At 37.1% G+C, this 144,179-nt stretch overlaps 5 protein-coding genes across 13 annotated transcripts in view; 1 reads left to right on the forward strand and 4 right to left on the reverse strand.

Moving 5' to 3' along the window:
- Window positions 1–13,271: 13,271 nt before the first annotated feature.
- Window positions 13,272–53,978, reverse strand: klhl4 (kelch-like family member 4). Of its 3 annotated transcripts, none has more exons than XM_053682123.1 (11): window positions 53,733–53,978; window positions 27,883–28,050; window positions 26,569–26,705; window positions 25,834–26,030; window positions 24,046–24,258; window positions 22,484–22,670; window positions 21,579–21,803; window positions 19,354–19,516; window positions 16,125–16,337; window positions 15,013–15,184; window positions 13,272–14,513 (listed from the first exon to the last, which is right to left on the reverse strand). In XM_053682123.1, the coding sequence occupies exons 2-11, from the start codon at window positions 28,023–28,025 to the stop codon at window positions 14,454–14,456; spliced, it is 1,710 nt and encodes a 569-aa protein (XP_053538098.1). In that variant the 5' UTR covers window positions 28,026–28,050; window positions 53,733–53,978; the 3' UTR covers window positions 13,272–14,453. The 3 variants fall into 3 exon arrangements, with proteins under 3 accessions (XP_053538098.1, XP_017329574.1, XP_017329575.1); XM_017474085.2 differs by lacking the exon at window positions 53,733–53,978 and adding an exon at window positions 46,023–46,954; XM_017474086.3 differs by lacking the exons at window positions 13,272–14,513; window positions 15,013–15,184; window positions 16,125–16,337; window positions 53,733–53,978 and adding exons at window positions 21,107–21,189; window positions 46,023–46,973 and having other exon boundaries at window positions 19,383–19,516.
- A 152-nt stretch (window positions 53,979–54,130) lies between these two features.
- Window positions 54,131–95,345, reverse strand: ahnak (AHNAK nucleoprotein). 7 transcript variants are annotated; one of them, XM_053682121.1, is made up of 7 exons: window positions 95,090–95,345; window positions 88,115–88,168; window positions 83,988–84,064; window positions 76,729–76,885; window positions 76,417–76,622; window positions 70,583–75,707; window positions 54,131–70,246 (listed from the first exon to the last, which is right to left on the reverse strand). In XM_053682121.1, the coding sequence occupies exons 4-7, from the start codon at window positions 76,883–76,885 to the stop codon at window positions 55,077–55,079; spliced, it is 20,658 nt and encodes a 6,885-aa protein (XP_053538096.1). In that variant the 5' UTR covers window positions 83,988–84,064; window positions 88,115–88,168; window positions 95,090–95,345; the 3' UTR covers window positions 54,131–55,076. The 7 variants fall into 7 exon arrangements, with proteins under 7 accessions (XP_053538096.1, XP_053538097.1, XP_053538095.1 ...); XM_053682122.1 differs by having other exon boundaries at window positions 54,131–68,839; window positions 69,533–75,707; XM_053682120.1 differs by having other exon boundaries at window positions 54,131–69,196; window positions 69,533–75,707.
- A 21,769-nt stretch (window positions 95,346–117,114) lies between these two features.
- On the reverse strand, window positions 117,115–125,796 carry eef1g (eukaryotic translation elongation factor 1 gamma). The gene is made up of 10 exons (XM_017474087.3): window positions 125,645–125,796; window positions 124,719–124,877; window positions 124,562–124,625; window positions 123,452–123,594; window positions 123,193–123,336; window positions 121,040–121,169; window positions 119,729–119,951; window positions 119,385–119,557; window positions 118,804–118,928; window positions 117,115–117,387 (listed from the first exon to the last, which is right to left on the reverse strand). Exons 1-10 carry the CDS (start codon window positions 125,654–125,656, stop codon window positions 117,229–117,231), a joined length of 1,332 nt encoding a protein of 443 aa, XP_017329576.1. The 5' UTR covers window positions 125,657–125,796; the 3' UTR covers window positions 117,115–117,228.
- Window positions 125,797–131,451: 5,655 nt separating this feature from the next.
- polr2g (RNA polymerase II subunit G) lies at window positions 131,452–134,661 on the reverse strand. The gene is made up of 8 exons (XM_017473335.2): window positions 134,534–134,661; window positions 134,120–134,229; window positions 133,864–134,023; window positions 133,526–133,576; window positions 132,658–132,723; window positions 132,466–132,537; window positions 132,298–132,331; window positions 131,452–132,033 (listed from the first exon to the last, which is right to left on the reverse strand). Exons 1-8 carry the CDS (start codon window positions 134,543–134,545, stop codon window positions 132,020–132,022), a joined length of 519 nt encoding a protein of 172 aa, XP_017328824.1. The 5' UTR covers window positions 134,546–134,661; the 3' UTR covers window positions 131,452–132,019.
- Window positions 134,662–143,913: 9,252 nt separating this feature from the next.
- Window positions 143,914–144,179, forward strand: part of neurog1 (neurogenin 1) — a 1,548-nt gene continuing 1,282 nt past the window's right edge. The window contains exon 1 of the mRNA XM_017473707.3: window positions 143,914–144,164. The gene's annotated coding sequence lies outside the window, so the exon portion shown is untranslated. The remainder of the gene's footprint in view (window positions 144,165–144,179) is intronic.

Here is a 144,179-nt window from a genome sequence, read left to right on the forward strand (position 1 = left end):
TGTTCACATAAAAACAGAAGTTTCTGGCATTGCAGATCAGCTTTATTTAGCAGTCGATACTGTTAAGCATGAGACTTTTTTTCAATATTTAGATGAAAATAAACTCAGTATAAAAATGAAATGTTCCTTTTTCAGGAGACTGTATTTTAAAGATAATTTATAAAATCCAAATAAGCTTTACAGATCTTTAATGGAAAGGGTATAAACAATGTTTTTCATGCTTGTTCAATGAACCATAAACAATTATTGCACGGGCAGTTTACAGGTGTTAGGCAATTAAAGTCACAGTTACAATAACTTAGGGCACTAAAGAGACCTTTCTACTGACTCTGAAAAACACCAGAAAGAATGATGCCTGCTCACCTGGGTGAACATGCCATAGGTCTGCTGCAGGGAGGCATGAGGACTGCAGATATGGCCAGAGCAATAAACTTCAAAGTCTGTAATGTAAGATGCCTAAGACAGTGCTACAGGGAGACATGAAGGACAGCTGATCGTCCTTGGAGTGGCAAAAAAAAAACAGCTGGTGGCCACACCAGATGCTGACTCTTACTTTTGATATTGACCCCGCTTTGTTCAGGGACTCATTATTCCATTTCTGTTCGTCAAATATCTGTGAAACTTGTTCAGTTGTTGAATTTTTTTATATTAATACAAATATTTACACATTAAGAAATTTGCTGGAAATAAAAGCAGTTGAATGTAAGAGGATGTTTCTTTTTTTTGTTGAGTTTATAAAGCACAAATAGACAAAAGGAGAATAATGTTGGCATAAAGTGTGTGGAAGTAAATGTTTAGACTAGACATGTATTCACTGATGTCTCCATTGGTGCAAGAGCTGATTGTACAGAGAAGTATGGATTACACTTGACATGAACTCACACTTGCAACCAGCTCTAATCCACTCCACAAACTACATGATTAGATTTTACACTACAAACTCTGGCAGAACTACACAAGGTAAGGCATCTCACTGCTGGAAACAGAACCTTGTCTTATATTATTACTCTGTAAAGCTTTCAATCTATACTCTAATTCTGAATACAATAAAAGAAAAGGCGAAAGTAAAAATACACTCCATACCCAAAATGTATTCTCATTACATTTGTAATGTACTAGTAGGGCTAGATAAGGGGAGCACTTAAAGCCATACATTTATGGAATTAAAATTTGATATGTAGAATAAAGCACCAGCATTTAAACTACTATAGCCACTACCAGAGAAGGCTGTACAGCAAAAGATATATTACATACCAAGTGTCTTCTTGTACTAAAACTGTTATACACAGATAAACGACAATTCTATCAAGTGTTCTAGTATGGTTTGGGTCAGTATGAGCCATCAGAATGGCTTCAACGCATCTTGGCATAGATTCTACATGTTTCTGATACTGTACTGGAGGGATAAAAGCCATTCTTACAGTTGTTGTATTGATTATAAACAGTTGGTATTTTGACCTTATCCTTCTTGATCTTAGCGTTGTTTTTGACACGGTCAATCACAACCTCTTACTCAATCATCTTTGGTGTTTCTGAGACTGTTATAACCTGGTTTAGATCTTGTCTCTCTGATCCCCACCAGTTTGTTTTTATGAGTGGTTTCAGGTCTGAGATTGTCTCTGTTCCTACTGGTGTCCCTCAGGGATCAATTTTAGGCCCCTTACTTTTTAATATTTATATATTTCCTCTTGGATTGCTCTTAAGATCACCCAGGCTTAATTATCACTTCTATGCAGATGATACTCAGATTTATATTCACTCTAAGCCTGGTCAAAATGTGGATGTTTCTTTGATCTCACATTGTATTTCTGAGATAAAAACATGGATGACCCAAAACCTTTTGTGTGTTAATAGTGATAAGACTGAGGTTTTGCTTATTGGCTCTTTTCTGCTTCGTAAAGCTGGTTCACTAATGTTGAAGGTAGACAGCTCTGCTTTGGAGTCCCAAATTAAATTAAAAAAAAAAAATCTAGGAGTCATATTTGACTTTTGATCCACATGTACAATCTACTGTCAAGAATTCATTTTTTTCCATCAGAAATATTGCTGGACTTTGCCCTATGCTCATCTTTATAGGTTAGCTTTTTCTGAATGGTTTTAACCATTTTTTTTATTCTGTTTTTTTGTTTTTGTATGTTTTGTTTTTTTATCTGTGTATTTTTTTTCTTGGTATTTTCTTATTGTGTAAAGTGCCTTGAGAAGCTGCTTTAAAGGCGCTATATAAAAATAAAGTTTTTATTATTATTATTATTATTATTATTATTATTATTATTATTATTATCGGCAGTAAAGAAGCCACACACACACCAAAAAAATAATAAAAAATTTCAGGTCGGACCCCTTAATGCGGTTGAACAGAATGACTAGCCAGAGTCTAACAACCCGACCTACCGACCACCCCTCCACCTGCCAAACCCCACTGGTTTTAATGATGGTTGTAGAGAGTGCTGTGTTCAAAATCACCCATAGGTGTTCAATTAAGTTTAGCTCTGGTGACCATAGCTATAATTTACATTATTTTCATACTCATAAAACCTTTCAGTGAGCCCTTGTACCCAGTGCATGGGGACATTTTCATCCTGGAAGAGATCACTCCCATTAGGATAGAGATGTTTCAGTGTGGAATATAGTTGATCCATAAGAATAACTTTGTACTGATTTTACTGACACGTCCCTAAGGGTTCAGGGGAGGGCAATCTTATCCAGAAAGGGCCGGTGTGGGTGCAGGTTTTCATTCCAACAAAGCAGAAGCCACTCCTGAATCTATTGAAATCCAAGATCAACTGATTAAACAGGTGGAATCAGGTGTGCCTCCTGCTTGGTTGGAATGAAAACCTGCACCCACACCAGCCCTTTCCGGATAAGACTGCCCACACCTGGTTCAGGTGGACCTAAACCATGCCAGCAAAATGCCCTCCATAGCATAACATCAGTCTGTATAATCAGTATCAATTATCCCTAACAATATAAACAAGGGGAATAAAATTGAGAAATAATCTAGTGTTACAACCCGCTATCTTTGGGATGAGAAGTTTTTTTGTGTGTATGCTGTGCCATATTTTGTGTGCCGGTCTGAACTCCCTCCCAGAGTTTCCAGCCTGCCCTAGCCTGCCTTGCTCCCTCCTCCCAGGATAAAGAGGTAGAGGAGTGAGAATGGGGTGGGATGTTGGAGGTGGCTATGTGTGATTTGTTGTTAGGAGATTGTTTGGTCTGTGTTGCTCGCCCTTTTGACTATCAAATTCTGTATTCTGACTGCTGTTGACTCTTGCCTGGTTTTTGACATTGAGTTTGGTTGTGTATTCTCTTCACCATTGTATATATTCACTTGGTTCAGCGGCAGTAGCGGTATGGCTGCCATTTCTTTTGGGAGAGGGTCCTTTTGTCTCTGATTTTTGGCTTAGGTTGTCAGGGAAGCATTTGTATTTTCTTTGTTATTTCCCTTTTAGGTAAACTAGCTACCTAGCAAAAGAATCCTTTTGTTTATTATTTTGGCCTTGGCCCCCCTGAAGTTATGTCTGGTGTTTGGTTCTTTGTATAGTTGTATGTATATAACTGTGTTCCAATATACCACAACTTTTGAACAACCCTGTTTGTGCTGTTATTCTTGGCTCCTACATTTTTAAAAGGTCAATTCCATTGAATCCTGAGCTGGTTACTCTGTGTGGCCTAACCTAGACTGGGTTGTAACAGATTTGGGGGCTTATCTGGGATTGATTCTTTATTTATTTGTGTTTTGTGTGGTGAGTCAGATTATGTTGGTATATTGTGTCTTTTGTAATTGTGGCTTTTGATTTGATTATGTTTATGTTGTGTCCTTTGTTAGAGGACTTTGATAGGTGTAGGAAGGATGATCTGCTCCTTATTGGAAACTTTTTCATGTGGCACTTCCCTGTACAGCTAGAAAAAGGTGGTTAAAGCGGCGTTGTATGGGGCACTCGTGGCTCAACAGGTCCTACCTGAGCACGAAGCACTTCCAGGTGTCGCCATGCAGCCTCTTCTGGTTACCAGCAGGGTGAAGGCTGTGACTGAGCCAGAGGATAAGGTTATTGCAGGTCATAAACGGCCTAAGGTCGGCACAGTGGACCCCAGTTGGCAACTAGCGCTAAAAGAGCTTGAGTTGGAGATTAAGCGGCAAGAGTACCTGACGCAGCTACCGCGAGTTTGGGAGCAGGAGCTGGACGATGAAGAAAAGGCTTGACCTGGCAGCTCTGCTGCGGAAGCCGGTGCTGCTGCCACGGAAGCTTAACTCCCCAAGAGAAACCTCCCTTTATTCCGTTGACACGGAGCACTCCAGCTGGCAGCCTACTCCAGTGCCGTCCTCATCTGTGAGTCCACCTGACTTTGATGTTAGCCGACACATTGGGCTAGTGCCTGTATTTTGAGAAGAGGAAGTAGATGCTGATTTTTGCTGTGTTCAAGAGAATAGCCACAGCATTAAGTTAGCCAAAAGGTTTGTGGATGTTATTGCAGTGTAAGCCATCTGGTAAAGCACAAGATGCATGTTCTGCCCTCACCCTAGAACAGAGTTTGGAGTATGATACTGTTAAGTCTACAGTTCTCCGAGCACATGAGCGCGTGCCAGAACCTTACCAGCAAAATTTTAGGAACATTGTTCAGTCTGTGCACCAAACCTATGTGGAATTCGCCCATGAGAAAGCCGTGTTATGTGACAAATGGTGTTCAGCTAGTTGTGTGAGGAATTTTTATCAGTTTAGGGAACTGATATTGTTAGAGGAATTTAAGTCATGTTTGCCAGAATCACTGGTGGTGCATTTGAACGAGCAGAGAATTACTACACTGTCCAAAGCTGTTATTTTTGCAGATGAGTTTGTCTTGACCCATAAAGTTGTGTTCAGTTCTGTCTTGGAAAGATTCATCAGCATGTTCATCAAAGCCTACGAGTAAAACCTGTACCTTTTTCTAAACTCTCAGCTTTGTCTTATGAATGTTTTTATTGTCATGAGCAAGCGAGGCAGCAAACTGTGGTTAAAAAGGTTAATGCAGCCACGGCTTCACAGAAAGTTTCTGAAGGTCTTTGTCAAATTGACTCAGAATTTGAACCTTTTGTATATTCGGGATATGTGTCCTTGGGTCCTAACGAGCTAAAGAAGCCTGTGCGTGTGCTGAGAGACACTAGGGCTGCTCAGTCGTTTGTGCAGGAAAAGTAGCTACCCTTCCCTGAAGCTTCTTACGCAGGCAGTGACGTGTTAATCCAAGGTATTGAACTGGCTGTGATTCGTGTGCCCCTGCACACGGTATATTTGGAAACCAAGGGTTTCTCAGGTCTGGTGAAGGTGGCTGTTTGTCCAGCTTTGCCAGTCAGTGGGGTTTCAGTCATTCTAGGGAATGATATAGCTGGAAATAAAGTATATTCCTTACCTGAAGTAGTTTCAGAACCTGTGAGTGCAAATTTTCCAGGGGTCATAGGCAGCATTCCTCCTCCTCCAAACACGGCGAGTTGAGTTGATGCCAAAGAGCTCCATTTTGGTCTCATCTGACCTCAACACTTTCACCCAGTTGTCCTCTGAATCATTCAGATGTTCATTGGCAAACTTCAGACAGGCATGTATATGCGCTTTCTTGAGCAGCGGACCTTGCGCGCGCTGCAGGATTTCAGTCCTTCACGGCGTAGTGTGTTACCAATTGTTTTCTTGGTGACTATGGTCCCAGCTGCCTTGAGATCATTGACAAGATCCTCCCGTGTAGTTCTGGGCTGATTCCTCTCTGTTCTCATGATCAATGCAACTCCACGAGGTGAGATCTTGCATGGAGCCCCAGGGCGAGGGAGATTGACAGTTCTTTTGTGCTTCTTCCATTTGCGAATAATCACACCAACTGTTGTCCCCTTCTCACCAAGCTGCTTGGCAATGGTCTTGTAGCCCATTCCAGACTTGTGTACGTCTACAGTCTTGTCCCTGACATCCTTGGAGAGCTCTTTGGTCTTGGCCATGGTGGAGAGTTTGGAATCTGATTGATTGCTTCAGTGGACAGGTGTCTTTTATACAGGTAACAAACTGATATTAGGAGCACTCCCTTTAAGAGTGTGCTCCTAATCTCAGCTCGTTACCTGTATAAAAGACACCTGGGAGCCAGAAATCTTTCTGATTGAGAGGGGGTCAAATACTTTTTTCCCTCATTAAAATGCAAATTAATTTATAAAATTTTTGACATGCATTTTTCTGGATTTTCTTGTTGTTATTCTGTCTCTCACTGTTCAAATACAACTACCATTAAAATTATAGACTGATCATTTCTTTGTCAGTGGGCAAACGTACAAAATCAGCAGGGGATCAAATACTTTTTTCCCTCACTGTACCACAACTTTTGAACAACCCTGTTTGTGATGTTATTACTGGCTCCTTCATTTTTAAAGGTCAATTCCATTGTCTCCTGAGCTGGTTACTCTGTGTGGCCTAACCTAGACTGGGCCATAAAAACTGGCCAATATTGCTGCTACCATTACTGAACTTTAGTTGCACTCAGCCTGCCAGCCAAATCATCAAACGTGTAGTAGAGCCCTGTGCTCTGTATATTACACCTGAATCTGCTCATACCCCAAAAGTTTTCCTCCAACAATTATCACTCAGGGCTTGCCTGCACTAGCTGTTGCCAACTAGGTCTTGCTCCAGAAATGGGAAGTGTGGCAAGGTGAAACAATCACTGCCACATATACTGTATATTGCCTGCAACTCAAAGTTGCCATGGGCAATCCTGACCATAAGCTACTTGTTGGGCAAAGGGTTCATTTCTAAATTGGAGCACTAAAATACAATGGACTCAGCACTGATTGCACATGTATATAAATTGTAATCAGTCAATAGTAGATTTCTACAGCTACAAAATTTAGTACCACAAACTAGATATGTTTTCTGAACTTAACCAGTTAGTTAGTTAACATGGTTTCCTACCACATGTGTTGACAAAAACAAAATATCAATCCAAAATCAGTTGTTATACCAGATTTAACAAATTTTGGTATTCTTTCACTCTTTCATGTTCCTAAAGGGGTTGGTTTCTAAATTAGACTTCTACCTATGGTGGTAGTCCTAAAAGGTGTTTGTTTGTTTTGTTTGTTATGGCTTTTTTTGACTAATTTCCACAATGGATCTGTATTATTCCAATTTGAAAACAGTCACTCGGCATGAAGGAAGCAGTTACCACTTTTCATCAGAGTGGGTAACAAGAACTTTGAGATAGCAAGACCAGCAGCAGTCCAAAATGATGGGCTGGCTAGATATGTCTTAGAGGATGCATATGTTACCCTTGATTGGTAGCTGTCATGTGATATGGAAGAACTAGCTAGTGGGTAGGAATTTGGAGAAAACAGGGTAAAATAAAATCCCTCCCCCCCAAAAAGTAATTGTACTTACTGCCTTGTAAGGTGTGCATTAAAATTAGGTACTTCAATAAATATATACAATGCATGGAGTCTCAGCATCATCCCTAGAATTTCTCTGCTATACTATTTCTCTGAAATGCTTTGTGCCACATGTGGTCTTATGCATTCACCATGACCAACATGTCCTAATTTTGAACAGTCTCTGACCTTTTTCTTTTTTCTTTTTTTTGTTTATAGGGAACAGAGAAGGAAGTGGTAGAAAACAATTTTCTCTTTTGAGACATGCCACTTTGTGGTTGCAATCGAAGTATCTTAATCTTTCATGCCAAGTGTTTTAAGAGTAGCAGTCTAGTGAAGTACCGTTTTAGTTCCTTCTGGTCTGTCTGATATTGTGAGATCAATTCTTTTGCTCATCGATTTCTCGGACACTCACCCACTTCATCCCTTCCCCAGAGGCCCCAAAGTGAGCCTAATCCAACACATTAATCAGAGTGACCCCTAGTGGCATGTTAGGTAAAAGAATAGATTATCTTTTCAGATGTGAATCCTGCTGGAAATCAGGTTTTAATAACAATTTTATAATGTGCTGGTAATAAAAATTTTAGCAAAATTCTAATATAAATGCTCTTCTCTTCCTTATTTTTCATTTGTAAGCAGACAGCAGGAATATTTTTTTATTCTTTTTAGTGCAATAGTGCTGCATAACCAGATTCAAAGCAGACTAATTTTGCCAAAAAGCTCTGCAAAAATATCAAAGTCAACATTACCTCTAAGGCAAAGTGTAGGAGTGCTCTGTGGTCTCTAAACTGACAATGCACCATCTTCACTCTGTTAACCTCACTTCTTTTTAACAATTCAATTTTCAATGCTCCCTTCTGGTTACGATAAGTAGCACATACTACTTGGGTGAGGGCACCAATATTTGAATATGTTATGTGTGCTGGAGAAATGTGGCAAGCACCCAGGTTCAAGACTTTAAAGTCTTGATGTTCAAGGTGCTAGACTATTCATTTAATGGTATACATTAACTCAGGCTTTCTCCTCATCGTGTACCACCATTTAAGTTTGTTTAACAGACTTCACTGCAGGCACTCAGACTTCATTTTACTGATGCTAAAGCACTCCTATTCCAGTGCCCTAAGAGCAGCTTTTTGTCTGCTTAACAGTGTTAAGCTTTGCATGAGCATTATGTCTGTCAAATGTTGCCCTATTCTGAGCAGGATCAGTTGCGGCTTGCTGAGGCATTTTGATCAGATGCTTTTTAGCTTGTTGCGTACCTCCACTTAGATGTCAGCAGGGGAGGTTCTCTGCATGCTATTACTTCCTATTTCCTATTTGCTGCAGTACAACAGTGCTTTCTGTTCTCAAATCTCTGAGGGAAAATCTTACCATTTTTGAAAATTAAGATAGGGTTGTTGTTGTTTTTTCGAAGTTAGCATTCGAAAAAATAAAATCTACCTACACATTGTAGTAATGTATCTACTTTAGCACTTAAGTAAATTATTTGCATTCATTTTTATTTAGGATCTATTTAACTTGTTTTATATTATGGTCTAAGCCATATTGTAGTGTGGCTTGGAGGCACAGCAGGTAGCAGTGTAGCAATGTTAGAAATGAATAACTTCAAACAAAGCAAAGCAATGTAATTGAACCAACCATTAGCAACTTCTAAATAAGCTAATGGAATCCAAGACATCCTGTTTGACATAATATAGGTCTCATGGTTCTCCAGATCTCTAGAAAACCATGGATTATTTTCAAATTACATACTATTAGCACAATAATAATTAGTTATATTAATTTGTTAAAACATATTGACATATAATGTGTCGGGTATAATAGAAAATTAGTATAATTGTAAATTGTAACCTTGAAGTATATTTATTTGGCTTTCAGTGTCTCCCTCTATGGTGGCATGGTGGTATTGCTGCCTCAGAGTACCACGCTCTTAAAACAGATTAGTTAAAAATAACACATCATATGTTAATTTTTAACATACCTGCCTGTCCAGTTAAGGGCAACACATTTTGAGTTGTTTTCAACACAGTGTCTTAATACATTTAACACATGCTGTGTGTTATTTTAACACATCTTTGTGTGAAAATATTTAACACATAATGCTATTTTACATGTTACATTTGTAACACACCTGTGCCTAGTTAAGGACAACACATTTTGTGTTGCTTTCAACACATGCTGTGTGTTTGTACATTTCCACATAAAGATGTGTTAGGGTTAGGGTTTTTAAATAAAATTTATTTATTTTTATTTTTAAACAAAAATAAATAAAAAATAAACAGATGTGTTAATAGTTTTTTCCCTACAATTATCCTAAAAAGCAATTTGTTTGTACTGTATGCTAAAATTCTAAAATGCTCACAAAATAAACAAGCAATTGCATGAAATTCAGGTGACAATTATTTAAATCATTAAAACATTTGACCGATGTAAGAATTGGAGTTGATGCATCTGCTTACAAATCTATCTGCTATCTAGAAAGATAAGAGTACCATTCCCTTCCATTTGAAAAGCTGTCAAAGAGCAAAAAGAGTGTTGGTTGGTTGTTATTTACAAAATATGAACAAATGCCTTTGGGCTTTAACTGAGAAATTGTTACAGAATCCCAAGTTGGGTCATTTTGGAAATGTGACCTCCATTCTCCTAATGAACAGAATGGTGCTGTAGCCTCACCAAGAAAATCTAGCTACCTTGTGAATGTTTTTTTTTTTTTTCCTGCCTTTAGCACCTCACCGCCATTTATTTTTTGCACAACGTGATTAAATCAACCAACATTACAGAGATATTGGAAAGCATTAGAACTTTAAACCCCATCCTCTCTTTTGTCATGTTAAACTTGTGAAGAACTTCCATATTGGCCTCAACATTAGATAATATAAGATAATACTTTATTAACATTACTGAGCTACGTAAGTTCCATTAGCCACTGACTGTCTGCACCTGTTAACTAGCATTAACATTCACTGTATACATGAAGAAACACAACCCTAACCTATCCTCCTAATACTAATTACTAAGCCTGCCCTGTCCAAAACACTTGCTAAATGTAATTAACATTAACCCACTCTTTGTTTTGCCTCATGGTGGATAGCTGTAATGTTAGGTTATCGTTAACTCTCAAAAAGGTAATGGGAATGTCTAACATTACTGCCAGCTGTATGCTAAAGTAATGTTATTACCTCAGGTGACCATCTGTGTTATCATCACTCATCCATACTGTGATTGGTGACAACATCCAGGTAACTAACCCTAACTAAGACCCAGAGAATTATAGAATAACCTAAGTCCATATTTCATAGCCAACACGAACACATGACACTAGTAGTGTAACACCAACACTGAGGGAGCACTACATGATATTCACTTTTGAAGCCGTCGCAATAGGTAAAGTTAATTATCACTCACTGAGTTACTGTTTACAAGTGAATACATTTTCAAGAGCTCCCTGCCTAAATATCACAAACTCAACCAGGCATTTTCAGCAGCATTAACACTAGAAAGGGAGGAACGCTAACTTACCAGTGGTCATTTCACTTCCTCGCCTCAGGACTCAGACTCCGCGGTCACTATCAAAAGTCAAAGCAATGAACATTCACTTTGAGGCAAGTTCAGAGTTGGATGATGACTCCAGCAGCGCAGCCTGCAATGTGATTGGACAATAATTTAACACGTATCGTTGTTCACGCGTGTGAACTTTTTCTTTTTTTAACACATTTCTTGGATAATTTAATACAACATGTGTTGCAATAATAATAACACAGAAGAAGTGTAGGATATTAACACATCCTTTCTGAGAGTGCAGGGTCCCTGGTTCGATCCTGAGCTTTGGTTTTCTGTGTAGAGTTTCTGTGCATGTTCTCCGCATGTCCAGGCTGCAGATTCACCACGACCCTAACTAGGATAAAGCAGTTACTCAAAGTTAGTGAGTGTATATTTCTAAAATGAAGAAGGAATGAGCTAGTTTGGTTAAAGGGAGTAAAATAACTTTTTGCAGAGTGTCACTATCCATGCTTCCAGAGTTCAGAATGAGCAATTAGCCGCACAATGCCATCAGCATTCCAGGCCCACATTGCTCACAGGTACCAGTGAACTTCTTACTTTTAACAAAGAATTCATTGTTTAAAAAAGACACTTTGAAAAAAGTCTCCATAAATTTTTGCTATAGACTGTGCAGGATGTTATAGTATAAGCAACAAGTCTGTACTTGTGGAAAATTTGCTCTCATGGTTGCTGAATGTTGTTAATTGTATATACTCCTCATCCAAACTTATGAGTAAACATATTATAAATATTTTAGTCTTAAGTACAGTGTATCATAAATTCTATGCTGCAGTTTCTCTAGGGTTAGGGTTAGTTTAATCACTCTCTACTCTGAAAAATTCAGAATATATCATGATTTGCTTTGAAAATTAATTTTTATCTCACTATCAAAAGTTCTGACTGTGATCATTCAGCTTTGAAAAGTCCAGGTGCTCATTTATTTATAGCCTAGTTCATGTTGGCTTGGTAAGGATTTTAAACCACAGGTGGAGAACATCCAGACTAGATGTAGCTCTCCATGAGGTCAGGAATTAGAGGGCAGGTGTCTTCAGAGCATCTTTCAAACAATACTATCTGCAGCAGACACCAGATCCAAAACAACACCTGCACTCTTATGGTTCCCTTTTGATGCGGTGCAGCCATCACTCTTCTTTTATAGTCCATTTTAATCCCTTTGAAACATCCAGTCCATTTCCTCTTGTCATCTGTGAAGAACAAAGCCTGCAACTGCAATCTAGCCATTTTACCACAAGCTGTCTTTGCATGTTGGCCATCTCACTGGCTCCTTCGGCAGGTCAGTCACATCAGTTTCATCTGCTGACATTTGAAAATATCAACAAATAAATCATAAAACTTTTTAAAGGTTAAGGGACAGTGGCTTATTGTGCTTGTTTTGTTCCACAAGTTTCTCACAGGGCCAATAAAACTCAGCCTAAGAGAGATGGATTAGGATTATTAGGAACTACCAAATGGCCAATATCTTGAATGCATTGTTAATAGTCCTGCATTGCACTAGCTATAATATTTACATATTTAAAGTGGCCTATGTGTATGAGTGATCCACAATAACAATGACTGATCAAAAATACTGTAATTGAATATGGATTTAGTCTTAATTACAACCCAATGGCATTTGAGCACACAGTCAATACTATAACATCAGATCAATTATGCACTTTGCTACATTATTGTAACTGGTGTAGTTTCTTTTGGGTATTCTAATGCTACATTCGGTTTTTAGTCTCCAAGTCTCCGAACCTGTTTTACAACATGTTTCCATTAGAGGACAGTATTTAGCAAAATTTCTGTTTGCTACTGTGTCTAAGTAGACTGAAGTAGACTGTTCAGATCAGAATGATCTGATTCAAAGATCACAAGCATCACAATAGGGTTCACATATAGAAACCCCTTTAGCTACTACTACTATTATTATTATTATTATTATTATTATTATTAATAATAATAATAATAATAATAATAATAATAATAATAATAATAACAATAAATCTGTAGCCTGCTTAGACATATTTTATTTAAATTGTCATTATATTCATTGTTTTTTTACTTGTTGAAGTTTAGATAAAAACATTCAATTCAAGAGTCTAGTCAAATAGGTTAATAACTATAGAACCTCAATAATAAATATAATAACCGTGATAATGGTGGGTTATGATTTCCACTGTAACAAAATTTTGTAACAAAAAACTATCACAGACAACCTAACTATGATTCATGGACCCCGCTTTTAGACTCATGGACATATAGTGTAATGATATGCTGCTGTGGCATGTGTCAAAAGCATGTTTTGTGAGGTCTTGGACACAGCAGAATGTGCAGACGGTCACTGAAATTATCAGAGAGGAAGAAATGTAGATAAAGAGGGAGAAAAGATTTTATTCATGATTACATGCTATATAAAATGATGAAAAGTAAAATACATGTATCTGGAAATCTTGATGGTTACAAATAGCAAATCACTAAGTACAAATAAAAATTATTTTCAAGAACTCATTTTATGGGTATGTTTAAATTCTAATTCAGAAATTTTACGTCAGTATCACTTGTGAAATATTCACCTACATGGCAATGGAAAGAGGTCAAAACATATAAACACTGCCTTAATCCAAACACAGTAGTGTTGACCTCTGGAAATGGATGTGATAACATATGAAAGCATTATAGTGTGGCATTCAAATATACCCAAGCAGCATGCCAGAAAAAAAAAAAAAAAAAAAGATGATCATAAAATACATTTATAACACTGATTCAGGAAATATATACATGACATAATTACAAAAACTATACATTAATGTGAAATATCAATATGATATATTTGTATATTCACTATTTTGTAAACATTAAAAGTTAAAAATGACTACTATCACATGATACTTTGGTGCTTTGCAGCTACTTTATTGAAAGCTTCTTTAAAAATGTCTGTTGAGTAGTTTCATGCTATGTCTAGCCTTACATAAAAAGTGTATAACATTTGTGTGAATGATCTCCTAACCTTTTTTGAGTGTAATAACTCACAACTGGATGCAAGCTCACAACTAGACGTATTCACAGTGTTTTTAAAAGCATTGTCGAAGAGTCAAAATATTTATTTTTCTTATAACACAGAAATTAAATAAAGAAATCTGCAATTTATCTTATTCTGTAACTGCATTTCACTTTGGGTTGCTGAAAGTTATCAATACATAATGACACAAAATGTATACATGAAAACAAATCTGGTAAACATCATACTTTTCTTGAATGTATTGGTTTAGATATGTAAAAAAAAAAAAAAAGGAAAAAAAAAGAAGAAGAAGGAAAAGAAAGAAATTCTAATTTCTAAATTCAAAGTGTAAAGTGTTATATGCAGAGATTTGATACATTCACATTTATTTTTAGTGTCTACTATTGCAATACTCAGCTATTAGGCAATACCCAACAAGGAGGCCCTTCACATTATTGTTACCCAAGCAAAAAAAAACCCACTAAAATTAAAAATTCCATAAGTTGTTTGTTTTTCACTGCTGGTGTGTCTCCTGTAAGACCATTGCCTGAATGCTCAAGGTAATTTCACCACCACCACACAGGCCCCAGCTCTGCCAATGTTCAACGGCACCTCCTAAAACAGCAAAAGAGACAGAGGTTAATGGCCAATATCCACAAGTGTGACTGTACTGAATGCACCCTTCCACCTTGCTTCCACTTGCATTATCCCTTTCTACTGCAGGTCTTTCTTAGACGGACAATGTGTCTAAGTGTTGAGGCATAACACATGCTCACTGGGTGAATGAGAGGTTAACACATTCTCGATGAATGACTGAAGGGTTAAGTCAGAGTTTGTTCACTGCTATTGAGGCATGATGGAAAAAAGTACTCAATAAAAGGAAAGCCTTTCACTTCCTCTCAGTGCCTGTTGGTCATCTGACTGCTGCGAGAACATCCAGAGTATACTTTTCAAGGGGGTTCAAGTACCAACAACATTATATTAAAGAGGCTTCTTTTTAAAAAATAAGGTGTGAAATTAACACACCCTATAAAATAAATAAAACAAAATTGAATTAGGCCAGATATGTGCTAAAAGCCAAAACAGTATACAATGTAGCATCGATCAAAATTACCTCGGTCCATTCGTTATTCTGTGCATCATAGGACTCTACGCTGTTTAGATAGGATTGGCCATCGTATCCACCTACTGCATATAGCTTGTCACCAAGCAAACACACTCCCACTGCGTCACGTGGAACACTGAGGGACGACACCATGGTCCACGTGTCTGTTTTTTGGTCATACCTACCACAACAGCAAAGAAAGATTTTGAAATCCAACTTGAAAGCAAAAATTTTTTTTTTCCATTTTTATTCCTTACTCACAGATTTATGTCTGTGCGACTTTGAGACAAGCAGCATTATAGAAAGCACCACCAAAATTTTTGTACCCCTTCTAGTAAATACTTTCAGAGTTATAGTTCTTCAAAGTTACCTTACATAGAAGCATAAGAATAACAATCATAATAGTGTGTTATTAATTATTAGTTATGGATAAAAGTATAAATAAATATTTAGATAACATGGAAGTTTGTTGATATTAGCATATCGTTATTATTAAAAATTCTTGATGATGATCAGATATTCATTATTAATTATAGCAATAAATATTTTGATTTCAAAATATTATATAACAATTGCATTCATAATAGTTTGTTTTTAGTCACTATTTATAAATAAAAATATTATATAATGTGAATATTTATTCTAATAATGATCAGGGAGTCAATAATAATAATAATAATAATAATAATAATAATAATAATAATAATAATAATAAATATTAATAAAGTAATAATGGCCTTTAAGTTAATAATGTGCACACACAAACGCACGTCCAGCCCAGACATGCGCAGTCCACTCAGCATAAGTGTTTGAACATGCCCCACACTCCAAAACAAGAAAACGATTAGTTGGCAGTGATAATGTAAACAGTTCATATTAAGAAACAAATTTATTTGACTATCCCTATGAGAACCTATCATAATGCTTATAATAATTGGTATAATAATAATGATTATTAAAGCAGCTAACTAATGCTATGCCTGCACCTAAACCTAAACCTAACTTCAGTCGTGCAGTTCCTCTGTATGACCAGCAGGGGGAGGATGGAGTCAGTTTATCAGATCTCCAAGCGTCCCATTCCACGGCGGTAAGGTAACTGCTGTTTTGCTACTACTTTTTACCTCTCCACACAGTCAGAGAGGCGAGAGCAGTGGTTTGAAGCTGGTGCGTCATGGCCGCCGACAGCGTACAGAAAGCCGTTGTAGGTGGCCACGCCCACTCCTCCTCTCCGCTTCGCCATTGGTGCGCACGTGCTCCATTTGTTAGTGTGGGGATCAAAACATTCCATGGAGCGGAGGCACGAGCTGCCGTCACGTCCACCCACCGCAAACAGCCTAAAACAATGGAGTTGAGATAAGAGATTCAAAATCATTACAATGGCTAAAGCTTTATGCCAAAACGGAATATTAATATACTCCATGAATCGATTATTACATATTAAATATAGAGTACACACTTCACAGTATAATACACTGTAATGACAGGTCTGGCCAGCCTCAAAGGTGGCTTTACCAAGTGACAACCTCAAGCCTCAACCTGCCACCAAAAGAGTTTGGGAGAATTTTGCTTAAAGTTTATACGAAAAACAGCTGGTAATTTAAATTGAACTGTTCTAAACACAAAGGCTGATTTGATGTTAATTTTCAATTCAGCTGTGGCTTTAATTGCAGGATAGTCCACTATATGAATATAAGCAGAGTCCTGACAGTCTCCACTCTGAATGTGTGATCTACAGTGGCAGGTGATCAATCTACAGTGGTATTCAGTGGACCTTTTTTTTTTAGTTTAAGCCTCTTTCCTAGACATGTTGATCTATTTTCTTTGATTAATGGTTAACATTACCCACAATGACATTCGGCTACCAGCTGAGAGTGGTGCCAGTGGGATTTAACAACTGCTTCATTGCTACCTAAAGAGAGTGATGCAGCAGTGCTTTAGTCCTGTAGTCTGTCCAGCTCAAAACCTTCATGCTAATACTGCCATCAACACCATGCTTGTCATCTCGTAAGTGACTAAGTCAGCACAACTGCATTGTATACCTGCATTGCATTCTTGGAACTTTGAGTCCAAAGTTTGCTGTCTCCAATACTTCTAAGTGACATGTGACATTCTTCTAATTTGACATGGTGAGTCAGAATAGAAATTGTTGTTGTTTTGGTTTTAGGAGTTACAGAAAAACCTGACCATTCTACCCTATGTTTTAGATTGTCGACGTTATTTCCTCCTATTAAACACCACTGAACCTGCTAAACAATGGACCATTTGTGACATCAGTGTGGCACACAACAAGTAATTTAGGGGAATAATGAAAATACAGCACCAACCAACAAATTAGTATCAGAATATCTAAGCACATCACAAATATTTCACTATAAACATAGTTTGTTTATTTATTTATTTTTTCAAGGTGGACTTTTCCGTTAGGAGCCTAGCTTAGAAGTAGGCCAAGACTAGGTGAGTGAACTGGACTACCATACATGGTTTGCAGTGGCTTTAGTCCTTATTGTAATCCCTCTCCGGAGGTACACATGGTATAAATGTGTTCAATTTACCAAGTAAAATAAATAAAAGGATTAGAGCTAATGTTTGACAGAGGGTAGCTAAGCACCTGCAGAGTACTTAACGTGAAATCTGCTGCCACAGGATAAGGATTGTAAACATTTAGTAAAATATGTGTCAGAAGTGAGCAAAGAATAAGCACCAATAATATGGATATGTGAAAACATCAGAACTCAACTAATGGTGAGTGATCTCTTTATTTAATTAAATGGGTGTAAATAATCTGTTTGCATACTCTATATCTCAGTGACAAAAAAAGATAGATTCTTAACTATGGCAAATGTGGTGGTATATTAAATTTATATTTATCTGACTTTAAGTATATGAATTGCATTACAAATATGTGTACCTATCTCTGCATTTTTCTGTCTCTGTGTAACACTGACACACTGCATTTTTGTCTTATTAATGGCGATGTTCCACAACTTTAAAGCACATCACAAATATGCCCAGTGCTGGGTTCAGATTTACATTCTTCATGCTTATCACTACATGCCTTATTTATTAGTGTCACTGTAGCTAGAGGGTAATTTACAGTAATTTGTGTATAATCAGCTTTAATATGATTAACTTAATCATAACCTAAGAGTTTAAGGGGTTAATTTATGCTTAAAATACAAAGCCATTTCATAACAACTGTCATATGTCATGTTTTTAACAATTCAGTATTAGAAAGAGCACATAATGAATCATTTTGAAATGTAGGCCACAAGACTGAAATGGTAGCTTCAGGGTTGGGTTTTCCCCCTGAATTCAAAAATGCCCTAGGTTTTGTCAGTCAGTGTTCTCTGTAAGATGTGCAGCTGTTTTCCTCCACAAGGACAAATACCAGTCTGACCTCCATTTTTTTTGTTTGTTTTCTTGGAGTTCTTTTTGAGCTGAACATTGAAAGTGACTCTAATGTAAAAGGCACTGGAGACTCTCTGGTCTCAGAGCTTATTATGGTGGTGAGACATTCCAGAGCATTGAATACATTGAATATTGTTATTGATAGCTATAGTAGGTTTTGTCATTATGAGAGGGTTCAGATGGCACTAATAAATCAAGCAATGCTCTGTAGAAAATCATGGGTACCCTTATATTTTCTGTTCTTATACTGTAACATAAAGATGTGTTACATTAAATAGATTAGTGTTTTAGTGAACATGTTCATACAAAGCAGGTGTTTAGCACAGTAGGGCATTTTAATAGTGTATTCTGTCCGTAAGTGGCAAAATGTACTTGTACTGTTAATCATAACTTGTAATCATGCTCACAATATAGTGGATAATAAATGCTAGGCTGTAATACAGTGCCACTCTGTGTCTGTATATGCACTCCAAATATTTGTATTTGTATGTATATTTGGATTTAAAGTGGGTGTGGTCTAAACATTTTTTTTTTTTATTGCATATGAACCTAGAGATAAAAATGTGAGCACTGTCACTTCCTGCTCGCTTGACACTTTTGTTGCATCCCAGGGGATCCAAGTCGCAGTGCACAGCTCTTGTAAACCTTTCTGGGAAGCTTTCTAAAAAAAAAATTTTTTTTAAATAATAGTGTGCTTCCTATTCTTATCCGTAATTGTATATTTTTAAAACACATTGTCTGTTCCTTTCAAATAATGTATTCATATTAGGTTGCATCCCTGAACTGTGGAACTATGCATCTTTCCTGAAACATTTATTCAAATAATCTGCCAGTCAACAAATCTTAAATCTGTGCAAGTGTTAAGTTGTAACATTACATGTGAAATATTTGCAAAAAATATTGTGGATCTGCAAAAGGAAGATTAAAGAGAAAATGGCTTACTTTCCGTTGAGAGCAGTGACTCCTACTGTGCTGCGAGGAGTGGACATACTGGCCACATAATTCCACTGTCTTGCTTGGGGGTCCCACCTCTCAACTGTGTTCAGATAGCTCCATCCATCATGCCCTCCCACCGCATACATAGGCCCTTCCAGGACAGCGATCCCTTTTCAAATGAAAGAAAGAAAGAGCATGTTATTTTGTTTCCTCTAATAGTATGTATCACCTTAATATTATCTCTCAGCAGATCCCATTTATTATAAGCAGAGCTACAAAAATGGCAACATTTAAATGAGACCGCCATTGCATTAATTGAGATAAGAATCAAAAGGTTCTCTCTTAAACAAAGCACCAGGAGCTGAATAGATTGCCCAGTGGCTGGCCCTGAGGAGCACCATTAAGTATTCATGCAGCATCTTGCCGCCTCCACTGCAGAAAGGTCCCTCGTGCTTCTGTAATAAATCTCCAGCTGTTGCTTTTTGGCTCTTGGCATATAAGATGTCCTTTGACCTCCATTTTGAATTGGCTGTAATATTGCACTGTAGTGAAGACCACCTGTTTTATGCAAGTGCTGTAAATTCCACTGAAGAACACTGCAGTCAATTTTCTTACAAAATTGCCTGCCATGTTTTTGACGAATATTTTCTTGTCAGCTGTTCACTATGTTGGCATCAGCTGATTTGTGTCAGGTACGTTAGATGTGTACCCTTATTGGATTTGTTTACTAGTGTGAGTGTATTAGTATATACTGGTAGTAAATTGTACATTCACCAGATTTATGTACACAGACAAGCAAATGGAGTGGTCTTAATCATGTGCCTCTAGTGCCATTATGAAAATTGATGTGGTCTCTTAAAAAGGTTGCATCTCCTGTGTTCATTTCCTTACTCTGCACAAGTTATCTTGAGATTAAAATGTGTTTATTAGTCAGAATCTGTCAGATTATTCTATTGATCCACTGGTCCATCCAGTCTGTACTATATATTGAACCATATGTTATTTTGTTAGTTATGTTGTAAATACACATAGAGCTTAATACATTATTCATATATTAATATATACTTATTTGTTCACTGATATTGTGACATGTTACACAATTTTCCCTGGTCTTCTCTAGGCTGTTAGAATTATTAGATTTTTATGTAAGTGTGTTTGTAGTGTTTAAATGTCTTTCGAGGCCTAAAACAATCGCAAAATTTAACATACCTTAAAATTCTATTCACAATAGTATTATGTAATGGATTTGGCTTGTTTATAAATTTCCGGCTTCTGTTTACATTATTCTGGTCCGGAAATTAGCTCCACCCCAGGTGGGACACAGCTGCTAAGCTCGACAGCTCATGAGCCACACCAGTTTGAACAGAGGATGTCAGTTGGAACAGTCAGAAAGCATGCCAGTGGTTTCACTGTAATTACAATTTGTCTCATAAGCAGCAGAGAGGCCTAAAATTATAAATCACTTATTTTCAAGATTTCACACCTTTTGGGGCTATTTGTCTGTTCATCAACAAATTTTTATGTTAACCATCGGTGGTTATGTTTTATAGACAACATTGAGTAAACATATAGGAAGACACTTGTGAGGTGGCTTAAGAAAGCCCATTGTATATCACTTTAAATGAATTCTAGAGAACAGCCAAAAATGAAAAATTGGACTTTGACCAAAATAGAGTTTACCTGCCAATAATATACTGTACTTTGACATCTTTATTTGAAGAAAAAAAAAAAAAAGTTTTTATTTTGGTTACTTTCAAACCTTGTCCTTGCTGTCTTCCTACAGAGATGACATCAGACAAGGGGCCAGTTTGCCAAATGTAGCCGTAAATGCAGTCAGTCTGCCTAAAAATGTAATAAATGTAATGCTTTGATCATGTTGTTATGTGACATAGTGAAAGGAGCATAAGGCTAATCAGTTCAGTTTGCAATCAGACACCAGCTGTCAGTTGTAATTTTCAGAAATATACGTAATAGAATATGTCAGAATTTGAGAATGTGAAAGGCTTTTCCAGGCTGTCACATACTTAAATTTGAGGAAGATACATGGTGCTGGAAAATAAGGAAGAAACTATGTTCCCTGCCCACAGAAATGTTGTACAAGCTCAATAATTGGATTGCAAGGCCTTTTATTGAGTACAGCAAATCCATTTCCCATCACACAACTGATGTCAAAATATGTGTGAAATTGTAATTAAATGATAGGAAGAAAACATTAGAGAAAGAGGATGTACCTAGTCCATGTCTGTGGGTTGACATAGGAGGCATGTTGGACCACACTTTAGTGAGTGGATCATAGCACTCCACCGTATTGGATGTCTTGAGGCCATCCCTTCCCCCTACCACATAGAGCTTGTTATCGATGACTGCTACACCGAATTGAAGCCTCCGACCATTCATTATGCCAACCTGGATCCATGTATTAGTGCGAAGATCATACTTCTCTATTGTTGTAGAACCTAAAAGCACAGTTTCTTAGTTAAGTACCATAATCGTGGATTTCTAAAATAATTTATAAATAGATTTTTGTATTTGACTCTCAAATATTATACTTTTCAAATTCAAGTGTTTTTTCTTCATTAGCAGCAGGTAAAGAGGTCTAAATGAAACCTTTATAGACTAACAGCATATAAATCAGGTTCTCTAGTAAAGCTGCATCTGTAGAACTAAAAAAGGAATAAAATTCATGTAAAAATGAAATGTAATATTAATTCCAAGCAGAATCAGTATTTCAGTATTAGTAATTGTTTGCCGCAATTAATTTTCAACATAAAGTTAGTGTAAAATTCAGTTCTATTTTCCTAAAAAAAATAAATAAATACAGTGCATATAAAAGGTAAATACAGTGTATATGAAAGGTCTACACACCTTTGTTAATTTGTAATGTAAACATTGAAACCAAGATAAATGTTATGTTAGATCTTTTTCCAACTTTGTGATACAGCAACCAGCAAAATTCAAGTGAAAAAAAGAAACATTTTAATTTTATGACTTTTAGTCCTACAGATGCATAAATGCATCTATAAAGATATATAAATTAATTTAAAGGCTTTATTGATCTCACAATCTTGCAAGATTTCCTGCCATATGGTCTTTAACAGTACATCACTGTATGAACAATAAAAAACTGATTTTCTACCTTTTGTAGCATCCATGCCTCCTACTGCATAGAGTGCCCCTACAGTGGACTTGCGTGGTTTGGTCCTGGGACTCTGTAGCATCGGCCGACGCTCTGGCAACAAATGGTACTTCATGGCCTCCATCAGTAGCTTTTGACATTCCAGATCTTCAGAAAACATCTTATTGTTTTCCAAGTCAGCAAGAAGCTACAACATAACATGCATAATGGTATATCTCTCAACATTAAAAAAAATATGGTTATATAAGCCATTAACATTTTTTTCTTCATATTATAATTTCTAAATACAGAGACATCTGCTTATTATATTAGATGATAGGACTAAAATCTAATATTTATCACTAGTTTATCAGTAAAATTATTAGTGTTGAGCAATGCATTATATTACAAAGTCTGATTGTTGACCTAATAACAATGATGTTAAGCGAACTATTACACACAGCTTCATTCATGATTTCTAACACAAAAGTTGTAACCCTTTCATTCAAACTAAAATACTTTGTGTCTTTTTGTGTAATTTGTAGGTTGATTGGACAATGTGTGGTAAGAAAGCTAGCCTAAACATGTTCCAGCATAGCAATGCCCTAGTGCACAAAGCAAGGTCCATGAAGACATGGTTTGCCAATGTTGGAATGGAAAAAATCAAGTGGCCTGCACAGAGCCCTGACCTCAACCCCACTGAACATCTTTGGGATGAATTGGAACGCCAACTGCCTACCAGGCCTTTTCACCCAACATCAGTGCCCACCCTCACTAATGCTCTTGTGGCTAAATGAGAAAAGCCCCATAGCCACGCTCCAAAATCTAGTGGAAAGCCTTCCTAGAAGAGTGGAGGTTATTATAATAGCAAAGGGGGGACTAAATCTGGAATGGGATGTTCAAAAAGCACAAGTCACCTGAGTGTGATGGTCAGGTGTCCACAAACCTATGGCCATATAGTCTACTTTTATTTTCTCATCCAATGGCAGTTTGGGGGGAAAATGATGATAGAGTAAATAATCCAATTTATGATCCAACAAAGGATGCTAGAGTGAATCATCCACACCTGCAACTGTATTTCACATGCACCTTCTCACATATGCTGATGACGGATTTGTTAAGCAAAGCCCAAATGGAGATCAAATCTATGGAATGGTTCATTCTGTGTAATCACCTGACATGACTGTCACTGATAGGCTGTGTGATTCTACAGTGTTGGTTAGAAAGAAATCAGCCTCACTTCATACCATTCTGTGTATTTTTGTTATGACCATTGGTTGAGCCATAAAATAAGCCAAAATGATCTGTGTTAAGGTACTTGTTAACAGTGAATAATGTGATGTGGATGACAAAAATGAAATTTTATATTGATGTCTTTTAATCTTGGCCCTACAAGCACATTTATTTCAGCCGTCCCTGTCAAAATAATCCCAGCAAGTGATTTTGTAACATTACAAGCACTTAAATTAATTTTGATTCCAAAACATTTTCAACAAAAAATTTTTTTCATAATACTAAGTGATTGCATTAAATCAAGTGCTGCTCCACAGATCACAGGGTCTGATGGTGTGTCATAAGCAAACCTGAGGCGGCAGAAGGGGTAGGCGTATGTAGGCGAGTAATAATCCTAGATCTTTTTGCCGACGCTGCACATCATAGCGCACCCACATCATCAGTGCCTGGAAAATGGTCTCTTCGTCTGGAACATTGATGTCATCACTGGACAGTAGCTTGACTATTTCCGTTGTAGGAAGTAAGAGAAACTCCTGGTTCTGAATGACTTCTAAAAAGTGTTCCTGAAAGATTAATGTGGTCTAATTAGAAAAGATCCGTGCACTGTAGCAGTACTGTCCAATTAAAAATCAAATGCCTTGTAAATATACTGTATCTTGCACCGAACCTCACTAAGTCATGATTTATCCTCAACTGTTTTCCATTACATTCATATTGTTCTACTGTATGATGTAGGAGCCCTACTGTTTATCTGCTCATAATCTGTAAGGATCTCCTTCAGCGCTAACAACTGGTTTAATGTGAGTCTAATGGCCTGATATTTAATGCTTTGCCTGATTGTTGCTTTGAATGTCCGATAAAACTATTTTGAAAAATTGCATTAAATGTGCATCTGTTGTGATTTTTTTTTATGTGTAATGGAGAACAATTGGTGGGCTTTTAGAGCTTTTGATTTTTTTAGCCATTCCTTCATATGGTCCTACTTCTGTTGGTGTTTGTTTTTCATCTCCAAAGCGAGATAATAATCACAGACAGTTGAACATATTAATACTGGTAGATGTACTGTAAGTGTTTGCAACATTGAGTTAAAAACAGATTAATCTGGTACAAAAGCTGTTGACACATGTGTGGTATGGTTGGTTAACCTCATATTTCCGGGCTTATTATACAGTTGTTTATCTTAATACATGTTATTCAGTAATTACCAAGAATTAAGAGTGGTATAACTATAATTATACTATTAGGAAAATTACCTAATGAGGCATTGACTTGATTGTGTGAAATTAGACATTTCCTATCATCAATAAGTGGCCATTAAATATTTCTATTATTTTCATGCACACAGCAAACATACTGACACTTTTCTGCCTGGTCTGAGACAACTAAATGCCAATGACAGCTCTCATCGAGCCACAGAGTCGCATAGTGCTTAGGTTACTGACACACTGACAGTGTTACACAAAGAAACAGGATGTCAGGATTGCACAGGGAAAGGATAAAAACAAGCTCATCAAAATAGAACTTTTTTAATCTGAACACAAAGGATGATGAAGCAGGAAGCTCTGTTCGCCCCCTGTCCATTAGGGAAGTGATTGAAAAGGAAGTTTCCCTGCTTGTGCTCTCTGATTAGATTAACCTCACTGATCTCGGAAGCACTGTGTAAACGGCCTGTGCAGATGTCCTTCAGGAGATAACAGTCATCCTCCTAAGTTGTTTCCGCACTTTGGTAGTGGTATGCCATCAGACAAATGTGTGTGGTGGGTCCTGAAGCCCGGGAGAATACTAAATGTGTTATGTAGGGGTTGTTTTTTTGTTGTTGCTGTTTGCTTGTTTTTGAACAAAGTAGCTTTGTTCTATATTTGAAAACATCAGGAGGCCTGCATACACATACTATACCATCCCAACTTAGTGGAAAAGTAAATTATGGAAAAATAATGATTATGCTTTTAAAGCATTAAATACATGAGCTTAAAAAAGTTTGTTTATGCACAAGTTACCTAGCATGGAAAATGTTAAAAATTAAATTGTAGAATAAAACAACAATAGGCTAGCATTTAACTTTTTGTTTTAAAAAGATATGTACATTTCACGTCCTTTAAATAGCCTTTTAGGTATTTCAACAATAGTGCCAGTCCTACCATGGTGTAGTTGTGTGCCACATTCAGCAGATCCATGCATCCTTGAGCATCAGCAAATGAGCGGATCCCCAGGCAGTTGGATGGGTGAAGTTGTTTCATTAAAAAATTGCAGCAGACCTCAATAACTTGCGAGAGCTGGAGAAGACATGCTGCGGCTAATAGGCTCTCAATTGTCTCTTCCTTTAGCTCAAGTACACCTATAAAGTTGAAGGAAAAAATCTCAGAAATCCTTTCAACTGAGGATTTTTTTGACTCACATAATGCTAGAAGCTTTGTGGGAGAGGATGCAACCACAAGGTAAAAAAAAAGGTGGCTTTGAAATTTTTAAGTACACTGCTTTATAGAGGTAAAATAAATCTAAATAATGTATAATACAGTATAAGTTGTTTATTATATACAGTATCTCACAAAAGTGAGTCCACCCCTCACATTTTTGTAAATATTTGATTATGTCTTTTCATGTGACAACACTGAACCAAATAAGTTTATCTTGTTTATCTTGTTTTTGTTGCCAGCAGTTTAGACATTAATGGCTGTGTGTTGAGTTATTTTGAGGGGACAGCAAATTTACACTGTTACACAAGCTGTACACTCACTACTTTACATTGTAGCAAGGGGTGTACTCACTTTTGTGAGATACTGTGTGTATATATATATATATATATATATATATATATATATATATATATATATATATATATATATATATATATATAACAGATACTACATACTAACCAGTGTATGCAAAATGAACTAATGATCTCAGTGCATCCGGATCAACACCTTCCATTTTGATCTCATCCTGTTTTGCCTCCCGCACATTGTTGGTGAACATGGCAGCAAAGTAGTCTGAAACTGCACTTAAAACAAGCCTGTCATTAAGAAAAGAATACAAAACCACATATTAAATTAATGTCCAGTTTTTTTTCTCTCTCTGTAGCTGTCCACATAAAATTACTACTTCTCTGTATCTTGCTCTTTGAGGGAGACATTAATCACACACTATATGTTTGTTAGGTTTTTTGTTTAACCAGCTTATGCCATGCAGAGCTGGCAATACCTTGATTGAGTTCATTGACACATTCAGTCACTGGGCGAGCCTAAATGTATTTTCCTACTGTGTACATCAGAAAACAGGCACTATGTGTATGCAAGGGAAACATTTATAAGCAGATAATTATCCATCCATCCTCTACCACTTACTCCTTTTCAGGGTCACAGGGAACCTGGAGCCAGGCAGCATCAGGCACAAGGTTGGGTACACCCTGGGTACAACCATCACATCACATAGACACTCATTCATACACTACAGACACTTTAGACACACCAATCAGCCTACCATGCATGTTTTTGGACTGGGGGAGGAAACCGGAGTAACATGGGGGAGAACATGCAAACTCCGCACACGCATGGCCCCAGCGGGACACGAACCCCGGACCCTGGAGGTGTAAGGCGAACATGCTAACCACTAAGCCACCTGTATTTATGTGTGGCTGAAAAATTTTTCTTATGCATGAACTTCAACCAGATGTAGTTGAAGAAGTTCTAGCATTTTAATGTCTGATTACTCCAAAAAAGTGAAAATGGAAAAAATTGCTTTTAAAGATTTCATCCTGATTGTGCCACAGGTGCATTGTAGACATTTTGAAAATTGTATCTGATTACAAACTTTGAATATGGTTCTGTTTGTTTTGCTATGACTTGATCAAAGAGTGATATTCACTGTTTGAGGAAATTACACTTAATTAGCAAGTTAAATCTTTAGACTGACTGTTTTCACCACAGACTTTGTTAAACTGGCTCCTTACCCAACATAGATAACCTAGGCATTATTAAAATTACATAAAAAATATTTCCAAATCATTTTGGTGAAATGTATTCATGGTCTCTTAAAATTGAGGTGACAAAGTATGTTATAGGCATAAAAAACCATTGGCCAAATGCCATTAAAAAATTCTCAGGGCAAATGTGACATTCAGTATTATATCTCTTTTACAGACCTCTTTCAATCATGTGTGGGAGTTTCAATTTGGCTGGGAGAGTATTTACCTATGTGCAGGGATCTTGTGATCGCCAGCTATCAAAAGCACATCACACAGCTGCTTGTGCTGCAGGTAAGTCTCCATCTTCCGGAAGGTCTGTTCCGCGTGGTTCGTGGCCTGGAAAAACTCATCTGAACAATTGGAGCTCATCCTAGAGTAACTACTCAGAGTCAACCTGTGAAGAACCAGAAGATGAGAGGTTCAGTCCCAGGTCATAAGAGGACACACAGTGAATCTAGTAATATACAGTACTGTGAAAAGTCTAGAGCAAAGATGCCATCAAAAATAATAAAATTAAATGTAATATATATATATATATATATATATATATATATATATATATATATATTGTAAAGAGCAGTAAACAGTGATAAATGAAACAAAGTCAATATCTGGTGTGATGACCCTTTGCTTTAAAAGATAGTAGTCTCAGGGACTATTTGTGCAATTTTATAAGGAAATTAGCTGGTATGTTTTACTGATCATATTGTAGAACCAGCCACAGTTCTTCTGGAGAATTTTAATTTTGCAATTGCTTCTTATTTTTGCATAAAAAACCAAGCAGCCTTCATTATGTTTTTTTTTTTTTTTTTGTCTGAAACGTCGTCTCTTACATAATATGCTGTTTTCTTTACTGACATACAAATATATTTTTTTCTGTAACATTTAATTTTGTACTGGAGAACTAATGTTTGGAAATCTAAAATATTTTTGTTCTGACCCGATAATGTAGAAGTCATAAAATAAACCTCTATAACAAAGTTTGTACTAAACAAAAGGTGGCTAAGACTTATTTAAGAATTATTATTGCTAAGAATTATTATTGCACACCTTGATGTGTAATCTATAACAGTTATGGATCTCTGTACTTGCAAGTGAAGCGTGGATAATGAATTTTAAGTGTGGGATTTGTGTATTGTGCACACACCTAAAGTGTGGTGTTTAACAAAGGGATGTTGTACATGTGTAGTCAGTGCCAAGCAGGTAAATGCATTTTTTTTTTTCCTTAGCACATCCCACTTAGAACATCCCACTTGTCCTTCACACTTTAAATTAAAACCATTAGAGATGAACTCTGTAAATAAGTGGATTGAGAAGCATAATATACCAAGGGGGCAGCTTACCATAAAAAAAAAAAAAATTAAAAACATTCTTCTTGTGGATAGACATGGGCCCAGCATGGAATCTGGCTTCTTCCCAGCACTGTGATCATGTTAATTCTGAGCTACTCTCCCTGCAGACCGGTAGATTACATGCTACTGTGGAGCATCTCAGTAATCCTTCAGACCCATGGCAAACAATCCTAAACTGTTATTTTGGTGCCCTTCATGGAGCAAATCCATCACTGACATTTAACTAGTCCAAAGTATGGTCTTCTTTCTAAAGGCCTGTTGCCTGGAAAAAGTATGGTAAAAATATTTATAACACAGAGCTGTTGAATGCTGGATTCTGATTTGTCAGATAGTGTTTATTAATTTTTTAACATCACAGCTCAGACAGTAGTGCCGACAGCAAGGTTTATATTAATGTGTTTGTTGTAATACGTTGTTGTTTATATAGTAGCAATTTAAACAGGGACATGTGTGGTAGATGCTCCATGTAAATGGGTTAAAATGTGTGCAATTATTGATATGATAAAAATAAAGTTTATTATTATTATTATTATTATTATTATTATTATTATTATTATTATAAACCTTTCTATGAGATTTTTAACACAGGAAGGTCTTTAAGACAGTGACATGCTACCAAGCACTTTTTGTCTTATTTAATTCAAGATAGAGAAAAAAAAGAGGCTTGTGAGGGAATGACTGTTTATATGTGTCAAGGCTTAAATGATAACACAAACTAATGTATCTCGTGGACATTCCACAACATTACATCAACTTCAGGATGGTAATGGCATCATATCACTCAGTCGTTGAATATTTTCATACAACTGCATGCCATGGCATGTTTTATTCCTTAATTAAATGTCTTTTGGACTGCAAAACTGATGTCAAAGAGCACTCTTGGATTATCTACTTATTGTTTTGTTTTGATTGACTAAACAGTAATAATAAGGATGGTCTATAAAATCTAATCCCTATTGTTATACCAATATTGTGTGGTTATGTTAAGTAATTCCATGTCTAATGTGTTACTTTTATCAACATTATACTGCTACACTACCCAAAAAGAAATATGAACCACCCCAGTAAAACATAAGAACATGGTCCCTATATTATATTCTGGTACTAAAGATGTAATTACATAATAAATCTCACTGAAGGCTGTTTTGTGGAATCAATGACCTTACGAACTATGACTCTTAACTAGAGAGCTGGTACTTGAAGCAGTGTCCTAGCCTTAAAGGGCACATGTGTACTGCCATCATAATTCAGCTTTTTTTTATTTAATTTTTTTATTTATTTTTTACCTCAAGCACATTGCAGCTCAAATTAGCTTGATTACAGAGTTCACACCCTCTGTATTTTTAGCGGAAACAATTACTCCCTGTGATCTGGTCTCCTTGTGCTGAAAAGGATTTAACTGCTGTTTTAGTTAAAGTGATCATCATTCATATCACATATCACATAGCTGCTTGACTAAACATTTAATAATTTCATAGTGAGCAATTCCCTTTCACCTTAAGCAAAGGTAACGTATAACATTTGCTTAGGTACAAAGGACATTTCAGAACTGCTTAGACTGAATGTAATTTTTGCTGCTCTGTTCACTTGCTCTGTATTTAATATCACACACAGAAGAGTAACATCAGTTTTTCAGAAGATTCCTCCAATACTGAAACATCTTGTAATGTATGCCATTCTGATATACCTTAATATGCACTTAACTGAGTTATTTCTTGTTACATTAAATATATGGGTAATTTATTGTCCTGCTGTTATCACTGGAATAATGCTGTGTTTGCTGAATAAAAAATAAGGTGGTATAAGGTGGTGGTTGTAAACAAGAGATATGCATTTCTTTATTGCCAGCTTCAAGGAACGCAAAAAGGACTTTTTTATGTCTCCCACTATCTGGGAACACAATTGCTTTTGTATTAATCTCTCAGAGACCATAAATTTGCGGGAAACATTTACGTTCTCCCTAGGCTTTACTTTATGAAGGACAGTGCATCCCATTGCAACAAAAGTGGATCAAGTTCGGGTAACAATGTTTAACAAACATATTATCCATGTCCTTCGAACACTCTTGGTTAATATGTCATACAATATGAGACAGTTATGAACCTCTAGAATATTTACTTGGCTTAAATTCGAATTTTATCCTATACAAGTTCTAGTTATATATATATATGTCACAAAACGAATAAATGGATAGATCCATTAGTTTAATTTCAAAATTAATTATGTAGCTCAGTTTATTTCCACATGCTTTTAAATAAAGCTAGCAAGCAAATATTACTTAATTACCCTGGTTTACAGGTAATATTAGACTCATAACACACTGCTCTCTAGTGTGTCATAACATACAAACTGAAATATTAATGCCAGCATATGCACAGCATAGTTGATGAAACTAAAGTAATATGTAAAAGTCTTTTTCTTTTATATGCTAAGGAAATGTGGGTGTGAATAGAAAAGGTACACTATGGTATTAATGTAGAGCAGAGAAAGCAGACTGGTATTAATGTAGAACATAAAAGGTACAACCTGGCATTAGTGTAGAACAGAAAAGGCACACTATGGCATTAATGTGTAGCAGAAAATTTACACTATAGTTTTAATAAGAGTTGAAAAGGTACAACGGTATTAATGTAGAACAGAAAAGGAAAATTATGGTACGAATGTAGAGCAGAAAATTTACACTAAGGTACTAATGTAGAGCAGAAGAGACACCCTGGTACTAATGTAGGATAGAAAATATACACTATGACATTAATTTAGTTTAAAAAGAAAACAAAAGGCACACCATGGCAATAATTTAATGAAGAAAAGGCACACTATGGCATTAATTTAGTGTAGAAAAGGCACATTAAGGTAGTAATTTAGTGTAGAAAAGGCACACTATGGCAATAATGTGGTGTAGAAAAGGCACACTATGGTAGTAATTCAGTGTTATAAAGGTACACTATGGCATTAATTTAGTGTAGAAAAGGCACATTACAGTAGTAATTTAGTGTAGAAAAGGCCCACTATCGTAATAATTTAGTGAAGTAAAGGTACACTATGGCAATAATTTAGTATAGAAAAGGCACACTATGGCAATAATGTGGTGTAGAAAAGGCACACTATGGTAGTAATTTAGTGTAGAAAAGGCACAGTATCGTAGTAATTTAGTGTAGTAAAGGTACACTATGGCATTAATTTAGTATAGAAAAGGCACATTATGGTAGTAATTGAGTATAGAAAAGGCACACTATGGCAATAATGTAGTGTAGAAAAGGCACACTATGGCAATAATTTAGTATAGAAAAGGCACACTATGGTAGTAATTTAGTGTAGAAAAGGCAACGTATCGTAGTAATTTAGTGCAGTAAAGGTACACTATGGCATTAATTTAGTGTAGAAAAGGCACATTACGGTAGTAATTTAGTGTAGAAAAGGCACATTGACATTTATGTGGTGTAGAAAAGGCACATTATGTCAATAATTTGGTGTAGAAAAGTCACACTATGGCAATAATTTAGTATAGAAAAGGCACACAATGGCAATAATTTAGTGTAGAAAAGGTACAATATGGCAATAATGTGGTGTAGAAAGTCACACTATGGCAATAATGTGGTGTAGAAAAGGCACACTATGGTAGTAATTTAGTGTAGAAAAGGCACACTGGTAGTAATTTAGTGTAGTAAAGGTACACTATGGCATTAATTTAGTGTAGAAAAGGCACACTATGACAATAATTTAGTATAGAAAAGGCACACTATGGTAGTAATCTAGTGTAGAAAAGGCACACTATAGTAGTAATTTAGTGTAGAAAAGGCAAACTATGGCAATAATGCAGTGTAGAAAAGACACACTATGGCAATAATGTGTTGTAGAAAAGTCACACTATGGCAATAATTTAGCATAGAAAGGCACACTATGGTAGTAATTTAGTGTAGAAAAGGCACATTAAGGTAGTAATTTAGTGTAGAAAAGGCACACTATGACAATAATGTGGTGTAGAACAGGCACACTATGGTAGTAATTCAGTGTTGTAAAGGTACACTATGGCATTAATTTAGTGTAGAAAAGGTACATTACGGTAGTAATTTAGTATAGAAAAGGCACACTATGGTAGTAATTTAGTGTAGAAAAGGCACACTATGGCAATAATTTAGCATAGAAAAGGCACACTATGGTAGTAACTTAGTGTAGAAAAGGCACACTATGGTAATAATTTAGCATAGAAAAGGCACACTATGGTAGTAATTTAGTGTAGTAAAGGTACACTATGGCATTAATTTAGTGTAGAAAAGGCACACTATGACAATAATGTGGTGTAGAAAAGGCACACTATGGCAATAATGTGGTGTACAAAAGGCACACTATGGTTGTAATTTAGTGTAGAAAAGGCACAGTATCGTAGTAATTTAGTGTAGTAAAGGTACACTATGGCATTAATTTAGTATAGAAAAGGCACATTACGGTAGTAATTTAGTGTAGAAAAGGCACACTATGACAATTATGTGGTGTAGAAAAGGCACATTATGGTAATAATTTGGTGTAGAAAAGGCACACTATGGCATTAATTTAGTGTAGAAAAGGCACACTATAGCAGTAATATCCCTGGTAATTTTTTGTAACCAAGTGAATCCTCAATAAAATTTTAAATGAAAATTATATTCTTGTCACCATATTTTTTGTTAAGTAAGGTCCTGTATCTATGAAAAACATGCTGCTTATTCTACACAATATGAAAGAAAAGTTGTTTAAAAGTCAACTTCCATGAGCCTAAGGCCTGTTCCACACTGGATGCGTGAGCAGAGAAGAAGCAGCGTGTTTTCAGCACCCATGCTAAAAGGTTAGAGCATTCACACTGCACACCAAGACGGCAGGCAGCGCGTAGCAGAAGCAGGAGTGCCACTATCATTTCGGCGCCGAGTCTATTTTTGCTGTAATGCTTGCTTGTCGAAACTGGCTAGTTTTATGGGCAATTTGTTACAGTTAAAATTACATCCCAGCAAAAAACTTTAAACCACAGATGCTTTATTATGACCATGTACAACCCCAAGGCACTCTAAAATGTGATTGACTGTGACTGACGTCACTTCCACATGCAAAAACACCCCATAGTATACTCCCACCCCCAACACTGATTGACAGGTTTCTGTGCAAGGCATCATTTGATATTCCATTTGAATTTTGGCAGACTCCGTATGCGATTCCAAGGAAGTGAAATAGCAAACGGGTTAATTGCTATTGCTATTTTGATATGACAGGACCATAATTCGTAAGACATGGGAAGTGCAATTGCAAATGGACTTTGCGTTTCCATTTGAAATTTGGCAGACACTGTACGTTCGTGTAAATGAAAACACAAACGGTAATACACAATTTGCATTTTCATTTGCATTATGTCACAATTCATGCATCCACAATTAGGAAATGCAATTGCAGATTTGAAAATTGTTTGCAAAATACTTCCCTAGATTACTGTTCAATAACTGTTCAGGTTTCGCTTAATTATTTTAAAGCATGTTCATTTTACAAATTTCCTTTAGTAGTGCATGGGAATTTTGCATGAGAACAAGTACAAATTTGTACACTAGTACAATATGAATAAAAGTATATGAATAAAAGTAATGTGGTTGGGTTTCATTTTATTTCATACTTAAGAAACGGTATGAATGCTAACCCTGCTCAAACACTAGCCTTAACTTTTGTATCTTTTCATAAGACTGTTTTCAGTGCAGTCTTCTGCTTTAAACATAGATTAGTTTGAGCCTTCAGAAATTGCCACTTGCATGTTAGTCAAATACTGAAAATAGCCCCATACTGATATTACTTCTCATAATATCAAAAACATGCCTTTGGCATATGTTTTTAAGCATGCTCTACTTTCAAAGGTACATACCAGTTTTGTCAGAAGTCAGAATGCTTGCAAGTATTATTATTAAGACCACAGATTGGGCATACTAGTAAAAAAAAAAAAAATGTACAACCCCAATTCCAAAAAAGTTGAGACAGTATTGAAAATGCTAATAAAAACAAAGAGAAGTGATTTGTAAATGTACTTTGACTTGTATTTTTAAAAAATGTATGAATTTTTTAGATATATTTTTTAGGTATTTCATGTTTTACCTAATCAACTGCACGGTTTTGTGAAGGTAAACTTTATTTTTAAACATCAATGGGTTTAAACATCAGGTTGGCCCGCCAATCTGCCAACAGATGTGTCAACTAATAATCCAACACTTTGAGAAGAACATTCCCCAAAGACAAATCGGTAGGATTTTGGGCATTTCACCTTCTACAGTGCACAATATAGTTAAAAGATTCAAGGAATCTGGTCAAATCTCGGTGAGTAAAGGGCAAGGCCGAAAACCACTTCTGAATGCTCGTGATCTCTGATCCCTCAGACGTCACTGTCTTAAAAACCATCATGAGTCTGTGATGGATATCCTGATATGGGCTCAGGAATACTTTGGCTAATCTTTGTCAGTCAACATCATTCACCGCTGCATCCACAGATGCAAGTTAAGTCTTTACTATGCAAAGCAGAAGCCATACAATACATCAACACGGTCCAGAAACGCCGCCGACTTCTCTGGACTCGGTCTCATCTGAGATGGACAGTAGGTCCGACGAGTCAAAATTTCAAATACTTTTTGGACAAAACAGCCGTCGTGTTCTCCGGGCCATAGAGGAAAAGGACCATCCAAGCTGTTATCAGTGTCAGGTCCAAAAGCTAGCATCTGTCATGATATGGGGGTGTGTCAGTGCCCATGGCATGGGTAACTTGCACATTTGTGAGGGCACCGTTAATGCAGAAATATATATAGACACATTTTGGAGCAACATATTCTGCCACCCAGAGCAGGGCAACGCCAAACCACATTCTGCCCAGATTACAAGCGCATGATTGCATAAGCAGAGAGTGTGGGTGCTAGTATGGCCTGCCTGCAGTCCTGACCTGTCTCAGACTGAGAATGTGTGGTGCATTATGAAGCGCAAAATAAAGCAACAAAGGCCCCGTACAGCTGTGCAGCTGAAGAAATGCATAATGGATGAATGGGGGAAAACTCAGCTTGCTAAACGTAATGACCTGGTGTCTTCAGTGCCCAAATGCTTAATAAGTGTTACTAAAAGAAAAGGTGTTGTTACACAATGGTAAATAATCCAACTATTGTGTTGCAATCATCAGATTTGAAATGAGTGTATATTTTCAAAAATAAATTAAATTCACAAAGTAAAACATCAAATAATGTGTTAATAATTTGTTTTCAATATAGTACAGGGTGAATTGAATTTTCAATTTACTCTTTTTGTTTGTTTTTTGCATTTTCCATACTGTCACAACACAAGGGGTTTTATGTTTATGTCAGTAAAGTCTACACTATTGCTTATTACTAACATGAAGAGATAAATGAAACACAAAAGGTGTATGATTAGATTATGAATAAAGTGGAACTCAATAAACTATCTTGTCTGCCTGAAAGACAAATCACAAGTTCAAAAATATATAGTAAAAATAGAGAACCTAGAAGATGATGAACATAGGCTACTTTTATAAGAGGATTATACCTATCTGCAGCACCTCACGGCAGTGTGTTACAGAAAATCTTTATCACCCAGACTGGGTGCATATTCCTCCAGATCATTTTCCTGCTGTGCTTTAAAGCCAGATGTGTTGTGTACAGAAGGGCTCAAGCTCTCTTTTAGATGAAATCAGTATTTATAGAATCCCTAGGATTTATGCTCAAAGAATTATTTTCATTCAGATCAGATAGCATGTTGTAGAGATAATTCTATTCATCAGCATTCAAAGAAAGCTCTGTGTTCCAGGAGGCATTTTTTCATTATCTTTTGTCTGTCAGTATGGGCTGAAATAAAAAGATTCTGTCTTGTTTGATGAAAGTGAATTGAATGCTGCCATAAAATGCCATTCCAGGGGAGTTATGATTCTCAGAATGCATTTTCACATACATATCAATATAGCCTAGTATCTGTCCTATTTTTGATTTTAATCTTTTTTTTTTTTTTTTTTGATTAGCTGATTTACTGTGATCACAATCAAATGAGCTACAGTGTTAGATGTATAGAGTATGCCCATTATATCTGATCCTGGACAAACTCATCCTTGGATATTGCCTATATTTTTTACCCATATTTTTTGTAGTACAGGATTATGACTGTATCAAGCTATAGAAACCAATGTGGATTCCTTTATGCCCAAGACAACATGAAAATTGCCTCTGCTATAGTAATAAAATAACATCGTCTCAGCATACATCCTAGCTATATATAGGTCATATAACCATAATTTGTGCCTTGGATGAATAATAGTTCAAAAGTATCTTTGTTTTAAATTTGCATCCTTCTTCTAAAGTTGGATTTTCACTCAAATTTAGTTTCTTGTCACATTTTGGAAAATTGCGTTTGTATAAGGAGATTAAAAAAGGTAAAATTATGCAGTAATGATATTGTCAAGGTCTGCTGGTTCTATACAATCAGACTCTTTTCTGCTCTTTTGTTGTCTGTTCTTACAGACAAATAAAGACTCTATAGACCTTGACATTACACTGAGGGTGCTATATCAGTGTACTGAAGCTGCTGTTTTTACAAATGGCTTTTTAGAAAAGATGCGCTTATGTAAAATGCATACCCCAGTTCCACAGTCCTGTGACCAGAATTTGCAGGTGTAGAATTGGTAACTAGACAAGTGTCTAAAGAGTCCAAGTCAAGTTGAGTAAAACCTCCATAATTAACATGTTTCTTTACTGACAATTCATTACTTGAAATTGTGGATACGAACTACTGTTTAGAAAATGTCAGTTGCTTCAATTTAGTTATATACAAAATTACTATGTAATATAAAATTGCTATGTATATAACTAATAATAATTTGTATAATACTTTGAGAAGCAAAAAAAGATACTACTGGTGGTGAGTAGTCTACATCTGCACTGCAGAGTGCATGTTTTGAAAACAACCTCAGGCAGTACCCCATGCCAGATGGGTAAAAAGATGAAAGGATTTTTCAAGGTATCCATCTACTGAGCCTGTCTCTAAGGCAGTTCATTGCTTTTTTCAACTGTAAAACCTGTAATTCTCTTATGTTTCACATCTAGAGGTTTTTATTTTATTTTATTTTATTTTATTTATTTATATTGATAAATTATGTGTCCATGCCTCTATGTAACTGCTGAATATGTACAAATTGGAAAAAAATATTCTCATGGCTGAAAGATTTCCAATATACAATCAAGTTAAATAAGGAGTTTTAATGTCCTCATATATTCGCTAAACCAAAATGAAGTCAGCTGTCTAATACATGTGCATGTTATGTCTTTCTGATATTACAGTCTAAGCAGCTGCCTATTAGGTCGAGGCTAACGGACATGTGGAAAAAATTTCTAAATTGATTTAACATGGAGCCATGACTGCAGCAGGATTTATTGTTTTGGGATTAGCATATTAAATTCAAATGACAAGAAGTCCTGATGCATCAGTAATTTGTGTAGCAGCTGCATTGCAAGTGACTAGGGTTTAAAGGGTTTTAAAGTTAAGGTTTTAAATTAAAACGTGTACATAAATATGCACATGCAGTATGCACAATTTAGATATACTGAACATGGGACATTATAGGTACTTCTTATGAAAACTATGACAATTGTGTATACTACATTAGAGTAAAGATCTATATACACCTCCTGTGAAAAATAAGAAAATTGCATGTAAGTTAAAAAAAAAAATCCCTATGAAGTGCAATTCATAGTGACTAATATACACAGCTATGTGGGACGTTTGGAGTGGTATATAGCGTCCATAGTTTGCAATATTAGCTCTGAATGAAAGCACAGGCATATCTACTTTAGATGAGCCTTATTCACAACAATAACTATCCAAAGGGAAAAAGTGACATACATTTGAACCCAGCTAAACATTAGCTTTTAAAAAGAGCACAACACTTTTACTCATAACATATGTCTTCATTCCATTGCTTTTCATGCTTTATGGCGCCTTATTTAAGATTACTCATTGCAATCAAATCTTACCTATATGATTATTCATACAGTGAACCACAGAACCAAAGTGTTTTATCAGGAAAACAGTACAAAAAAAAGAAGAAAAAAACCTTCTCTCATCTCAGTCCTTCTACAAATTAATTGTAGGTTTCTGTATTTATTCAAGCAGCCAGATTGATATATCACAACAACAGTTATAATTTCTTAATTAAACCAAACCAGGTTAAAGCTCATTCTCAGGCATAACTGAAGTTGATTTTCTGAATATTTTGCTCCATGACAGAGTAGTTACTATGCAGTACAGCAACATTTTAAATCACTGTTGTGGCACTTGCTATAGAGGCATCATACTATGATTGAAAAATGTTGTACACCTCTCCTAGAATATTTTACTTCATTGAACTTGGACAATGACATTCAAGGTATCAACATTTTATGGATACATGATGAATCTGTACTTGAGATGAAGCCCAGAGAAACACATGACTTACTGCTCCTGCTCGACCAAGATAGTGTCATTATTTTCCAGGGCAATTGAGAGGGAATTGAAGTATCCTTCAAAATAACACCTGCTGACTCAAGCCTTTACTTTTCCCTTATTACAGTGTCAAAATCCCTCACACACCCTGGGCTTCATCAAAAGGGCAGTTCAGTGGAGGACACTGAATATAATGTCATGAACTTAAAAAGGCTAAAACTGTGCCCTGATCTTACTATAATATATGGATTAGTTAAAATAATTCTTAATTTGACAGTTCAGCAAAAATCTGGTTACATCTAACCAGTTAATTATTAAAAAATAATTAACTGAAACATTAACTTAATTTACAGCAAACAGTGAGAAAATTTGTTAGTTAGAACTAGTTCTTAATCCCAGTCAGAGTCATGATGAAACTGGGCATAAGGTGAGAATACACCCTTGATGATACACCAGTCTGTCACAGGGCACCATGCACACTAGAGGTGTAACTGAACATTGAACAGCTAATGAGTCTTAAAGGAAAGCATTTTGGACTTGCAGTATGTATCTAAAATTCGTAGATATTATATGCAGATCCTGGCAACCCTGATCAAGGACCTTTTTTGGGTTTTTTTTTTTGTTTGTTTTTTTGTTTTGTTTTTTACAAATATCAATAACATGACACTATTAAGAGATTCGGCTTTAGCCACACTGCCACACTAAGCTCCAAAATAAAACTCTCTAAAAAAATTCTTTTTGAGGCTTTCCACAAAAATAATAATTTAATTAATGTTTATATATATATATATATATATATATATATATATATATATATATATATATATATATATATATATATTTATATATATATATATATATATATATATATATATATATAACTTGTGTGGTAATAGTGCATTAGGAAAATAAATTGTACTCAAAAATTCATACAGGTATTATAATGACATGTTGCTTAAAGGATCCATCCTATATAACTTGCAGCAACACTGCAAATGCATCCCAGTGAACGCTTCTGATCTTTCCTGAATGTAACAAAACAAAAAAAATAAAGTAAATCAAATAAAATATTATTAGATGTCTGTTGTTGTGAATTGTAGCCTAAATAACAGTTTCTTGAATTAGAAAACACACTGTTGTTAGACAAAAGCTGTCCAGAATGTTGTTTGGTTCAGGAGTTGTATAAAGTTATATAATGTAAATTGATATTTGTTGGTATTTGTGAATGAAAATGACTTCTACCGACCATGCCTCCTCCTTCCTCCTTTAGACATGCTTTCTTTTGGGAGGTGAAAGGAAACTGAAGGGCCCAGAGGAAACCCATATGGACATGAGAGAACATACAGTTCAAGATCAAACCAGGGACTCTGGAGCTGTGAGGCAGCCATGCTACCCACTGCACCACAGTGTCACCTTAATGTAGGCCATATTGTTTTTTATTATTTTCTTGTAAACCTCCCTCAGTTGTATACTCAGTATGTGGTATTTCTTTTAGTGTGGTTCTTCCATCCACTTTTCTGCTCCAGGGAGCATGTCACACTTTGACTCCACTTCTTCCTGTTCTTTGTCCTTTGAGCCACAAAACCATAGTACATTCAGTTTCAACTAGAGAACAAAAATCCCCTTTGTTTCATGATTTCTCTTTTATTGTAAAATTCCAATTCACTTATAGACCTAATTATTTAAAATTATTCAGACTAGTCAATCAAATAATTCCACAAGAACAGTCAAAAAACATGTGCCTTTCACTGCACATTTTCTTTGGGTATTTTGTTTGTTGTTTTATTTTTTACATTTACACTTTTTTGGTAGACACTTTTATCCAAAGTGACATACAAGGCAAAGCCTTGGGCCCAACAGCAACAGCCATGACAGTGCTAATATGAACTCACAATCTCATGCCTTAATGACTGATTGCCTGAACCACTGCTGTCAGCCTGACAGTCCATTAAAACAAATGACAACACACACAACAGAGGTGATTGGGAAACCCATATATCATTGTGAGCTAGAGGGTGTATCAAAATGGAGTAAATATTTTTTCTCATGAAGTTGTATCAAGAGGTCCGATTATGTAAAAAACCTGTCTCTGGGGCAATTGTGTCAGATATTATCATGGGTGTAATAATAATCATCGCTGTATACAACTAAACTGCATCAGGATAGGAAACGCTTGTCACATCAAAAGGAGGAAAGACAGATGCTTTTGTCCTTTCCTGTGAGACTCCAACCACAAACAGGATATGACACGGCTGGAAAACAATCCTCAGTTCATCTCTGCCCTGCTAAGCAGTGCTTTAGAAGGTCCACCCTTAGGGTATTATGGGGCCATTTTGAGAGAAAGAGAGAGACAGAGAGAGATACTCTCATCAGCATGGCTAGAAAGGAAATGTATCATGTCTCCTACTGAGACTGGCATGCTGAATTATGACAAATTATGCATCTTCAGTTTATGATGTGAAATTTAATGGAAAAACCCAGCTGTCAGAGCAAATTAGTGTGAATTTTTCAAGACCACATCTGCTAAGCAAAGATGGAATATGTATCTAAAGATGCATCATAAGCTACTGTCCTGAGCTCTGTTTATACAGGATAGAGTCATTCAGGATAAAAAGATGATTGTGCATCCCATAAACCTCTCTATATCAGCTGTCCCTATTACAAGTGAACTGCAGATTTATCAGTCTATGTGTTATTCTGTGAAAAGAGTGATGGCACTGGCAAAAACCAATACTTAATTTATGAATTTCAGATTTGGTGCTTGCAATATGCAATTCATCAACAGGAATCAGTCCCTATAGATGAGATATAGAAGCTGAACATCCACCACTACAACATTTTGCCTCTTAGATGAGCAATCACACTCCCTCTTGGAACTGCTGTATTAGCATACTGTGCATTTACCCTTTTCCCTCTGCCTCCATCTGTGTGAGGAGCTCATATTGAAAAATTCATGAGGATGAGGTCTCAACCCAGCCAGAATTATTATAGATGATCAACAGAAACATACTAAACATAGCCCTCAGCACATTTTATAAATTGCCAGTGCTTTAATGGATATAATGCAGATTATATTATTTCACAAAAATGTAATTATTACAAATGTTCTAATTTTTTTTTATTTTAAATGATAAAATATTAAATTGTCTAAGTTCTCTAAATGTATAATTGACATTATAGTTAGAACAAAGCAGTAAGCCTTATAGAGCCATAAAAAAAATTGTAGTTTGAACAAATATTCTTTATATCTTTCATATATTTCAATCAAATTGAGAAATAGGTGGGGATTCAAACAGGGTGTAACATGAAACTGTCTCACTGTCAAGATTTGTTTTCATGTAATCTTAAAGAATGTGCCTTATTTACCTCCAGTGTAAAGATTTATCAGTGCACTTAAGCCACCTTCAAAATTACCTTTCACATCTGAGTAACTAATGGCATGAGGGAATAATAAAGTGCATTTTGCAGCTTGCTTATTTCAGCACACTCTCAGTAGCATGTTATTTTCAGCCTGTGCAGGACCTGATGGTCATACATAAATCCTACACTTAGGTGCATAGCTATCTACAGTATGTATGCTGGAGACATGTTAAGTAGCCTTTGTGGCCTCAATGTGCCTACAAGAAAATGTAGTTCTTTATTTACTAGTGCTATGTGAAAGAGATAACATTGAATATAAGTTTATTGCATAATTACCTAAGTATATAGACTATGTAGAATATATACAATTATATAATATGTTTTTGTAAATGGATATACAGTACTTACATGATTTATAGAACAATATTATACGTAATATTACAGTTAATGAGATTTTCACATCTTTAAGTGTGCCCAGTACTGACAAAGACTCCCTGTTTTAATAAAAGTAATATAATGGCATTTCCTGCAGTGAGGCTCACGAGCAATATCAATCAACAGTCAAGGCCATTAACACTATGTATGCTTTGAGGCCACTGTAGGAATTTCCATGTGCTTTTAAAGTGTCAAATGATAGTAGTCGCTTAGATAATTTCTTGCACATGAATATAAAACTGAATGGCTCATTCAATATTTTATCAATCCATATACCTGAATGAGTCTGCAACCATGGGATTTATTATTATAGGCTGGTTATTTAACAAAATATTATACTAATGTTGCCATGTTTGTGTTTGCTTGGGTGCTAGTAGAAGTAGCTTCAACCACCAAACTACAGTTAAATGTAAACAGATGCATTAAAACAGATATGATAAAGCTGCTGTTGATGATCTGCTTACATATGTTACATTCATACAACTCCAAAAAAGTTGGGACAGTACTGAAAATGAAAAAAAAAAAGGTGTCAATTGAAAATTCAATTCATCCTGTACTATATTGAAAACATATTATTAACACATTATTTGATGTTTTACTTTGTGAGTTTAATTTATTTTGAAAATATACACTCATTTCAAATCTGATGACTGAAACAAACTCTGTTTGTTGACTGTTTACCATTGTGTAACATCACCTTTTCTTTTAATAACACTTATTAAGTGTTTGGGCACTGAAGACAGTTGGTTAAGTTTTACAAGCAGAATTTTCCCCCATTCATCCATTATGCATTTCTTCAGCTGTGCAACTGTACGGGGTTTTCGTTGCCTTATTTGTGCTTCATAATGCACCACACATTCTCAATCTGAGAAAGGTCAGGACTGGTGTTAATGTATGGGTTCTGCTTTGCATTGTAAATTCTTAACTCACATCTGTGGATGCAGCGGTGAATGGTGTTGGCTGACAAAATTTTACCAAAGTATTCCCCAGCCCATGTCAGGATAACCATTACAGACTCATGACGGTTTTTAAGACAGTGACGTTTGAGGGATCAGAGATCACAAACATTCAGAGGTGGTTTTTACCACTTTATGCACTGAGATTTGACCGGATTCCTTGAATCTTTTAATTATATTGTGCACTGTAGAAGGTGAAATGCCCAAAATCCTACCGATTTGTCTTTGGGGAATGTTCTTCTCAAAGTGTTGGATTATTAGCTGATGCATCTGTTACCAGATTGGTGAGCCTCAACCCATGCCTTGCTCTTGAAAGACTATACCTTTTTTGGAGGCTTCTTATATACTATGATTAGACAATTGCCTCTACCTGTTTCACATCACCTTCTTATTTCAACTTGTCACATCACTATTAGTCCTAAATTGCCCCTGTCACTTTTTTGGAACGTGTTGCATGTATCAATTTCAAAATAAATGTTTACCTTCAAAAAACTATGCAGTTGATTAGGTAAAACATCAAATACCTTGTCATTATATATTTTGTTTCTTTAAATACAAGTCAAAGTACATTTACAAATCACTCTCTCTCCTCTTTGTTTTTATTAGCATTTACCATACTGTCCCAACTTTTTCAGAATTGAGGTTGTATATCCATATTGTATATTCCCTGACATGACATTATATTGTATCAAATGATGCATTTTAAAGTGTTCCCTCTTAGATCAGACTCCATGAGACAGAGAAAAGACCCAAAATGTGTCTCCGGTGGCACCTCTTTCTTCTCTAAGAAAATGGGTTTGAATCCTGCCATAATGTAAGATGTCATTACACTAATGTAGACAGACTCAGCTAGAGTCACCTGTAAGAAGATAAATAAATAGGCATTTTCCCTTGATGCCAAGGTACACAAGGCATGAATAAGAGCAGCTGTGGAAATTTATTTCAGTTATTCCATTAAACAAATGTATTACCCTTTAACAGAACTACACTGAAACGTCTGTCCCCTTCTGTCTACAACTAATTCATAGTTTTGTCCTTCCCAGTTTTATAACACTTGCTCCCATGCTCTCTACTGCAGTAGTATCCCTGCTGTAACATTTAAAATTCTGAACAGGACTGAACTAGCATGCACTGAAATATGAAATTACAGATACATTAGATACAAAATGGCAAAAACCCCTGCACATATTGCTGTATCTTTCAATATGTGCTGTATGTATGATAAAAGCACAAGCCTGGATTGCCTCAGCTGTTGCCAGCAAGATGTCGGCCTAATGAATAATTTATCTACAGATATTGCAAAGAGCTATGTTTCTGCACCCCATGTGCAATGTGAATGAACTATCCCCAGGTGAACAGTGATGGCAGCTGCATGGTGGAGTTGATTGGAAAATGATATCCTCTGAGGAGCCAACATATTACTATGCTGAGTAGTAAACACAGTAAATGACAATAACACAAACCCTGCCATTATTGAGTTCATGTGACTGGCATATTCATCTTGACTGAAGTGGTGGTTAAATACAGTAGTCTCTACATAATGGTGGTTAAACCACTCATGGCTGACACTCTGTACTGCTTACTGTAAATTCACCCACTGCCAGAACATTAGCTCTGCCATTCAACTTTGCCAGTAGGCTGAGTAATTCATTGCACCATGCAATAAATACAGAGGAAAGTGTCTCCGGGTGTAACATAACTAGCACCAAAGAGGGCACTTAACAGCTGCAAGCATATCTTCACAGGTCTGCCTCTCAGTTTCTATTTCTGCGTTTGAGGTTATTATTTTTTTTTACCTGTCAGTGGCTTCCTCCTCAGGGCACTCCTCTGGGTTGCTCTTCAAATTCTCCTGGCTGATCTTGCCATTCTCTTTACTGGCATTAGACGGAGAACTGTTTTTCGGAGATTCCTCGCTGGCCTGGAGGTGCTGGATGATGTTCTGCTGGTGCCATGATTGACTGCCCGTCCTGACATAGACAGGTGTTGAACCAGGGGTAGTTGACAGAATGCTGTGCACTGGGCTGTTGCTTTTACGAAGTCCTCCTCTATCCCGTGAGTGACTCTTTAGGCGGCTCTGGATTGGTGTCCCCCCATGCTCAAATCCCTCTTGCTGAATGTACCCCACATTTCCTGCTGATGTCTGAGTGGAATGACTGAACCAGCGCCAGCGAAGTCTAAGGATTTGTTTTACATCAAATTCCTTCTTCCCTGACACAGACATCCTATATGCCCTCAATGTGGTGTCAGTGGCTCATGGAATCCTGACAATAAGGAGGCAAAGAGCCTGAGTCTTACGTTCAGTAGATTCTCCTTCTTCTTTTGTCTTTGGTTGCTCGTTGTGTTCGGTGAGCGAACAGTGTCTGCAGCTTTTGTCTGAAACCCCCCCTTCCAACTCTGTCTGCTGCTCCTGCTGTTCAGTTATAGCACACACATGATAGACTCTCTGTCTATCGCCTTTTTTCCCTCTCCTCTGCTGTTCTGTGCCTTTCTGCATACACCCATGAACAGACATAGAGGAAATAAACCAAAATGAGAAGCACTTCCAAAAGCCCAGCCCAGTTTCCAACAGCTAATGATGTCGAACAGAAACAGTACCAAATGACAGAACACAGAGGTCAGATCCTACTGAAGTAAATCATTTAGCATGGGAAGGACAGGCAGCAGCGCTATCATCCTCCACAAGGAAGATCCTCTTTTCCTCTAGCTTGCACTCTGCAGGTCTATTTTATGCTCACACACATGCACACGTACACTTGTTTCTCCCCTCTCTCTCTCTCTCTCTCTCTCTCTCTCTCACACACACACACACACACACACACACACACACACACACACAGTACAGTCTTTTCATCTGATGAGGTCTCATGGGACAGAGGCTCAATCTCTCATCACAAGGAAAACATCCAGAAAAAATATATGATTATTCTGTGAACCCCAAACCTCAGCGACAGTTAAACATTAAGTGCAGAGGTTATATGATACCTTTTTTTAAACATAAGGTCCATGGATGTATTTTGGATGTTGGATGGATGAACATCATGGATGTTCATACTGAGTAAGAGACAAATTGCAACATGTAGCTTTAAAGCAGTAGAGCAATGTAATGCCAGAGGCTGTGCTCATCACGATACACTACTTTAATTAAATATTGTAATTCACATGGGCTGAGACAGGCATCCTCACTGAGTTAGTGAATAAGATAAAGTAAATTTTGGAGCAAAGCAGAATATTTGTGGGCTGGTGTTTTTATTTCAAACATGAGTCCAAAAAATACAATTTCTTTGCAGTTAAAATCCCTACATTGCAGGGTCAATACTATATTAATTGTCTGCCTATACAAATGAAAGGTTATGAATGTAATGTGTCATACATGAGGTACTTCACTGAAGTCATTTTCCCACAACTGAACATTTATTTTCTCCAATCCTTATTCTTCTGAGGAGATATTGTTTATTACATGCAGCCTGTTAGGTAAAGAAAGAGAGAGAGAGAGATACAGTATACATACAGGTATAAAGGTATTGACCACTGATACAGATTCATAGTAAATGATTAATTTACTATGTGCTGTGACAAAGTGGACTCTTACTGTGAGGTCTACAAATATGAAAACAGTTTACTTTTTCATATTTTCATGCTGAATAACACTGCCCATGGTGAAGCGTTTCACCTATTCTTATCTTGAGGGGGATAGTGGGACTTTGAGCCACTGGCAAGACTGTGATTATATTTCTATTTTAAAAATGGAAGTCTTGATCACACATACCACACACACACACACATTGGTACGAGTACTCGGAAGAGAGACATCAATGATTGATCGTTAAAACGATGATTGTGCGGTTTTGTTTCTCCATGTTTCTGCTTTTGTTTTGGCAAGTTTTCAGCCATGCAAACAGTAGTAGTATAATAATTACATACTACATTAAACATATTACATACTACAAAAACAGCATACAACTATCATTACGGTGAACGGGGAAAAAGCAGAGAGACGTGCTTTCTCTGCAATAATTTACTGATTTTGGCCAGCGGGTCTTCACATGATGACAATATCCACTTTTTTCCTGAGAAACCAATGAGTGCCACCATGATGGATTACAATTTCAGTTGTACTGTTTTTCTGTTCCGGTCTCTATAAGAATCCTTATTAAAACTGTTTAAAAAGAGCGACTGAATTACTTAGACAGAAACTTTGAATGTTAGTAAGTGTCAAGCTGTGCTGTCATTGACTGCCACAATGTCACGGATTTCCCCTCGCACCGAGTGCCGGAGCACCTGAGCTCCAGCCTGAGACACAGGAGGTGGTCTCCCCTGCAGAGCTCCAGCCAGAGGTCAACGTGGCGACCTCATCTCCAGACATGTTCCAGTCAGAGGCCGATGAGACAGCCCACCAAGCCATGTTCCAGTCAGAGGCCAACAAGACAGCCTACCAAGGCCTCCCGCGCCTGGTTCACGCCTAAGGACTAAGGCGATCATGTCCCATTACAGCCATCTGACCCTGGTGAGCTTGTCACCAACTCACCACCTGCTTTCAACCTGTATGCCCCATTGCTAAGACAATGCCTGCCTCAGATTTATGAGTTCTGTGTGGACATTTATGCTCAGAGGGCCAGGACTGCCGGAGGGGAGTGTTTTTCAGGATTTCCCCTCTGCGACAGCACACACTTCCAGGTTGTCATTAACTGTGTTTACTTTTGACACGTGTGTTTTGTTTTGGTTTCTATCCTGTCTCCACTTCTGTTATGTTATTGGTTCTTTCCTAATGTCTCAGCTTTTTCGTGGTGTGCCCTTTGATTTCATTGTATATTTAAACTCTGTGTGTCTTTTCCATGTGAAATATTGTTTCTGTGTTTTGCCACCAGTACTCTACTGAGTCATTCTGTCCTTTGTTTCTCGTCTCATGGTTTTTGATCCTGTTCCTTGTTTCTCATTTTGCTCCTTGCCTAGCCTAGTTTATTCTGCATATTGCTATTGCCTCACGTTTTGGATTCATCTGCCTGCATCTCATTAAAAGCTTTAACTGCACTTGCATCCATCTCCAACCCTGTTAACATGACACACCTCAGCAGCAATAAACTTTAGGGATTCTTGGAAAATACTTGTTTTGAGCACCAGCAAACCCAAAAAAGAATGTCTGTGTCTGGCACCATATGCCTTGCATTCTATGCCAAATATTGGTGAGAGGAAAAGAGCATGTTTTTTTAAAATATTGAAGTTATAATACCCCCCAAAGGAGGTTTGTGTGCTCTTATTATTTTGTGGACAAAAAGCCCTCTGAGCTTCACCCGGTCTGGAACTGTATCTAGGATATGAAGGCCCACCTGTTACCAAGTGGCAAAAGCTAGTTACTCAGTCAGAAAGCTAGTTACTATCAATGCCATCAGAGAAACCGAAGTAGTTAATTATATCAACGTAGCTAACCTACCCAGTTAAACTTTTACAGGTGAGGCACTGTCAAAAGATGGCTATCATGACACTGTAAAGTGTCAGCACTATGCATTTTTTAGCCATTTTCACACGTTTAACATCACATTATTAGCTAATAACATATGCTAATTTGGCTGTAAATACCGGAGACCAGAAATGTAAAACAGGCTTCCGGCGTGAGCTAGGCAAGACTTCCACGTTCAGGAAAATGGTGGATATGATGCTTTGCAGAAGCAAAGGACGTCCATGTTACATACAGTATATGAACATAGACAACAATGTAGTTCTCCTAAGTAATTACCTAGGCAAAACGACCAAAATGTCCATCCCTAATAAATAAATAAATAAATAAATAAATAAATAAATAAATAAATGTGTGCGTTTAAAATGTATTAGTTAGGATGCAGTGTTAAATGTAAAGAAATGTAAATAAAAACAGAATGCAATGATTTATAAATCTCATAAACCAATGTTATTCACAACAGAACATAGAAAGCATATCAAATGTTTAAACTGAGTAAATGTACTATTTATAAAAAATATTTTTAAAAATATGAGGTCATTTTGAATTTGATGGCCGTGACACGTCTCAAAAACGTTGTGACGGGGCAACAAAAGGCTGGAAAAGTAAGAGTTACTAAAAAGAAATAGCTGGAGGTTAATAATTGACAACAGGTCAGTAACATGATTGGGTATAAAAAGAGAGCCAGAGTCTTTCAGAGGTAAAGATGGGCAGAGGTTCACCAATCTGCGAAAAACTGTGTTTACAATTTGTGGAACAATTTCAGAATAATGTTCCTCAATGTAAAATCGAATATCTCATCATCTACAGTACATATAATCATCAAAAGATTCTGAGAATCTGGAGAAATCTCTGTGCGCAAGGGACAAGGGTGAAAATCAGTATTGCGTGCCCTTGATCTTCGGGCCCTCAGGTGGCACTGCATTAAATACAGGCATGAGTCTGTAATGGAAATCACTGCATGGGCTCAGAAACACCTCCAGAAGTCATTGTCTGAACACAGTTCACCATGCCATCCACAAATGCTGCTTAAAGCTCTATCATGCAAAGAAGAAGCCATATGTGAACATGATCCAGAAACGCCGCTGCCTTCTCTGGGCCAAAGCTCATTTAAAAACGGACTGAGGCAAAGTGGATAACTGTTCTGTGGTCAGACGAATCTAAATTTGAAATTCTTTTTTGAAACCATGGATGCTGTCTCCTCCAAACTAAAGAGGACTAAAGAGGAGAGGGACCATCCAACTTTTTAATCAGTGCTCAGTTCAAAAGCCTACATCTCTGATGGTATGGGGGTGTGTTAATTCCTTTGAAATGGGCAGCTTGCACATCTGGAAAGACACCATCAATGCTGAAAGGTATATACAGGTTTTATATAATTATACCTAATGTTTAATTTGTTTTATATATATATATATATATATATATATATATATATATATATATATATATATATATATAGATAGATAGATAGATAGATAGATAGATAGATAGATAGATAGATAGATAGGATGGGTATTTTGGTCATATTTAGGTTCTATATTTTTTATTATTGTACCCATTAAAGGACTGGCATATGCTGCTTCATCTTGAACCCAGGTTTTATATAATATAGACAGACTTTCAAGGAGAGGTGTGACTTACAGTTCTCCATTTCTCCATGTAGTCTGAGATTCAGGATTTTCCGTTCATTTTAATCATATCCGAAGTAACTAGAAAATTGCTACTTGAGTAGTTTTCTCATTAGATACACTATTGGATAGATCACTCTTACTCAAGTGATTTTTTAACATTATTTTACTGTTACTTGAATAAAATTTTATATACGTACACACACACACACACACACACACACACACATATGTATGTGTGTGTGTGTGTGTATAATATTTTATAAACCTGTAATATAGGTAATGAGGGAAGACACTCTGTTGTTGACACAATGTTGACACATTGTTGTGTTAAGAGTAAAACAATTTGAGATACATTGTTATAGGAACACAGTTAACTTTAGGGTGTTAAAGGCTGTCCATGCTGCATCTCACAATTATTTTTATTTTAAAACAGTACAGACCATCCTATCTTATTCCTTACTTAGACAATAATGTTATGGAATTCTCGAGTATGATTGGTCAGAAGGTGTTTAATTTTCTGCATTGCTGTGATATAGTGTTTGCTGCAAGTCAAATCAGAGGTATACACTCACCGTCCACTTTAACAGGAACACCCCCACACATTCATGCACTTATCTAATCAGCCAATAAGGTAGCAGCAATGCAATGCATATAAAAACATATAGATTCAGGTCAAGCACTTCAGTTATTGTTCACATCAAATGTTCACAGCTAAGATTTTTTTTTTCATGAGCTAGTTCAAGGACATATTTAGCACTAAATTGCATGTGGGATGTTATAACAAAAAAAGAATGGTTTATTTAAAATTAGTCTACAATAGGTAAGCAAAACAACTCTGAAGTACATATATTGTGCAAAGCTTAGACAAAATTATCAGCAGGAAATGCAAATTAAAATTGCTAAAACAAGCAAGGATTTGACATTTTTTAGTAAATTGTGTCAAACTCAAAGACATATTTGCCTCATTGCAAGATAGTAAGACTATTGTGGTGATGGAAAAGATCTGTTCTTGACTGACATATTCCAAAGCACAAATTACAGAAAGCAATTAATATTACTCACTTTTACAGAGCAAGAGCACAGAACAATATGCTCTGAGTGCTATGATGATCAATTTGCTGATATTTCATGGTGTGAAAATAAAAAACCTTTCTGTGAACTAGTTGTGCATTGTTATGATTGGTCAGAACTTTTGGATGTTAATAACAACTTTATAAAAACATTTTTGCTATATTGTATTGTATATTATATGTTGTGCTAGCTAATTAGTTGTTGGGGACATCACTTTTTGTGTGATATGTGCTAGCAGAGAGAAGCTACTAATATATGCGCCCCTCAATATATTAACATATTATGTATTGTATATGGCACGGTAGTACATAAAAACATATCCTTAGTTCAGGACTTCTATTCTCAAAGTAATCAGTGTCACACTGAATTTAAGTTACCTGCAATGACATAGCTTACTACTGCTAACTAGAACAGACAAAAATACTGTTCCAGAGAAAGAGACATCTTTGAAGCCTTTTTTAAATCATACTTTTATATATATATATATATATATATATATATATATATATATATATATATATATATATTATATATATATATATATATATATATATACGAGCAAGGTATGGCATTTTTACCACTACTGTATAATGCTACAGTATGATTTATGTTCTGAAAGCACAGTGAAAGTAAGGAGCAGTGAAATGCAACTGTTCATTTCTGATACACCAGTGTTTCACAAATAAATGCTGTCCTATGTACACCATCTAATGTACACATTACATTAGAAAAATATTTAGGCACAATTGTATGATTTAAATAAAATTATGTATTCCATATTCATTGTAGTATTCAATCTATCTGTAATAGGTCTTGAATATTTTAAATTTAGGTCAAAATAGTTATCTATATAATACTCATATGAAAAGCAGCAGAACTCATATTGTAAAATATCTATAATATATTGCCTATTATTTAATAGATTCAATACATTCAATGTAATAAATATTTATGTGAGCAATGCTATATAATCTGTAAATGCTATTGCTTTTTGTTACTGAACTGCCGCCAGACAAAGACAGCTCTGTGATTATTGGAAATAGGTGGCGGACATGTTTCGCAAATGAAGAGATGCATTTTATACTGTTTTCCAAAATACTTTATATTATCTTCCAGAATAAACTAAGTGTGAACCAAGTCCTGGATATTATGTTTTTCACACTGATTTTTTTTTTTTAAATAACACTAAAAAATTTATTAATTTTATTTCACATTATTGAATGTTTTCAGAAACATGACAATTATATCAATCATTGAAGTTTCATTTATTCATGTGATAAATTACTAATCACTTAATGTGTTGTCATTCATATTACACAGTAAGATACTATTAAAAAGGAAAGGGGTCTTACCTTCCAAATGTAACAAGAAAATGTATCTGTCAGTAAGTAGCCTATACATATGCCTATATTTTTATTAACAGTACACCATGTCTATCTATCTAATGAAAATAAACTTTTCTTCAATTTAAGTAAATCTTTCTTCTTTATATCCCTCTGTGGTAACACAGACTAGAAAGCATTTCCCTCCCGGTAGAAACTGGGTTCTTCCCTCCACACTGGTCTTATTGGTCGAGTCCAGGCAATCAGGAAACCTAGCATCATTTCCCGTTTCCTTGGCTTACGTAACATTTCATAAGTGAGTTAGGATGTTTGTTTTTAAGATCAGTTGTAAGTTCTGATTTACAACATTTTCCTTTCCTCAATATAATGAGTGAGCTATATATATTTGTAAATATTCAATACATATACACACTGATAACTGAATACTTTATTTGATTTTGCAGATGACAGTGAATCAAAAATGAACACATTCCAGCACAGCCATTCACAGGAACAAAGGAGACTAAGAGAGAGAGAGATAAAGAGGGAAGAGGTGGGGGTGATATGGTGCACTGGGGGACAGCAAGTGTACATTAAAAGAGTAATGGCTGATAAGCTGTTTTGGTTTACTGATTTGTGGAAGTTCACAGCCTCATCAGATATAAATTCTTTAAAAATGTTTGTATAGATTTTGGCTTATTGGTTTTTTTGGTGCTAAAAGGATAATTCCCAATTTATTAAAGTGTATCAGCAGTTTATTTACATTTTTACAGATCTAAAATATAAAATGTCATTTGGATGAACTGTCACTTAAGTATTATACAGAATTGATTTCAAAATTATAAAATCTCACACAATAAATGTTCTGGGTTTGTTTTGATGAAACAATATATGAAAGGCACATACATCCTGTTAACAGTAAAATAACAACAGAGATAATATTTGACAGATGCTTGCTAAACCATTTCCCCTAAAGATGAACAAATACAAAAATATAATTATCATATCACAAAAAAGTGTTAAAAACCAGATGCAAATATGCCATTTCAACATTTCTGTGGTAGTGGATAGAAAATGTGATGGTAGACTTTTTTTTCCTATTTACAAGTGATAATGAAAATTACAGATTTCTCTTATTTACAGTTAAAAGACATGACATGTACCCCAGCAAAATGAAAGGACTATTATTTGGAATGCTAAAAGGAAAACTAGACAAAATGTCTACATTTATGACAGTGCACTGTAGTTAGATGAGGCTTATAAAGTAGCTGTCTAGTATAAAGCATTAGAGTGTATGTGAATTCATAGCATATAGAAAGGCAAAACAATAGTGCCTTTTAATCATATCACAACTTATTATTATTTCTTATAACATTATTTCTTTGGTGAAACAGCAATTTCAACCCTTGGGAAGCGAAAACCACCCTTTGAAACACTATCACTGCTAGATGATGATGACACTCTAGACTTCTTGGAAGGGGAAACAACTCCAGCTCCTTCAATCCTTGCTTCACTATCTTCTCCAAGTGTCACTTCATATGAACCCTTGGATTTTGAGCCAAACCCACCAAATGTGCCAAACTTCAGCACTCCTTTTTTGCCTTTCACTTTAGCCCCTCCAACATCCATTGAAATGTTACCGCCTTCTGTCTGTAAATGCCCTTCTACAGAAGAAGGGGAAGCAAGTTCTCCTTCATCACTGAGTGATGAAGAACGGTGCTTTGATTTCTTGTAAAGATCAAGTGAAGCAGATTTACTCTTAGGTGAAATTTTTAAACCAGAACTCCCCTCTACCATTTTTCCACCTATAAGCTCCCCAGAACTTGCACTTAATCCTTTAGACACTTTGGCACCCCCCTCTACTGTACCTTCAACTTCAGGTCCCTGAAAGGTAAGATCAGCTGCACTTCCACCCTTAGCTTTAGACTTGCCAAAGAATCGTGGCTTTTTGACTTTGACTTTCCCACCACTGATTTTTAAATCTGGACATGGCACCTCCAGATTTGAACTAACATTACCACTAGCGGTTAATTCTCCTGACCCTACATCCACACCCATCTCCCTTCCTTCTATCTGAGGCAAAGCTATTCCAAATTTTGGCACTTTAATCTTAGGAAAGGTTACATTACCCTCCGTATACTCTATTGTACTTGAGTCTGCAACATCTGTATGCATGCCTATTTCTCCTGTTTTCTTATCTGAAGAACTTACATGGGGTACTTTAAACTTTGCAGTTGGCATATTCAGCTCGACACCTTGAAATCCTTCTGCTTTAAAGCCTTCTGTATCTGTGTGCCCCTTCACTCTACCTTCAAAGGTCCCTTTTATCTCAGGGTCTGTCAAACTGCCCTTAACTTTTATGCCTTGCCCTTCTAACCTAGCATCAGAAGCACCCAGGTTCATACTCATTTCAGGTGATTGTAGCTTCGGAATATTGACATCAACATCAGCAGATTTGACCTTGGTACCTGACATTAACTTTGGCATTTTGATTTTGGATTTTTTAGCTTTGATGTCTGGGCCCTCCAAGCTAACATTTGGTGACTGAATATCAACTCCTGGTATATCTGCTTTAAGACTCCCAGGTGATGAACCAAATTCAACTGATTTTGAATTTCCAGACACTGAACCACCTCCTTTAACCTTTGGGGATTTGATGTCAAATTCCACATCAGGAAAATGTAACTTTCCAAACAATGGCTTCTTAACCTTAGGTCCTTTGAGATGCAAGTCAGGTGAGTCTGCAGATAGCTCAACATTGCCAGTTTTAGAATCAACATTAAGATCAGTCTTCATCTTTCCTTTCACCTTGGGCACTTTCAATTTACCTTTCTTTCCCTTCAAATGGATGTCCACATCAGGGTCTTCGAGACCCTTGCCAATCTTCGGCCCTTTGATATCCACGACTGGTCCTTTTATATCAGCTTTAACTTTGGGAACATTTACTTCAGCATCAGAATCCACTACTGGCCCCTTAATTCCAAAGGATGGCACTTTGATTTTGGGGATATTAAACTCTGCTCCCTCCATATTGATATTAGGTCCTTCAATGTCAATTTTGGGTGCCTTAATGTCACCTTCAATCTTGGGAATAGACAAATCAACATCCCCCTTTATTTTAGGGCCTTTAAGATTGAAATCCATGTCAGGCATTGCGATCTTTGGACCGGATATAGTTGGCATTTTGAATTTGGGACCTCTGATATTGCTTTCTGGTCCTTCAATGTCAATATCTGGGCTTTTGATATCGATATTAGGGCCTTTCACATCAATATCTCCCTTTGGCAGATTTATATCAATATCAGGGCCTTCACCTTTTGGACCTTTGAGGCCCAATGATGGCATTTTGATTTTTGGCATTTTGATGCCTCCTCCTGTGCCTTCTACATCAAAATCTGGACCTTCAATGTCTATTTTTGGTGCTTTAATATCACCTTCAATCTTGGGAACAGACACATCCATATCACCCTTTATTTTAGGTCCTTTCAGATTTAAATCCACATCAGGCATTGAGACCTTTGGACCAGATATAGTTGGCATTTTGAATTTGGGACCTTTGATTTTTCCTTCTGGTCCTTCAACATCAATATCTGGGCTTTTAATATCAATTTTTTTATTGCCTTTGACATCAATATCTCCTTTTGGTAGGTTTAAGTCAATATCGGGGCCCTCAACTTTTGGCCCTTTCACCCCAAATGATGGCATTTTGAATTTTGGCATTTTGATGCCTCCTCCTGTGCCTTCTACATCAAAATCTGGACCTTCAATGTCTACTTTCGGTGCTTTAATATCACCTTCAATCTTGGGAACAGAGACATCCATATCACCCTTTAATTTAGGGCCTTTCAGATTGAAATCCACATCAGGCATTGAGATCTTTGGACCAGATATAGTTGGCATTTTGAATTTGGGACCTTTGATTTTCCCTTCTGGCCCTTCAATGTCAATATCGGGGCTCTGGATGTCAATCTTGGGTCCTTTCACATCAACGTCTGTCTTTGGTAGATTTATATCAATATCAGGGCCCTCAACTTTTGGACCTTTGAGCCCAAATGATGGCATTTTGAATTTTGGCATTTTCAAACCACCCTCTACTCCTTCAACATCCACATCTGGGCCTTCAATGTCCACTTTCGGTGCTTTAAGGTCACCTTCAATCTTGGGAACTGAGATATCCACATCCCCCTTTAATTTAGGACCTTTAAGATTAAAGTCCACATCAGGCATTGAGATCTTTGGACCAGATATGGTTGGCATTTTGAATTTGGGACCTTTGATTTTTCCTTCTGGTCCTTCAACATCAATATCTGGGCTTTTGATATCAATTTTAGGGCCTTTGACATCAATATCTCCTTTTGGTAGGTTTAAGTCAATATCGGGGCCCTCAACTTTTGGCCCTTTCACCCCAAATGATGGCATTTTGAATTTTGGCATCTTGAAGCCTCCTCCTGTGCCTTCTACATCAAAATCTGGACCTTCAATGTCTACTTTTGGTGCTTTAATATCACCTTCAATCTTGGGAACAGACACATCCATATCACCCTTTAATTTAGGTCCTTTCAGATTGAAATCCACATCAGGCATTGAGATCTTTGGACCAGATATAGTTGGCATTTTGAATTTGGGACCTTTGATTTTCCCTTCTGGCCCTTCAATGTCAATATTGGGGCTTTGGATGTCAATCTTGGGTCCTTTCACATCAACGTCTGTCTTTGGTAGATTTACATCAATATCAGGGCCCTCAACTTTTGGACCTTTGAGCCCAAATGATGGCATTTTGAATTTTGGCATTTTCAAACCACCCTCTACTCCTTCAACATCCACATCTGGGCCTTCAATGTCCACTTTCGGTGCTTTAAGGTCACCTTCAATCTTGGGAACTGAGATATCCACATCCCCCTTTAATTTAGGACCTTTAAGATTAAAGTCCACATCAGGCATTGAGATCTTTGGACCAGATATGGTTGGCATTTTGAATTTGGGACCTTTGATTTTTCCTTCTGGTCCTTCAACATCAATATCTGGGCTTTTGATATCAATTTTAGGGCCTCTGACATCAATATCTCCTTTTGGTAGGTTTAAGTCAATATCGGGGCCCTCAACTTTTGGCCCTTTCACCCCAAATGATGGCATTTTGAATTTTGGCATCTTGAAGCCTCCTCCTGTGCCTTCTACATCAAAATCTGGACCTTCAATGTCTACTTTTGGTGCTTTAATATCACCTTCAATCTTGGGAACAGAGACATCCATATCACCCTTTAATTTAGGTCCTTTCAGATTGAAATCCACATCAGGCATTGAGATCTTTGGACCAGATATAGTTGGCATTTTGAATTTGGGACCTTTGATTTTCCCTTCTGGCCCTTCAATGTCAATATCGGGGCTTTGGATGTCAATCTTGGGTCCTTTCACATCAACGTCTGTCTTTGGTAGATTTACATCAATATCAGGGCCCTCAACTTTTGGACCTTTGAGCCCAAATGATGGCATTTTGAATTTTGGCATTTTCAAACCACCCTCTACTCCTTCAACATCCACATCTGGGACTTCAATGTCCACTTTCGGTGCTTTAAGGTCACCTTCAATCTTGGGAACTGAGATATCCACATCCCCCTTTAATTTAGGACCTTTAAGATTAAAGTCCACATCAGGCATTGAGATCTTTGGACCAGATATGGTTGGCATTTTGAATTTGGGACCTTTGATTTTCCCTTCTGGTCCTTCAACATCAATATCTGGGCTTTTAATATCAATCTTAGGGCCTTTGACATCAATATCTCCTTTTGGTAGGTTTAAGTCAATATCGGGGCCCTCAACTTTTGGCCCTTTCACCCCAAATGATGGCATTTTGAATTTTGGCATCTTGAAGCCTCCTCCTGTGCCTTCTACATCAAAATCTGGACCTTCAATGTCTACTTTTGGTGCTTTAATATCACCTTCAATCTTGGGAACAGACACATCCATATCACCCTTTAATTTAGGTCCTTTCAGATTGATATCCACATCAGGCATTGAGATCTTTGGACCAGATATAGTTGGCATTTTGAATTTGGGACCTTTGATTTTCCCTTCTGGCCCTTCAATGTCAATATCGGGGCTTTGGATGTCAATCTTGGGTCCTTTCACATCAACGTCTGTCTTTGGTAGATTTACATCAATATCAGGGCCCTCAACTTTTGGACCTTTGAGCCCAAATGATGGCATTTTGAATTTTGGCATTTTCAAACCACCCTCTACTCCTTCAACATCCATATCTGGGCCTTCAATGTCCACTTTCGGTGCTTTAAGGTCACCTTCAATCTTGGGAACTGAGATATCCACATCCCCCTTTAATTTAGGACCTTTAAGATTAAAGTCCACATCAGGCATTGAGATCTTTGGACCAGATATGGTTGGCATTTTGAATTTGGGACCTTTGATTTTCCCTTCTGGTCCTTCAACATCAATATCTGGGCTTTTAATATCAATCTTAGGGCCTTTGACATCAATATCTCCTTTTGGTAGGTTTAAGTCAATATCGGGGCCCTCAACTTTTGGCCCTTTCACCCCAAATGATGGCATTTTGAATTTTGGCATCTTGAAGCCTCCTCCTGTGCCTTCTACATCAAAATCTGGACCTTCAATGTCTACTTTTGGTGCTTTAATATCACCTTCAATCTTGGGAACAGACACATCCATATCACCCTTTAATTTAGGTCCTTTCAGATTGAAATCCACATCAGGCATTGACATCTTTGGACCAGATATGGTTGGCATTTTGAATTTGGGACCTTTGATTTTCCCTTCTGGTCCTTCAACATCAATATCTGGGCTTTTAATATCAATCTTAGGGCCTTTGACATCAATATCTCCTTTTGGTAGGTTTAAGTCAATATCGGGGCCCTCAACTTTTGGCCCTTTCACCCCAAATGATGGCATTTTGAATTTTGGCATCTTGAAGCCTCCTCCTGTGCCTTCTACATCAAAATCTGGACCTTCAATGTCTACTTTTGGTGCTTTAATATCACCTTCAATCTTGGGAACAGACACATCCATATCACCCTTTAATTTAGGTCCTTTCAGATTGAAATCCACATCAGGCATTGACATCTTTGGACCAGATATAGTTGGCATTTTGAATTTGGGACCTTTAATTTTCCCTTCTGGCCCTTCAATGTCAATATCGGGGCTTTGGATGTCAATCTTGGGTCCTTTCACATCAACGTCTGTCTTTGGTAGATTTACATCAATATCAGGGCCCTCAACTTTTGGACCTTTGAGCCCAAATGATGGCATTTTGAATTTTGGCATTTTCAAACCACCCTCTACTCCTTCAACATCCATATCTGGGCCTTCAATGTCCACTTTCGGTGCTTTAAGGTCACCTTCAATCTTGGGAACTGAGATATCCACATCCCCCTTTAATTTAGGACCTTTAAGATTAAAGTCCACATCAGGCATTGAGATCTTTGGACCAGATATGGTTGGCATTTTGAATTTGGGACCTTTGATTTTCCCTTCTGGTCCTTCAACATCAATATCTGGGCTTTTAATATCAATCTTAGGGCCTTTGACATCAATATCTCCTTTTGGTAGGTTTAAGTCAATATCGGGGCCCTCAACTTTTGGCCCTTTCACCCCAAATGATGGCATTTTGAATTTTGGCATCTTGAAGCCTCCTCCTGTGCCTTCTACATCAAAATCTGGACCTTCAATGTCTACTTTTGGTGCTTTAATATCACCTTCAATCTTGGGAACAGACACATCCATATCACCCTTTAATTTAGGTCCTTTCAGATTGAAATCCACATCAGGCATTGACATCTTTGGACCAGATATAGTTGGCATTTTGAATTTGGGACCTTTGATTTTCCCTTCTGGCCCTTCAATGTCAATATCGGGGCTTTGGATGTCAATCTTGGGTCCTTTCACATCAACGTCTGTCTTTGGTAGATTTACATCAATATCAGGGCCCTCAACTTTTGGACCTTTGAGCCCAAATGATGGCATTTTGAATTTTGGCATTTTCAAACCACCCTCTACTCCTTCAACATCCACATCTGGGCCTTCAATGTCCACTTTCGGTGCTTTAAGGTCACCTTCAATCTTGGGAACTGAGATATCCACATCCCCCTTTAATTTAGGACCTTTAAGATTAAAGTCCACATCAGGCATTGAGATCTTTGGACCAGATATGGTTGGCATTTTGAATTTGGGACCTTTGATTTTTCCTTCTGGTCCTTCAACATCAATATCTGGGCTTTTAATATCAATCTTAGGGCCTTTGACATCAATATCTCCTTTTGGTAGGTTTAGGTCAATATCGGGGCCCTCAACTTTTGGCCCTTTCACCCCAAATGATGGCATTTTGAATTTTGGCATCTTGAAGCCTCCTCCTGTGCCTTCTACATCAAAATCTGGACCTTCAATGTCTACTTTTGGTGCTTTAATATCACCTTCAATTTTGGGAACAGACACATCCATATCACCCTTTAATTTAGGTCCTTTCAGATTGAAATCCACATCAGGCATTGAGATCTTTGGACCAGATATAGTTGGCATTTTGAATTTGGGACCTTTGATTTTCCCTTCCGGCCCTTCAATGTCAATATCGGGGCTTTGGATGTCAATCTTGGGTCCTTTCACATCAACGTCTGTCTTTGGTAGATTTACATCAATATCAGGGCCCTCAACTTTTGGACCTTTGAGCCCAAATGATGGCATTTTGAATTTTGGCATTTTCAAACCACCCTCTACTCCTTCAACATCCACATCTGGGCCTTCAATGTCCACTTTCGGTGCTTTAAGGTCACCTTCAATCTTGGGAACTGAGATATCCACATCCCCCTTTAATTTAGGACCTTTAAGATTAAAGTCCACATCAGGCATTGAGATCTTTGGACCAGATATGGTTGGCATTTTGAATTTGGGACCTTTGATTTTCCCTTCTGGTCCTTCAACATCAATATCTGGGCTTTTAATATCAATCTTAGGGCCTTTGACATCAATATCTCCTTTTGGTAGGTTTAAGTCAATATCGGGGCCCTCAACTTTTGGCCCTTTCACCCCAAATGATGGCATTTTGAATTTTGGCATCTTGAAGCCTCCTCCTGTGCCTTCTACATCAAAATCTGGACCTTCAATGTCTACTTTTGGTGCTTTAATATCACCTTCAATCTTGGGAACAGAGACATCCATATCACCCTTTAATTTAGGTCCTTTCAGATTGAAATCCACATCAGGCATTGACATCTTTGGACCAGATATAGTTGGCATTTTGAATTTGGGACCTTTAATTTTCCCTTCTGGCCCTTCAATGTCAATATCGGGGCTTTGGATGTCAATCTTGGGTCCTTTCACATCAACGTCTGTCTTTGGTAGATTTACATCAATATCAGGGCCCTCAACTTTTGGACCTTTGAGCCCAAATGATGGCATTTTGAATTTTGGCATTTTCAAACCACCCTCTACTCCTTCAACATCCACATCTGGGCCTTCAATGTCCACTTTCGGTGCTTTAAGGTCACCTTCAATCTTGGGAACTGAGATATCCACATCCCCCTTTAATTTAGGACCTTTAAGATTAAAGTCCACATCAGGCATTGAGATCTTTGGACCAGATATGGTTGGCATTTTGAATTTGGGACCTTTGATTTTCCCTTCTGGTCCTTCAACATCAATATCTGGGCTTTTAATATCAATTTTAGGGCCTTTGACATCAATATCTCCTTTTGGTAGGTTTAAGTCAATATCGGGGCCCTCAACTTTTGGCCCTTTCACCCCAAATGATGGCATTTTGAATTTTGGCATCTTGAAGCCTCCTCCTGTGCCTTCTACATCAAAATCTGGACCTTCAATGTCTACTTTTGGTGCTTTAATATCACCTTCAATCTTGGGAACAGACACATCCATATCACCCTTTATTTTAGGTCCTTTCAGATTGAAATCCACATCAGGCATTGACATCTTTGGACCAGATATAGTTGGCATTTTGAATTTGGGACCTTTGATTTTCCCTTCTGGCCCTTCAATGTCAAACTCGGGGCTTTGGATGTCAATCTTGGGTCCTTTCACATCAACGTCTGTCTTTGGTAGATTTACATCAATATCAGGGCCCTCAACTTTTGGACCTTTGAGCCCAAATGATGGCATTTTGAATTTTGGCATTTTCAAACCACCCTCTACTCCTTCAAAATCCACATCTGGGACTTCAATTTCTACTTTCGGTGCTTTAAGGTCACCTTCAATCTTGGGAACTGAGATATCCACATCCCCCTTTAATTTAGGACCTTTAAGATTAAAGTCCACATCAGGCATTGAGATCTTTGGACCAGATATGGTTGGCATTTTGAATTTGGGACCTTTGATTTTCCCTTCTGGTCCTTCAATGTCAATATCGGGGCTTTGGATGTCAATCTTGGGTCCTTTCACATCAACGTCTGTCTTTGGTAGATTTACATCAATATCAGGGCCCTCAACTTTTGGACCTCTGAGCCCAAATGATGGCATTTTGAATTTTGGCATTTTCAAACCACCCTCTACTCCTTCAACATCCACATCTGGGACTTCAATGTCCACTTTCGGTGCTTTAAGGTCACCTTCAATCTTGGGAACTGAGACATCCACATCCCCCTTTAATTTAGGACCTTTAAGATTAAAGTCCACATCAGGCATTGAGATCTTTGGACCAGATATGGTTGGCATTTTGAATTTGGGACCTTTGATTTTCCCTTCTGGTCCTTCAACATCAATATCTGGGCTTTTGATATCAATTTTAGGGCCTTTGACATCAATATCTCCTTTTGGTAGGTTTAAGTCAATATCGGGGCCCTCAACTTTTGGCCCTTTCACCCCAAATGATGGCATTTTGAATTTTGGCATCTTGAAGCCTCCTCCTGTGCCTTCTACATCAAAATCTGGACCTTCAACGTCTACTTTTGGTGCTTTAATATCACCTTCAATCTTGGGAACAGAGACATCCATATCACCCTTTATTTTAGGTCCTTTCAGATTGAAATCCATGTCAGGCATTGAGATCTTTGGACCAGATATATTTGGCATTTTGAATTTGGGACCTTTGATTTTCCCTTCTGGCCCTTCAATGTCAATATCGGGCCTCTGGATGTCAATCTTGGGTCCTTTCACATCAATATCTGTCTTTGGTAGATTTACATCAATATCAGGGCCCTCAACTTTTGGACCTCTGAGCCCAAATGATGGCATTTTGAATTTTGGCATTTTCAAACCACCCTCTACTCCTTCAACATCCACATCTGGGCCTTCAATGTCCACTTTCGGTGCTTTAAGGTCACCTTCAATCTTGGGAACTGAGATATCCACATCCCCCTTTAATTTAGGGCCTTTAAGATTAAAGTCCACATCAGGCATTGAGATCTTTGGACCAGATATGGTTGGCATTTTGAATTTGGGACCTTTGATTTTCCCTTCTGGTCCTTCAACATCAATATCTGGGCTTTTGATATCAATTTTAGGGCCTTTGACATCAATATCTCCTTTTGGTAGGTTTAAGTCAATATCGGGGCCCTCAACTTTTGGCCCTTTCACCCCAAATGATGGCATTTTGAATTTTGGCATCTTGAAGCCTCCTCCTGTGCCTTCTACATCAAAATCTGGACCTTCAATGTCTACTTTTGGTGCTTTAATATCACCTTCAATCTTGGGAACGGACACATCCATATCACCCTTTATTTTAGGTCCTTTCAGATTGAAATCCACATCAGGCATTGACATCTTTGGACCAGATATAGTTGGCATTTTGAATTTGGGACCTTTGATTTTCCCTTCTGGCCCTTCAATGTCAAACTCGGGGCTTTGGATGTCAATCTTGGGTCCTTTCACATCAACGTCTGTCTTTGGTAGATTTACATCAATATCAGGGCCCTCAACTTTTGGACCTTTGAGCCCAAATGATGGCATTTTGAATTTTGGCATTTTCAAACCACCCTCTACTCCTTCAATATCCACATCTGGGACTTCAATGTCCACTTTCGGTGCTTTAAGGTCACCTTCAATCTTGGGAACTGAGATATCCACATCCCCCTTTAATTTAGGACCTTTAAGATTAAAGTCCACATCAGGCATTGAGATCTTTGGACCAGATATGGTTGGCATTTTGAATTTGGGACCTTTGATTTTTCCTTCTGGTCCTTCAACATCAATATCTGGGCTTTTGATATCAATCTTAGGGCCTTTGACATCAATATCTCCTTTTGGTAGGTTTAAGTCAATATCGGGGCCTTCAACTTTTGGCCCTTTCACCCCAAATGATGGCATTTTGAATTTTGGCATCTTCAAGCCTCCTGTGCCTTCTACATCAAAATCTGGACCTTCAATGTCTACTTTTGGTGCTTTAATATCACCTTCAATCTTGGGAACAGACACATCCATATCACCCTTTATTTTAGGTCCTTTCAGATTGAAATCCATATCAGGCATTGAGATCTTTGGACCAGATATAGTTGGCATTTTGAATTTGGGACCTTTGATTTTCCCTTCTGGCCCTTCAATGTCAATATCGGGGCTCTGGATGTCAATCTTGGGTCCTTTCACATCAATATCTCCTTTTGGTAGATTTACATCAATATCAGGGCCCTCAACTTTTGGACCTTTGAGCCCAAATGATGGCATTTTGAATTTTGGCATTTTCAAACCACCCTCTACTCCTTCAACATCCAAATCTTGGCCTTCAATTTCAACTTTCGGTGCTTTAAGGTCACCTTCAATCTTGGGAACAGACACATCCATATCACCCTTTAATTTAGGTCCTTTAAGATTAAAGTCCACATCAGGCATTGAGATCTTTGGACCTGAAATGGTTGGCATTTTGAATTTAGGACCTTTGATTTTTCCTTCTGGCCCTTCAATGTCGATGTCTGGGCTTTGAATGTCAATCTTAGGGCCTTTGACATCAATATCTGTCTTTGGTAGATTTACATCAATATCGGTACCCTGAACCTTTGGACCTTTGAGGCCAAATGATGGCATTTTGATTTTTGGCATCTTCAAACTAGCCCCAGGTCCTTCAACATCCACATCTGGGCCTTCAATTTCAACTTTTGGTGCTCTGATGTCACCTTCAATCTTGGGAACCGAGATCTCCATATCCCCCTTTAATTTAGGGCCCTTTATATTAATGTCCACATCAGGCATTGAGAGCTTTGGACCCGATAAAGTTGGCATTTTGAATTTTGGACCTTTGATTTTCCCTTCTGGTCCTTCAACATCAATATCTGGGCTTTTAATATCAATCTTCGGGCCTTTGACATCAATATCTCCTTTTGGTAGGTTTAAGTCAATATCGGGGCCCTCAACTTTTGGCCCTTTGACCCCAAATGATGGCATTTTGAATTTTGGCATCTTCAAACCCTCTGGTCCTTCAACATCCACATCTGGGCCTTCAATTTCAACTTTCGGTGATTTGAGGTCACCTTCAATTTTGGGAACCGAGATATCCACATCCCCTTTTAATTTCGGGCCTTTAAGATTAAAATCCAGATCAGGCAAATTAATATTTGGCCCTGAGACAGATGGCATATTGATTTTAGGACCTTTGATTTTTCCTTCTGGAACCTCTATGTCAACAGATGGACTTTTAATGTTGACATTTACATCTGACTCATCCATACTTGGCATATCAGCTTTAGACGATTTGAATCCAAATTTTGGCATTTTGAATTTTGGCATCTTAAATCCACCCTCTGGACTTTTGGCTTCTACAGTGACATCACCTTTTGGAACTTTAACATCAGTATCTGGCCCTTCCATTTTGGGACCTTTCAATCCAAATCTTGGCATTTTAAACTTAGATTTCTTGACTGAAGCTCCTGAAGCATCAAGGTCGATTTTGGTCCCTTCCATTTCAACTTTAGGAGTCTTGACTTTTCCCCCTGAAACCTCAAAATCAACATCTGGACCTTTTATGTCCACTTTAGGTGCTTTGATGTCCCCTTCAACTTTTGGTAATGAAACATCAACATCAGCTTTCAATTTAGGGCTCTTAAGATTGAAATCCACATCTGGCATGGAGATCTTTGGACCAGAAATTGATGGCATCTTGAATTTTGGACCTTTCACTTTTCCGTCAGGTCCCTCAATATCTACTTCTGGTGCCTTGATATCTAGTGATGGGCCTTTCATATCCAGTTCACCTTTAGGAAGACTTACATCTACATCAGGCCCTTCAACCTTTGGACCTTTAATTCCAAATGATGGCATTTTAATTTTTGGCATTTTAAATCCTCCTTCATGGCCTTCAATGTCAACATTTGGGCCTTCAATGTCTACTTTTGGTGCTTGTATATCTCCTTCAAGCTCTGGAACTGAAACATCAACTTCTCCTTTCACCTTAGGGCCCTTAAGGTTGAAATCCACATCTGGCATGGAGATCTTTGGACCAGAAATTGATGGCATCTTGAATTTTGGACCTTTCACTTTGCCCTCAAGTCCTTCAATGTCAAGATCAGGTGCCTTGATATCTACTGATGGTCCTTTTATGTCAACTTCAGCTTTTGGAAGATTTAGATCAACATCAGGACCTTCAACCTTTGGACCCTTAAGTCCAAATGATGGCATTTTGATTTTTGGCATTTTGAGTCCTCCTTCAGGGCCCTCAATATCAACATCTGGACCTCTGATGTCCACTTTAGGTGCTTTGATGTCCCCTTCAAGCTTTGGCACTGAGACATCAACTTCTCCTTTCACCTTAGGACCCTTAAGATTGAAATCCACATCTGGCATGGAGATCTTTGGACCAGAAATTGATGGCATCTTGAATTTTGGACCTTTCACTTTGCCCTCAGGTCCTTCAATGTCAAGATCTGGTGCCTTGATATCTACTGATGGTCCTTTTATGTCAACTTCAGCTTTTGGAAGATTTAGATCAACATCAGGACCTTCAACCTTTGGACCCTTAAGTCCAAATGATGGCATTTTGATTTTTGGCATTTTGAGTCCTCCTTCAGGGCCCTCAATATCAACATCTGGACCTTTGATGTCCACTTTAGGTGCTTTGATGTCCCCTTCAAGCTTTGGCATTGAAACATCAACTTCTCCTTTCACCTTAGGACCCTTAAGGTTGAAATCCACATCTGGCATGGAGATCTTTGGACCAGAAATTGATGGCATCTTGAATTTTGGACCTTTCACTTTGCCCTCAGGTCCTTCAATGTCAAGATCAGGTGCCTTGATATCTACTGATGGTCCTTTTATGTCAACTTCAGCTTTTGGAAGATTTAGATCAACGTCAGGACCTTCAACCTTTGGACCCTTAAGTCCAAATGATGGCATTTTGATTTTTGGCATTTTGAGTCCTCCTTCAGGGCCCTCAATATCAACATCTGGACCTTTGAGGTCCACTTTAGGTGCTTTGATGTCACCTTCAAGCTTTGGCACTGAAACATCAACTTCTCCTTTCACCTTAGGGCCCTTAAGGTTGAAATCCACATCAGGCATGGAGATCTTTGGACCAGAAATTGATGGCATCTTGAATTTTGGACCTTTCACTTTTCCCTCATATCCCTCAATGTCAAGATCTGGTGCCTTGATATCTACTGATGGTCCTTTAATATCAACTCCAGTTTTTGGAAGACTAACATCAACATCAGGACCTTCAAGCTTCGGGCCCTTAAGTCCAAATGATGGCATTTTGATTTTTGGCATTTTGAGTCCACCTTCAGGGCCCTCAATATCTACGTCTGGACCTTTGATGTCCCCTTCAAGCTTTGGCACTGAGACATCAACTTCTCCTTTCACCTTAGGACCCTTAAGGTTGAAATCCACATCAGGCATGGAGATCTTTGGACCAGAAATTGATGGCATTTTGAATTTTGAACCTTTCACTTTGCCCTCAGGTCCCTCAATGTCAAGATCTGGTGCCTTGATATCTACTGATGGTCCTTTTATGTCAACTTCAGCTTTTGGTAGATTTAAATCAACGTCAGGACCTTCAAGCTTCGGCCCCTTAATTCCAAATGATGGCATTTTGATTTTTGGCATTTTGAATCCGCCTTCAGGGCCCTCAATATCAACATCTGGACCTTTGAGGTCCACTTTAGGTGCTTTGATGTCCCCTTCAAGCTTTGGCACTGAGACATCAACTTCTCCTTTCACCTTAGGACCCTTAAGGTTGAAATCCACATCAGGCATGGAGATCTTTGGACCAGAAATTGATGGCATCTTGAATTTTGGACCTTTCACTTTGCCCTCAGGTCCCTCAATGTCAAGATCTGGTGCCTTGATATCTACTGATGGTCCTTTTATGTCAACTTCAGCTTTTGGTAGATTTAAATCAACGTCAGGACCTTCAAGCTTCGGCCCCTTAATTCCAAATGATGGCATTTTGATTTTTGGCATTTTGAATCCGCCTTCAGGGCCCTCAATATCAACATCTGGACCTTTGAGGTCCACTTTAGGTGCTTTGATGTCCCCTTCAAGCTTTGGCACTGAGACATCAACTTCTCCTTTCACCTTAGGACCCTTAAGGTTGAAATCCACATCAGGCATGGAGATCTTTGGACCAGAAATTGATGGCATCTTGAATTTTGGACCTTTCACTTTGCCCTCAGGTCCCTCAATGTCAAGATCTGGTGCCTTGATATCTAATGATGGTCCTTTTATGTCAACTTCAGCTTTTGGGAGATTTAAATCAACGTCAGGACCTTCAAGCTTCGGACCCTTCATTCCAAATGATGGCATTTTGATTTTTGGCATTTTGAATCCGCCTTCAGTTCCCTCAATATCAGCATCTGGACCTTTGATGTCCCCTTCAACTTTTGGTACTGAGACATCAACTTCCCCTTTCACCTTAGGACCCTTAAGGTTGAAATCCACATCTGGCATGGAGATCTTTGGACCAGAAATTGATGGCATCTTCAATTTTGGACCTTTCACTTTGCCCTCAGGTCCCTCAATGTCAAGATCTGGTGCCTTGATATCTACTGATGGTCCTTTTATGTCAACTTCAGCTTTTGGGAGATTTAAATCAACGTCAGGACCTTCAAGCTTCGGACCCTTAATTCCAAATGATGGCATTTTGATTTTTGGCATTTTGAATCCGCCTTCAGTTCCCTCAATATCAACATCTGGACCTTTGATGTCCACTTTAGGTGCTTTGATGTCCCCTTCAACTTTTGGCACTGAGACATCAACTTCCCCTTTCACCTTAGGACCCTTAAGGTTGAAATCCACATCTGGCATGGAGATCTTTGGACCAGAAATTGATGGCATCTTGAATTTTGGATCTTTCACTTTGCCCTCAGGTCCCTCAATGTCAAGATCTGGTGCCTTGATATCTACTGATGGTCCTTTTATGTCAACTTCAGCTTTTGGGAGATTTAAATCAACGTCAGGACCTTCAAGCTTCGGACCCTTAATTCCAAATGATGGCATTTTGATTTTTGGCATTTTGAATCCGCCTTCAGGGCCCTCAATATCAACATCTGGACCTTTGATGGCCACTTTAGGTGCTTTGATGTCCCCTTCAAGCTTTGGCACTGAAACATCAACTTCTCCTTTCACCTTAGGACCCTTAAGGTTGAAATCCACATCAGGCATGGAGATCTTTGGACCAGAAATTGATGGCATCTTGAATTTTGGATCTTTCACTTTGCCCTCAGGTCCCTCAATGTCAAGATCTGGTGCCTTGATATCTAATGATGGTCCTTTTATGTCAACTTCAGCTTTTGGGAGATTTAAATCAACGTCAGGACCTTCAAGCTTCGGCCCCTTAATTCCAAATGATGGCATTTTGATTTTTGGCATTTTGAATCCGCCTTCAGTTCCCTCAATATCAACATCTGGACCTTTGATGTCCCCTTCAACTTTTGGCACTGAGACATCAACTTCTCCTTTCACCTTAGGACCCTTAAGGTTGAAATCCACATCTGGCATGGAGATCTTTGGACCAGAAATTGATGGCATCTTGAATTTTGAACCTTTCACTTTGCCCTCAGGTCCCTCAATGTCAAGATCTGGTGCCTTGATATCTACTGATGGTCCTTTTATGTCAACTTCAGCTTTTGGGAGATTTAAATCAACGTCAGGACCTTCAAGCTTCGGACCCTTAATTCCAAATGATGGCATTTTGATTTTTGGCATTTTGAATCCGCCTTCAGTTCCCTCAATATCAACATCTGGACCTTTGATGTCCACTTTAGGTGCTTTGATGTCCCCTTCAACTTTTGGCACTGAGACATCAACTTCCCCTTTCACCTTAGGACCCTTAAGGTTGAAATCCACATCAGGCATGGAGATCTTTGGACCAGAAATTGATGGCATCTTGAATTTTGGACCTTTCACTTTGCCCTCAGGTCCCTCAATGTGAAGATCTGGTGCCTTGATATCTACTGATGGTCCTTTTATGTCAACTTCAGCTTTTGGGAGATTTAAATCAACGTCAGGACCTTCAAGCTTCGGCCCCTTAATTCCAAATGATGGCATTTTGATTTTTGGCATTTTGAATCCGCCTTCAGGGCCCTCAATATCAACATCTGGACCTTTGAGCTCCACTTTAGGTGCTTTGATGTCCCCTTCAACTTTTGGCACTGAGACATCAACTTCTCCTTTCACCTTAGGACCCTTAAGGTTGAAATCCACATCTGGCATGGAGATCTTTGGACCAGAAATTGATGGCATCTTGAATTTTGGACCTTTCACTTTGCCCTCAGGTCCCTCAATGTCAAGATCTGGTGCCTTGATATCTACTGATGGTCCTTTTATGTCAACTTCAGCTTTTGGTAGATTTAAATCAACGTCAGGACCTTCAAGCTTCGGACCCTTAATTCCAAATGATGGCATACTGATTTTTGGCATTTTGAATCCGCCTTCAGTTCCCTCAATATCAACATGTGGACCTTTGATGTCCATTTTAGGTGCGTTGATGTCCCCTTCAACTTTTGGCACTGAAACATCAACTTCTCCTTTCAGCTTAGGACCCTTAAGGTTGAAATCCACATCTGGCATGGAGATCGTGGGACCAGAAATTGATGGCATCTTGATTTTTGGACCTTTCACTTTTCCATCAGGTCCCTCAATATCAACGTCTGGTGCCGTGATATCCAGTGATGGTCCTTTAATATCAACGACTCCTTTGGAAAGACTAACATCAACATCAGGGCCTTCAAGCTTCGGACCCTTCATTCCAAATGATGGCATTTTGACTTTTGGCATTTTGAATCCACCTTCAGGGCCCTCAATATCAACGTTTGGACCTTTGATGTCCAATTTAGGTGCTTTGATGTCCCCTTGAAGCTTTGGCACTGATGCTTCAACTTCTCCTTTCACCTTAGGACCCTTAAGGTTGAAATCCACATCTGGCATGGAGATCTTTGGACCAGAAATTGATGGCATCTTGAATTTTGGACCTTTCACTTTGCCCTCAGGTCCCTCAATGTCAAGATCTGGTGCCTTGATATCTACTGATGGTCCTTTTATGTCAACTTCAGCTTTTGGTAGATTTAAATCAACGTCAGGACCTTCAAGCTTCGGCCCCTTAATTCCAAATGATGGCATTTTGATTTTTGGCATTTTGAATCCGCCTTCAGGGCCCTCAATATCAACATCTGGACCTTTGATGTCCATTTTAGGTGCTTTGATGTCCCCTTCAACTTTTGGCACTGAAACATCAACTTCTCCTTTCAGCTTAGGACCCTTAAGGTTGAAATCCACATCTGGCATGGAGATCGTGGGACCAGAAATTGATGGCATCTTGATTTTTGGACCTTTCACTTTTCCATCAGGTCCCTCAATATCAACGTTTGGTGCCGTGATATCCAGTGATGGTCCTTTAATATCAACGACTCCTTTGGAAAGACTAACATCAACATCAGGGCCTTCAAGCTTCGGACCCTTCATTCCAAATGATGGCATTTTGACTTTTGGCATTTTGAATCCACCTTCAGGGCCCTCAATATCAACGTTTGGACCTTTGATGTCCAATTTAGGTGCTTTGATGTCTCCTTGAAGCTTTGGCACTGATGCTTCAACTTCTCCTTTCACCTTAGGACCCTTAAGGTTGAAATCCACATCAGGCATGGAGATCTTTGGACCAGAAATTGATGGCATCTTGAATTTTGGACCTTTCACTTTGCCCTCAGGTCCCTCAATGTCAAGATCTGGTGCCTTGATATCTACTGATGGTCCTTTTATGTCAACTTCAGCTTTTGGGAGATTTAAATCAACGTCAGGACCTTCAAGCTTCGGACCCTTCATTCCAAATGATGGCATTTTGATTTTTGGCATTTTGAATCCGCCTTCAGTTCCCTCAATATCAACATCTGGACCTTTGATGTCCACTTTAGGTGCTTTGATGTCCCCTTCAACTTTTGGCACTGAGACATCAACTTCCCCTTTCACCTTAGGACCCTTAAGGTTGAAATCCACATCTGGCATGGAGATCTTTGGACCAGAAATTGATGGCATCTTGAATTTTGGATCTTTCACTTTGCCCTCAGGTCCCTCAATGTCAAGATCTGGTGCCTTGATATCTACTGATGGTCCTTTTATGTCAACTTCAGCTTTTGGGAGATTTAAATCAACGTCAGGACCTTCAAGCTTCGGACCCTTAATTCCAAATGATGGCATTTTGACTTTTGGCATTTTGAATCCACCTTCAGGGCCCTCAATATCAACATCTGGACCTTTGATGTCCAATTTAGGTGCTTTGATGTCCCCTTCAAGCTTTGGCACTGATGCTTCAACTTCCCCTTTCACCTTAGGGCCTTTAAGGTTGAAATCCACATCTGGCATAGAGATCTTTGGACCAGAGATGGATGGCATCTTGAATTTTTGACCCTTCACTTTTCCTTCAGGTCCCTCAATATCAATTTCTGGTGCCTTGATATCTACTGATGGTCCTTTTATATCAACGTCTCCTTTAGGAAGACTACCATCAACATCAGGGCCTTCAAGCTTCGGACCCTTCAATCCAAATGATGGCATTTTGATTTTTGGCATTTTGTATCCACCTTCAGGGCCCTCAATATCAACATCTGGACCTTTGATGTCCACTTTAGGTGCTTTGACATCGCCTTCAACTTTTGGCACCGAAACATCAACTTCCCTTTTTACCTTAGGGCCCTTAATATTAATATCCATTTTTGCCATTTCTGAACCTGAAACGGATGTCAAATTCAGCTTTGAGTCTATAACACCAGGAGCCTTGATTTCTATTTTTGCTGCTTTGATGTCAACCTCACTTTTGGGAATACCTATGTCTGCATCACTCTTGTCAGCCTTTTGACCCTTAATTTCAATTGATGACACTTTTATTTTTGACATCTTAACTCCTCCTTCTGATCCCTCTGGACCTATAATGTCCACTTTGGGTGCTTTGATATCCTTTTCAGCTTCTGTCCCTGCAATAGTAACTTCACGTTTCATTTTCAACATTTTATCACTATTGCTTACCTGATCCTTATCTGCCCCTATGCCAAGTGTAACTGAGAGATCGGCATAACCTGTGTTTGTGTCTGATGTGAGTGAGCCTTTGTCTCTTACGCTATTATCATGTTGAATCCATTCAGAAGACCCTTCTCCCCCATGTGTTTTTACTGCTGACAGTCCAGTGTCATATATATTAAATCTCAAATCACTCACACTTCCCTCTGTTCCTTTTGTTGTAATTGATGTTTTGACATGTGCTGTACTCCAGTGCTTCTCAGAGGAGCCCTCTGGATCTCTTAATCTACCTTCTTCAAGATCTAAACCCTCTTGCCCACTGACCCTACTTATGTTTCCATGAGGCAATTGAATTTGAGCAGAGCTACCCTCTGAAACATTCATTTTGAATTCTGGGCATGAAATATCAATCTGTTGCTGGCCAGATCCCCCCGGTATGTCCACAGTGTACGTAGTGATACGGCGGGTAATGGTTGTAATGGTGCTGCCATCACTACTTGTACTGCTGTGACGTTCTGTACGTACATCAACTCCCTCTGCAAGGTCCTCAGACTTCAGTCTGGGCTTAATTTTCTTAGTGTAGATCCTCCTGTACTCCTCGTCATCCCCACTCTGCAGAGACATAATGGTAAATAATGTAATGTAATATTTTATTAAATGAAAACAAAATCAATCACATACTGATTTATCATCAATTACTAACTTCCTTGTTAATTAATCTGTTATCTATGCAACAAAAAAAATATGTTAAAGATTCACTTACTAAATAACTGAATATTAAGGTTAGTCATTAAATCAACTTGTTTTTAATGAATCTTGATTTTTATTTACATGAATTAACCCAAAAAAACGATTGGCTTGTTATTCAATTATTCAACTTTATTATTCAGCAACTATATAAAATTATTTAATAACTACAGTGAAATTATTGGAAATGTAATAAGTTCTTTACAGATTAGTTACATCCAGTGTTAAATCTAATGTCTTTAGATGGAAAATTGTAATTGACTGGATTTATAAGCACATTATGGGTTTTCTAAAATTGTAATTACTATTTAAAAAGTTTAAGAGTCAGTTACAGCTGTAACTACCTAACCCATATAAGATATAACTCAATTAACAAGTTAAATATAACTATAATAACAATATATTGTCACAGTAGCTACAGACCGACACATTCTGTAGAAAAAGAATCAGGAGGCTGATTGGGTTAAAAAAAATTCCTGCAGCTTTAAACAGTGACCATGAGAATTATCATTATAACTTCCAATATAACACAGTATGACTTCTGAAAATCAAAAGTAACAAAATACAATTATACCAGGATGATATCAGGACTAGAACCTCCAAATCCACTTCGTGGTTCCCATGACAATGTGCCCATGGGAGAGTGAGAAGGTGATTTGTCTCCAGTCTTGTGCTGTAGTTTTAGTCCAACTTTGTGTCTGTTAAGAGTCTTCAATAAATCTGCTGTTTCTTCTGAGCTCATATTCTCAAAGTAGATTGTGGCACCAACAATTTGATCACCTGTGAAAAGAAAACAAATTATATAACATTATATGCATGTTCTATTTGGAAACATGAAAGTGTTATGCATAAGCAAGGTTGCATTATATAGCATACAATAATCTACCTTCAAATACTCTCCCAGTATGAGCAGCAGGAGATTCTTCTTTCACTTCCTTGACAAAAATCTCTCCATGACCCTTTTGCTCTATTGTAAGCCCATGTTTATCAGGGCCCATCCACTGAGGGAAGAGCACTTCTCGTGTGTCTTCTTCGTCAGCCATCTTGAAAAGGAGAAAAGAAGTTAATTAACATAAAGGACAACCTACAATATTCTGGCATAAATCAAGCCAATACCAAAAACCCATTAATCATTTACTCACACTCAAACACACACACAATATATATATGACTTTTGGTACCAGATGGGCTGCTTGAGTATTTCAGAAACTATTGATCTCCTAGGATTTTCTCTCTCACAAACAAACACACACACACACACACACACACTCTATAGAGGTTACACAGAATGGTGCGAACAACAAATAAATATTGTATCCCAAATAGCCTAATATGATTGAGATTAGGTAACTTAGCTAGCTGACTAGAGAACAGAGAAAACTGGTGTCTTAACTGAAGAGTTTCATTCAACAGTATTTATTTTGTGGGGTTTTTTTTTTTGTTTGTTTTTTCTTTAAACAAAAGGCCCACTGGACAAGTATTCCAAATCATATTCATAAAATTTATTTAAGCACAAATATGTGTAAGGCCACAGATACTGCTAACACACTTCTATATGTCCATGGCAAACAACATAATCCCAAGGTATTAAAGATATTTATTGGGGTTTTAACAATAAATGACAAATACATAATGAATAATAATGGATCCAAAATCAATTCAAGCATCTTTATACTGTGCAAGACCAATTCTATTGTTTTCCCTATACACTGAAGACATTTTGGTTTGAGATTAAAAGATGAATATAAGATCATAGATCACGATTTCAGTGTTCATTTCCTGATATTTACATCTACACATGTTAAACAACTTATACAATTAATAGTTAGGTGAGCAAATGTATAGGAACAGATAGTCAGAAGTAAATTAAATAACACTTAATATTTGGCTGCATATCCCTTGCTTGAAATAACTGCATCAAGCCAGTGACCTGCTGACATCAAACTGTTGCATTTTTCTTTTATGTTGATTTTCCATGTTTGTACTGCAGCTTCTTTCAGTTGTTGTTTGTTTAGAAAGTGAAATGCATGCTCAACTGCCTAAAACCTTCCACTTTTTCCCCTTGATGAAATCCTTTGTTATGTTGGCAGTTCTTTTTGGGTCATTGTCGTGCTGCATACTGATGCTCCTCCCAATTAGATTGGATGCATTTCTATGTAAATTGGAATTGGATTGCAGATTGTTTCTTCAGACCTCTGAATTCATTCTGGGATACCATCATGAGTTACATCATCAATAAAGATTAGTGAGCCCATTCCAGAAGCTGCAATGCAAGCCCAAGCCATGACACTACCACCATCAGGCTTGACTGAGGAGCTTCTATATTTTGGATCTTGAGCAGATCCATTCTTTCTCCGTCACTTTGGAAGAGGTTAATCTTGGTTCCAGAATATTTGTGGCTTCCAAATATTTCCAATTTGGCCCTCTGATTCTTACTGCTCATGAGTGGTTTGCATCTTGTGGTATGGCCTATATATTTCTGTACTTGAAGTCTTCAAATAGTGGATTGTGATACCTTCACCTCTGTCCTGTGAAGGTTGTTGGTGATGTCACTAACTCTTGTTTTTTTGGGTTTTTCTTCATAGCTCTGTGCATAACAATGTGTCTTTCATCAACTGCTGTTGTTTTCATTGGCCAACCTGTTCCATGTCTGGTTGTTAGTACATCAGTGGTTTCTCTCTCTTTCAGGACATTACAAATTTTTGTACTGGCTATACCCAATGCTTGCGCAGTGGCTCTGATGGATGTTTCCTCTTCTCAGCTTCAAAATGGCTTGCTTTTCTCCCATAGACAGCTCTCTGGTCTTCATGCAGGTTTATCCTTTTTAACAACAAATGCAGTCTTCACAGGCGAAACCTAGGGCTCAAACTAAGAGTCGACATTCAGAACTATTAATTCGTTCAACAATCTATTTAACAGGACAGCAACAAAAAAAATCACTTGATAAAAAGGGTGGGTTCAAACAAAAGGTGCTATGTTCTAAGTTGGTTAACACATTTAGATGTAAATATGAGGAAACGAAAACTGAAATTCTTATCTATAGTTATCTGAGCTCAAACCCAAATGTCTTCAATGTATAACAAAAACGACGGAATTGGCCTTGCTGTTCCAATACTTTAGATGGTTACTGTGTGTGTATGTATAGATAGATAGATAGATAGATAGATAGATGGAAAGATGGAAAGATGGATGGATAGATAATTGAACACCTATATACGTGATCATTCTTGCAGTTATCCAATCAGCCAATCATGTGGCAGCAAACATCAGAATGGGGAAAAAGTGTGATCTCTGTGACTTTAACCGTGGCATGGTTTTGGTACCAGATGGGTTGGTTTTTAGTATTTCAGAAACTGCTGACTGTCAGAAAAAAAACAGTCTCTAGAGTATACACAGAATGGGGTGAAAAATGAAAAACATCTTATGTGCGGAAAGTCTGCAGAGGGTCTGCTAAAACACCTTGTTGATAAGAGAGGTCAGAGGAAAATGGACAAATTGGTTCAAGCTGCAAAGAAGGATAGAGTAACTCAAATAATCTTGCTCTACAACCACAGTGAGTAGAAAAGCATCTCAGCATGCAAAAAACTTTTAACCTTGAGGTGGATGGTCTACAACATCAGAAGACCACATTGGGTTTCACTCTTGTCAGCCAAGATCAGGAATCTGAAGCTATCATGGGCACAGGCCCATCCAAACCGGACAGTTGAAGATTAGGAGAAAAAAAGTCTTCAACTTTCCATTTTCGTTTCCAACCACAGAACTATCGCAGACTTCATTTTTTTTTTATGTTCACACCATCCTGTGGCAAAAACTCTAGAACAGTGGTCAGCAACCCAGCTCCTGGAGATCTACCTTTCTGAAGAATTTAGCTCCAATTATAATTGTGCCCATCTGACCATCTAATCATTTCCTTAAGATGTTCTTGAACAACTAAAACAGGTGTGTTAGATTTTGGTTGGAGATGAAACCTGCTGGAAGGGTTGGTGACCACTGCTCTAGACACTATTCTGTGTGAAAGTCCCACAAGATCAGTAGTTTCTGAAATACTCAAACCAGCCCATCTGGTACCAACAATACAGCAATGGTTAAAGTAATTCAGATCACACTTTTTCTTCATTCTGATGTTTGATGTGAACATTAACTGAATGTCTTGACCTGTATCTGCATGATTTTATGCATAGCGCTGCTGCAACATGATTGGCTGATTGCATAACTGCATAAATGAGCAGGTGTACAAGTGTTTCTATTAAAATATACAGGTGTATAATATATTAAAGTTTATTGTATATAATAATCAACAATATCAATGCTATTATGTTACCAATAGCTTTCTTAGTGAAGTAAAAAGATTGATGAATGATTTGAATGGTTGAACATTTGAATACATTTGTTTGCGCTAGATGGGATCACTGCTCCAGAGTTATTTTCAGTTTTTCTAAAATGCCAGATGTGGTGCGGTAACATTTTGCAAAGAAACTCATCTTTTAAGTTTACCTGCAATGTGAATGGCCTTAAGTGCTACAATTCACAAGTGGGAATTAAAATAACACATTTTAGAAACAAGTTCAATTAAATTCTCAGTGATTTAATTATTTAGCAGTAGGCAAACCTACATTATATTGTCAGTGAATTACAGTGGTGCTTGAAAGTTTGTGTAAAAGTTTCTAGATATCTGCATAAATATGACCTAGAACATTGTCCTAAAAGTAGACAAAGTGAACCCAATTAAACAAATCAGACAAAAATATTATACTTGGTCATTTATTTATTGACTAAAATGATCCAATATTACATATCTGAGTGTGGCAAAAGTATATGAACCTTTGCTTTCGGTATCTGATGTGACCGACCCCCTTGCGCAGCAATAACTGCAACTAAATGTTTCCGGTAACTGTTGATCAGTCCTGCACATCGGATGGGAAAATTTTGCCCATTTCTCATTATAGAACAGCTTTAACTCTGATGATGGTGGGTTTCCTCAATGAACTGCTTGCTGTAGGTCCTTCCACAACATTTCTATTGAATTACAATCAGGACTTTGACTCGGCCATTCCAAAACATTATTAACTTTATTCTTCTTTAACCATTCTTTGGTAGATGACTTGTGTGCTTAGGGTCTTAGGGATAAGGTTCGTATTTTGGAATGCAGTGTTTTCCTTTCTCCAACCATAGCCTCTCCCATTGAAACCAAAAATTCTATTTTGTTCTCATCCATCCACAAAACATTCTTCCAACAGCCTTCTGGCTTGTCCACATGATCTTTAGCAAACTTCAGACGGGCAGCAAAGTTCTTTTTGGAGAGCAGTGGCTTTCTCCTTGCAACCCTGCCATGCATATCACTGTTGTTCAGTGTTCTCCTGATGGTGGACTCATTAACATTAGCCAATATGACAAAGGCCTTTTCGTTGCTTAGAAGTAACCCTGGCTCCTTTGTGACCTCGTGGACTATTACACATCTTGCTCTTGGTGTGATCTTTGTGGGTTGCTCATTCCAGATGAGGGTAACAGTGGTCTTGAATTTCTTCCATTTGTACACAATGGACTGTGGATTGGTGGATTCCAAACTCTTTGGAGTTGGTTTTGAAACCTTTTTGCAGCTTGATGAGCATCAATAACTCTTTTTCTGAAGTCCTCAGAAATCTCCTTTGTTCATGCCATGATACAATTCCATAAACACGTGTAGTGAATATCAAACTTTGATAGATCCCTGTTCTTAATAAAACAGGGTGTTCACACGCACCTTATTGTCATCCTATTGATTGAAATCAATTGACTCCAATTTCACCTTCAAATTAAACTGCTAATCCTAGGGTTTCACATACTTTTGCCACTCACAGATATGTAATATTGCATCATTTTCCTCAATGAATGAATAAATAACAGACGACAATATTTTTGTCTCATTTGTTTAATTGGATTCTCTTTACCATCTTTTAGGACTTGTGTGAAAGTCATATTTATACAGATGTATAGAAGATTATAAAGGGTTCACAAACTTTTGAGCACAACTGTAACCGTGACTGACAAAAGTATGTGAATCTCTAGGATTAACAGTTAATTTGAAGGTGAAATTAACGTCAGGTGTTTTCAACATCACAGACTGATCTTCACAATGCGTTTGTGAAAGTGCATCATGGCACGAACAACTGAGATTTCTAAGGACCTAAGAAAGAGTTGTTGATGCTCATCAGGCAGGAAAAGGTTACAAAACAATCTCTAACAAGTTTGCACTCCACCACTCCACAGTCAGACAGATTGTGTAATAGGCAAAATTCAAGACCATTGTTACCCTCCCTAGGAGTGGTTGACCAACCAAAGATCACTCCTATGAGCAAGACGTGTAATAGTCCATGAGGTCACAAAGGAATGCACAGTAATTTCTAAGCAACTAAAGGCCTCTCTCACATTCACTAATGTTCATGAGTCCACCATCAGGAAAACATGAAACAATGGTGTGTATGGCAGAGTTGCAAAGAGAAAGCTACTGCTCTCCAAGAAGAATATTGCTGCCCATCTACAGTTTGCTAAAGATCACATGGACAAGCCAGAAGGCTGCTGGAAAAAAGTTTTGTAAAAAGATGAGACCATAATAAAAAATTTTGGTTAAAATGAGAAGGGTTATGTTTCAAGAAAGGAAAACACTGCATTCCAGCATAAGAACCTTATCCCATCTGTGAAACATTGTAGTGGTAGTACCATGGTTTGAGCCTGTTTTGCTGCATCTGGGCCAGGATGCCCTGTCATCTTTGATGGAACAATGAATTCTGAATTATACCAGCAATGTATTAAGAAAAATGTGAGGACATCTGTCCATAAACTGAAGCTGAAGAGAAAGTGGGTCATGCAGCAAGATAACAACTCACACAAGTCGCTCTACCAAAGAATGGTTAAAGGAGAATAAAGTTAAGGTTTTGGAATGGAAAAGTCAAAGTTTTGACCTTCATCCAATAGAAATGTTGTGGAAAGACCTGAAGCAAGCAGTTCCTGTGAGGAAACGCACCAACATCCCAGAGTTGAAGATGTTCTGTACTGAGGAATGGGATAAAATACCTCCAAGAAAAGGTTACTAAAAGGATAATAAAAGCAACGGCTCACATACTTTTGCCACTCACATGTATGTAATGTTAAATAATTTTCTTCAATAAATAAATTACCAAATAGAATAGTTTTGTCTTGTTTGTTTAATTGGGTTCTCTTTATTTACTGTTAGGACTTTTTTGAAAATCAGATAATATAGAAAATTCTGGAGGAAGCAGGAGACTATGTTAAACTCTTGATATCGGGGTGAACTGCATCACCTACACAGTGGCGTCTTTTTTGCTCTTCTTTTATGTTTATTTTTTGCACTCGGCCTTCCAGCGCTTCTGTATTCGGATTTTTATTTAAGATATTGTCATTGTATTACTTCGCCTAGATTTTGTGGACTTACTCCTCTTAAATCTACTTCTGTATTAATGTAATTTTGTTGGTTAGTTCAGCTTACTCTCCGAGTTGTTTTCACATTGTGGACAACTTTTGGTTAATGTAGGATACACTGCTGTCTCATTTCTTTTATGGAGACTTTGGGTGTGGGAGTTTGAGGGATTGTGAGAGTAAAGAAAATATGCCAATGCTTTGAAGGATGTGAATTGGAACAGAGTAATGTTATTCAATTGCGAATCTGTTTTTAGAGGATTTAAACCTAACAAGGTGAACATATTATATTATAGAATTCAGGCAATTTTACTGAGGTTATCTCATACAGTGTGGCAAGTAATAATCTGGAAAGACCTTTGTAATATCACAGTAAAACTGGATTTAAAGAGAAGCAAATCAGTAAATGAATCACATGAAAATGAATCACATGTAAATGAATAAATAAATTAAAAGACAGAAAATTCTAACACAAACATTTCAAACCTTTAACAAATAGTCTTGTTTTGCAGATTTTTTTTTTACCAGTGTCGTGTTCTTGCTTTTTATATCTATCCATTTTCATGAACATAAAGTTTTAATACCTTTTAATAGTTTTACCTTTTAATAGTGTTTAATATTATTTAGTATTTAATTAACAATTTAATAATATAGTTAAATAGTACAGTCTAATGAGTTTCTTTCTATGTTTAAACTGTAATGCAACATTTGATATTCACCAAATCGGCTTACTTCAAATCCTTGAGCTCTCCACTGTTTCCCCTTGAGTTCTCCACTGGACTGGGCTGTCTCAGTCCTAATATCTGTCCCTGAAATTATTATTTAAAAAGAAAAAAAAAAAAAAGACAATTACTTCTCTGATTGGGTCTATATTAACATAGTTGGTCACCTCCAAGAAAAAAAAGCTTGTCCATACCTCAGAATTTTAGCACAATGAATTGATTTTATTTTATTTAAAATTTATAGATTTTAAAGCTACACACATAAACACACATATACACAGCTAAACGACTGTTCAAAAACACCTATAAAATTAGAATGAAAGGTTGTAAATGTATTTATTTTAAATGTAGTTTTACACACAATATTAAATATATTCAAAATTCAACATTTTAACATATTGTACATTTTCTAAAATTTAAAGAACAATAAAAATGTTAAAAATGTCAAGCTCACTGTTTTTTTCTAACCATGTGAGGTCATATCAGTTCAGTACAAGCGTCAGCACGTAATCTTCCAAGTATTTGGACGAAATAAAAAACAATTGTTTTACTAGGCATCCAATGTGTAATGAATATTTCTGTAGGGTTGCCCTATGTGGGCCCGCCATTCCAACTTCAAACACAGACATTTCATTGTTTCATTAGTACCACCCCCTCAACCATCCACTCAGCTATTAGCTATACGAGACCTTTTGACTATGAATACACCTACATGCATATTTTAGAACACTGTGATCCAGACTGATCTGGTTATACTTTATGTGGATTGACTGCTGGAAAACAAACTGTTTCTTTAACTTTTTACTGAAACTTGGGAAATCAGGTAAAATAACCAAAACAATTATCCTTTTACAATGTATCTGATTTAATGAAAAAAACAGTAAAATATATAGTATATGCCAAATCAATGTTAAGTTACAACAAAGAATTTAACCAAGTTCCAAAGCTCTGACAGTTAAGCCCTTCCTAAATGCTTACACACACACACGCACCGAAAAAACAGAGGCTCCTTTATGCTGTGACATGGTTATGGACCACTTGTTACCAAATCAATATAAATCAATACAAAGTTATTCTGACTGATCATGTTCATCATATGGTCAAACATTTATTTTCATTGTTTCATAATTTCTTTCCTCATGTAAATGGTCTCTTCCAGGATTACAACACCCAAATCCATCAAAACACCATCTGAGGGAGTATCTTTTGGTGGAGAATGGGGCTCCTCCCTCCAGCACAGTTCCAGAGACTTGTAGGATCTTTGCCAAGGCACACTGAAGCTGTTCTGGAGGCACCCTGTGCAGGGTGTACCTCACCTTGTGCCCAGGTTCCCTGGGATAGGCTCCAGGCCCTGTGACCCTGTGTAGGATAAGTGGTACAGAAAACGGATGGATGGATTCTTGCCATTCCTAGCATTTTCTTACTGCATTATACTCCCTCTTTTCCCTGAAGCAAAATCAAATATAATCCCCTCACACTCCAAAGGCAAGTCCTGAAACATGTTACATCAGAGAACAACAGGATATGATTCAAATCTCTGACTACATAGTTCCATTAACAATCCAATAGTTCAGGCATGAGTTGTAAGTACTGAGGCCTGAAGTATGTCTCATGGATAAGATATTCCTGCACAGATACTGCAAATCTATGTAATTGCAAATATAACATATCTTTTGTAAAATAAAGAGCTCCAAAAGGTCAGTGACAACCCAAATATGATAGAGGTTCCCAAACTTTTATGAGTTGTGGCCACAACAGTGAAAAACAACAGACTTAGAAAATAGGGCACCTATTTTAAAAAAGCCTCTCATTGATTATCAAAGATGTTACCCAATCAGTTCCTCAAAAAGTCTATATTTGCTTTAAATAATGATTTATCCATCCATCCATTTTCTTTACCACTTATCTTTACTAGATCATGGGGAATCTGGAGCCTACCCCAGGAGGTGTGGGGCATAAGGTGTGGGACACCCTGGATGAGAAGGAGGGACCATGTGCAGTACCACCACACTCCACTGGAGGGCTGCGACACACAGATTAATTGTGGCGTCATGTAGAAAACTGCAAAATCATGTAGAATCTGCAGTTGATGTCTTTTTGAGGTTTAAGGGTTTATGAATGGAAGCTCTCACATTCAGGGTCAGAGTTCATAATGAACAATAGTTAAAATTATTCATCATGCGTCAGTGTAACTCGCATTCATCCATTAGTCTTCAATAACTACTTATTTTGACCTGGGTCACAGTGAATTCAGAACACAGTCCATAATATTCTTGTTTTTTTAAGTCTTGATAATTACTAGAATAAAATACAACTAATCATAACAGTAACAGTCCAGCTGACGAGTTATAAAATTACTTCACAACTAGACATGCAAGATTCAGACCTGCCAACCCCACCCAAGCACCTGGCCTGGTGGTTACCATAAATACATATGCACACTAGTTTCTACCCTGACAGCCTTTACTGTGCCAACTCGTGCAGGAGAGAAAACAGCATTTTTAATCACTTTCTAATTATCATTAACATTAAAATTATTTGTAGAAAGTTGACACTTCATTTATGACATTATTATTATTATTATTATTATTATCATCATCATCATCATCTTTTCTGCACCTTTTCTTTTTCAGATAAAGTGTAATTTTTGACCATTTTTAATGCCAAATCTAATAAAGAGTTAACTGATGTCAACTGTATATTTGTCTAATATCAGTCAAGTCGAACATACATTGATAGATTTTATTTCAAATTGATTAACTCAAAACATTCCTCCATTTATCTAGACTTTTTTCAAGAGGAAAAGTTGAGGTAAGAGCACCAGCTAAAATGTTACTAATGTGAGATGAGGGAAGGTGGCAGTAATTCTAGGGTGTGGTAGTTAATACCAGATCAATCAAAACACCTGCACAATTATTAATCCTTTTAGATTAATATGTAAGTTGGCTCATCTTTTCTTTTTATTTTGAGAAGAAAGAACTCTCTTCTTTTTGCATATTTTTTAGCGGTAACTTGTAACACAATACACTGATGATTAAATGTGTAGCTCCTATGTAAAATGTGTGAAGGTTAGCAGGTCTGCAAGACTGCAAACAAAATACAGTGATATCTGCCCTCAAATATGTCTACAACAAATAAGCAACATATCATGGCATTTTCTAACGGATGTTAGATGTCCTTGTGAAAGCTAACAGCACACTGTGTAAATTGGTTGTAGTCTACAGTGGATAAACTCTTAGTACTAAACTCTTTTTTTTGTTCTCTCTATTCTATTAAACATTTAATAATCTATAATGGTCTTTAGACTCTATATTTTTATGTCTGGCAAGGGTGTTTACAAAAGCAACAGGAAAGGAAACCTATCAGTGCTGCATTTCACCACCCAGTAAGTGTAGGGGTGGCTTGTTATTCCTCTCCTGTCTCAAGCATATTTTGTCAAAATGCCAGAACAGTCTCCCAATCTCCCTCTCAACCAACGTACTTTTTCATGGATTTGAAAAATTCCTGGCAAGAAGTCCAAGGACTGTGAGTGGGAGGAGAAAGAAGTACATGTTTATCCCTTGTAAATGAAATATATTTTACCTGATAATTATAGGATTATAAAAAGAAACTGAATTGAGTGGGAGGAGATAAAAAGAGATGGAAAAAGAGAATAAAGAATAACTGCCAAAAAAAAAAAGTTGGAATAATTATGGTACTGTACCACAGAGAGTAGGCCTACATGTTTCTGGGACATATGCACTATTCTCTGTTATGTTTATAAGTGGTGGTGTTGAGATTTAAATTAAAGTTCAAGTAAACAGTGTCACATGGGGAAGCTGGCGTTGTGAACAGGTGGCCAAGTCATAGTATGACGAGTGCAGAGGGGGTAAGAAGTGTCGAATTTCCCACTGTAAGCCTTTTACTGCAGTTAAGCATGGTTTTCATGGCCAACATTCCAGGGTTTGGTTTAATAATTTACCTGCCATTTACTATGTGATATTTTAAAGGCTTTAGTGGCACGTGTTGATTGACACTTTATAATAAATGTTGCACTATACACAAGATAATGATTTGTCAGGTGTTCCACTATAAGAATTATTTTAACCAAAATATGAAGCTTTCTGAACATAAAAAGAAAAAAAACAATGAACATACCGGGTGCTCAAGCACTACCGGACACCCTCCTCCGCCACACCTCTGTTCTGTTTTCTGGGGAAAAAATGTAAAGGCAAAATGTGCTTAAATTAAACATATCAGAGATTACAAAGATTCTGAATAAATTAAATAAACTATATCCCTGTTATCCAGTGTTGAGAATGTGGTAACTATAGGTTTAACAAAACAACTACTGTCATTCATTTTCATATTAGTAATGTACATTAAAATCTGGAAATACTGTAGTGCTTTAGGCTACTGAAACAGGCTAACTTTTTCCTTTTCCTTCAAAACAGGGCCCCACCCTTTGCTCACTACTTTCTCTGCTTTGCCCTCAGAGGGCGACAGTGACTGAAACAGATCCTGCACAAACATAGTACAGACAGCATTCCTTTAGACAACCCTGGGCCTTTATCTGAGCAACCACACCCTAAAGTCCCATTCAAAAAAATTTTATGAAACAACTGTTACACTGTTTCAGTAATTTAATTTCCACACATGATTAAATTATTACTTAATTATTATGCAACTGCCCATACTTAAATGATTAGATAAACTAAACTGCACCCTCTTAATAAACATTCACCTACTGCATTGTACCAGATCTAACAGTTTTGTCAAGCCCATTAAAAACCTATAGATCAAAAACAGAGTTTCTTAAAAACCTTAAGATATATATAGCCTGGTAAAATGTTAATGGAAACGGTTGTAAAATGTTAATGGAAATGGATAAATGTTAATTTCATATCAGATTCAATTAATTTAACCAATAACTGTACATAGCAGCCATCATGGTGTTAATTATATGGCGACTGATCACTCTATCGCAATCATAATATCATCCCATGTTTGCATACCAAATCTTTCAGCCATACTCTGTACCAGCACCACATATAATGAAGCATACTACATTATCCAACAAGCTATGCCTCACTTAAACTAAACAATACAGCATATCCGTTTGGTTTTCATAAAGTTTATAGCAGTTGAATGCTCGTTTTTTGTGTGTTCTACCTCTGTCAGTGTTTCAAAACGAATGCCAATATCAGCAACTAGTCAAAGCAAACATTATCAGTTGTAAAGGTTCTTTCACAAAAACTATACCACATTGTTGCTATGACTTTTCACAACAAACAAGTAGCTGCTGAGGTATAAATGTAGATGGACTGATATTAGTTATAAATGGCTACCTCAATGTAATAGAAATAAAACATGATTACTGAAGTTAATGTGATTTCTGGCTTTTTTTTACTAGTTGTTCGTTATTAAAAATTGTCATGTCTCAAGATACATTATATGAGCAACCACAAGCTGCTATTGCATATCGGAAAAATGTATGGAATGTGTTGGTTCCTTAGGCATGTCAAAACAATGACAAAAGTAATGTAATGTGAATTATTAGTTATGCTAAAGTTATCTTTACCAGTAAATACAAAGCCAATGTTTTTTTGGGAAATCTTATTGGTGCTTAATACCAGTATATGTGGCATTATATATGCAAATGAACACACTGTAGTTGAACCAAATATTTTACATATATAGATGTGTGCACTATATGTATTGTGGTAATATCAAATGTAATTACATGTTGTAAAAAATATATATATATTTTTTTGTCATATCTCAGTTTTTCTAAGCCATTATCACCCTTGATTTAACATTAGTACAGACTTTCATAACTGACTCACAGCACTATGTCATAAAGGTAATTAGACGGGGAAAAAGTATCTCTAAAAAAATCCAAGATAAAAACTGAGAAAGGTTTTTAGGACACCTTCATGGTGTTTTCGGTTCCTTTTTATGAACAGTTCCTTTTTTCAAGACAAGTACCCGGGGCAACAGAAAAGGGAAAAAAAATATCCCCATCTCATTCACTGACAATGAAAACAAATGCTGCAGTCAGCATAGACACGTATTAGCCAGTGGAAACCTGCCCATGACTGCATTGAAGAACAACGGTAATTAAGTCTCTCCACTGTGGTTTACTTTTACCTCCTAATGACCGTTCCAAATGCAGAGAAAATAGCTATTTGGATGACTGTAAATACAGCTATACTCTATAGCCTATGCTACAATTGTAACATGTAATCAATGAAAATACTGGTTTAGTTTACAATAATTACATTACAATACAATTTTCCTTAAATTCTATTACATTACTTGTTACTATTGCAATAATCTAAATAATGATCTTAATAATAATTAACTTAAGGATTCTAATAAAATCTGTAAAACAACTGAGAAATGTTGTTGAGAAATGCAACTAGGTCTATTTCATTATTTATATCAAGTTTTATACCTTATCTAGATACCGCAAATGGATAGGGTGGCTTCACAATGTTGGCGCTATCAACAATTATTGATCGACAACAACAGAAAGGAATGTCTCTGTTGCTCATGTCTCAGCTGTGCAAACTTCAGTATCATCCATGATTATGAAAACATAGTCAGGCCCTCTCTCTATTCTGCTGTTTCATTATAATGCTAGTTATTCCAGAGCCGCGACTGAAATAGACATGGATGTGTGGTGATAAAGGCCAGGCTGGATGAACGTGTCATTGTGTTTGCATAGAAAAACATGAGACAGAGCAGCTGGGTACACTCAAAAGACTGACATACAAGAGACTTCTACTTATTAATATTAACTCTGTTGCTACTGTGCTAAAGCTGGAGCCAACAATATATATATATATATATATATATATATATATATATATATATATATATATATATATATATATAAACTGTGTATTAAACATGTGGCATAAGACTTTTGCAAAGTAAAGAAAAAGGCCAAGTGGCATGTAAGCATGGGTCCTACGCATCACATCATGCATCTAAAGTATATGACATACCCTATGTTAAAAAAAAAAAAACTAAACAAACAAAGAAACAAAAAATCCACAGCCATGAGCACGCAATCTATTCAGTGTTCACTGCAAAGAGAGTTGAGGGCCCCACCCTGGCCTCCAGTCCCACACATTCCTCGATGTAGCCGTCAGGCTAGCTGGAATAGAGCCCAGCCTCTCCTACAGTGACTAACTCCAAAGAAACGTCCTACACTCTGCCTGATCACTGTTCACACCGTGAAAATGTATCATCAAAACAGAATATTCTTTTTTGTTAGTAAAACTTTGGTATTAGTAACCATGAAAGACATGCATTCTCAGGTGATAAAAATACTGGGTCTGTGATGTTATGCTATTATTTAAAAAGCATCTGTATTTTGGTGACCTATTCCATATAATATGCTTAAGAAAATTAAGAATAATTACTACTTCAATTGCACTGCCAGACCACCTAAACTGAAAACCCAAACAGAATAGAAAAAGACAATGAACTCAAGCATGGAGTGCAATAAAGCAATCATTAAATCACCAAACACATAAAAAACTGTCCAGAGGAAACTAAGAAATCCATAAAGTAACATTTTATTGAGGCAGTAAACATATACAGTCGAACAAAAGAGCAATGTATACCATGCTGAAAAAGTGAAAGCATAAAACCCTGCTTTTAATGACAGTGCATTTAGGTAACTGGGAGCAATAAAGAGGTCTAGTGGCATTTTGAACAGTTAATTATCATTAACTAATTAGTGTCAAACACTAATTAAGTGAAGACTGATCCTATATGAAAACACAATTAAAATGAGGTGTGCAATAAGCAGTATTTTCAGCATATTAGATTTATATGTAATTAACTTATAGTAACAAGAAAATAGAACTGAAATTCAAAAAATGTCTCGCAAAATATGCAATTATTTCAAATACTGACCGCTACTCCACATTACTGTTAGTATTAAAGGGATTTAATGTGCACTGCTGATAAGTCTATGTTATTAGTTGTACATGAAGAATTATGACACACTTGATACAGTGAAATACTTTAGCAACATTTAGTTCTGCTACACTGGGTGTGAAAAACAGAGAACAAGGAAATACGTGTTTGATCATGCCTAGTGTCATCCACCAATCATGTCTAGTGTCATCCACCATCAAACAAGTCCCTGTCATTTATCTCTTTAATAAAAGCTTTCAGAGCTTCGATAACCAAAGGCAAATAGAGCACAGACCTGCAAAACATGTCTGCTGACTTCTGCCCCTAACAAACTGTGTCAAACTCTTTCTGATAATTCCTGTAACTCAGTAATCAAGACTGGATTATGTGGGACCACTAAAATGATTTACAAGGAGTAGGGGTTGAACATGCTGCTACTGGAATCCATCGTCATTGAACACATTATACAGTGCTCGTCTTGTTGCAACAGTTCTGTAAATAAATCAGACAAGCATGATGATGCAAGTTTAAAAAGAACTACTGTGGATCGTTTACAACATTCATATGTTGGCTTACCATGAAGGACTTAATGCTATTCTAATCTTTTTTTCATGTATATTCTTGCATGGATTACACATACAATTTTATACTTCATGATGATACCACACACCCCCTAATATCTAAAGTGATGCATAAACAGACTATATTTACACTTTAATTTCTTACTTAAACCTTTTCTTTCCTTGGCCATGAGTATTATACTTAGGTTAGCCATCCATTATCAGATCCTAATTCTGATTACCATAACATAAGGGGGAAATGTACTTTAAATTAAAGTACTTCTTCAAACCAATCCACAAATATTATATTCCATCATACGTGTACCAGACTATTGCTTGCAACAGAATCAGGCCACATGGAAAATTGTGTGATTCTGAGTCACTAAGATGGTGTGGCTTGGTCATCTGTTCCTAACATTCAGAGTCAGTATTTCTCAACCATAGCTTAGTTTGGACAAGCTGAAACATAGCGAAATAATGCAACAATGGCAGATGTCTCAAATGCAAGGAGGCATCAAAATTACCAGACGATCATCATACATTTAAACTGGTTCTAGCAGGCATGTACAAATCACAACTTGATGGACATTCAAAATAAAGAGTTTATAGATGACTGCATGTCTGAATGCTCACATCAACCATGGGACTATTTGATCTGTTAAAAAAAAAAATTAAAAAAATAAAAATAAAAGCAAACAATAATTACACCACTCAGTTTTTAAGAGGGTTGGACCTCATCTACTGTTCTCCAAATGGTGAAGATGGCAAGCCCCCTACAAGCCTCTAAGGAAATGACAGAGGAAGTATGCATAAGTCCAAACTCTTTCCGTTTCACAGTGGTACAGCAAACTCCTCAAAATCACCCATCCTTTCTACACTATCAACAGGAGAAAGTGGTTACTCTATCTGAGAACAGTTGCTCTGAGAGCAAGGATGCTTCAGCCACAACTACAATGCCTGAATTAAGACTGCAGCTTTTTGGTCCAGTAAAAATCATTAAGAATTGCAATCTGATCAACCATCTTAAAAGTACAGAAACACATAAGCAGTAAACAACCAAACAATGACAAGATAATAATGGCTGACTGTTGAATCTTGACGGATCCCTAAATGTCATGTGACCTCATACAAAGTTACCAATGACAAACGTACCCTTTAAAATGGAAATATGCACAGACTATTAACAAGTCAGCAAGCATTGTAATATAGTGACAGGCTTGACTGCAAAAAAGAACAAGAAGGGTGTGGCACTGAAGGGGGATGGGATCGAAATATACAGTTCCTCAGCTGATTCAAGGTTTAACTAAAAAATAAACAAATAAACTGATTCTACATTCCAGACTGACTTTCGACTGTTTGAAGAGAAAATCTTTTGCAATTTTCATTCTGTTGCTTATGCTCACTGACATACTATACACATTTCTTAAAGATTTGCCTTTAGGTCAGTCAGTCTAAAGTAGACGTGTGAATAAAGAGTGAAGAGCAGAGTGTGAATAAAATGTCTCATTTTTGTTTCTTCTAGCAAGCTTTGCTTTTCCCCCTATGTGCTTCAGACCTGGTTTCAATTAGTAAGACTTTCCAAACCACTACATTCCATCACCCACCCGCCCTCTTCCAGCCTCCCCTCCTCCTCTCTCTCACTCCCCACACCCTGGGTACAATCCTGAGGCAACAAGTATCAAGGAAGAAAATGGAGAGAAGTATCAAAACTCCACCCATTTGTACATTTAAACTTCGCTTGTTATATTTGGTTTAATAAAACCTCTTCACTTAACTATACTATAACCAAGACACACTGCTTAAAAAACACATCCACTTCCCCTACTTTTAAAGCCAGTTACCAAACAGAAAAAAGTCCAAAAAACCGGGCTGTAACCACACTTGGTAAACTGTGCGAGTGACTATATTATACGAACACATATCAGAATTAAAGGCAACGCTTATCTATAAGGAAGATCTGCGATTAAACAAGTATTAAATAATACCACAATAGTTTTAAAGTTTAAAAACTTTTTCTGCCCCCAATGTAAGTGCCTGCTTGTGCGGTTGATTCGTGCGAGCCACCCTGAGTTCTTCCACGTTGCACCGCCACGCTGAAGAGGACTGCTGGAAATCGTCCCCCCCCCCCCCCCCCCGTACAGGGGTGTGGAGACCATGTTTGCATGTTATGCAAACTATAAAAAAAATTTCCCTTACAATTAGTTGGCGAAGCACGTGCTTTGTTAGGAGTTGCTTTAAGCATATCATGAGCTCTTTGAGAGATTTAACTTGTCTTAACAGACTCTTCTCGCGCTCGTTCTGCGTTTACAGTAGTATTTTATCACTATTAATTTTACAAGTTGCACTGTATTCAAAAGAGAACGAACATTTGGTCACATATTCTCGGGAAAAGATGTGAAACAGACTTGTCAATTATGCAAACATACACACCCACTGTCCCTCGTGTTGCCTGCAGCTCCTGAGGGCTTCCTATATGAACGTTTATGAATAGCAATCTATTCATGACGCACTATAAACAATCCTTTAACTCCTTAATTGCGCTACATTTGTCATACTGGACATGTATAGTTAACTGCAAATTGTACGGGTTTGCTTACAAAGTAGTTTTTAAGGCTGAGAAAACAGGAGTTTTTCCTACCTGGGAGCAGTTCACTGCTTCCAAAAAGGTTTAACACCTTGGCATAAGCATCCTCCGTCGCACATGCCTTTCTGCCACAGCCGCGAAAAGTTTTCTGTCCCAACCGTCCGATGCTGTCCGAGTTGTGTTTTTGGATAACTTTCTTTGTCTTTAACGACTTTTCTTTTTTCTTCTCTCCCTCCCTCTCACGTTTTCCTTCTCACTTTACGGTGTGGTCGTAACTTCGGGCTGTGTAGAATGGCTGAGCGCAGGGAACTGCAAAGATTTTCACTGGGAAGAAGGGAGGGATGAGTGGAGGGAGGGAACTGGAGCAGGGAGTGGTCGGCTTCAGCACACCCACTGCTCCTCTCACAGCCCTGTACAATAGTCGCCACGCATTCAGAATTGTAATAATGATTCAAATCACCAAACTAATTATTTATATACTTATATAATAGTATACCATATATGATTATTATATGGTAAGAGTTGCACTGTGCTTGTGCTGCAGCTAGACACCTTGATTAAATACTTCACTATCTGTGAAGTATTAATCAGTACTATCAGTTTTTTATTCACTCCTATGTACCATCTTAAAAGACAGTTGACAGTATCGTGAACAATCAGAGGCCTCTGCTGCCCACTGATACCAGTTTTTCTTCCTCTCAGGTTGTAAACAACTCTCATCATTTGGATACTAGACAACAGTGACAGCTGTTCATAATATTACCATCATGGTAGGCTAAAATCTATTATCTATCAATAGCTAACACTTTAAGGGTTGAGCAATGCATTATATCATGAGGTCTTGATAGTATAATGAGAATGATGTGGAGTAAACTAACACAGAGAGAGAGAGAGAGAGAGAGAGAGAGAGGTGTTTCACAAGTCTGTAATGCCATACTGGGTTCATGTCATATTTCCTCAAAATACTAAACAAAAAGTTTGGTATTTTCATTCAAACCAAAAAATACTAAAAGTTACAGTTCTGTCATGTTCGTAATTTTATGTAGTTTTCTGTTTTTATGATGCATATACATGGAACCATTTGAGCAGAGCTGCCTACAAGTCATTACATAGGAGTATAGGTTATTTATATCACTTTCAGAAAGGAACTGATGTCTTCTTAACACATTTGTTGCTATAAATGCAATTTCTGTCAGACCCATAAAGGCTTATAGTAGATTTTGGTCCCCTAAAATGTTCTTCAGATAGATTTGTTACTCCCCTAAAAACATAAATTCCAATTGTTATACAGTAAGGGTAGTTAATTGCTAGCTAGCTGCAAACATAGGTCATCTGTATATGAATAATTTAACCTTTTACATCTAAGACTACTATTTAGATTTAGACCATGGCCAGTAAACCTATTAAATGAGCTGTATGTATGACAGATTTTTGGTTTGCTTCAGTCTCATTATCAAATTGCCAGCAAATCTGTACAGCCACATAAAGATAGATTATAAGTTGAACATTTTCATTATAAAAAATAATGAAACCACTGGTAAAAACAAACCAACAAAAATAATTAAAAGTTATAATAAAATAATAAATATATAATAATAATTAAATCCGCTACTTGTTAGTTGTTGGAATAACAATGAACTCTGTGTTCTGTAAGTATTGATACCCACAACACTTTTACAAAAGCCTATCATGAAGTAATTCATTGCAATGTCAATATCAATTCATCATATTGCCTTGCCAATTCCTGCATGTTCTGCTATTATCAGCTGTTGAAATAAGTAAACCTCTAAACACAAGCTTACAAATTCAAAAGGAAATAGATCAACATATGGGATCACAGTCAAATAACTGAACACTGAGAAGTCAGTGAGTTTGTATGATTTTTTTTTATGTATTAGAAGTAATTTATATATGTTTATTGTTCGTATTGTCACCACAACTTTGGAAATAAACAGCTGGATTACGATTAATTTGAGTCAAAACTGCCCATTTTTAAATGTTTATTGAATTTTTTTTTTTCAAATTTGAAATGATTTATATATTATATAACCTAACCCTAAGTATTTTTCAGTTTCTCTAATTAAAATGTTTTCGAAAAGTTGCATTTATATTATATTAACATTAAATGAAATATAGATAGATAGATAGATAGATAGATAGATAGATAGATATTCTCTCTCAAGAGGAACATCACCGAGAATAACAAAGAGGCTCCTTTCAATCAACAATGTTCTTATTCCTAATAACTTTATTAAAGATAATTAATTAACATATGTTGGGTATTTTTAAAAAAAATAATTTGCATTGGTATGCAATCAAAATAGAGAGTTTCTGTAAATTTAACCTTTAACACAATGAGTGGGTTAAATGACAGTCTGATATTTTCACATAAAACTAACTTATCCATGAATTAATAAGAAAAATACAAGACAATATAAATCACTCATTCTCTTGTTTGAAGAGGAATACAGAAAAAACACTGTGCCATGGCTTCTAAATGAACCGTGCATTCCCCAATCCAGAGGTAACTTTATATAAGCATAATAAGACTTGGGTCATATTACCTGTTAGAGAGGGAATTCAAATGATATTCTGTTATCTTATGAATATTTTTTATTACTAGCTTACTTTTCTTCTCACTCTTACCATCAGATATTAATTTGCAACATAACCAGCAGCTACATAAATTGATTTTTTTTTTTTAAATAAATAAAATAAAAAAGTTACTTTGAGTGCAATCATTTCAATATATATAGTATGCAAAATGGGAATATGAGTTTTAAAATGAAAACAAGCCTCAAGTGTTGCCAGTAATGTTTTATTTGGAACTGTCATGAACTGAAAAGTTTAAAGGATTTATGAGAATTTCTTAAAGATGTTTTGCTTTTAAACACTAGTAATATTTGCACTGTTGAACCGTTGCATTCAAAACGAAACTAACACCTAACCCTCCAACAATTGAATAAGCCATAACATTAAAACCACTGACAGGTGACATGAAAACATTGATTATTTTGTTACAATGCCATCTGTCAAGGGGTGTCAATATACAGTGTCCTCCACTAATATTGGCACCCTTTGTAAATATGAGCAAAGAAGGCTGTGAAAAATTGTCTTTATTGTTTAACTTTTTGATCATTTGCTAAAAAGATTCACAAAAATACTCTGCTCTCAGGGATATAAAACAATTGCAAACACAACACAGGTTTATTTTTTTTTTTAAATTGTTAAATATGTGTGGTACAATTATTGGCTCCCCTATGAATTCGTGAGAAAAAATGTATTTGATATATATTCCCATTGATATTTTACATTTTTAGTACACCTGGGTAACTAGGAACAGGAAATTGTTCAACCATGGCTTCCTGTTTCACAGGGGTGTATGTGTGAGGTAACACAGGCCAAATTCCCTTAGTCTTTGATAACACTGGGTAAGACTAAGGAATATAGCTGTGATGTGCATCAAAAGGTTGTTTAGCTCCACAAAATGGGAAGGGGCTATAAAAAAAAAAAATAGCAAAAGCATTGAAAAGGCCCATTTCTACCATTAAGGCAATAAAGTTCCATTAAACTGGAAATGCTGTGAATCAACCTGGAATTGGACGTGTGGCTATATTGTCTGAACGCACTGTGAAGAGGATGGTTCGAGCAGCCAAAAAAGCTCCAAGTATCTCAGCTGGAGAATTGCAGAAGTTAGTTGCGTCTTAGGGTCAGAAAGTCTCCAAAACTACAATCCGAAGTCACCTTCATCACCACAAGTTGTTTGGAAGGGTTTCAAGAAAAAAGCTTCTACTCTCATCCAGAAACAAACTCAGGCGTATTAAGTTTGCCAGACACTACTGGAACTTCAAATGGGATCGGGTTCTATGATCAGATGAAACCAAAATAGAGTTTTTTTGCAATAAACACCAGAGGTAGTTTTGGCACACACAGAGAGGTAGCCATATGGAAAAGTACCTCGTGACCACGGTTAAATATGTTGGAGGCTCTTTAATGTTTTGGGGCTGTTTTTCTGCCAGAGGACCTGGACATTTTGTTAGGATACATGGCATCATGGACTATCAAATATCAACAGATATTAAATGAAAACCTGACTGCCTCTGCCAGAAAGCTTAAAATGGGCCATAGTTGGATCTTCCAGAAGGAGAATGATCCAAAACGTACGGGTTAATTAGCCCTGCCACACTGCAAAATTTGTTCAGGTGTGATTTGAGGTGTTGACTTGGCCTCCAAATTCCCAAGATCACAATCTGATCGAGCATCTGTGGGATGTGCTGGACAAACAAGTCTGATCCAATGAGGCCCCACCTCAATTACAGGACTTAAAGGATCTGCTGCTAATGTCTTTGTGTCAGATACCACAGCACACCTTCTGAGGTCTTGTGGAGTCTATGCCTTGATGGGTCGGAGCTGTTTTGCCAGCACAAGGGCCTCCAAAACACAATATTAGGCAAGTGGTTTTATTGTTATGGCTGATCGGTGTAGATTACCAGATTTATATTACTAGATGATATAACTGTAAAGCTACTCAACATTTCAAACTGCCTCCACATTGGCAAGTACTTTCCTGTGTTTGTAATATTATTTAGAGATGTTTGCTGTTTCAAGTTTAAATTTCAAAATCGTACTGCTGTCTTCACTACTGTAAAAATCTCTTAAAGTCTCTCACAGAGGCCTCGAGTTGCTTTCTCAAATCCCCAGCAGATTGTTCCATTGTTTTAACCTTCCTTAGAAACCAGTTATGATTTTCTGTCCCAATAAAGATTTTATACGCAAGATGTTTTCTGCAATATTTTTGCAGCTGAACATCAATGTGCAGAGCTCATTCAGTTGGTGCAAAAACATAATGCAAAAATGTTACAGTGCCAGTGTTGGGCACATTACTCAAAAAAAGTAATCCACTACAGATTACTAATTACCAAGGGTGTTAGCTGAATTGTTAATCATCCGTGGCTAAGCCCAGATTCTTCCCCACCAAAAAAAAAAACTTTTTAAAACGTATTTCTAAATAGACTGTTTGCATGCATTTTTTTTTCTTGCTTATAAGGGCTAATTGCTTTAAAAAATGTGAAAATTGGACAAGTTGGATTTATCATAAAACTTCCCTCAAGTGTTATCACTGTTTGCAGGACTACCAGACTGATCAAATCTAACACGAAACTAGGCTAGTTTGGTGTCGCTAGCCAAGGGGAGGCACAACTAATCTATCACTGTATGAGTTTGGCTGCTACAGTGCCATGTATAGTACATTAGCTGTCCTTATGCTCTGGTCATATCATGTTCACGTAACTTACATATTCACAAACTCATACCTTCCTGCTCAGCATGAGAGCATGTTAGTGTTTCAGTTTCAACTTGTTTACTGGTTTAAATTATTATTTTTTTAATTGGCGTATATCCTTTTTTCTTCACACTGACTGTGTGAGCTAGCGTTTGGCAAAATTGAGAGCTGTCGGCCAATAAGAGACGAGTATTTCCACATATTTTATCTGTAAACCCTGTCTGATTGATCTCGCCTCCATTCACTGAAGATATAAAATTACAGGCGGTCTTCTTTTACTGTAGTTCAGTTACGTAGTGACAAACCACTCCAAATAGAGAATTATTCAGGGCTAAAGAAAAAATCTTCGGCGCTACGGCCCCTAATGCTCATGCCAGGTTATGCCCCTGGCAGCCACGCAAAATGTGATTTATTTTAAAAATGCATTTTCCTTAGTATTGTTTTCTTAACAATAAATTTGAATTGAAAGTAAAGTTACTTTGTAACGCATTATACCCAACTCTGTACAGTTCCAACTACAAAATCTCCAAGGTACAGTACTGTGGAAGTTTTAGGCACCCTATTTTTTTTGTAGTACAAACCTTTCAGAGCTTTATTTTATGATTTCTACATTATAAAGTCAGTACAAAAAACATTTTAGATTCCCAAACATTAGTTTTCTAGAACAAAATTAAAAGGTTACAGAAAAATGTTTGTATGTCATTAAAGAAACCATATTACACACCATATTACATAAGAGACCATATTTCAGACAAAAAACAGAATGAAGGCTGCTGGGTTTTGCTGCAAAAATAAGAAACAAATGCGACAGTCAGTCTCCAGAAGAATTGTGGCTGGTTCTGCAAGATGCTCAATGAAACTTACAGCTAATTTCCTTATATAACTGCACAAATTGTACCAGAGACTACTTTTTTTTTTGTCACACCAAATATTGACTTTGTTTCATTTACTACTTTTTACTGCTCTTCATGGTATTTTTTTTAAATGTAGAAACATTTACTTCCATTATTTTGAAGGCATCTTTGCGCTACAGCATTTCTTTGCATGTGCCTAGAATGTTTGCACTGTACTATATATTTAACTTAATAGTACTTCTCCAGTATATTAATTTCTCTGCATTGTGAAAAATTTTGCTGCCTCATACTCTATTACTTGCACAGCAGTGTGGAAACTTCATACTAGTCATTAATTGGCCAGATACTGACTCAGACACATTACAGGAGACATACATATACAGACATAGTAATTTCCTTGTAAACAGGTTATGTCTCAGTGTGTACGTGTGGGGGTGGTGTGTGTGTGTGTGTGAATGAGTGAGAGAGAGAGAGAGAGAGAGAGAGAGAGAGAGAGAGAGAAAAGAGAGAGGCGGGGGGGGGGGGGGGGGGTAAAGGCACTCCAGCAAATCCATGCCACACCCATATTCAGTACAGAGAAATAAGCAAACAGCAGATGAATTCAGTAAACAGAGGAGTAGTTATACAGCCTGTCCTTACAGAGAACAGCAGGGCGTGGAAGGTCACTATAGGTGAAGAAAAACAAAATGAAGAAACGCTCCTGGAAGATTTCTTATCATACATAAAAACCTTGAAAGGCTTTGTTTCCACAGATTGAAAATAAAGGTTGTATTCCGCATGTAAGGCATGTGAGAAGTAGATGGTTTTGCAATAGCTGACACTGTATGAATATTTCTTTGTTAGTTTCATTGTTTTTATTAAAAATAAATAAATAAATAAATGTCAAAGAACAAAACATTCAAGTTTTTTCAAAAGCATGGGGTGGAGCAGATTCACTCAGGCCGTTGCAAATGGAAGAATGAGCACTCTAGTGTAATGGCAATTCAGAGAGATCCGTCACTCCCAGTGATCCATGCCTTTAGATAATGCAAACTGTGTATGCACATAACGTTGGTCTCAGCATTGAAAACTTAATATCTCAAGTACGTTAATACTGCTATGTGGGAAAGGGTGTGTTTCCTGGTGAGCAGAGGATAGGTGTGTCTGCTTGTGTGCACTACAACAAACTGTTGGTGTGTCAGGATGAGTCATCCTGTATGACTACAGTACTTGCTGTGCCACTTGTTCAGAGAGCAAAGCAAAGGAAAAGAACAAGGAGGGGCAAAGAAGGCTGAATTTTTAGGGTGTGTCCTAGGATCAACTTCACAGGATAAGAGAAACAACTTTTAAAGTTTTTTTCATAGGCTAAATGAAGCAAAGGAGAATAAAACAATAAATCTGGAAAGTTTATACTCAGATCTTGTTTTGTAAGTTTTTGGTTGAATCGCTGAATTGTTGGCAATCAAAACAATTGTATTTTCATTCATTTAACTGAGAAAGGCTGAAAAGGCTGCACTAGTCATAATGATACATAAAAGGGGGGGGGGATCCCTATCCACGCCAACAAAGCAAGCAGTGTATTTGCACAGGAGGAGCATGTGCTGCTGTTTTATATAATTTGATAGATCATGGGATATTGTCTATCCTAACAACACAGAGAGGCTTACAGTACTTCATAAACATAAGCTCTGCATATTTTCATGAAACAAAGACATACTTTTTGACATTTTTCTGATTGATTATATGGTCTTAGTCTCATTGGACATATTAAAATTTGATCTTTTCCAACTTGAGTAGATTTCTATAAACATAGAATCTTGCCAACTAAAGGTTGATCATTTCATGTCATGTGGCAATTAAGTTGATTAAGACATTTTGTAGTGATGTAAACTTTTGGGCCATATTGTAGCCTATTATTGTGGGCACATGTGAATTTCATTAGCTGGTTGTTTTTCCTGAGAACAGGAGAACTGTGGAATCAGGCCATCACATGCCTCTTGAATTGGACAAAGGAAGCAGAACATCAAATGTCTCTGCACCAAAAAGCACTTTTCAGTTTTGCAAGAGACAGTTGAAAATTGTGTTCTGGTTTAGCACCTTTTGTAAGGCTTGCACCAACTTTAACTAGACAAGCACATTCCATATTAACTGCTTCAGAGTTGAATGCTTAATATACCACTAGCATGTACTTTTCTTTTCACTTAGACATGTAGCAGTGTAATGTATACATACAGATATGGTTTTCCTTTACCACTATACTCTGTGAAAATGAGCAGTTACTCCCTCCCATATTTTGCTTGCTTTATCATACACATACCAAGATAAGCTTTATATTATATGTATACATTTTTTAATTGAAGTAGGATGCCAAACCTCTGGCCAGGCTCTCCATAACAGAAGCATATATTAACCTTGGCTGTTGCTATGGCCACAGTGTTTTGTAAGTTTATTACCCCAGGGTTCCTCTGATCAAGGTCTTGTGATTCAATGTAGTTTTTCCAAATGTCCACTAAGAAAAGAGGGAAGAGAGAAGAGTGTAGAATGTCAGATGGATTGAATTGTGGTTTCCCCTGCAGATTATGACTCACCAACACGTGGGAGGGACGGGCCAAAAAAGGGACTATTCTGGGATGGCAGCCATGGTAACATAATAAGCAAAGGGGCAGGGTTTTTGACTGCATGTTTCCATAGCAATGGCCCTTGTGTGTGTGTGTGTGTGTGTATGTGGGTATTTCAAAACACTGGTTGAGAAGTAGTAAAAAATGGATAATGTGCAGCCAAATGCATTGTAATGCTTAAGAGATGATTTTAGCAATGTAATAGAGTTTAATATCAGAGTGGATAACTTATGTTTACAATAACAGCCTCTGAAATAAATTCTGCCATTTATATCTTTATTTGAACTGAAATGTTATTTATCTCACTCAGCTAAGAACTTTCACATCTCTAATTTTGCCTGGGTGGCACGAAACAGTGCAGCACTTCTCTTTAACTTGAGGGAGTCATATCAGCACATTGCTTAAAAGCTGCTCCAGCTTGAATTCCTACAAATATCTACTGATCTATATTTCACAAAGTTTACATTTTAGTATTTGCTCTGAAAGCCATGAAAATACAGAAGCAAGTGTAGGTTACAACACAGATAAATAAATATGATACTGGGCAAACATCTTAAGTTACCTGAGAAAATTGTTTAAGGCAATCAAATTTCATAGTTCCTCAAGGTTTCAGATACAATAAGAGTTTTACATAGAACCATTAAGGATTCCCCCAGAGGGACAACCCAAAAGAACCTTTAAAGTCCTTAACTGACCCACTCCTCTATAAGAGTATAGAGCTGTGGTAAATTCCTCCAAGCTGCTGTTTCCCTGTCCGTGGTACCCCACACACTGATTTAACATTTTAAGTGTCCCATCACACTTCCACTCCAATTAGATATCATTTGAGTTGGTTGAGTGCTGTGGTGGTAAAAGCAATGTTTTAACAGTCAGATGCTTCCCTAAAATAACAGCACAATTAATTTAAATATATTTACAGTGGTGCTTGAAAGTTTGTGAACCCTTTAGAATTGTCTAGATATCTGCATAAATATGACCTAAAACATGAGATTTTCACAAGTCCTACAAGTAAACAAAGAGATCCCAATTAAACAAATGATTAGACAAAAATATTATACTTGGTCATTTATTTATTGAGGAAAATTATCCAAATACTACATATGTGTGTGTGGCAAAATTATGTGATCTTTGCATTCACTATCTTGTGTGACCCCCTTGTGCAGCAATAGCTTAAACATTTCCGGTAACTGTTGATCAGTCCTGCATATCGGCTGGGAGGAATTTTAGCCCATTCCTTAGTACAGAATAGCTTCAACTCTGGGATGTTGGTGGGCTTCCTCACATGGACTGGCTGCTTCAGCTCCTTCCACAAAATGTCTGTTGGATTAAAGTCAGAACATTAACTTTATTCTTATCTAACCAATGTTTGATAGAATGACTTGTGTGCTTAGGATTGTTGTCTTGCTGCATGTCACACTTTCTCTTGAGATTTAGATCATGCACAGATGTCCTGATATTTTCCTGTAGAATTTGCTGGTATAATTCAGAATTCATTGTTCCATCAATGATGGCAAGCCGTCCTGGACCAGATACAGCAAAACAGCCCCAAACCATGATACTACCACCACCAGATTTCACAGATGGGATAAGGTTCTTATGCTGGAATACTATGTTCTCCTTTCTCCAAACATAATGCTTCTCATTTAAACCAAAAATTTCTATTATGGTCTCAACTATCCACAAAAATTTTTTTCAAATAGCCTTCTGGGTTGTCCATGTGATATTTAGCAAACTGCAGATAGGCAGCTACATTCTTTCAGGAGAGCAGTTACTTTCTCCCTGCAACCCTGTCATGCACACCATTGTTGTTCAGCGTTTTCCGGATAGTGAACTCAAACATTAACATTAGCCAATGTGAAAGAGGCTTTTAGTTTAGAAGTTGCTCTGGGTTCCTTTATGACCTCGAGGACTATTACACCTCTTGCTCATAGTCACAACTTGCTCATGAAATTCAAAACCATGGTCTTGAATTTCCTCCATTTGTACACAAACTGTCTTACTATGGGTTTGTGGAATAGAAATGCTTAATAAATGGTTTTGTAACCTTTTCCAGCATAATGAGCATCAACAACTTTTTCTGAGGTCACCAGAAATCTCTGTTGTTTGTGCCATGATACACTTCCACAAGCGTGCTGTAAAGATCAGATGCTGATAGATCCGTGTTTTTAAAAAAAATAAAATAAAACAGGGCACTCACTCAGACTTGTCACCCAGCTGATTGAAAACACCCAACTCTAATTTCAGCTTCAAATTAACTGCTAATCCTAGAGAGTCACATATTTTTCCCCACTCACAGGTATATAATATTGGATCATTTTCCTCAATAAATAAATGACCAAGTGGAATATTTTTGTCTCATTTGTTTAACTGGGTTCTCTTTGTCTACGTTTGGGACGTGTGAAAATCTGATTGTTTTAGATCATATTTATACAGTTATTTAAAAAATTCTAAAAGGTTCACAAATTTTGAAGCACCACTGTTTATTTCTCAGTATTCATCTTTGTTTTGAATAGATCTGGGCAAATCCCCCAATAATGTAGGACCTACATTATTGGTTGAACCTACATTATTATTGTTTGAACTGTACCTACAAACTGGGTTTCATAAAAACCTTAACAAAAGGGCACAGGGTGCTTCACACCAGATTCTTCTGACATACTGGTACTTTTTTCAAAAAAAAATAAATAATAATAATAATAATAATAATAATAATAATAATAATAATAAAATAATAATAAAAAAAACCACTCAATTTTGGACTCATTGACCTCTAAGACTAATATAATGGTTTCTTAGCTACAACACAATTTGTGGAAACCATGCTTTAATAAACATTTAATATATAGAACATGTTTTGGGACTTGCACCACATTATTTACTCACAACTTTAACAGCTTCTTTAAATTCATGGTGTAAATGGCCATTTACATGTCACACTGCGAAAGTTTATTTTGGTGGACTATTTATCGTTGACAATAACAGCTTTGTTTTTTCTTTCTTTTCTTTAATCAAAGAAGATATTTCCATCCATGTGTCAATGAGATGGTTTAGTCATTTTAATACAAAAATGTCACTGTATTTATGTGTTCCAGCATTAGCACACCTGGGGAGCTTCATCAATGAATAGTGACACTGATGAGATGGTGGTGGAATTTAACAAATGCGTGTAACAGCTGAGGTGCCCAAAGTAGAGGTTTGGGAAGCAAACATGTTCTGCTAACAATCTGACAAAATATAAATAACTTCTTGGAAAATACACTAATATTTTGTTACTTTTACCATACTACTGTTAAGTTGTAATTAATCTAATATGTATTACAACAAATAGTTGTGTGTTTACGGATTGATCAGTACCGTCTTACAGCCTTAAGCAGTATGGTTTAAGACTTTTGAACAGTACTGACAGAATTAGTTTTTTTAAATAAGAAAACAAGCTTCTGGAACTTTTCCAAGTTTAAGCCATGACTAAATGGCTGCCAATTTTAGCTACGGTTTTGCTCCCTTTTGTCCATTTTTTTTTTAACAAGAGGCCTCCTATGAGCATTCCATTCCAGTCATAGTTTTCATACTGACAGTTTCAGTTTGTTGTGAATAGTATTCACCTCAAGGCTTGCACAGGTTAACAGAATATTAACAATCTATCATCTGATAAGGCATGTTAGTCTAGGACAGAGAATTTCATAAAATTTGACAAGATTGTTAAAGATACTACTGCAAACCACGTGGGTTTTATTGTCTTTCCCTCATGTAACTCGTATGCAGTCAAATGACATGCCATTTCTTCAGGATCATGGTTATAGGACTACATAAAGTGCAAAAACACAATAGTGTGAGATCAGTGCAGGGCACTTGGAGAACTAATGGTAAACACCTGCTCTTTGATATTTATGAAAATGTCTGACCACTATCTTAGGCTTTAAAGCATACAGAGTGGTATGAATCATTTGAGTTTGAAGCTCACATAATTTAAGTATGTGATGCTTTTGAGAAACAGGTGCAAACTGTAAGCATCAGATTATAAGCATAAATGTATTTTGTTTTTTATGTTTAATTCTATTAAATGTTTCAATATGTACAGTGCCCTCCACTAATGTCGGCAACCTTGGTAAATATGAGCAAAGAAGCCTGTGAAAAATTGTCTTTATCGTTTAACCCTTTTGATCATTTGTTCAAAGAAATCACAAAAATACTCTGCTCTCATGGATATCAAACAATTGCAAACAAAATACAGATTTATCAAAAAAAAATCTTTGTTAAATATAGGTGCGCAACAATTACTGACACCCTTTTATTCACTACTTTGTGCTACCTCCCTTTGCCAAGATTAAAGCTCAGAGTCTTCTCTAATGCTTGATGAGCCTGGAGAATACATGACAAGGGATCTGAGAGCATTCCTCCATACAGAATCTCTCCAGAACCTTAAAATTTCGAGGTCCGTGCTGGTGGACTCTCCTCTTCAGTTCACCCCAAAGGTTTTCTATGGATTTCAAGTCAGGGGACTGAGATGACAAGGGGAGAACCTTTATTTTATGTCCATTAAACCATTTTTGTGTTGATTTTGATCAATGTCCTCCTGGAAGATCCAACCACGGCCCATTTTAAGCTTTCTGGCAGAGGCAGTCAGGTATTCATTTAACACCTGTTGATATTTGATAGAGTCCATGATGCCATGTATCCTAACAAAATGTCCAGGTCCACTGGCAGAAAAACAGCCTCAAAACATTAAAGAGCCACCACCATATTTAACCGTGGGCATGTGGTACTTTTCCATATGGCTAACTCCAGGGCTAGACTGGGTCATCATTTCAGGCAGGGAGTCTCACACTCATCCAGGCAACCCCATACACCCACAACAAATTTTGAAACCATAGACAACCCTATTTTTTACAGTATGGTCATCCCATAAAAACAAACAAGAAACCTAGAGGTAGTGAAGCAGTCCTAATTTATATCAGCTTACATGGCATGCCAAGCATTTAACTAACACGAAGTCCAAAGCTACCAGTAACTCTCTATTTTTCACCAATAAAAGTAAATTAAATGCAGATGAGAGTTAAACAAAAGAAAGAATTTATCTTAATTTACCTCCGTCATCTCAGGTTGAGCCTGAAGTGTGACCACTGCACAGAGCTAATGCCAGGTTTACACACTCAAGCTTATTTTGAAAAATAGGAGGTTAATACTCATTTAGCTAAGTTAGCAAATAAACAGTTACAGTATTTACAAATGAGACTGACTTGCACTTGAAGCCCTGAAATGGTCAGTAATTTTCTTACATTTTTGCTGCTTCTTTTTAGAGGGCTTTCTTTTTGCATGTCCTTTCCCTCTCTGCTCCACCTAGCCACTTCCTCTCCATCCTCGCTCTGTGCATTGATGACTCTGTTCGAAACCATTCGCCAGAGCTGAGGAGACTGACAGAAGACTGTCAAAACTAACAGGTTCATGATTTATCATCGATTTATTATCAAATGCCGAAGTCTGAAAGGATCACTTGAGTACACAGGACACACAGTAATATAATAAACATAACAGGGCAGGCAGCAGGCCAAATCAGTTGTCAGGCCACCAAGAATTCTCTCGGTGCTCCTGATAGCCAGTCTGGGCCTGGCTACCTCTCTGTGTGTGCCAAAACCACCTCTGGTGTTTATTGCCAAAAAGCTCTATTTTGATTTCATCTGACCATAGAACCTGATCCCATTTGAAGTTCCAGTAGTGTCTGGCAAACTGAAGATGCTTGAGTTTGTTTTTGGATGAGAATAGAGGCTTTTTTCCTGAAACCCTTCCAAACTATTTGTGTTGATGTAGGTGACTTTGGATTGTAGTTTTGGAGACTTTCTGACCCCAGAATGCAATTAACTTCTGCAATTCTCCAGCTGTGATCCTTGGAGATTATGTTTTATTTAACAAAGATTGTGTTTATATAACTGTGTTGTGTTGGTAATTGTTTGCTATCCACGAGAGCAGAGTATTTTTGTGAATTGTTTGAAGAAAATATCAAAAGGTTAAACAATAAAGACAATTTTTTGCTCATATTTACCAAGGATGCCAATATTAGTAGAGGGTACTGTAAAACACATGAAACATCCATTTCAAAACATCACCATTAAACATGTCATCCGGTCCTTAAATGTTCATTTCAGTATGAAGAAAGCATGCCAACACAATTCAGAAAAAAAAATCTGGAATTCTGAAAGTAAAAAGGTAAATGCTGACAGGCACAGAGTGATTCATCTATAAACCTAAAAAGGAAGCTATTTAGTATACTGCAGTTTCAAATTCCTTAAATTCTGTCACAGAATGAGAGATTCTACGATTGGGGTACCATGTATTTTCCACTGATATTAAATTTACAAATATGAATGTAAAGTAATGGTAAAAGACAATTCAAACATAGGTAAAGTGTCCTTCTCAACAGCCTATGCACATGTTTTAGATAAATAACTTCAATGATTAATAAAACATAAATAAACTTAACACTTTATCTTGAAATATAATAATTTTAAAAAAAAATTAAGAAGAAAATAAAAAAGTGCATTAATGCATGACTCCATTTAAGATCTTATGCTTGACATGCATTTTCATGTGTCATTCATTGTAGGTTAGCCGAACATGTTCAACAGGAAGTTGCCTCAATTACATTTTTCTGAAGATCATGGAAAGAAGATAAGTAGGTTCTTTTACTTTATTTTCAATTATCTTGTCACACTGACTAAAGTCATTTTGAAAGTACAATCATTTTGTGTATTTGCTAAAACTCAAGCCACTGTCGGCAAAGAAACATTGAAAAGAAACCTTATAATGAAATCTTTTTGCCTGAGTTGTGTTGTGTCACTTTTTTTGAATGGTTAAATGTAAGCTTTCTTAGATTCATTGATATAAAATTATTTTTAAATAAATAAGTTCAATTTTATGGTTAGGGTTAATGGCACCCCAAATTTGGAATCACCAATACCATATTAATACACCGATATGAATACACTAATGTGTTGCTAGCTAAAGTGTTTTGTGTAAAGCTAGTAGTTGCATTCAGCGATAAAAATGGTTCCTATAGAGTGACAACTAAGCTTCCAGAAACCAGTTTACACAAAACCTAAAAGAGGAAGTCAGACTTTCAGATCACATTAATGTGACCCATTTAAATCAGCGCCACACCCATCCTCCCAAGTACTTGTATTTGTATAGCCAACAAAAGGTAAAGCTGAGGAAATAGTGAAAGGAAAAACTTACAAATGATAAGAACATGTACTTTTTAACATTCATGTAATTGACGGTTTTTCATGTATACAAGGTGCTCTGTTGGTACAGGCCCTACGCTTTGAGTAACATGTATATCCTTGGGCAGCAACTTGCATAAGCATTTCTTGAAGCAACAATTGGGAAAGCAAACAATATCACAAGCTCAAAATATACAGTGTGCTCAGCTATTGGACCGCACCTCACTGTAGAGGCAACATGATAGAAAGAATCAAATCACCTGATATTTTATATGTTATACTGAACCAGAAATTTCCACATATAGCAAAGCTGTGAGGTAACAGGATTCATCTATGCCTTAGGCCTTCATTATAAAATCATAAATTAACAATCTTTTGCATATTAGATGTTTTCTATTTCCATTTCTACTCTGGCTACATATTAGACATACAAATTTATTTAAAGTAACACTGTCACAGTGAGGTGTCAGATGATGATTGACTTCTCTACAGTGAACAAAACTAACAAATATACAAATCCTCTGATCATAAGACCAAAGTACTGGCACATGCTGGAGTTAAATTATGTTGGATTTGTTGACAGTATTAAGCTTTTGTGAGAATGATAAGGTGGAGATGATATGCCTAATGTGCAAAGTTTTAATGTAATCCTATAGCATTTAAATTCTGTACAATAATGGTAGCATTAGGGTATTGCATCAGGGTTTGTGAGTGCATGCCATTTATAATAGGACCTAAATCATATTCCATTTTCCTGGCTGCATAATCATACTACACTATTATTGGATGAGTATTTACTATAGAGTGGGGTCTGGGGACCCCCAGGGATCCATGATATATTTATCATGGAGTTCTTTGACTGGTTACTTGAATGAATTTATTCCAAACATCAATAACTCAAAAATAAGTAGGCTTACAAATAATGTCAACTTTGACCTAATGTGTTTTGTTGGTAGAAAGTTATTATTCTACAATATTTAAATAGCAAACCTAGTAGTTGAATAGTTGGATTGTATTCATAAAACTAATCTGTATTGAAGGGATTCGTGGAATTTATTTTACAGTTAAGGGGCCCTGTCTGCAGATATTTGAGAAATCCTGCTATAGGGAGTGTGTGCACCTGAGAAGTACAGTGTGAATTTTCAAAACGTATGCTGCTATATGCTTACCCAATCACAGATCAAATAAGCATAATGTTTAAGACAGTTTTGTAGCCAATTTTATGGATACACTAACTTTTCTTGTCTGACATTTTGAAGTATTGTAGAAGTTTTCTCTATGGGACCACATACTCTTGCTCGTCACCTCCCCCCTTTAGTAATTCGAGCCTAAAAAGTTATGTATGGGGTCGCAGGTCCAAACATGCAGGGGCTGTCTGTTTTCTCTCTTCCCTCTAATGCCTGCACTGAAAAATCACATAGAAAAAAATCCTTTTTGGGGGGTAAACACTACAAAGCACTTGCAAAGCTTAAAGATAATATTTAAAACATAAGACAAAGTGTTTGTAAAGCCAACAATTGCTAGATGGCAAGGGACATTTCAAGTTGGCACGCCTTACACATATTTCCCTTCAACACCCCTGACCTCCAACCCCTTTGCTGGGATATTGAAATATTTCAGAAAGCACTTTTCTGCCTTGCTTATATGCATACACAAATATGACTTCTTAGCACAGCTTACAGTCTTAAGATTAACACCAGAGGAATGTATGTCATGGCATAATTTAAAGCCTGTATATATGAACAGGTGGCTTATATCTGATTTTAACAGGAGTGTTAAAGAGTTGTTTTTTAACACAGTTTTTCTTGACCTGATTCCAAACAAGGCTTGTTATTTTTTCCTGGCAGAAGAGCAGGGTGACTGATTCTAGGGGAAAATCCCAGTATCAGCACACCACCATACAAACTACTTCCAGAGATGATGTACTATGAAGACTCTTCTTTTTTCCAGAATGTAGTAAAATCCAAAAGAATGTAATCTCTGTTACACCCTTGCTGCCATGTAAAAGTGTAACTTAACTACACTGTATAGATAAAGTAGCTCTCTATGTACTCAGAATAGGCACACTGAGTTCTGAAGCCAACCATGACCTCTCTCTTTTTAGCTGTGTCAAACAGACGCATAACACACTTGTGCCCTCAGATGGGACATATTAAAAGTGAACGTATAATTCAGAAAGCTTTGGTCACGCTTACTCAGTGTAATACTTCTTAGCAGCCTGTTGCAGACCAGTAGATCTCAGACAGAAGGTATGTGTTGGGGAAAGAGATGGGCGGGGAGAACCTCATGCAGCCAAGAAGGCAGAAGGGAGCTGGTTGGGCTTGTGTGTACGTGTGCATGTTTGGCAGATATGAGAATAAAAGGTGAGAAATGCAGGAAACAAGCCATGAAGATTTTTTATAAGCCATTTAACCCCTGAAGTTAGTGAACAAATACAAGGAAGCAGACAGGAGTCCATGACAAGCTTTCCAAAAGCAAGGGAGTTTTTTTGGCAAATGTTCCGTCACTCACTTCCCTTTTTCTTTTTTTTCCTCTAGCTGTGAACAGGTTTCCACCCTCCCCTAAAGCTCTGTAACCCCAGAGTCAAAGAACTGAATGAGACTTGCCCTTGACTTCTAAAATAAAAACAATCCACACACTACTGATTTTTACTAACCAGAACAAAAGCTAAGAATATGATAAGATATAGGATGAAGGAAGGTTCTTCCAAATGTTTAGTTTTATTTCAAGTTTTGTTAGAAATCTGGCAAAAGTCACACAAGGAAGGGCATTTGTAAACCTTATGGTAAATGATAGTTATAACACTAACCTAGAGGCGTCTGGTGTTGTCTGTAGGTTTTTAATCCAACGAAGCATGCACATACAAAATATATCTTACCAACTGGTCTAAAGACAGAGATTAGCTGATTAACCGAGTAGAATTGGGTGTGGCTCCTGCATGGGGGAACCCTGCAGCCACCTCTGCCCTAATCTGTTGGCTATATCTTTTAGTACTTCTTCAGAGCCAGCTCTACCTAATACAGTGTTATCCAAAATTAACCACAAAGGGTGGCTGCAGGTTTTTGTTGCAACCAATAAGGAGCCACACCTGACTCCACCTGTATAATCAGTTAATCTTGGGCTTCAATCAACCATTAGATGTGTCTCAGCAGCCACACCAGCTCTTTGCATGTAAGAGTGTATAACTCTAATCTAATAAGTGACATAAGCAGCTGCTCCGGGCACCTCAGCTATCAGGAAACTCCCTAATAAATGCTGTTAATAAAGTTTGTAACAGATCTTTTTTTTCCCACTATGGCTAAGAATCAAATTCATAGTGTAACTACTAAATGTGCAAATAGTACACCACACCATCTATAATGTATGGTTATGTATAGTACTTGTGTATACATACTATTCAGTATCACTGCATTAAGGTTTGGAGGAAAATAGCAGGCTAAGATAGTTTCTCTTGCTAGCTAGATTCTTCCAAAATGCAGTCACCTCAAAAAAGGTGTGCAGTGTTGATTTAGCTTTCAGCTGAGCTGTCCAGAGAATGCATATATTTGTGAAGAAAAGTTTGGCTACAATGTTTGCTGAATTTAAATGTTAAAATGAATCAACATAGCTGTTGAGATGCCTAGCTATATAATGTAGTGCAACAGTCTGCATATAATTAGACAAAATGAAGAGGGGAAATCCAGCTAATTTTGTGTTGCATTTTGGATTGGCTATTGTTCCAGGATATTACCATGTTTCATTATTCATTTCATTTCTGGATAAATTAATAATACAGGTACATTTTCCTTGTTGTGCCCAGATATTACAGGGGCTGCACATAGTTGCATTGTATGCAATTATTTGACCTGCACTATTGCATAATGAAAGACTCCAAATAATCAAATGAGAAACTAATATAATCCAACAAACATCTTATTGCCTGTAAATAGTGTCTCGTTATAGATTCAGGCTCATGGACTCCAACACAGGGTAGACTGAATTAATCAAAACTTAACGTGTGGGGTTTAAACTGCAGGAAACCTCAATAATGATCTCTGCTTCTACTGTTCAAATAGAATCATGGTCTCAGTGTGTCATAAAAGCTTGCTGCCTTAATAATAGCGGTAAAAATGACTTATAGTGAAGGTGGAGCTCTACCTTTCAAAGAGTTTGCTATGGCTGATGAAATCCAGCCTCTCCCTGCACACTGGTTTGCACAACACATCACCTCCTGAGAACTACATCAACACAGAACAGTGACCTTTTGTGATTAAAGGTGCAGGATTAAGACTTCCTAACACTAAACTTACTGAATTGCTTTAATGTTAAACACTGCTCATTCCAATAGACTTAGTGTTGTGATTAAAATTGGTGCATTGTTAAGCCTCTGTGAAATCGCACTGAATAAGAATTATAGAAATTCTGAACCCCATCACAAGATCAACTTTAACATGTAGAAATCTTGCATCTCTGAACAAACCTAAAGGTCAACCAAGGCTTACAAACATTCACAAGCTGAAGTGGTATAAGAATTCAGTGCATGAAAGAGTATTTGAATGAACTGTAAGCAAGTATATATGTTTACCTGCTTGTCCATATAGGTGTAAAACTGGGTGTGTAAGCCAAAGCAACATCACTGGTTCCAAGTTTTTGCACCCCCATGTGTACACCTTATGCACTTGCAAGAACACAGCAGTTTCGTTCACTTGGTATGACAAATTTGAGAAATATAAATTTTAAAAAATGTAAATACTGATATTGTCTACAAGTCATGTATATACATACAAAAATGAAGGGGTGATATGAAAATCTAAATTACATGACGTGTTTCTGTGGTTTGCAGGCTTACTTGTGGCTCCAAGGTGTGTCAGCAAGCATACGTTTATGCAAATTACTGTTTGCTTGAGGGTAAACAGGCAGGCCAACTGCATCCTGAACGTTTATTTATTTATTTACCATTTTAACGTCTGGCACATGCAGCTGTGTTTTCTGTACTTCTGTGTTTTACTCAACTTTTTGTTTGTTTGCTCATTGCCACTCCTGGAAAGCATTAACTCCTTTTTAGCACTGAAAACATGTGCTTCAGGTAGGTGTAATGTAGGTGCAACCAAACAGCTCTAGTGCCAAGAACATGCAACTAAATTAAGTGAACAAATTTGACCCTAAGTAGACCAGATTCTAGTAATATTAGTGCATACTTAATACACACACGTATGCGTATGTACATGTATGTATGTATGTACACACACATATTTTATATATATATATATATATACATACACATACACAATTTATATAATCTACTCACCTTTTCAGACTGCACAAACACTGCATGTAATATTTAACAAGCCAATCACAAAGCCTGATTAATATTTTATTAGAAATTATGTGCATTATTGTTATTAAAAATACTTGGCTCATAGCTTTGAAAGAACTAAATACAGTGCTACTTTGCAAAGTAATAAAATAGCTTCTTGGTTTTAAAAGCCCTGTATGCACTCCATTTTAAGAACACAACCTCAAGAACACTTTAGTTCTTAGAAGCTGGTCTCCATTTTAGGAGCAGGAGACGCGTCCTACTTTTTGTAGCTTTGAGCGCCCTCTGCTGTATTACAGCTCCATTTTTATAATTTATTTTAAAAAATAAAATAAAAAGACAGGAACAGGTAGGGTGTTGATCAGCATGGTGTACACTGGGAAAGTGTTGGGGATGAGCTAGAGGAGGAAGGGCAAGCACCTGAGCCGTGTTGACTCAAACATGATCTCTCTCAGGGCAGTGAATGTGAGTGAATGGCCAAGCAAAGCTGAAGCAACACTATTTTGTGTAGGGCCAAGCTTGTTATAAACCCATATAAAACTTTAGCCACTATTTTTGGCCCAAGTGTTCACTTGAACAGTTTTTCATCAAATCTTTAGGTCAATAAAAATTGTTACCAATTACATGCATATCAATACAGATATCTTGCAATAATCAAACAAATGTTACCAAAAAGAATGAAAAAGAAACCACCTGCTACCTTCCTTACTGACACTTACATATATTCAAATCAATCTTCAGGGTTAAAGTTCAGCCCTTTAATTTAGCATACAACCAAAACAAAATTGTGTATTTTCTAGGAAAAACATTTATTTTAAAGAAATAAATTAAACAAAGTGGGATTGTGAAAAGTATTTTTATTTTTCCACAATTCAACACCTTAGAATGCAACACCCTCCAACTTGACATTTCAGTTCCTCTCCCCCCCCATGTCCTTAGTGCCATCACTGCTCACTTGAAGATCTTGCCCTGACATAAAGGTTTGCCTACATGCTTGAATTCTCCCTCCCATGCAAAGTATTCCTTCACCATGGTCTTGCACTCCTCGCTATCCACATCCAGCTTACGCCAGTTATAGGACTCATAGTCAATCTGCCAGTCATCAGACAGCTGAAACAAGAAAACAAATGTGAACAAGCACATGTCACAGCAAGTGTGCTCCTTTATAGGTTAAAGACATACCAAGAACTGGACTTATTCAGCAGTAAATAAGATGCAATACTAGTAGTGGTTAACCCATGCACCCTATTAGTACACCTATTGTGCTTTTTCAGATATTACCTTTCATGTAGCGTTATATAGCCGTTTGTGAATGTAAGAAGTCTGCAAAGTTTCAAAAATCAACATGCATGACTAATGGAGTTATTGACTCCCAAAACAAAGAACCGATTCTGAACAGCTGAAACAAGTTGTCAGTAATTCCAGACTTCCTTCCTGTTCAAACCTATGTAGGTTTGTAACCAAAAAAAAAACCCCTGCCTTTGGTCTTCATTGGCTGCTCGAACATGTACTTTGACCCACCCTCAAACACTACAATTCCTGTTGCACTGAAAAAGAGTTAGGTTCCTGTTGTCACCATGTCTAGAAGATGTTTTCTGCGCTAGAAAAGCAAGACCACTTTGCATGGACTACCAAAGGATGAGGATGTAAAGCATCAGCAGTCAGAATTCATTTTCAACTCCAACCTTCATTTGTGTTCGTCGTTTCACTGGTCACTACTTCTCCAATATAGCTGAAGTCAACGCAGGATTTATGAAGTGATCATTCATTAAAAATGGGGCTATACCCACTTTATTTGGACCATCGTGCTCCTATGGATCACAACCTGTAAGTATGATTGATTATGTATGTATGTGTGTGTATATATATATATATATATATATATATATATATATATATATATATATATATATATATATATATATATATATTCATTCTACTGAGTGTTCCAAATGCAGTTGTATTGTATATGTGTATAGAGAGTGCACAGCTGTTAGTCTGTTAGCCTCTGCTAACCAGCTAACTCACATTATTGCCAAACTACATATAAACCACTTAGAAACTTCCTGTTCTCATCTTGCTTGCAATGGTGGCTCGGTCTTAAATTGATAAGGTAAAACCAACGACATTACTGAGCTGAAATTCAGATATGGTAGTGGGCACCCCCCCAACATGTGCTGTAAGCAGTAGATCAATCACAACAGACTGGGACATCTGACCAATCAGAGCAGAGTAGGCTCTCTGAAAGGAGGAGTTTAAAGTGAACAGATCCTTGAGCAAGTCATTTGTGACCCTGAAAAAGAGGTGATGCTGCAATGTAAATTATGAGAAAATGAGTGTTTTTTTGACCTTGGATGCATGTAAACCTCTTGTACGAGACCTCAAACAAAATTAGGCACTTTAATATAGCATAATAGGTGCACTATAAGACACAGACCATGCATAACCAAAGATCCCTTTTTTTTGGATGAAACAACCTGCTGAAATAATCCCAAAGCTAAGAACAGAAAAAGTGAAGTGTCTTACAGTGAAAGCTAGATCTTGGCCTCTGAAAACCCAAATGCCAGAGATGGAACTGTTGTTGTTCGTGCCAAACAGGATGACACTAGCAAAAGCGTTCTTGCGCAGTTTATCAAGACGCTGGAACATTCCTAAAACAGACCAAACAAGGGCACGCAATCACATGGTCTTAATCCAACAGTGTACTCCCAAAAATAAAAACAATCAATATTAACATGTTTATAGTATAAGCAGCCATTGAGATACCATTTCAAAAGCAAATTAATGTGGAAGGTTTTTTTTTTTTTTTAACCTAAAGGCATTTTACATTTCAACGTCCATCAATTTTTTAATTCAGCTTTTTAACACTGTCTATCTCCATCTTAAAAGTGTATGTTGTTTATCACAGTATCAATACTGCATCATCTTGCTCAGCCTTGTTTTGGAAAATAAAAATCCTGGCATTATTTACAAGATCAGCAGCAAACGGGTTTGACCGTCTCAGTTTCTTGATACTAAATCGTATCACTCTGTAGTGACTTGATCAACTAGAAACATTCCAATCTAACCAAAAACACGACATTGCTGTTGGAATGCCCTGCTCATACCCGTGATAAGATTGCAGCTCATGAAGGTCATGGTCAACTCCTCTGGAAAACGATATTCACCATACCAGATAGAGAAGCCCTCACGGTCAAAGTTTTCCCAGAAGTGAGGGATAGCCACAGTCAGTGTGTCCTCATTAGAGTACTTTCTCTTGAACTCATCCAACACAAATGAGCTGGGGGTAAATTAATAAAGAACGGGTCAGGCTTCAAAAACCTGAATGATGTACCATCACACATTGAGAGTGTAGTAAAGAAATGTTTCCTGGTAGAAGCAAAATCAGAATTTCAAAATAGGAATTTAGAGTTCTTAAAAGTTACCAGAAACAAAGTTAGTATTCATTTACCTCTTTGGAAGGTGAGCAAATGGGTCCTTGGTTTTTGGTTCAGAGGCAAGTGCAGCATCACACTCATCCAGCTCCTCGGCTGGAGGGGAAGGTTTTTTCTCCTCCTTTTTCTTCTCCTTTTTCTCCTGCTGTTGCTGGGGCTGCTGCTTACCAGCCTCCTTACCAGCTTTCTCCTTCTTTGATGGAGCCTCCTTCTTGGGCTGGTTCTCAGCAAACTTCTTGGCTACAGGAAGAAAACAGAACCAGAGACTGAGTGCAATTCTCCAGGTTCTGTGGAACTTAAGAATCTAGTTGGGCTGGGTCAGCTAAATTGCAAATGTGTGACATGGAGACTAATTTAAATTTGATAGATATTCATTATTAAAATTACTAAGAGTTAATGAACAAATGTTTGGTTAACTGCTCAGAGAGCGAGAAAAAGAAAACATCTTTCGTGTGGCATAATCAACCATCATTTTTCCACTGCATAAAACTTTCCTCCTGTCTGTGCTGTACTTTGTTTTGGGTTTGATGTGTAATACAGAGAAATAATGAATGCAAAGCAAAAGCTTTACTTAAAAATCAGCTGGCTGAGCTGATCTGCTGCTTGATCAAGTCAAACATCCATCCCAGGGTCACAGGGAGCCTAGAGCCTATCCCAGAGTACTCGGCACATAAAGTGGGGGACACCCTGGACAGGGTGCCAACGAATTAAAGGGCACAATCGCACACATTCACAGGCCAGACAATTTAGAGTTTCCAATCAGCCTACAACACGTCTTTGGACTGGGGGAGGAAACCAGAGTGCTTCAAGGAGACCCTCAAAGCACATGGAGAACACACGTGCACACAGGGCGGAGGCAGGAATCAGTTAGCAAGCATGCTATCCACTAAACCAATGTGCCCCTCATGTCAAACATAGTGATCGACTTTATTTCACATTAAGAGTACATTATATTCTCCATTACCTTTATAATTTTCACATTAATGAACAAAACATTCTCAATTTTCCTTAACAGAAAGCAAGGTGCCTGCAACAGCACATCTTTCAAGTGGGGAAAATCAAAAAGGGGGCGAAAGATTGCTAACATGACATGAGGGGAAGGGAGCAGGGCTTTGAGCATTAATATTCGGGACAACCGCGCAACTCAAGAGTATAGGAGTGAAAACGGATTTGGAAAACTTTGGAATCACTTTGCCAGTACATTATTATAATCTGATGGTCAATACAGATATTGGCACATAAAATTTGACTAAACCAGATGCCTACAATCCCTTGTAAGCTAATTATATAGAACACAGGATCAATTAAGTCTGCAAATAGTAACTCACCATCAAACTGAGCCATCTTCTCACAGAGCTTGACCTCTCCAAGAACTGCTTTAAACTGGGGCTGGTTGATGCAGGTCACAAACCAGCGAGTGACATTGGGGTAGGGCTGACGGAACGCAGGCTCAAGAACCTAAGAATGGCAAAGAACATCAATTTTCATTTTGCATTACACAATGACTTGCTTTTCCTGGAAAGAAAAAAAACATCTTTCCACAACATACCTGGGCAAAATTCTGATTAGGAAAAGTGAGTCTGAATATGTTCTGAAGGCATATCAACATGTTAAACAGCATAACTCTTACATTTGTTCTAGTCTCTTGGGTATGGGAAGCTGGCATGCATTCTTTACACAGAGGAACAGATGCAGAGCAGTGAATGCTAATCAAAAAGCCATGAAGATCTGATTGTATTAATAATTTTTATTACACTATGACTCTGCTCAATATAGCATTGCACAATATTGACTGAGTTAGCAAGATCAGATTACTTACTTGGCTCACAGCTGACAACTTTCATAACACTGTACTTTTACAAATATACTCTGACTAGAAGTTAGCATTTTGCATGTTGGTCCAAGTAAGGAACAATGTCAAATGTGTCTGGTCTGGTGAAGACTTGTTCAAACATTTTAAGCCCAACAGCCCATTCAATGAAGTACACAACCTTAGAAACACATCCATAACTGGTACACAAACACAGTCATCCAAAACATTTTTAGCTTGGTTCTTATTCATCTCATGCATCTTCTAGACATCAGCAGTTAAAAAAAGTGTCACTAGATAAATAGTTTAGATAAACAGAGACAGCCCAGTTGATGGACACCAATTTAAAATTTACAGTACAGAATTAAATTATGGATTAAGTTTGATTAAGTAATAAACAATCATTACTCTATAAAACAATTTGTGAACTTATTTTTTTGTTATTTAAGAAACTGTCCAGTTTTTAAAAAACAAAAACAAAAAAATATTAGAATATTAGCATGAATAGCTTCATGCCTGAAAGGTGTCATCTACTAGTACAATGTAATATTGACCCTTTTCCATCAATCCTCCCATCCAAATCGTTTTTGTTAATATCAGCTATTATCACAACACTCTAAATCAATGCAATTTCTACATAAGGCATAACGATGGCACTACCTAGATCATGCAAATTGCGATTCAGCGACCAAAATCAACAAAAGATCAGGATCAATAAACCACCACATGCAGGAGACGCATCTTAATCCCCTTTTCCACTAAACTGCAGTGGAAAAGCAAGCTCAGAAAAGTAAAGTGAGCCGAGTCAATCTGGGCGGGTGCCATCTTCCACTCGCCTTCATGCAGTAATAATGTTGTATATCAAAACCCTGTATAAATACAGTCAGGCCGTACTCCAAAAGCCTTTCCTGTTCACTGAACATGGACCCTATTAAGGATGTAAAATATCAGCGTTCTAGAACCTACGTAGGGCTCGATATAACGAAGTTAGATTCAGCTGCGACAGGAGTGACTTTGATAAATGTCTGCTTGGAAATCGGTAACAAGCGAGATGTAAAAATGTAAGACAGAAACCTTTGTCCTAATTTTATCTGTAATGAGAAATAATATAATTTTCAATTAATAGTATATTACTATACACAAGGTATGTACTAAATGACATTTATTCAGGCAAAATACAGAACCACTTGTTAAGGAAAATTCCCTACTCCCTCAGTGCGTGGATCACATTTAGTATCGGATCGCTTGGAACCACGACCAAAGTGGTACTAAAAGTGCCAGGTACTATCCACAGTGGAAAGCCCACAAAAAGCGAGCAGAGTCGAGCCGTACCGTGCAGTGGAAAAGCGCCAAATGTCATATTGTCAACTAGGCTAGAGAATTCTTTACAGCAAATCAAATCCATTTACAAATTTCACATAGTATGTTAAATGGACATAGGCACTCAACCAGGATACACAGTCCTTGGCTGAGATTAGTCACAGTTGTCTGCTATAAACACTAGATAACTAGAATTATTATTCTACCTGAGATTACCAGATGAGTGTACAGCAAACAGGCTATGTTAGAAAGTTAACACCGAATGGAGAAACAAACATTCTTCACTGACACAGAAAAGATGAAAGCAACCTTTTTTAAATAAATAAAGAAAGAAATTTTTATGAAACTCACCTGCTTGTAGAGCCAGAGCAGAGAGCAGACCACAGTGATATCAGCCAGACTGACTCGCTCACCAACCAGAAAAGTGCGAGTGTTTAAGTGCTGGTTCAGAAATGCAAGCACACGCTTCACCTCCTCTTTGGCCTGTTCTGTGGCCTTGACACATACAAACCCAGGAGAAAAAAATATTAACACACCTATACACTGGCTTCTCCCAGTTTTAGAATATTAATGATCTAATTCCAGGAGCAGAAAAGCAAAAACTACAGACCTGTTTGTTGAACTGCATGATGCCCAGGGTTGGGAAGACCCACGCACTGGCAGGAGGGATGATCTCCGAATCAGCAAAGCTGACCCACTGCAGTACCTGGGCACTGGCTTGAGGAGTGCTGCCTCGGAGGGCATCATTGCTCACTACAAGAGAAGCAGGGTTGACAAGAAAAACATCAAACGACTGTTTGCTGGGTAAATGACAATATTTCAGCATTTACACTGGCAGTAATGTGATGTGCATACTGGGCAAGTGGAAACTCTAGTGTGCTTCCCAGTCCCATATTTTGGATAGCCAGAAAACATAATTGACAAGAAAAAAAGGGTTTGATAACGTATTGTAATACCACATAACAAGCTAGTTAACAATAATACAGATGTAGGGAAAACACCTAGGGAGAGGATAGCTTCACATAGTTCAACAAAAGTCAGCGTTGTGGCTGTGAGTGTTTTCTTAAAACACAAAAGATATTCAAGTCTGGCTAACAACTGTCTATGTTTAACCTGCAAAGTGACTGTTCATGATACTTGGGGGAGAATTAAAAGACAGCTCTGAGCTGCATTTCATTTTACTTAATTTAATCAGTGTTTCGACGTACTGGAGTGTTCCTGAGTATCAAAAGATTGTACGTTATGCATGTGCGCTAATTAATTCCACCTGGTAAAATGGTCCATCATCAACGAGATCACTAACGCAGGAGGTAGTGGGTATCAAAATTAGGAGCTCTAATCAGAGCATCAAGGTGTCATACCATTAAGCATTCATTTTAAAACATTCAAACCAAATGTGTGCTTGTGAATGTTAATTGGGATGAGAAGTTTATTTTACCCAGGTTTTGTGCAAAACCTGCTTTGTTCACTTATGTATAAGAACATAAATTAATGTAAAAAATAAAATAAAATCTTATTTTCCCTTGCAAACATTAGCTGTACTGATTATCCATACAGAAATTAAACCCCTGTGAAGCCACACCTGCTAGCACTTCAGGCAGAGAGCAGCTGCCAGTGTGAACACAGGGTAAGACATGCATTAATGAAAGCCAAAAGCTGTTACAATGCTCCAAGCAACACATTTGGAGCAACTAAATTCTAAAAGCAAAGCGATGCTTACGGTAATGAGCGATGGCATTACTCTCAAACAGACAGAAACCATCATCATCCTGGTAAGCTGGAACCTAAAAACAAACAGTAAACAAAATAAAGTAAGAATTTAAAATCTCAGTTGTAGATAACATTTAAAACAGGCCAAGAACAGAGCATGTGCCAACCTTGCCCAGGGGAAAGTTGCTGAGGAAAGCAGGGGAGCGGTTTGTCTGCCCAAAGGTGAAGGCAGGGGGGGCACTTGCCACCTTCAGGCGAGCCCCACTGTACTGGGCTGCAATCTGGGCCTTGAAAGCCCTCCAGTTCTCAGGGTATGTGTAGAGAGTCTGTGGACAGCAGTACATTAATATCACATGAAATATACCATGCAAACATGGTCTTTACAGAAAGAACACCTTTGCAAACATATAAGTGAAACAAACTCAGTTTTGTACTCAGTACAAAAATGAATGAAGTAAAAGCTTATTTCTCCATCTGTTTAATGAAAAAAGCCAGGTCAGCTAGCATTAATTTAATAGATTAAACCCAACACACATGCTGGAAAATAAAAATATAGTCACCAGATGCCTAAGTACAAAGGTATTAATTTAAAGAAAAATGGCTCCTTATTAGCCATATGGTAAACTGTACAAGTGTAAAAAGCCTTTGTTCCAAACCCAAAGACATGCACTTGCATATGAAGTATTGATCCATTTGGGACACAGCTAACATTATCCAACTAGCACCTAAGCCTAAACAGGCGAACAGTCATCTAATAAAAAAACATAAATACTACGTTTTAACCATAAATATGTCTGAAGGCACAGTAAATCCAAATATACACAAAGTCCGGACAAGTTAGGATGCACAACATGCACGTTCCGGTGTAACGTGGCACAAACGGAGCGCCTCGGTGCTGCTCCCCATTCATAATACATACTACTGGGCAGCGTTTTATAATAAAATAAACAGCGCTGTGGCTTCAAAACATCTGACAAGGAATAATCGCAGGTCAATAAACTCAACGGGAAGGAGGATGGACTTGATATTTATACGATTGTAAGCACAGGCTTAAGGCTAGCACAGACAACGGGTTTTCTTCCATCTTACTCACCCCTGCCGCCATCTTTAGGAAGAGAGAAAGAAAGAACTGAGGCGCACCTTGATGTGGTGTAACGGCGGCAGGTCGCAGAAATTATACGTCAGAACTGCCGACCAAGGGGGTATTCCAGAAAGCAGGTTTAATTTAACGTCACATAAACCCTGAACTCTCGGTTGATTAACCCAAACCTTACAGAGTTAGGAGTTAGTTCAATAAACCTCCTAATGTTAACTCAGCGCTAATGCGTGTGCACGGTGAGTACATAAAGACATTATCAATGGATCGCCGATTTCAGAAGTCACCATGGTAACCCAGGGTGGGGGAAAAAAGCGAGCTGCATACTTCAGCGAAGCAGAGTTAGAGGTTTAATGCATGCTTATGAGGAATGTAAGCCATTTTTACAAAAAAAAAAAGAAAAAGAGCAACGGATCAAGTAAATGCGTGAATTTATTTAGTTCATAAATATCTGAAAAGTTTCCTTTCATTATGATGCTAAATAAACATTGATCCGATTAGACCCGTGCCGTAACATTTAATAGATATGCCTTTACTTTTAGTCCTCCATCAATTTCTTAACATTATACGTAGTATTAATAATATAATAGGCTTTATATTTTATCAGGTGTAATCCTTCTGGGCCCAGAAAAACTTGGAGCCAAGTCAAAATTAAACACACAAAAAGTTAATATTTCATAAACTTCCTAAACTGTAACCTAACTCATTGGCCCAACCTTCTATAATAACTTTTCTCTCTGTTCTATGTAGCCACAGGAAGAAGGCAGAGGCCCGTAAAATGGCTGGAGAATCACCAGCACCTTCACTCACTCTGGCTGAGGAACTGCCACTGTCCCTTAATCAAGGGGGCAATTTCGTCAGAGTCGGCTACCTCCCATGATATAAGTGGCTTGGTAAAATGTATGTGTAGCATATTAGTACTTAGGACTTTTTTTTTTTTTTGGACACTTAAAGTTTACGATGCTTTAAGTTATTTATCCTTAAACAATCAAGATGGAAAACTCTGCCACAGTCTAAAAAAGGAATTTTAAAATAACTATTTATTGGCAATGTTTCACTTGTGTATTATACATGTTTATTTTATTTTACTGCATATGGTGTGTACTGTAATCTTATCTGTAATGACCCTACTAGATGTTCCTTATGTCTTTGTATAATGGTTATATTTGTTTCAGAATGTACATGATTACATTTTCTTACAGTTGCTGATGGACACATTGTATTAATTGATCCTCCTGCAACAGCACATCCTGCCACTGTTGAAAGTGATTATTGGCTTCAGGTATTGTTTCTGTTTACTAGACCAAACATCATTAGTAATTTGCACTGTAGGATGAAGATGAAGAGCTCACCTCTGCTGTGACAGAGGTACTAAATGAAGATTCTGGGAGGCCCACAGAGGTATAACATATGATGCATCCCCTTTTTTAAACATGTGTTATTATTAAAACTTTGCCATTGTCCCCTTAAAGATTATGGCTGGAGATTCCTGTACAGAGGAGGGTCCATCTGCCTCCACACAGAATCTTGGCAGTGTAAAAAATTGTTTGCAGTTGTCCTGATTAAAAATATTTGGTCTGTGTATGTATTACAGACATTTATAATATCAATTATATTATCATTCTGTCTCCCTGCAAAGGAGCTGCTTGCAATGGAGCTGTATAAGTTCCATCTTCAGAGGCAAATTAGAAAACGTGACATGCAGATGGACCTTCTACAACTTCAAATGGAGGAAAAAAGGTGCACATAAAGGCCAGGCTTGAAACTGAGTTGCTGAAGCACTGGTTAAAGGTAGACAAGTATTTGCCTACTGATTACTACTATTATTATTATTATTATTATTATTATTATTATTATGTCAATTACTGTTGAATGATAAAGCAATAAATTCAAATCTCTTTCAAATACAGGAAATAAAGAAACAATGAACCACACTCAACTGTTCACTTTGTGCATTAGTCATTTAATTAGAAGTGATTTTGGCAGATTACATCTCAGCAACACTGTGTGAGTGCAAAGCGTACTGTACAGTACGAACGGCCCTACACCCAGTTGCCTTCCCCACATGCTCTGCATCACCCACATTATACAGAATACTCCCTCTGGCCCAAAAAATAAAAATAAAAAAAAAAAAAAGAAGGGTAATGCATTAAATGTGCTCAGTGTTAAATGCTGATCCACTATGTGTCACGTTGCACGTTGTGAGGTTTTAAGAAGTTTGTAAATAAATTAATGATTCGCGTGAATAATGGTAACGCTCCCAAAATATTCATAAAGATATGAAAACACATCTGTACATGGTCTTATCACCCTCTCGCAGCGAAAAAGATTTTGTATAATCCGTGCTTCCTCGCCCACTTGATCTTCTTCAAAAGGCCACGCAACGCTCCGTCAGCTCTCTGATACAAACTAACCCTGAACATTATGTTCAGAGAGTAAGTTGCTACAGTGGGGGAAATAAGTATTGAACACGTCAACATTTTTTTCAGTAAATATATTTCCAATGAGACTATTCACATGAAATTTTCACCAAACTTTGGTATTAACTCAAGAAATCTACATGTATAAAGAAATCAAAACATACAAGTCCACAAATGAAGTTATATGTAATAAAGTGGAATGACAAAGGAAAAAAGTATTGAACATGCTAACTGAAACTTATTTAATACTTAATGGAGATGCTTTTGTTTGTAATGACAGCTTCAAGATGCTTCCTGTATGAAGAAATTAATTGGCCCAGTGCAGTGTGCAGTGGTACTGAGTATTACTGGGTTATTGCATTTGCAGTGGTAGGAGTCTTAGGTGTTTGACTAGCCCAGGTCAGCATTGGGAGGCAGCTGGGTGTTGAGTAATCTGACTGTCTCAGGGAAGAAACTGTTGCGGAGTCTGCTGGTGGTGGCACGGGTGCTCCTGTACCTTCTGCCAGATGGCAGGAGGGCGAATAGTCCACAAAAAGGATGAGAGGGGTCATCCACAATACTGGTGGCTTTGCAGATACAGCGTTTGTTGGAGGTGTCAATGGTGGGTAGAGAGTCACCGATTAACTTTTCAGCTGTCCTCACAATTCGCTGTAGAGTCTTACTATATTATAATAATATAGTAAAGGATAGATTCATATGGTTATTTATTTAACATCCAACTCAACAAAATAATGTCTTCAGAAGAAGGATGTTTTACAATGGCACAGTCAGAGCCCAGATCTAAATCCTCTAAATCCAAATTTAAAACCTGTGGCATGACTTGAAGAGGGTTGTGCACAGAAGATCCCCTCACATTTTGAATTTGGCCTTAGCTGTAGGAAGTTACTATAACTGTTACGTGACCCTGAAGGAAGGATAAGCGGTATAGAAAATGGATGGATGGAGTATAACTGTTACTGCTGTAGAGATAGGATTGAAAACCAATTAAACTTTATGGTGGAAATTAAATTGTTCCATGACAAGGCTCTATATACTGCAATGCTGTTGTGTCAACTGCTCTTCGGGAAAGTTGGAACCAGCCTGATGGAGAATATTGTTTTTCATTAGTGAAGTCCATGCCGCAAAGAATTCAGGCCATCATAAAAGCCAGAGGAGATGCAACAAAGTACTAATTGTGATTTATTTTTTATTGCTACCATAATTTGTTCCTCTACTTGATCTGGACAAAAAAATTCCATCAATTAAAACAATTTAACTGAATTTGTGTATGAGAGATATGTTTTACAAAGCCAGAATGTTCAGCTATTAAACAAAAATGGTCTCATAACTGATTTGTTTAATTGCTACAAAGTAAAAAAGCTGGGTGAGCATCCTTTAAGTGTGGTGATTCCATCATTTTTGCCAGGGGGTGTAGTTCATGCACATGTAAGCTGACAACATGAAGATTTAAAATATGTCAAATCTCGAGCTAAAACGTTACATCGAAATAAAATGTTAGAAAGAACACACTGCTAAGGTTAGCTATAGTAAAACATTGTAGACCATAAACGATTGGAAGAGTAATAGATTGAAATAACTAAAAATGTTCTGTATGTTAGAGACATAAGAAAGACTCCACAAAGAGATGGAAAAGTATTTTGTAGTGTTTAACACAGAACAGAATTACCAGTTTGATGGCAAACATGTCTAAAATCTCAAATTAAAATCATCCATACATTTGCTGTACCGCTTATCCTACACAGGGTCGTAGGGGAGCCTGGAGCCTATCCCAGGGAACTCTGGGTACAAGGCAGGGGACACTCTGGACGGGGTGCCAGGCACATTGCAGGGCATAATTGCACACCCATTCACACAAAATGGACAATTTGGAAATGCCAATCAGTCAACATTGCATGTCTTAGGACTGGGGAGAAAACTGAAATACACGGAGGAAATCCCTAAAGCACATGGAGAATATGCAAGTTCTGCACACAGCGATTCAAGCCCCTAACCCTGGAGGTGCAAGGCAAACATACTAACCAGTAAGCTGCCATGCCCCCATGAAATTAAATAATTTTATTCAAAATTCAATATTCTTTATCTTAATGACTGACATACAGGGGACAGTCAGTGAAAATAAGTACCGTAATTTCCGGACTATAAACCGCTACTTTTGTCACACGCTTTGAACACTGCAGCTTAAACAATGACGCGGCTAATTTATGGATTTTTACGGACTAACGAGCTTCATGCCGCCAAAACATTTAGCCTCGTCATATCGGACCAATGAAATTACCGAACAGGTCACAGTGGACCAATGAAACTGTTCGAATTAAATCAAACGCACTCAGTCATTTTGCGCTTCATGCACACACCCTCATCATGGAAAACACACGAAGAAATGCATGTGATGCAGCTTTCAAGTTAAAGGCAATCGATCTGGCTGTCGAAGAAGGAAATAGCATGCGAAGAGCAACTTTTGCTCAGGTTTGCCAGTGGATCCTAACAGCGTGGAGCAGTGTCAAAAAATCTACTATCACCAACGGGTTTCGAAAGGCTGGACTGCTGCGTGATGAAGAGGATAGCACAAGCTCAAGGCTGAATTTGCCTCGAGATGTAAGTGACATTGAGAGCGACAACGAAAGAGAGACTGAGGAAGTGTGTGACGAAGTGCCGGTAATTCTGAGGCTGTTCAATTCCGACACTGAAGAAGACGACTTTAGTGGTTTTAGTGCGCAGGAGGAAGATGAAGACAGCGATCAATGACTTTTCCTGGTAGGCAACTGTATTTTTATTTATTTCTTTTTTTAACCAGCCGTGTTACAGGCACTGTTCGGGAAAAAAAAAATTTACGGTACGTATTTAATTAAAAGTTAAAAATAAATCTTTGTGTAAGATCTTACTGTGTAAAAATCTCATGTTACAACGTGGACACCTGCGGCTTATAGACAAGTGCGGTCTATATTTGTACAAAAAAAAATAATTCTTTTTAAAGTTAGTCGGTGCGGCTTATATTCAGGTGCGCTCAATAGTCCGAAAACTACGGTAATTTCATGCTTTCACAATCAATATTACTTATTACAGGTTTCAGTTTAAATACATTGTGTACATTAAACTAAATATCACAATGTATACTGTCAAAATGAAACCCTTTTCCACTTCTAAACTTCATGTACAGTATGTACAGGACACTGCTTGCTTAAATGGAATATTTCTTCTGATGCACTAGGCCCCTATATCAAACTAGGACTAGCAATACTATCCTAGTCTTATGGACTTATTGGTTAATATCCATCCTGGGTTTTTCTTCACCTAAATAACATTTCCAAATCTATTTCATTTGAATAAGCAAAACATGTAAATAAATAAATAAATAAATAAATAAATAAATAAGACACTAAAACATTTATGTTCACAAGACCTGTTTTATAAAAGTATATAGACTTAATCATGTATTCTTGAATACAGAAAGCCTACAGTCAAACACTGCAATGCAAAAGCATGCCAATGTAGTTGGTACAGCACAGTAGTAAGATGAACACTTGGATGTCAACTTAGATGGGTATTTAAACCAAAGAAAACAGCTGAATAAATATGCTCAGCTTTCTGTAAGAAGTCATTAACAGAATAAACAGCTTGACAATAGCTCTAAGTTCCTCATGAAAATGCATAGAAAGCAAAATACTTTCTTTTACAGATCAGTTATGTAGACCCTCAATTTTTTCAAGACAGCTAAGGCAAACCCAACGATATTGTATATCATATGTGCTGATCTTAAATGCAATTAAAAGACTCCTTTACTTATGTTCTGTTCCCATTTTGTTTGAGGGTCCCACTTAAAAATAATGTTTATACGTAGAAAAAGAGAGATAAAAAAGTATCTATTCTAGACCTACACTTCTTAAAAAGGTAGTACAGAAAAAAATATTTATATACAAACATATTGCAAGATGACAGCTCTTTGACAGACACATCAACTAACAAGACCTGAAAAGACAAAAAGAGACAAGTTAACATTATTGTAAAAATAAGTATCAATCTACTAAATGTATTTTAAAACATGTTCAATTAAATATTTCCCTAATTTTCTACCATCATTGACATTTGGGAAAGTCTACAGTTTACAAGCAAATTTGGAAAAGTTGACATCCAATTGACTTTAACTAAGGATAACAATAATGCATCAAACCAAAATTGGCTATATAAAGGCAAGTACAAAGCAGATACAGAAACAGGATCCAAAATACTCACCAAGGTAGTCGTCCATGAGGGATCCAATGGCAAACTACAAAAGAAAAAAATGAAAACGAATAATGACTACACAAAGGTCAAAAATGTTAACCAATGATTTTAATATAGCTTGCATTTACAACAATAATAATAATAATAACAATAATAATAATAAAAATATTAACTTACAATATCATTCTTGTCTACTCGAGTACCAACAATCTTCAATCGAATTTCATCATCTTGTTGGATTACAACGTCCTATGAAGGAGAACCATAAAAGAAATAGCATTTAGATGCAAACTACATGAAATACAAAATAAATCATTAAAACAAGGTATCATTAATATCTCAGTTCTAAAGAGCTCTAATCCACGTTACCTCATCCACTGTCTTGTAGCAAGGAGGATTGGAGTTCGGGTCAAATTCCATTTCTGAGGGTATGGACTAAACAAATGGGAACAAAAAAGACATCATTCTAAACCATAAACAAATTTTAAAAATCATACACTTTCTGGTGTAACAGCAGCTGCAGTTCCTAAAAAAAATGTTTAAAAAAATGCAAAAATTGTCTACTCAAAACACCACCCATTTTGACTTTCAAAGACTTTCGAATACTTTCCTGGTCTGAACAGTAAACTTGATGGTGCCCTGCAATAGACAGATGTATATTCATGTAACATTGGTCCCAGGATTGTCTCTGGATTCACCATGACACCAACTAGGACAAAGCTGTTACTGAAGATGTGTGAACCTGATGAACTTCGACATCAAAAGCATCTTACAGTAAATTTGCAAATTAAAACAAAGAGAGGGGTTCTAGCCGTGTACTTTACTCACTTTCAGGAAAAGGCTTTCCAAGTGACATAGCCATGTTTACATGTTGCAAACTGCTTCAAACAAAACTTCTGATATAACATGAAATTGTGAATACTTTTTGTTTTGTTTTTTTTCAATCCAGTGCCTATATTTTCTCTGGGGAAAAAGCTCACAGTGTCAGTGCATTTCTGTTTGTGTACAGAAGTGTGGATAGCCAATTTTTATAGCAAAGATTTAAACAATCATGATTCTGAAGCTTGTGGACATGTTCAGTGTGTGAGGAGGAACGGAAGCTTTGTGAGCCATGGACTTATGATTGGGTTCATATCTGAATCATGGACAATTCAACTGTTTAAGTTAGTTAACAGGGCTGTATGAAAGAGATTGAGAAATTCAAATCACTTGTATCAGTAGTAAAATTTCAGCTTACATGGCGTGAGATAAAGCAGGACATTGGGCCAATTTCTGTAAATAGTCCAACCTGTAAAAGACAAATATGACAACAAGAATTGGCAGACAAAGAATAAAGAAAAATGCTAAAGGTTTTAAATACTAAATACAAGTTTGAAGCACAAATTTGCTGGCACTACTGTCAGAGCTGCTGCTATAGAAAACCGGTCAACATTTTTTGACCAATCAAGAATTTGGCCTCGTTGTGGTGTAAAACCTTGTATACATGAAAAATGCATAAAAATGAATTAGAGTATCAACACGACAATCTAAAGGCTAAAATGCATGATAATGGAGAGCCGTGATAAAGGACTGTACCTTGTTAACCTGAGTGACCACTGCATCCACAACCTCTCCTTTAAATGGCCGAAACACAATGGCCTTGTATTTTACAGGGTACAACACGAAACCCCTGCCGGGCTGTATGACACCGGCCCCGATATTATCAATTGTAGTCACTGCAATGACAAAGCCATATCTACAAAAAGCAAGAGAGACACAGGTCAATGGTATGTACACAAAAGTTAATGAGCTTTGCTACAGTGGAGCTTACTCAGTGTCGTTCAGGACTTACTTTCCTGTGCATGTGCCTTCCACCTCTGTAAAGAGCTTCTGTTTGACTGTGTTTAACAGATTTGGGCCAAAATATCGAGGATGGAGGAGAATCTCATGTTCCAGAGAGATCTACAATAAACAAAATAAATAAAATACTTTTTTTTTTCTTGGCTTCCATTTTTTTTAACTCACCATAGCATCCTGCAGCATCTTTAACTGTTACACTACGTTAACCATTGCCAGAAGAATATTCCTAAAATAATGCATCATCTGAGATGCTACTCAAACACTACACTAGTTAACTGAGCAAGCAGCACACAAGCTCATATCTGCACGAGCTTTAGCCACTTAACTACTTTAACAAGCAAACTACAATAACTCAATGAAGTAGTTCAACTTATATTAAGTTTCTGTGAATAAATAGCCAACTTACGTGATAAAACATATTTGAATTCGTTTATACTGTGTAAAGATTATTAAGCGGCTGTATTAGGCGCCTCGGTGCCCCAGGTAGGTTCCCGAACAAAGCGGAAATCTACGGCACTTCCGGGTCAAATCGATTTCAAGTTAAAAGCGTATCGATACAATTTCATAAAGCAAAGTTTTGGTGTTTTTTATGACTCACCTGACAAACATTACGTTAAAATAAAAAATATAAATACAATAGTCACGTAAGACATGACGAACCATTTAGCATTCTTTGAAGTAATCCGAAATAAAGTCACTCATGTCTCATTCGGTCGGTTTATTAAGAATTTTTCCTCCCAGAATGCCATGCATATACAGTAATGTATGCATTTTATTTCGATTTTATTTACCCTCTATTTAATCTCAGTGTTTACAGTAACCTTGTTTAAAGATGGCGTGTATTTTACTTGCAGCTAAAACGTAGGTTATTGGTTATTCACGTAACCATTTAAGACATATTGAACCTACTCTGTTGATATGAAAATCCAATAATAAAACACAAAAAAATTAAATGTTTTTAAATAATAGATAATAAAATACTATCATACTCACGTTCAGATTTTGTCAGTGAAATTGTAATGTGCTTTTTTAAAATTCATTTAATCTTATATGAGTTTGACTTTTCCCCCAGTTGTAGTGACGCTAAATAGACAGCAGGGGGCAGCGTTTATCAAGGTAAATCTGACAGCTGGACAGAATTGCGACGAACTTAATTAAGTTGCAAATTGATATTTTTAAGAACGGGCTAATATTGATGCTAAGTTAAATTTCAGCCTCGTCGAAAAAAAATTAAAATATCTTTTGTAATCAGCTTTATTATTATCATGACATGTTACATGCATAAAATGAAATCTTGAGTCTTGAGTGTTATTTTTTAAACATTTTAAAATGGATTTAAGATAGTATTTGCAGACTATTTCAAAATGTAAAAAAAAGTATGTGGACTTTACTTTTATTTAATTTATTTATTTATTTATTATTATTATTATTATTATTATTATTATTATTTTAAATACCACTGACAGGGGAAATCCTATTAAGTATTTTTAATGTAGAATTTTAATGTATGTTTAATTTAGAATTATTAAGATCATAAATTGAAACTAAGATTGCCGGGCTTTTGTTTTTTGCTGTGATCTTTTTTTCTCTCTCTCTCTGTCTGACTTTAGGTAGCATTCACCATATGTTTGCATTCATATTAGATTCATTAATTATTTGTTACCTACTCATATTATCTTTGTGACCCAAGTGTGTGGTTAAGTATAGCTATATCAAGAAGACTCAATTTTATTCTAGTAAAAAATGTTGTAAATCCTAAATCCCGTTAACAGCAACAACAGCTTTAATCCACTAATCAACGCTATTTGCTTGTTTGGCCACCAGAAGACAGCATAGCTCTAAAGTATTGCTGGGCTAATGCGCGGTTTTAATTTTCTGAAGGAAGCATTGGTTATATTAGTGTAAGAAAAGATTCGTTTTACAATATATGTGGAAAAAATAATGACAACGTTAAAATTAAATTTGGAGAATTCTGCTGTATTGCTAGTCAGTTTATACAGCGTTTATATAAACGAAACAGACATTAATCCATAAGTAAATAATTAATATTTATCTTTTTTTTATCACATAGTAAGTTTCAAGCAAAAAAACTACTGGCACTACTGGTCACATATAAAATGCTGACAAAAGACTACTAAATAAATATTAATCAACGCAATTATTTTCATGTAATTTTAGCACTGTGACCACAACAGGTTTGTTTCTAGACCCTGCTTACTGTTTATACACACACAAACAAACAAACATACACATACCATCAGTAAACACAGACTTCATCATGAGTCAGCTATGGACCACAAATATTCCTGAATTGGGAGCTTAAGACCAGGTATAATTTACCTGTTGAGGTGTTTGAGGAACCATATTGTGTGTATTTGTGGTCTATTGTAAATTGACCATCTCTGCCTTGTATGCCAATCATTTAAAGTTTTATTAACCGCTCCTAGACTAGTGTTTGTAACTCTCTTGGGTATAACTGATTCTATCCCTCAGGTTATGTCTTTCTGTTCTTCCTATATCGCACACTTGTTTCTGGTCTATTGTTGGAAATGTAGTTCTGTTGCTCTGTTAACAGCCATATGGTTGGATTGTATCTGCCTCAAGTGTACGTCTCTTTGGGAAAAAGCATGTGCCAAATGAATAAATGATGTAAGTGAAGCTTGCCAAACCCATGTGTTCGGAATGCACCTCACAAGTAAGTAAACCAGGGCCTCTTTCCAGAAAGCTTTCCTTCAGCCCAGGTGCTCCTCTATAATAAGAGTTACTAAAAGACAATGACAAAGAGATATTGCATGTGGCAGTGCACGAAAGGGTCTGAGAAGACAGAAGCGGAAACACTCTTTATATCCCTTGTGGTACTATAGCAGTTTTTCCTAGCATTAAAAGCCAGTTTTTAAAAGCTCTTCTTTGACAAGTGTATAAAGGCAGAAGCAGCGGTGTGCCATAGATCAGACTGCAACACCATTGTTGCTCAGGCAGGTCAGATAGCCCCAACTGAGGCCATGCATGTTGATGAGCCTGGGCAGATGTCCACGAATATCTGAGCACAGTGCATGGTTTTTGCATCAAAATGAGTTGTCCAAACTGATGGAGGTCCTTGGGGACTTCCTCATTTTCTCTGCTCAGAATTCTTGCAGAGCGTGAGGCACTCATATCATTAACCATGATATCAGAGCAGGCGGGGATGAGCATGCATTCAGATGTCTCCACAATGACAAGTTCATAACTCTTGTGTACAGCCGAATCTTCTTTGCCATTAACCAAATTTAGACCCCAACATCATCTCACTTTTTCTTATAGACACACATCAGATCCTGATGCTGTATTCTATAGTAAGCTTATAAACTCCAAGAAAATTGGATGGCTCCACATGTCCAGTACTTCCTTTTATACTGGAATATTAGCTCAATAATTTGGCCTTAGGGGTGAAAGTGGAAAGGAGAATAAGGGGGTAATACCCTTAACAGACTCTATTTCTTGTATATACTATCACAACTATGCACGAATGAATGTATTATTTTGGGTTTTTAAAAAAAAAAAAAAAAAAAAAGAATTGTCATGTCATTCATGCTGTTCCACCAACAGCTTACTTTGTTATTTTTTCTATATTAGTCCTCCATTAGATTTATCTTAACTGTTTTTTGTTATTTAATTCCATTTTCATTTTGTTATTTAATTTGCATTTTATTTTGTATTTAATTGTATGTACATTAACAGAGAATATGGGATACCAAAATGCTGCACACATTTAAATACCAAGGCATTAAAAAAAAAAAAGTGTATAGTAGAAAATTTGCTTTGTACGACTTTTCCCATTGAACAAGGTTCTCATTATAGCTCCTTTTATTGATAATACAACGATTTCTGTTTTAAAATGCAGCATTACTTTAAGATTTAGACATTTTCATTTTGTTGTATATCTCTAGACCACTTCAATTTAAAGAGTCTGAGGGACAAAAGGAAAGGGAGATATAAAAAGCGTTTCCAAAGTAACTGATCTAACACAGTAGAAGTGAGTCTAACCTCTGCACTCTTGTCTTTCACACCTGTTCTCAAAGACGTTGTATACTCGGAGTGACTATTACCATTCCTGTGCACAGCACTATGCCCACTGACTTGGGGGAAGCAATACAGCTATTGTCCTGGCATAATTGCACTTGTATAGTGCCAGTGCTCTTTCATTACTTGGTGGTCCAAATTCTCTACTAGTGACACCTAATGCAAAAGTATTGCCATTGTTTCCAAGCTCCTTATTGTGTGGTCACATTCTTTCAAGTGGTGCTTGTTTTCCTCTGAGATTGGCTTAGTCTTGCAAGGGCATGTTGTTATTCTTTGATCAGTTAAAGACACCTGTGATAAGCATATTTGGGTTTCAAAAACAATATTTTAAACAATTTAAAAAATATATTGACATCATAATAGTCAGCATTAGGCTGTTTTATGTAAATTGCACATGATTATTCCAGTAATTCTTCCTTCATTTTTTTCTTTCTAGCTAGAAATGTAATAAAACAATGTACCAAATTAATAATGGCCGATTACTCATTTAAGACCAAATCTACCTTAACTAGACATTATGCACTATTCAATTGTCTTATAACGGAGCCATAATTACAAAATAGCTCCTAAGAATTAGTTATCGCCTAACATATGTATCATTCCCAGAATATACATCCTAGTGTGAATATAAAGTTATCAGAAACTTCTCCTATTCCCTTTTATGCTACAAGCAGCACATTCTATGTTTAATGTTGGTTTGATTTGCCTGAAAGAAAAGTCCTAGTCCAGTGCTTCAATTCACACCGTTCTGTCCCCTTCTCTGCCCCCATCTCCACCCGGAGCTTTCAGATGCAAAATAAGCAGACATATGGAGAGGAGGTCTTTCTCTGGCCCTCCTAAAGATTCAGATTGTATGACAAATCACGTCCAGCACCATCCTCCCAACCCAATGCAGAATCTCCAGACAACAGCTTCATTAGAGTGAAAGAAGGAGTTTTTGCAGCTTTGCCGAGTCAAGCTCGGATCTGTTCCCTTCTCAATTACTCCATTGTTGCCTCCAGCTTCAAGTTATTGCACTTCAGACCATATGGCTTATTTGAGCACCTACAAGTGATGCCATCACCCAGATCCATGTCTCAGTTAGATAAAGTAGTGGGCACTGATGACAAATCAAACAATGAGGGTGGAATTACAGAAGCATGTTATTTAAAATATCTAATGCCTGTGTGTAATTACTGAGAGCTAATTATTTTTTTTAAATGTACTAGTCAAGTTACTCTGATGAATAAATATTATTTACAACATTTTAAAGCATTTAAGATGTCTGAATGTATTATTTGTATGTATGTATGTATGTATGTATGTGTTTTCTTAACAATAGTCTAAATGCTTCAAGAACTAAAATAAACTATCATGAAATCTAAATGAATAATTCTCACTTCTCTATACACAAATGATCATGTAAGCAACGTATCAAAGACTGCACTGTCTAAATTATTTTTGGTAAATCTACTGTAAATGATTGGCAGTGCAGTACAGTTGCCATGTATTTACTGTAATTAATGCTTACAGAATTATTATTGCAGTCATTGTTTATAGTAATGGCACATTGTGCTGTATTTTTATCCATCATTCACAGTTGTAAATACCTCAGGGGAAAAGATACATCCCATAGATTATCTATTTATGATACCAGGCTCTATAGTAAACATTATCCACTTAGTTAATCTAGTTTTACTGTCTAGCTTTACCCCCTGTTTAAACTTGTTTTACTCACACTACTTTATTCAATTCCTTGAAACTATGCTTTTCTTTTAGCAAAATGTTTAACAAAAATGTCAAAATAATGTAAAAATATAAGAAAATGCAATAATGTAAGACATATATTAGCCAGATATGATTCCTAATAAATTCTTTGACATCCAGTTTTACAGAAAAGTAAATGATATATATATATATATATATATATATATATATATATATATATATATATATATATATATATATATATATATATATATATAATTTTTTTTTAATCGTTTACTGTGTTATACCAGTATAGTCAAGAAAGTGCTACCGAAGCTGCATAGTAAGGTCCTTTGATACATTATAACCTAACAGCACTGTGAATATTTACCCAGAATACCAGGTGGGCTATAGTACAAAGCACACATGTAAAACACATGTAAATTCATACTGGTCTGAGCATAGTATTTTATGAAGAAATTATGGAATTTGTTTACAGTGTGGTGATACTTCATTTGTTTATGATTTAAATAAGTTTGATTTTAAACTAATGATATAAATCTATTTTTACAGCTAATAAGGTGTTTACCATTAAACAAATGGGAGATAATGAGATGTGCATACAGACAGTCCAGTGGCTGGAGAAAATAAAAGGAACCAAAAATAGGAAGTGGAGAACGTGCCATTAGTTACACAGCTACAGTTCACAAGGCTGCTGAAAGCCCACTGTAATGTATGTGTTAGTCTTGCAAGGTCAGGTGTGGGTAGTTATCATTAATCAGGGCAGCACTGTGTGTTTGTCCTCTTTTAACGATGGTATAACATAGGCAAAGCATCTTCACATTTTGCCAAGAAGTTGCCCTGGTTACTTTGAAAGATAAAGTCTTTAGAGACACAGGTCTTATTGTGAGTACTAATGCAGGGTAAACTAGAGGTAAATTATGCACTTGCACAAACACACAAAGACAAGTGAATGCCTCGCAGTAGGGTTTGCCTTTAAACTCTGGCACCTGATTGATAGTGTAAGGTTCACATACTGGTACATTTTGTGTCTCATTGACAATGCAGACCTCAAATTAGCATTTAGATAGCCTGTAATAAGATTCCAAGACATTTTAATAATAGCACCTGTTTTGAAAGGTTGTAAATGCAGGAAATTAATTGATTGAATAGATGAAGTGAAACTCTGGGGTGAGAAAGATATCTGATATATAAAGATAACTATAGAATAATTTGCAAAAGACAGATATCTACAAATTATGCAAATGATGATTTAAGATATGCTAGAGTAAATGAATTTTAGAAAGTATAATATTATTTGAAATAATACTGTTAGTTCATTATTTTCTTTGTATATTACATATTAATATCTGAGTGAGCAAATACATAAATATTAGGCTGTATTATATGTATACTGTAAGACTGTTATAACGAAATACACAAATACGTATAATTGCATATATGCACAGCATTGAATAAAACAAGCTACAAATATTTTTACATAAAGTAAATTAGTGACAAAGTTGAAGTTTTCGTGTGTGTGTGTGTGTGTGTGGGGGGGGGGGGGGGGGGTCGGGTGATTTTCTGCTCTGACGAGTGGTGTCTTGGTACAATTGAGGCACTGGAGTATGGAATGAATTATCATTCAAGAGTAATGGCCCCATTCTACCCTGCCTGAGTCTGGAAACAGGAGAAAGGGTCCACAGGCTTCAGGAGAGGGGAAGGGATTATTCGTAGGATTACCATGTGAAAACTTCTATCAGACTTTCTGACTCAAAGACCCTTTGCGAACAGTAATCGCGTTAATACCCGGGCATTAATGCTGGACCAGACCCGAAATTGAATTTTAATTCGAGTTACGCACATAGATATGAAACAAATGGAGAGGCATTCTTGAAAAGAAGAAAAGATGTCTGTCCCACACACGTCCCATATCAGTCTTTAATAAGTGACACTGGACTGCGACTCTCTCTCTCTCTCTCTCTCTCTCTCTCTCTCTCACACACACACACACACACGCACGCACCTGCCATCCGAATTCATATAAATCCGCTATAAAGTTATGATCTCTTCTCGTGCGTTTTTTCTTCTTTAGATCAATGGACGTGCCGTAATGAAGTCTGAATAAGGCTTTTTTGCATTAGGCATTGATTATGTAGCGATTTTAGGCTACATTTCGTCTGCATCCTAAGCTGTGTGTAAAGATTGCCACGGAGGAGCAGCTCAAAGCTTCTTTGAGTAATGCGCTTGTTTCATTTTCTCACGTGTTTCTGCTATTGAAATGCAATAAGATCCCGTGCACTTGTGCCTAATCCTGTCAAAATCTCCTTGGCAACCCCTCTCAACTGTGGGCAAAAAAAAAAACTTCCACCCTTTCACCCCCCACAGCCCCTTCTCAGCAAAACCCATTTTCCATCCATCACTTTTATGGAAATAAGTCGCTTTATATGTGCAATAAGGTGCACGTTTAAGGCAGATCACTTATGTCCTAAGTAAGCCAAATGTGCATTCAAGCTGTTTTGCGTCTTTGAAGTTATTGCTGACAGGTTGGTCCTGTAATAATAAAATCGACCTCTTCCTCCTTCAGGAGTGTCTGAGATGCAGCAGCGCCACCGGAGGCCCCTTTAAAAGTAAAGCAATAAAACAAGTTCACTGCTAGTGCAGTAGCCTAGAGCTCAGGGGCTGAAGGAAAAGAGAAATCTATTGGTTCCTGAGCAGGGATTTTAAACTGAAAATTGCTATTCAGTTTTATTCCATTCGTTGAAGGTGTAGACCTAGCTCTTATATCACATGCTCATTTTTTTTTTTTTTTTTTTAACTTTGCCACTAACTTCAGGCCACGCAGCAAAAGCTCCAAAAGTGCTTCAGAGCGCAGGGTGTTTTTGTTCATGCTGGGACGATTTGAATGAGAATAATGCTATTGGAGTGTTGCAGGCCGAGGAGAAAATGAGTGACAAAAGCGCAGAGGCGCAAAAATTGGACGGGGGACAAGGCGTGTAGAGCTGAAAAGGAGAGCGGGGAGACACGCACAATAGAACAATTCACCTTATAATCGCTTTGATATATTATACATGCCTGAAGACTCTAAACATTGTGTAATTATTTATAAATGACTGTCCCCCTGTCCTCATAATACCGCAAAGAGAAAAGCGCTGCAGGTCTCTTCTCCAACTATTCCTAAATAGTGCCCCCTTTCTATTACTTTCTAAAGGGGGCGCAAGATGCAGGCGATTGAATAAATTGAATAATTAATGGTCAATTGTACGGCTGTCTCATAAAGATGTCTTTAAATAAACCTTAAGAAATTGCGCATAGCGGGGCAGTATGATTTAACGGCGTCTTTCATCTGGCTCAAATTCAAATGAGAAAAGTGGATTAAGTGCAACACTTGTGCAGTCGTAACACTGCGTTATTGTAAAGTGTTTTGTTTTTTTCTTCTTTATGGGCAAAAACTAAAGACACTATAAGAAAAAAAAAAACTTTAAGACAAATAAACATTGACCTGCAACAATGTATACATTCAAAAGGATTTTGTTTTTAACAAAAAATTATCTGTAAAGAAAAGTATGTAAAATCTTATGATTGTATGACATCTTTTAAACACAAAGTAGAGTATGCCCAAAACAGGTCATGCTTTATAAGCAAGAAAACCAGGTTAAATGGAAGGTTTTAAAACATGGGCTAATTTTACAGATTCCATAACAGTGTAAGATATATTTATTAATAAGTTATGACAGTAAGTATGCATTTTAAAGTTATGAAATAGACTAAAACTAAGTCTTGCCAATCTAAGGAAGTGTGCCTAGCCCGGGGGTCTATGTACGCCACTGAGTTTGGCTACTGGTTTCTTTTCTTTTTCCTTTAAAGGTTTAACTTAACGCATACCTACTCCTCCGAGGACAGATAGCAACAGTGGAGCTCGCGTGGCTCGGAGCTTTCTTGGCCTCTGATTGGCCAGCAGTGATTACAGGCACGCTTCAGAGGGCGAACAAACAACTGGCATAAATTATGCTAATGAGATCGCCGTGCGGCACGGGGCAGACCTGATGCAACCCATTCATCCATCCTTCACCGAAATGCCAAAGCGCGGGGGGGTGCGTTCATTGTCTTATCAGGGTATATAAGGTAACTGAGGCCAGTCGTGTGCCAGGCTCACTGGCTCACACGAGCTGATTGAAGAGCAAGAGCGAGACCGACGCGTGCCTTAAAACTTCAACAAAAAGTTATCTGGGCGACTTTGGCTCCCCAGCGAGAGCTCTGATCCCTTTGCTCACCTCCCAAACTATCAACAGGTATGTATGCGATGC

The sequence above is a fragment of the Ictalurus punctatus genome, chromosome 8 (genome assembly GCF_001660625.3).
Source record: "Ictalurus punctatus breed USDA103 chromosome 8, Coco_2.0, whole genome shotgun sequence".
Taxonomy (NCBI): Eukaryota; Metazoa; Chordata; class Actinopteri; order Siluriformes; family Ictaluridae; genus Ictalurus; species Ictalurus punctatus.

Bases quoted from the DNA above. Each gene is read 5' to 3' on its own strand.
- klhl4 (XM_017474085.2), bottom strand. From the start codon at position 46,447: ATGTCTGTGTCAGGGAAGAAGGAATTTGATGTAAAACAAATCCTTAGA. The intron at 26,031-26,568 runs GTTAGTATGTAG...TCAACTTTATAG, and splicing joins AGTTCATTTTGCATACACTG to GTGTACTTGAGCTAAAGGAA. The intron at 22,671-24,045 runs GTTTGCTTATGA...GTTATGTTGTAG, and splicing joins TACCCCTTCTGCCGCCTCAG to CTTCTTGCTGACTTGGAAAA.
- eef1g (XM_017474087.3), bottom strand. The intron at 123,337-123,451 runs GTCTGTAGTTTT...GTATGTGTCAAG, and splicing joins TCATGCAGTTCAACAAACAG to GCCACAGAACAGGCCAAAGA. The intron at 118,929-119,384 runs GTATGAGCAGGG...GGTCTGTTTTAG, and splicing joins GAGCTGCAATCTTATCACGG to GAATGTTCCAGCGTCTTGAT.
- ahnak (XM_053682118.1), bottom strand. From the start codon at position 76,885: ATGGCTGACGAAGAAGACACACGAGAAGTGCTCTTCCCTCAGTGGATG. The intron at 76,623-76,728 runs GTAGATTATTGT...TTCTTTTCACAG, and splicing joins TACTGGGAGAGTATTTGAAG to GTGATCAAATTGTTGGTGCC. The intron at 75,708-76,416 runs GTATAATTGTAT...ATGTCTCTGCAG, and splicing joins CTAGTCCTGATATCATCCTG to AGTGGGGATGACGAGGAGTA.
- polr2g (XM_017473335.2), bottom strand. The intron at 133,577-133,863 runs GTACAGTCCTTT...TGTCTTTTACAG, and splicing joins TGGTCACTCAGGTTAACAAG to GTTGGACTATTTACAGAAAT. The intron at 132,724-133,525 runs GTAAGCTGAAAT...CCATTTGTTTAG, and splicing joins CCTGCTTTATCTCACGCCAT to TCCATACCCTCAGAAATGGA.